Source organism: Acomys minous (genome assembly GCF_964271855.1).
Source record: "Acomys minous genome assembly, chromosome: 8".
Taxonomy (NCBI): domain Eukaryota; kingdom Metazoa; phylum Chordata; class Mammalia; order Rodentia; family Muridae; genus Acomys; species Acomys minous.
Genome location: NC_140489.1, coordinates 3,449,504 through 3,593,682, shown reverse-complemented (window position 1 = coordinate 3,593,682; position 144,179 = coordinate 3,449,504). Strand labels below are relative to the sequence as shown.

Genomic DNA, 144,179 nt, shown 5'->3' with positions numbered 1-144,179 from the left:
CTTTTCTCCCTTACCTACATTTATATACTTTAATTTTCCTTATATAAAAAGAATCCAATGTTCCTCACCTTTTAATTATAGAGAAAGGTAGGAATGTCAGCATTCTGCTTCAGTCCGCCTACCTATGACATCATCGCTCACCTACCATGGGGCGTGGCCCTGCCCAAGCACATATGAGAGGACAAACCATCCATGTGCCCCCCTCTCTGCTCCTTCTCCCCGCCCCCCCCCCTCTCTCTTCTTCTTACTCTTCCTGTCTCTGTCTCTGTCTCTCTCTGGGGTAACCCTTCCCACTCTCCTTCTCCGTCCATGTTCATTTAATAAACCCCTCTACAACATAATATCTGCTGCCAAGAACATTATTATACCTTATTACCTTATATATTACTGCCATCATTATTAAATATAAAAGTGGATATCCATGAACTTCTCTGTATGTCAATATACAGAAAAGCTATATCTTTCTGCAAACTGATTTTGTATCCTGACACATTATTAAATTCGTTTATCCATTCTAGAAGTCTTCTGGTAGAATTTTGGGCCTCTTTCATGTCTAGTGTCATATCATCCACACACAGGAACAACTTGACTTTATTCTTCTCTGTTTTATCCCTTTAATTTCCCTTTTCTTGTCGTATTGCTGCAGCTATTACTTTGAACATAGTATTAAAATGGAGTACACCAAAAAAAAGTAAAAATAAATGGAGTACACATCCTTGCTTCAATATTGGCTTCAGTGGCACTGCTTCAAGCTTTTCTCCACTTTGGATAATTTGGCTATGGGTTTCTCATATATAGATTTAATTATGCTGAGATACAGTCCCTCAAGCCATACATGCTCTTTGATTTTTATAATAAAGCCGTGTTAGACTGTGGCTAACTCTTTTCATGCATCTATTGAGATGATCATGTGACTTATTTTTCAATTTATTTATAAGGCTTGTATATGCTGAACCCACCCCAGCATTTCAGAGATAAATCCAACTTGATCATGGTGTATAATCTTTGTGAAGTGTCCCTGTATTCTATTTGAAAATATATTATTAAGTATTTCTGAGTCTATGCTCATCTGGAATATTGGCCTGTAGCTTTCTGTTCTTGTTGTATCTTTACCAGGCTTGGGTATTAGAGTTATACAAATATCATAAAAGGAGGTTGAGAGTGCTCCTTCTGTTTCTGCATTTTTAAATAATTTAAAAATGAATCTGAGCAGTGGTGGCACATGTCTTTAATCCCAGCACTCAGGAGACAGAGGCAGGTAGATCTCTGTGAGTTCAAGGCCAGACTGGTCCACAAAGTGAGTTCTAGGACAGCCAAGGCAACACAGAAATCCTACCTCAAAATAACCAAAAATGTGATTATCTTAGACCTTCTTTGAATATCTGGTAAAATTCTGTTCTGTGTCCAGTAGGTCTTCAACCTATATTTGAATGGAGGGCTTCTTATTACTACCCTAATTTTTATGGGTCAACCTAATGTTTAGATTGTTGAATTCCTTCTGGTTTAATTTTAGTGGTTTGGCTAAATCTAGAAAGTCATCCATTTCTTATAGGTTTTCCAGATTTATAGTGTACAGGTTTCTAAAATATACCCCATATAATATTTTGAATTTCATTGGTGTCTGTTGTAATGTCCTGTTCATTTATGTCTAGTTTGGATTTGTCTTTTTTTATTGGTTTCATTGGGCTAGTGGTCTGTTTTTCTTCTTAAAGAATCTGCTTTTATTTGTTGGATATTTTATTGTTGTATTTGTTTCTGTATTATTGATTTCTGCTTTATTTTTCATTATTTCTTGCCATCAACTGACTTTTGATTTGGTTTGTTCTTGTTTTCTAACTTTTTGAGTTGCATCATTGAGTGCACTTTTTTTGTAGGCACTTAAAGCTTTTTATTTCCCCTGTAGAATTGTTTTCAATGTGTTCCAAATGTTTATGTGTGCTATGCTCTGTTTTCATTTTAATTTTGTTCCAGGAAATTTTTTGTTATTTATTTATTAGGTTTTTTTCTTTGACCATTTCATCATTCAGTAAAGAGTTACTTAATCTATGTGAGCTTGCACATTTACTGACAGCTTTATTACTATCAACTTTAAGTATTATTGCACTGTGGCCAGATAAGATACAAAAACTGACTTCAATCTTTTTGAATCTGTCAAGAATTGCTTTGTGGGGCTGGAGAGATGGCTCAGCAGTTAAGAGCACTGAATGCTCTTCCAGAGGTCATGAGTTCAATTACCAGCAACCACATGGTGGCTCGCAACCATCTACAATGTGATCTGATACTCTTCTGGCCTGCAAGTGTACAGGCAGGCAGACCACTGTATACACAGTGATAAATAAATAAATCTTTTTTTAATAATTTCTTTTAAAAGAAGAAGAAGAAGAAGAAGAAGAAGAAGAAGAAGAAGAAGAAGAAGAAGAAGAAGAAGAAGAAGAATTGCTTTGTGTTCCAGAATGTGACCTATTTTAGAAAAAGATTACATGTGCTAGTGAGTAGAAATGTGTATTTTTTGATATTTGGATAGAATATTCTGTAGATAGTTGTTAAATTCTTTTGATGCATGCTATAGATTAATTATGATGCTTCTCTGTTAATTTTTTCTCCAGATGGCTTACCTATTGGAGAAAGTGGGGTATTAAAATCACCTGCTTTTAATGGATTGATGCTAATCTGTTTATTTACATCTGGAAGTAGATTTTTTTATGAAAGTGTGTGCCCCCAGAGTTTGGTTCATTTACGTTTAGGATAGTAATGTCTTCTTGGTTAAGGGACCTCTAATTATAATGAACTATGCCTATTTATTTCTTCTGACTAGCTTCAGTTTGACGTCTATTTGTCAAATATTAGGGTAATGATGCTTGCTTGCTTTCTAGTCCTATTGGATTGAAATACTTTGTTCTCCCTTTTACTTTAGGTCAATACTCATATTGAAACTTAGATATGTTTCTTGGATTTTGTTTCTTGGCCCATTTAGTCACTCCATGTTTCTTGACTGAAGAATTAAGACGGTCAGCATTTGAAGATGTTATTGAAAAGTGTGTGTTTGTAGTGGTCATCATGCTGCTGAATTTTACTGCCGTTTGTGTTCTCGGTAGTGTTTTGTGTTTTAATAACCATGGCTTCCTATTTCCTTCCAGAGCCTTCTCTGCTACGCTCATTCCCTTTCTTCGGCCTGAAATAATGCTTCCTGCATTCTCCTTAGGTTTGGTTTGTTAACTGCAATTTTTTTTTAGGTTGTTTGTGTAGTGCAATGTTTTTTCTTCTCCTTCAATCATAAGCGATAACTTTGTTCTGTGTTTTATTCCAGATCCAGTCATCATGGTCTTTTAGGACTTGGAATGCATTACTCCACTCCTTTGCCTTTCACGGTTTCTGTTCAGATATCAGCTGGTATTCTGGTCGGTTTTGCTTTATATGTGACTCTGGCTTTTTTTTTTCTACTGCAGATTTCTGGACTCTTCCTTTGTTACATAACAAAGTGTTTTAACTATGATAATATGCTGTGATGGTTTTATTTTCTGGTCTTGTCTACTTAGTCTTCTCTGAACCTTTTATATTTTTATAGAAAGATATGTCTTTCCTTAGTTTGGGTTATGTAATGAAAGGAATGCTTGGGTAAATAAACCGAGCATCATCAAAAGGCAAATCTCCTATGGACAAAATTTCCTGTGGATATCCTAATTGTCAGGTGTCTCACAGCTCATTGGCCTTTCTCTCTGCATTTTGTGTAGCCAGCAGGATTGTACTGAATCCATAGCTAGAAAAAAAAAGATTATTTAACTGGGCAGAGAGGGAGCTGGTAGAAGTTCATCTTTAAATCTTGGGATCCAAATTAACCTGGTATGCCCACTTTTAAAAAGTTAAAGTTTTGTTCTGATTCGCCATCCCAAATTGCTTGACTTTAAAAAAATATATGGGCTGGGTATTGTTTTAAAAGAAGCCCAGGTCAGATGATAATATAAAAGATAGATGCAAAGATGTTGATATAGTGGTCATAAAGGAAATACAAACTGAACTTCCACAGGACACAGAGGTTATGCTCAGAACCCAAGAAGTGGTTTAGCCCATATTGGCAAGAGCAGATAAAAAGGAAGGTTCCATATTCTCATGAAAGCTGCTGTAGACACAGATAAGGACTTAGGCAGAGGCAGCTCCCAGATCCACCAGATCCATGCAGAAAACACTGACTGAAGTACACTGGTTGATTAGAATCTGGGAAGAAGGAGTCTGTTTTCAGATATTTTTTAAAAGCTGAGCAATTTGGGGTAGGCCAATCAGAACAAAACGTTGACTCTGTTAAAAAAAAGGGTATGCCACCCACAAAAACAATCTTCCACCCAAAATTTACCCTACCTACAAGAAGTGCAACATAAAGATAGAGCAGAGATTGAGGGAATGTACAACTAACGGCCGGTCACACCATGCAAGAGAGCCAACCCCTGGCTCTATTAATGACACTCTGCTAAGCTTGCAGACAGGAGCCCAGCACAGCTGTCCTCTGAGAGGCTCCACCCTGAAACAGATGCTGAGACTCACGGGCAAACTTTGGGAGGAGCACAGGGAGTCTCATGGAAGAAAGGGAGGGAGGATAGACCGACCCGGAGGGCACAGAAGCTCCACACTAAGACCACTGAGCCAACTCACCTGGACCCAGGGGGTCTTGCGGAGACTGAAACACCAACCAAGGACCATGTAGGGACTTGTGCCTAGGCCCTCAACACAGATGTACCCGATGGGCAGCCTGGTCTTCATGTGGGTCCCCTCATAAAGGAAGCAAGCAAGAGCTGTCTCTGACAAGGATTTTCTTGCATGCTTTCGATCACTTCCCCCTGGCGAGGCTCCCTTGCCAGGCCGCTATGGTAGAAGATGCTCTCGATCCTGATGCGACTAGACAGGCCTGGATGTTGGGGGTGGGGGGCTGTTCCCTTTTCTGAGGGGTAGGGAAGAAGGGGGGATACCGGGAAGAGGGAGGGAGGGAACTACGAGCGGGATGTAAAGTGAATGAGTTAATTAATTAGTGGAACTGTATTATATTGAATAAAATTAATCCTGAAGGACCTTGATCATTGTTCCATTCGAAACTGTATTATATGAAATAAAATCTTCAAGCAAGCATAACGCAAGCATTTCCCTTTTCTGCTAGCGCTATATTAGGTGTGATCCTGTTCTCCCAAGCAATTTGTAGCACCCATGCGAGGCTTCCCTTTCTTAAAACTGGTGTTACCTGGGAAAGGTTGTGGGGGGGGGGGGGGGCGGGAGGGTCTCCTCCCAAGCTGATTATAAGGGAAGGAACCATCCTCACTGGCCCCAAGTATGTTAATGCCTGTTTAGCACTCTATGAAGCATGCTCTAGCACACGTAGCTCTTTTGGTTTCTTAAAGTGAACACAAGAATATTTTAGATTTGATCTCTCCCTCTTGTTTGTTTGTACTGGGCACTGCTGACTTGGGAATGGCTTCCCATCTCAAAACCCAGGCAAGAAAACAGAGTCCAAACAAGTTATTGGAAATAGAAAAATAGTTATTGCTCTGTTCTGTATGTGTATCGTTCTGTGATGAGTCCCATGGCATTACGCTGAAGAAAAAACTAGTTACCCACGCCCCCTCCAGAGAACTACATCCTAGGAAGCACGCCTCTAAAACAGTTTCAGCATAGAACTTGTCATTTGGGCCTCATTCGGCTGTGGTTTGGTGCTGTCTGATGTCAACCAAGGTTTGGCGGCGGGGGGGGGGGGGGGGGGCGGGGGTGCGGGGGGGATGGAGATGCGGAGCGGGGGAGAGTCGCTTTGAGCGAAGTGTGTTGGTTGAGAACCTGCCAATCAAACTCACAGAGCGAAGGGGCGGGCCTTCACAATCTCGCGAGCCTCTACCCTGTCTCTGGCCTTTGTGTTTGAAAAAATGTCTTAGGGTGGTTCCCAGCTCTTGGAAGCCCTGGTGGCCCTGATGAGATCGCTGTTGCTCAGTGAGCTGCGGGTGCTGGAGATGCTGGAAAGCCATGGAGATGGTGAGCGAGGGTCGCGAGGCTGCGCAGATGGTTAGGTAGGCGGGAGTCTGCTCCCCGAGGGGCGCCGGGCCAGGTCCCCTTGGCCTAGGGCGGAGGTGGGCAACTGCGCAGACCGAGGGTCCTCCCGTGCCCCGGAAGGGAGGAGCTGAGCTGAAACACTGATTTTTGCTTCCAGTTCCTTCCCCTGCAGCGGCCTCTGTTTCTGCAACCAGCTTCTCAGACCGCTGGAGGTGCTCTGAAGGAGCATCAGAAAATCCAGTCAGTCTCCAGGGCAGAGGAGGTTCCTATGGGAGAGCCGCTGGGCTCCCAGTTCTTTCTCACCCCCACCCCCACCCCACCCCCGTGAACTTTGTGAATGTACCGGAAGCAGGAGCTCAGACCCGGAAAACCTTTCCCCAGCCTACAGGGCCTAGGTCTGGCGATTAAGTTCTACACCGCAAATACATGTGTCATTCCCAAAAAGTATTATCAATTGATGGTTCACCACGGTGTATTTCAGTTAGACAGCTTTTGCCATTTCTCTTAAGATAATGAATTTGACACTTTATTATTGTTTTTTTAAGATTTTGTGAGTTTCGTTATGACATTTCCATACATGCATATGTATTTTGAACACACCCTTCATATCCCCTCCCCCAGCCCCGGCCCACTAACCTCCTTCTTCCCTAGTAATTCCGCTTTCATCTGTCTCCCCGTAACCCAAGGGGCTTCATCAGGGCTATTTACAGGAGCCTGGGCATCTCTTAGTGGCAGCACCGGTAGAGAAAGTATCTCTCAAGCCCTTGTCAACTGTTAACTGCCCCTAAATCCTCAGGGAGGGTGAAGGAAGTGCTGACAAATATACAGCCTTTTGCAAGTCTTGTGCGTTTAATCACTTCTGACATTTTGGGCGCAGGGGCCACGTCATGCATGTAGGGTATCATCAGGGCGGCACTTTAAGGGGATTTGCCTTCTGTTTATAGTTACCCTTTCAACGCCGTTTGTTTGTTTGTTTTTAAGAAGTCTTTGATTTGACTTGATTTTGTACTCTTCCGTTGTCAAGGCCACAGACACCTTCCCACAATGCTTTTGGATTGCATTGTCCCTTTATCCACATGGTGGTTTGCCCACACTCTGAGCTGTAGTTATTTCCTGCACCTGGGCTTGGCACCGTGTGTCCACAGCTGCTATGTACTATCTAGCCCCATACTGACCACTGTGTCCTCTCCTTAGAAAACAGCCTGAGGTGTGGGGTGCAGGGAGGGAGCAGCTGCATGCCCTGAGCCTGGTAGACTCAGATCTAAGAGGCTCTTTGCTGTGTGCTGCCTTGGCTACTAAAAACAGTATTGTAGTCAGCCTGGAGGAGTAGCCTTCTCGTCAATACTATGAGGTCAGTCTCTTTGGGACTGCGAGGCCATGTGGTCACTCTGTTTCATGTTTTTAAAAATAGCTTCACTGAATTTATACTTTAAACAATTCTGTGCCAAGGTTTTCTTTCTAATGCACGTGGCTACTCCCCCCCCCCACTCTGATACATCACATCCCATCTTAGTTTCCCCCATACACCCTTTCCGTCTCCCCTCTCCCCAGATCCACCCCTCCATTTCCCTTAAGGAAAGGGCAGGCTTCCCAGGGATGTCAAGTGAACATGGCATTACACGTTACAGTAAGACTAGGCACATACCCTCATGAGGCAACACAGTGGGATGAAGAGGGCCTCGAGAGCAGGCAAGAGAGTCAGAGACAGCCCCACTTCCCACAAGAACAGCCAACTATACAACTGTAACATGCAGAGGACCTACGGTGGACCCGTCTAGGCTCCCTGATTGCAGCTTCAGTCCCTCTGAGGCCTGATTAGTCAGTTCTGTGGTCCGTGGGACACTTGCTCACAGTGCTGGCCTGGCACCTGTCGGCTGTGTGTTGTATCACAGACTGAAGTTCTTAGACTCCGCGCTATCAGGTAGCACTGGCAGAATGCACGGTAACGCTTCCTGGAATAAACAACAGCCGCTGCTGCTCTTCAGAGTTGCAGCCCATAGAAAACTTGTCCGTCAGTTTAAGCCAGAAGATCACATGTGATCAGGTCCACTCTCTCCCAGAGCCTGCAGGTTCAGGGTCTAGTCCAGTGGAAGGTGTTAACTGGGTCCTTCACTGTGTGCACAAACTCCTTCCAGGAAGAGTTGGCAGGCCTGGAGTCAAGTGGTACGATCAGCTGGAGAGGACCTGGGGGGTACAGAGCCCACACTCGGGCTTCCAGAAGCCATTATTGACCGAGGGCACAGGAAAATTTAGAGCTTAAGGCATGCCTGGTCTGGGTGTGGTTCCTCATCTCACAGCAGTACAGACGAGCATCTCACAGAGGTAGTGGTGAGGTGAGTGGCCCAGTAGACTGCAGCAGCCCAGTAGACTGCAGAGTGGCGGTGAGTGGGCTCATGCAGAGAAACATATGTGCATAAAAAATAAGGCCTTAGTGCCATCTACCTTTATTGTTTATTGATCTGCATTTTCTGATGCAGTGACCAAAGGCATAATGTTACATGTGTGTAAGTGACATGTTTGTGCTGGCTTCTCATTGCATGTGTGTAATGTTACATGTATGTGTGTGGCATGTTTATGCTGACTTCTCACTGTACATATGTTACAGTGTGTAATGTTACATGTATGTAAGTGACATGTTCATGCTGTCTTCTCGTATGTATGTAATGTTACATGTGTGTAAGTGACATGTTCATGCTGACTTTTCGTTGTATGTATGTAATGTTACATGTGTGTAAGTGACATGTTCATGCTGTCTTCTCGTTGTATGTATGTAATGTTACATGTGTGTAAGTGACATGTTCATGCTGACTTCTCGTTGTATGTATATAATGTTACATGTGTGTAAGTGACATGTTCATGCTGACTTCTCGTTGTATGTATATAATGTTACATGTGTGTAAGTGACATGTTCATGCTGTCTTCTCGTTGTATGTATCATCTTAAAAGAAGGGGCGAGGCTTTTGTAGAATGTAGCTCTCCTCTTACAGAACAGCGGAGAGTTTCACTACCAGCCTTGAGCTCAACATGTCATTTTCCAGTTGTATTTTGTGTTTAGTTCTGAAACAAATCAACTAGAAGGTTTAAGATGTGCTCGGCTTTTTAATGAATATGTCATCCATACAGTTCATGCTACAGAACTATATAATCAATTTATGAAACAAATTACCAAAGAAAGTTCTTTGGTCCACGGTTTACAGATGGGCCACACAGATGCCACAGAGAAGGTGTGGTCACAGACAGCTTCTGAAGGGTCCTCCTTGCTTCCTGTCTACAATGTGTGCAGATTTTACCTTCTCTGTCTCTCGGCTTACCTGGTAACACAGGCTGTTCAGAGTTGTGTTTAAGACAAACTTACATTTGATGGCATTGACGATGCCAGTTTTGGTTTTGTTCCCAGTTGAATGGGAGTTGACTTTGTAAGTCCTATTCATTTCCACAAATGGTGGATTGTTTGTGGAATTTTTTACATGTTATCACGTAACAAAGAAATGTTATAGTCTCCAAAAAGGGTAGATAATATAATTTGTTCCAACACTGAATATTGTCGTTTAACTCTGTGGAAATACTCAGGAAGCAGATCTCTGAGGCTCAGGACTCGAAGCTTAAGAATCTCAGGGTGAAGAACAAAGAGATGTGTTCCTTTGAATATGTCTCTGTTTGGGGGCTGTGGAACCCCGTATTCAGAACTTGCAAACCTTTGCTTCTCCGCCTTTCTTATTTCTGGTTAGTGTGGTTTTGTTTGCTTGTTTGTTGTTATTTTAAGCTACTTCCTCTTCTTCTAAGGTCAGAACATGTCCTTTAAAATAGGAAGTAGACAGAGTGCAAAAGCTTTGTATTTTATTCATATGTACAAGTCTTTAACATTCTTATTTTTAGCCAAACAATCAAAACTAATATTCTTCCAAGTATGTTCAAATTAGAGTTTATAATCCAAAACAACTAATAAATGACTAAAAAGCTATAGCTATGATTGTAGCTTGACACCCTTAAATGTGTGTGTGTGTGTGTGTGTGTGTGTGTGTGTGTGTGTGTGTGTAGAAAAGCAAGGGCTGGAGAGATGGCTTAGCAGTTAAAAGTACTGGCTACTCTGCCAAAAGACCCAGGTTCAGTTCCCTGCACCCATATGGCAGCTCCCAACTGGCTGTACCTCCAGTTCCAGTAGATCTGGCAACCACACAAGCAGGCAAGATAGCAGTGTACATAAAGCAAATACTTTTTAAAACAGAATCTTCTTTTAATAGAATGTAATTCAGGTTTGCGCATGTTTCTTCGGACTTACCATGTAGTTATGGATGGCCTTGAATTTACATCCTGCTGCCTCCACCTCCTAAGTACTGGGGTTAAAAGTGTGTGTCCCCCTACCCCCCACGTCTGACTTAAGCAGTACTGGGAGGTCTGTGCTTGTGTGTGTGTGTGTGTGTGTGTGTGTGTGTGTGTGTGTGTGTGTGTGTGTGTGTGTGAATGTATTCAGGAGGAGCCCAGGGTTAAAAGTGTGGTCCTCCCACATCTGAGTTAAGCAGTACTGGGAGGTCTGTGTAAAAAAAATATTTACTTTATGTACATTGGTATCTTGCCTGCTTGAATGTGTGTGTGCAGTTGTCAGATCTCCTGGAACTGGAGTTACAGACAGTGGGTGTGTGTGTGTGTGTGTGTGTGTGTGTGTGTGTGTGTGTGTGTCTGTCTGTCTGTCTGTCTGTCTGTCTGTCTGTCTCTCTGTCTCTCTGTCTCTCTGTCTCTCTGTCTCTCTGTCTGTCTGTCTTCAGGAGGAGCCCAGAGTCTTGTGTGTGTGTGTGTGTGTGTGTGTGTGTGTGTCTGTCTGTCTGTCTGTCTGTCTGTCTGTCTGTCTCTCTGTCTGTCTCTCTGTCTGTCTGTCTGTCTTCAGGAGGAGCCCAGAGTCTTATGTGTACTATCTATTACTAGGAAATATCCTCAGCCATAGTATGTAGTGTTTTGGATTTATGGCTACCATGTTAAGTTTAGAAATAAAATATAAATATTTATTTGATCAGTTTTGGTTTTGCTACCATTTTAACACATTTCCATTCTCAATCTCATGTGAAAACTGCTTGAGTTCTTTTTTGTTTGCGTTTGGTTTTGGTTTTGGTTTTTCAAAGACAAGGTTTCTTTGTTTGGCCCTGACTGTCCTGGAACTCTCTTTGTACACCAGGCTGGCCTTGAACTCAACAGAGATCTCCCTGCCTCTGCCTCCTGAGTGCCAGGATTAAAGATGTGCACCACCACACCAGCTTTTTTTTTTAGTTTTTTAACTTTTATGTTTCTGACTGAATCGTAGACCAGGTACATTTGGTTAGAACCTAGGTTTGACTGTTTGCTATGTATTTGACAAAATGATGTAGAAAAAAAGAAACACCATGGAAATGTTGTTTTCGCTGTACTTCCTATTATAATGAAATGCATAATCACTTTAAAAGTCAAATATATCAATGAGTTCTTCCACTGGTGTTCTGCCTCGTGGCTGCTAATGAGCTGCCCTTGGACTCTGACGTCAGCGTTACTACTGACCTATGTCCTCAGAAACCTGACTCCTGAATCAGTGCCCATCTAATTCACTTTGACTTTCTCATCTCATCAATTATGCAGCAGACGGTGTCGCTGTGTCACATTGGTTTATACCGTGCACATGTTGATGGTAATGCTTTGACACCGTGAGTGCCATATGGCTGTAATGTTCACACTGGTTTGGCAGGTACCATGCCATACCTACTCAGGTAAGATGCTACCGAGTATGAGCATGATATAAAAATCCCCCTACTGAAGAATTTCACTAGCCTGAATCATCACCCATAGCTCTGACTTCGTCTTGGGTGACACTAAAAACTCTGATCAGCGTGGCATTTGTTTGTCTTCATTTCTGTTTCAGGACCAGTTGACATTCAGTGACGTGGCCATTGACTTCACTCCAGATGAGTGGGAATGCCTGGACCCTCCTCAGCAGACACTGTACAGGGATGTGATGTTAGAAAACTACCGAAACCTGGCCTCTGTGGGTGAGGACGGCATCCCAACTGAGCCCCCAACACACTGCCAGTATTTAATGCCTTTCCTTTCTGAAATGTCTGTCGTAACCTGTGCTTTTCATAGCTGATACAAACCTGTGCTTTAAAGAGCGGTTGTGGGGTCCTTGGCGTGCATAAGAGACATCCCCATTTATCTTTGACATTGTCTGCTTCCTCTTTCTGGAGTCAGTAAACGCCCTGCCTTTAGATTATTGCTGGTAATTGCAGCAAAAATTCTATGGCCTCTAACATTCTGATCTACATATTAAAACCTAGCTTCTCCTCTTCAACTGTGGTTGAATTGTAGTTAGAGTGGGAGCTCAGTATTCGCCAATTGAAAATGTCTCGTGTGTCCTTTGAAAAACCACATTTGGAATGGACCAGTGTTGTTCTTGACTCTCCACTGAGTCTTCTCTCTCCCATTGAGCACAGCCTGGGGCAGATGCCTCAGTTGCTGTTGGTGCAGCCCTAGTATGTGCCATGTTCTCTTTTCTGACAATCAAGTCTTACAGTCTCTGAGTCCTACTGGTTACCTCTTTGGAAACAAGCAAAGGATGCCTGGGGCGTGCAGTGACCAGAGCAGTGCGTTGGTCCTGCTAGGTAGGAAGGATGAAGCGGAGGACCCAGGTGTGAGAGATGCACAGATCGAGGTGCGCTCCACGGGGCTGCGTGATGTTGCGCTGCGTGCGTGTTCCACGTTGCCTCCACCTGTTGTTGTCAGGGGGAGCTGGGCTGCTTTCACTTCGCTGTTATGAATGGTGCTGCAGTTAACCTTGACGCGAAAGTGCATCTTCATTTGGCCATCACCAAGTGTGCGTCATGCACTCCCCTGATTTCTGTGCGTCTCCTGCACACAGAACTACAGAGAATTGTGGAGAACTGTGGCCATCACTGTTCATTTGAATATGCCTGTGTCAGGAAACCTGATGCTTCCTTTTTTTTTTTTTTTTTTTTTTTTTTTTTTTCCTTACGAGTATTGGACCCTTCCTTAACATGAGACACTCACCTGAGTTTTTGAATTGCTGTAGGTACTGCTGCTAAGAGTAATTTTCAGGTTTTGATGGGGGTTAAGTGGACTGTCTGGATTGTGTTGGATATGGCAGTCATCTTAATTTTAACTTCTCACGATGTAGTAACTCCACAGTCAAGAACATGTCCTTTAAAGGACGCGTAGTTTTCCTTCTCTTCCACCGCCGGTGTCTGCTATTACAGTTCAGTTAGAAATGAACTTCAGCATTCTCCTGTTTATTAGGACCAGTTTTGTGTCCTACCAGGTAATCCAGCCTAATACTTGTTCCTGTCCAATTGTTTTTTCAGGATTTGTTTCCTGAGTCATGCTCTACCTGGTTTCATTTTACAGTATGAGAAGTCAGGGTGTGAAATCTCTATTCTTCTAGGGCTCTTGGTGTCTTGCTTCAGTTCTCAGTGTTCGCATCCCACACTTGAGACGTGGGAAGTGTGTTGTGTGTGTATTTATTACAATTACACACTCTCCCAGAGAAATGGTTGTTTCTTGTCTCCATTACGATTTCTATGGCTTTGATAAAACACCATGACCAGAAGCAGCTTGGGGAGGAAAGGGTTACATTCCGCACTACATCAGGTCACCCAGGGAAGTCAGAGCAGGAACTCAAACAGGACAGGGACCTGCAGACAGGAAAGGCCCCTGGAGTGCTCTCGATGCCTGCTCAGCCCAGGACCGCCTTCCAGGGGTGGCACCAGCAACGATGGGCTGGGCTCTCCCACATCGATCATCCGGCATGGACTTCCTCCCTCCCAGTCTTTTTGTTTTGTTTTATTTTTTGGTTTTTTTTGTTTTTTTTGTTTTTAATTTTTCAAGACAGGGTTTCCCTGTATAGCCTTGGCTGTCCTGGATTCACTCTGTAGACCAGGCTGGCCTCGGACTCACAGCAATCCGCCTGCCTCTGCCGCCCGAGTGCTGGGACTAAAGGCATACGCCACCACGCCCGGCCTCCCTCCCAGTCTTACGAAATTGTTTTCTCAGTTGAGGTTCCCTCCTCTCGGAAGACTCTGGCTTCTGTCCAGTTAATAAAGGAAAACAGAAAACTTGTTAAGATTGGTTGGTTTCTTTCATTGCAGTTTCTGTCTTCAATTGTATCTCATTTTCACATAACTGTTTCTGGCTGAAAGTGTATATTTTTTTATGACATAATTATGGACCTACCAGTTCTCTTTGGCCCCTTACTTCATGATTCTTTAGCATTCCTGAATACTTACATGTGAAAGAGACTCCTATGATACAGCGTCATTTTCTTTTTGTTTTTTTTTTCCTGTATGCACTAATGACAGTGTAATCTCCATTCCATACAAATTATCCCTATAGTTACATTTCCCTCTCCTGTAATATTGATAATACAGATGTTTTGTTTAGAGTGTTTTAACAGAGGCTTATGATAAAGCTTTTGCTTTTGTCTTTAAAATTCTATTCAGGAATGTAAAACGTGCTGTGCGTCCTCCTAAGTCCATGGAATTCTGCTACTTTGTATTTGATTTTTCACGGAGCTTGGAAGTTTTATTATTTGTGTTGCCGAGTAACAGTAGGAACGTCTAGGGGTGGTGGTCACTTAGAGCACGTCTGTGTTGTCCCTTCACTTTGACGGACGCATTGGCTGGGTGCAGTGTGTCTTAGGTTGTGTTCCTTCAGCACGTTCAGCGCTCTCCGTCTTATCTCTGGACTGCAGTGAGTCTTCAAGAGCTCCACAGAGGTCGCATTAGCACCAGTGGGAGGACACATCACTTTCACTGAGACCCAGGCTCCAATGTGTGTGTCGCTTTTCACTCCGTCTCTCGCCCTCTCACAACTAATGAAGCTGCTTAAGTTCTGGTGTGTTTCTTCGTCGTATTTCTAGCTTTTCCACCATTTCTTCATACTAAATTCGTCACCTATATTGTTTGCTTTTAGTGTTCATTTCTTTTGTTTGTAATCTCACTTTCTTGATTTCAGTGTTTTATTAACATGCTGTCTTTCAGATGGTTGTTTCTGTTTATAAAATTCGTAAGTCAGTTTTTGAATGATGAATTTGCAGCATTTTTCATGTTCTTCCCACTGAGTCATCCCTCTCTGTTTCTCTGTATTCTGTGTAAGCATTCTTTGGAATTTTCCCATTTAAAAAATAATCAGCAACAGATTATAACAGCCATGGAGGATGACAGCGTGGAGGCACCTTAAAAACCAAATGTGTATTTGTTCCAGCAAGCCAGGGACTGAACATTTTGGCAAACAATAGCAAATTACTCTGTTGAGAAGATCACCCATAGATTGTGTAATGTGGCATGGTTTGAAGTAGCCAAAATAAAAGTTAATGTCTATACAAATGAATAAATGATTCAGGGGCTAAAGAGAGACCTAAGTATTTAAGAACACAAACTGCTCTTACTGAAGACCAGAATTTGGTTCTCAGTTCCCACATTGAACAGTTCACAACTACCTGTAACTCCAGTTCCAGAGAGATCTGATGGCTCTGGCATTCACAGGCATGTACTCTAACACACACACACACACACACACACACACACACACACACACACACACACGCATTGACACCTCTTAAAGTAATAAGACATTCGTAAAAAGAGTGTATGGTCCATATGCACAGTGGATTAATATTCATCTATATAAAAGAGAAAGATCAAAATCATCTCACTTTATACAGCATGGTTAAACGTGCAGGACTTAGAATGAAATCAGACAGACACAGAAAATGAACATCCTAATGTGCACTCTGAATTTAATCTCAGAAATAAAAGTGAGTGAAAAAGGGGTGCACAACCAGTGGGTGTCAACTTGGGGAACTGCCAAAGTAGTAGTGGCCGAAGATGAATAAACAGTAAAACTAAAATAAACATAAAGCTGCTAGTCAGGTACTGCTTAGTAAGGACCTAGATTTAGTTGAAAGAGGCAGGCATAAGAACATCCAGAACCTTGTAGATTATAAGTATATTTAACATATGTTCTTGAGAAATACTAAGGAAACAGATGGGAAGTACAGAAATAATTATATGAAATGATATGTGTGAAGTAGATAGATTTTTGTCATCCCACATAAGCATATACTTTAAAACAGCATGCTGTACATGATAAATAGATCAAATTTATTTTTAATAAATAAATCAGTAAACAACAGGAAAAATCAAAACAGTGGCGAAATCGTTAGCTTTACATCCAGAGAGTTACTTTTTTTTTCTCTACAGGATGTCTTCCTTTGTGCTTTTGGTTATTGAGGATGCTGAAACCTGTCCCTGGGGCATCTGTTGTATGGAGTTCTATGTCCTTACACGGATTTCGTTAGCCAGCATGGGCTCTATATCCTGCTAACAATTTAGAGAACCAAAATAGTGTTTGCCTTTGGTCTCAGTTTTACAAAACTGTCATGTAAAATATACCTAGTATCTCCTATAATCTGTCATCATAGATAACCAGGTTTCAGACAGCCCATACAAAAGAAAAGGAAAAAAGAAAAAGGTATGTCTGTGCTCATTTTTTCCCCTGATGAAGATGGAGATTTGAATTTTCCTAATTACCTATGTTATATAGGGAAAAGAAGAGTTGTGGTTGACAAAAGTAACAAACTTTGCTTCTGCAGCAGTGAGACTGTGTTCGGCTCTGTGGTAGCTTGTAGTGCTGTGACTTTCTTAACTGATTACACTTGCTGCACAAGTCCAACTTGGTCATTGAGTTCTCTGAAGTTAACAATCAAGAAAGTAATGAGGACCTTTGGTCCTGTGGTTTCTCCAGGTGTTCCAGATGTGGAACTCCAGGTGTTCCAATCTGATTTAACCTTACATGTATTTATAAGCTGTGATCACCACAGTCTATTAAATTAATTTGTTTGTTTGTTTTATTTCAGCCTTTTCTCATCAGTGTACACAGAACTTTTCACCAGAACAGATCTTAAAATACTCCTTAGACAAAGTGACTGGTGGAAGTCATGGCCTTCAGAGTTTACCCTTACAGGCAGACTGGGCAGATGTGGATGAGACTAAAGGTCAGACAGCCTACTGTGGTGGACACAACCAGTGTGCGAACACAAGCAACATCAAAGATGTCATTGACAACAGAGACCAAGAACAGAAAACAGCTATGAAAAAGGCTCATGCTAGTACTGGTACTTTTGATGAGCCGTGTATCTATGAACATAAATATCTACAGGAAATTTTTCAGCATAACTTAACTTTGAAAGGGAGTTTGGAAGATCTGAAAGAGGAATTAATCTTTTACTCAAAGAATTCCAGAGACAATGGAGTGAGAAACAGAGAACTGATCGCTAAAAGTGATCAAGTAGATACCTCCTATCCCGAAAGATCCTTACTCTTCCACCAGCAGACAGATCCTTCCTACGGCCAAATGCACAATACTAATGATTGTGGGTTGCCTGCTACTGATCCACTGTTGAGTAGCCAAGATCAAGATACAGATTTTTGGAGACCCCCTTACATGTGTAAAGAAACTAGCAAAGCTTTTAGTAATGGATCTACACTAAATAATTGCAAAAATATGACTATTGTAGAGAAATCTGGTCAGTGTAACAAAGTACATAATAACTTTGACCATTGCTCAAGTCCCAGCAAACGTCAGTGTACTTTTCCAAAGAAACTTTTCAATTGTGAAAATGTCTTGACTCGGTGTTCAAAGCTTACTAGCCCTCAATGTAACTATATTCAAGATAATCATTACAAGAATATAGATTGTGACACAAAGTTTGATGAAACCTCAAACCTTTTCACGCGTAGAATTCAGCATGCCCAGAAATCCTACAAATGCAATGAATGTGGCAAAGCCTTTAAGTATTGCTCAAGTTACAGTAAACACAGCATAATTCACACAGGAGAGAAACCCTACAAATGTAAAATATGTGGGAAATCCTTTACCCAGTGCGCAAGCCTTAAAAAACACCAGAGAATCCACACTGGAGAGAAGCCCTACAGATGTGCAGAGTGTGGCAGAAGCTTTAACCACTGCTCAATTCTGAGTCAGCACCAGAGAATCCACACTGGAGAGAAACCGTACAAATGTGACCACTGTGAGAAATCCTTTACCCAGTGTGCAAGCCTTAAAAAACACCAGGTGATCCACACTGGGGAGAAGCCCTACAGATGTGCAGAATGTGGCAAAGCCTTTACCCAAAGCTCAACCCTCAGTGAACACCAGAGAATTCATACTGGAGAGAAACCCTACAAATGTGAGCAATGTGGAAAAGCCTTTACCCAGTGTTCAAGCTTGAAAAAGCACCAGAGAATTCACACTGGAGAAAAACCCTACAAATGTGAAGTCTGTGGAAAAGCCTTTAACTGTCGTTCGTCTTTTACTAAACACCAGAGAATTCACACAGGAGAGAAACCTTACAAATGTAAGGAGTGTGGTAAAGCTTTTATCCACTGCACAAATCTTACTCAACACCAGAGAATTCATACAGGCGAGAAACCATACAAATGCAATGAATGTGGCAAGTCCTTTAGTCAGTGTTCAAACCTTAGAAAACACCAGAGAATTCATACATGAGTAAAACCATCAAATGTAAATAATCTAGTAAACCCTTTGTACATAGTCAAAAGCTCATGTAATGTCCTGTAATTCAAACTGGGGTAAGTCCTACAGAGGCAGTGAATGTAGCAAAGCCTATGATGACCATTCACAACTTTCTCAGAATCAGAATTAATTCTACCCTACAAATAAGAATACCAAAGTCTTATAATTCTTTACTAGACAACACAGAATTCACTTTGGAGAGAAACACACGATTTTTTTTAATGTGGAAAAAAATCTAATTGTTGGCCATCTCTTATTATAAATCCACACATGAGACAGAAACTGGCAAGTGTTCAGAACCTGAGAATGCCCTTATAGCTCTTCAGCTTAACACTAAACACAAAAAAATCACACTCAAGACAAACCCTACAAGTGCAGAAAAAGCGACAAAGACTTTTACCATTTTGCACACCCTAACAGCAGATTTTATCCTGGAGTGAAGCAGTACAAATACCCCGAATGTTTCAAAGCCTTTAAATCGAGGCACAAAGTTTTTTAACATCAGACAACAGAGCAAAATTTTCAACTTGGTCCCAAATGCACAACTCAAAAGAATAGTAAAATACTTACGTTCTGTGCAAGTGTAAAAAGTGTAACAGAGCCATACTTCCTATATAGGCTCTTAGTATAATTGATGTAGAAGTCTACTAGTATAAATGTTGTGAAGCCTTTAGTTCTTGCTTAATAATTAACTGACACTAATAATTGATCTGTAGAAATAACCCCAGCCAGCTTTCAGAGAACAGTACCAGCAGCTCACTACTCAAAAGATACGATTGGATCACATAGTGAACGTTTCTAAAGGTGCTCACTCATGAAAACTGGAGAAAGCACCATTCTCACAAGTACCAAAAGACGAAGACTCACTTCCAAGGGTTTGTAATGAGTGTTTTGCCAAAGACTGTGCATTTCCCTTATCCTAGATAAAGTTCTAGATGACAGACATTACTAACACATTCTTGGGTGAACAATGGAATGGTGTCTACCATTCATTTACCCCAGGATCTTTACATGACTTTTCCTAAACGGACATGTGACAGGCTAAAGGATTTCAGAGTATTTGTGGACTGAGATTGTCACCTGTCCAGAATAGGAAAGAGAAAAATACCCTTGAGGTTAATATGCAGTGCCAGCCTCTAATTATGACCAGCTGTGCTACAGGCATCCCCTTCGTGAACATCCAATTTCTGTTATCCACAGTGAAGGCTACATGCCAAGGTGGGAGCAACAGCATGGTGAGCAACCCTTGGTGTTTCTTGAAGAGACCAAAGGTTAGTACCAACACAGCAGCATAGTACAAAGCAGTTGCTGCTGCTCCTCCCTCAAGTTAGCTAGCTTGTTGGAACACACAGAGCCTCAGTCCACTGCCAAATGTAAGCGTATGACTGTTCTAGTTGGTCCCACTTGCAAGACTCAGTATTGGGCTGTGATGCCATTGACCTAACCAGGAAGCCAGGAGGGAGCACACACTGCCCAGGGTCCACAAAGGAAGGATGCCAGGGCTGCACAAGCACCTGAGATTGACTTCGTTAGCCCAGGTAGCTCTGGGATGGATGGGAGGAGGGAGGGTGTTCTGAAGTGTAAAGAACCACCCGCTTGAAATTTCAGCTGACCTTTTCTCACAGCAGTGCGGCAGGTATTGGAGGCAGTATAGACAGGAACTGAAGACAAGGGTACGTGGGCCACAGGGGTCAGACAGACTCTGCGAGCTAAGCCCCGATGAGTGGTGTGCGGGAACTGCCTGGGAGAGGTCGGATAGTGTCTGTAAGTTGGGTTAAGGCTACAAGGGTCCTGACCTGAGTTTCGGGGTGTCCCAGGTGGTGCCTAGTCTATGTTGGGCCACTGGGTGTGAGACCCAGTCTAGATCAGGGAGTGGAAGGAGGAGCATAGGAGGGAGGCTCAGGCAGAGTCAGCCAGGTTTGCCCCAGTGGAGAGTTTGTGGGATCTAACACAGGAAAGGACTATAGGTTGGGAGTAAGTGGCAAGACCCCTCCAGAACATTTCCTGCTCTCTGTCTCTCTCTTCTTCCTGACTGGGTCCAGCTCCGTGCTGCTGCCGCTGTGCCCTCCCTGACAAAGCAGACCGTGCCTCTGAAGTTACAAGCCAAAAGAAACTATTTCTCCCTTGCGTTGTTTCTAATGAGGGGATTGTATCACAGCAACAGGAAAGAAACTAGTAGGGTCCTTGGGTCACGCATCCAAAACAGAGTTCAAAGACCTTTGCCCCTTTAACAAAGTAGTAGTAGAAGCAACGACTATGTTTCATCACTCACAAATGTAAATAACAATCATAAGTGAAGGGCAGGGGGGCTCAACCCTTTAAAGTTGCAAAGCTTGAGAAGTTTCTTTGCATAGGGTTGCAGGGTGGGTAGTCTGCTGCTGGCGATTCCTGGTAAACAGTACTTAAGTGAGTCCATTAGCTGTCACCATTCTCATGAGATCTGAAGTACATGAGTGCTTGTGTGCTTGGCGGGTGTTTCCTGCGGCCTTTTCTGCCATTAGAAGGGATGGAGGAGCGTGGTGTAAAAAAAAAAAATGAGAAGTCTGTCCATTTTGGCTGTGGGGGTTGGCCTTTGAGTTTAGTTTGCTTTTTACTTTGTGGTTTAAGAGTGCTGCGTGCATGTGTTGGGTGCATCACTTGTGTGTCTGGAACCCACAAAAGTTGGGAAAGTGTATTGCACCCCTTGGAACTAGAGTTAGAGATGGTGGTGCACTGCCACGTGGGTGCTGGGGATCAGCCCAGGTCCTCTGAGAAAGCAACACGTTCTCTTAACCACTGAGCCATCTCCCCAGTTCCTATGTTTTGTTTTGCTTTGTTTTGTTTTGTATTTAATAAAATGTTGCCTGTGAATTTGTACCTAGCGGCGTTATTGGGGGCCACAGTTATGTTCCTAATGCCGTTATTGGGGGCCACAGTTGACTCACATAGGGGTCCTTGTTCCCATCTTGACACTCAACACTTACAGAGTTTTGTTTTGTTGTGTTTTGTTTTGTTTTGCCTTTCAAAAAGAATAAATGTGAAGTAGAGTGAGAACACAATTTTATATTCATAAAACATAGTGTATTTTAGCAGATATTTCAGTCTAGATGCCCACCTATTCAGTATCCAGGAAGAACACAAAATGAGGAGAAAAATAAAATCGTGATTTATTGTCACTTGGGCAACATATGTATGAATTTTGAACTAATGTATCATTTGACACATTAGTGAGGTTCGGCTGCTGCCTGCACACATGCATACAGTGTATAGTCATCAGCCAACCCAGACCTCACTTACACAACTTGACACAGTGTCATCTCACAACCTCTTGAGGTCTGGAGGGCTTCACAAAGCGACTCCCCTGCCACATTTTGCCTGGCCTCAGCAGCTCTCTGAAATCATGGAGGAGGGATCCATGAGCCCTTCCTTCCCTCTCGCACCTTGCATGCCTTCGGTGGCAGCGGTGTACCGAACACACTACCAAGCTCCGCAGCCAGCTTCGGATGAATCTTCACCCTCTTGGATCACATTAGCAGAAGCAGTTATTAGTCAGTTTGCCTTTTAGGGGCAGAAAACGCTTTAGGCCCATGGTTCTCAATCTTCCTAATGCTGAGACACTATAACACAGTTCCTCAGCATTAGGAAGGTTGAGAACCACTGGCCTAAAGCATTTTCTGCCCCTAAAAAGCAAACTGAATACAATAATACAGTTCCTTGAGCCAGGTGATGGTGGTGCACTCCTTTAATCCCAGCACTCAGGAGGCAGAGGCAGACAGATCGCACTGAGTTCGAAGCCAGCCTGGTCTACAAAGCGAGTCCAGGGTAGTCAAGGGTACACAGAGAGACCCTGTCTCAAAAAACAAACAAACAAACCCCAACAAGAAAAATACAGTTCCTCATGTTATAGTGACCTCCAACCACAAAGTTACCTCATGGCTACTTCATAGCTGTAACTTTGCTGCTGTTATGAATTGTAGTATGAATATCTGATATGCAGGATATCTGACATGTGTCCCCTGTGGAAGGGACGTCTGAACCTCCAAGGCGCCATGGCCCACAGGTTGAGAACCGCTGTCCTAGGCTTCCTTTCACAGATGAGAAGCTAGGTGGACTCTTGACCTGAGAGCACCTTTTCCTTTATTGACATGCAAAACAGGAAGTCTCTCCATAAACGTAATAATCTTATCTCCTTCAGCACATGCTTTGACTGCAACATTTAGTTTCTGGTGCTCTTTTTATCTTCAATATATATTTTCTTATTTTTTGGAGTCCCACTTCCTCTTCTTCACTGAAGACCTGCATAACAGTCATTCCTAATAGCCGTAGCCCAAATTGAATAGTATGCTACCTTGGAATTCCACGCACCAAAGAAATTAGTCCATTACTTTTTAATTTACCATCAGGCAAGTTCTTAGGAGGCCAATAGTGGTCAGAGTCTTTAAAAAAAAAAATCATAAAAATGGCCTCTAACCAAGTTTCAAAAATGGTTTCTTCCCTCTGAAACCTCTTGACAAGCCTCTAAGTTCCGCACTGCTCTGAGAACTACTGTGTTCCAGGTTCCACTTAAATGTCTATTTAAACTGCTTAATAGCAGTCAACTACCTTTCTAGCCCAAGGGTCCAAAGTCTTCCCCAATTCCCTTTTTTTCCGACAGCAGCCTGTCCGGTACCAACTTCTACACTGGTTACTTCTGTTGTGGTAGGACACCATGGCAAAGACAACTTGTAGGAGAGTTGACGTTTTGTTGATTTTGTTGTCTTATTTGGCTTGTTGTTCCACAAGTTTAGGGTCCATAATTGTGGGTATAATATGGTAGGAGAGACCAGAAGCTGAGAACTCACATCTTGAATTGCAAGCACAAAGCAGAAATAGCAAATTGGATGTGATGGATTGTGGACCTGAAAGCCAAATCCAGCGAAATCCTCCCCCAATCAAGGATGCACCTCTGAAACCTTCCCAAACAGCACCACCACCTAGGAAACAAGTGTTCAAAAACAGGAGCCTATGGAAGAGTGTTCTCATTTTAATTCCTACACTTCGGTTATTTATTTACCTAAATACAACAAGAATAACAGTTGACCATGTGGGCTTTTAAAATGTGAGGTTTTGAAATGCTAGATATTGAACATAGAGATAGTATTGTACCACTCAGCCATATTGGCCCATGGGGGGGGTGTTTGATTGATTGGTTGATTGATTGATTGATTGATTGATTGATTTTGTTTTGTTTGGATTTTTAAAAACTTCAGATTAAAGTTTTAAAACATTTTGAGTCTAGGAAGCTAAGACAATAATATATCATCAGCTTCATTTGCTGTTCAGGGGTAAGTTGCCCAAATTATCACAAAGCATCAAGGCTGTGAGAAAATAGCATTATTTACTTACTGCAAGTCCAGGGATCCTATAGGGCAGTAATAACAGACAAGGTAACCAGCTGTTTATTCAGTAGGTGCTCATTAATCCTGCGTGATAACTGAAGTGAAGCATTCCAGCTCAAATCTCCATAATATTATCACTGTTCAAACAACAGCATATTTCTCTTTCCTTCTGTGCTTTGGATCGAAGCAATGGATTATGAAAGCTTAGCACACACTCTTTTACTGAGCTTTGTACAGCACAGCTCATGAACACATCCTTCCTGAACCTAAGAAATAGCTGTAACAGCAAAATATTAGAAGATTCATTGGTTGTCTTAAAACATGAGGCATGACCACCCATGTGGGAGAAAAGTAAGGTACGGTGCTAGAAGGCTGAGAATATTCAGTGACCGCAGCTGTAAGATAGAAACAATTCCCATCCAGGAAAATAAGCACAAGGCTAACATGGCAAGACCAGAGTGGGACTGGAGGCCTCTCCTCACTACTTCGTGGAGTAAGATATGAAATCATTTGAGACAACCACTGTTCATGAAGTTTCTGTTTGGCTGAGCTCAGGCTGAAGTCAAGCACAGAACCTGCATGAACGAGGCACCAAACCCTTGCTGGGTCCCAAACAAGGGAGAGTTAGGCCATACGGATATCCAGGCCTGTCATAAGCCTAGATAGACATCAGCGAGCGAATGAAAATCTGTTTGTTTCAGATCATCCTCAGAAAGCGCTCTCTGGTCCGGCACTTGCTTACACCAGGTTCTCAGGGACTGTCCTGTGAGTTTTTGCTGTCAATTTGATGCAACCTGGTCATCAAAGAAGAGAGAGGCCCAATTAAACAGCCTACATTAGATTGCCCTTTGTCTACGTTTTTAAGAAGTGTACTGACTATTGCTTGATATCACGGTTGGGGGAGTGGGCACAGCCAACTACGGACAACGCCATTCCTGAGCAGGCCATCCTAGGCTGTATAAGAAAGACCGCTGGATATGCGCTAGTGAGTGAGCCAGCAGCCAGTATTCCGCCATGGTTCTTGCCTCTGGGATCCTGCCTTGAGTTCCTGCCTAACATCCCTCAGTGAAACATTGAATGAAACCATTTTCACATGACGGTGATCACCACAGGGCTTCAGGCATGGCTACAGCGAAACTCCTTTCCAAAGTGCATTTCTTTAGCAAAGCACCTGTGACCTTTTCCACAGGAATGGGTTCTGTTGACCGAGACACAGTGCTCAGGATGAGGGCCTATGGAGGAAGGGGTTTGTAATAAGCATAAGGTGAGTTCTGTTGACTGAGAAGCAGTGCTCCGGATGGTGGGGCATTTAGATAAGAGCAGGCTTTACAGAATAGCAAAGATTACTGGATTTAGGTTGGAAAATGGGTGTCCATTTCTTCTGTTAAAGCAAAGAGCCTATGTGTGTAACAACTCTGGTTGCTGTGGTGCTTATCCGAGCACTCGTGCCCTTTACAAACAACGTTAGCAACCTGGATAGATACGATTCTTGTGGCACTTGTCAAAGAATGTGGCTGCTCTCTGCTCTTATCCTCAGAAGCTGACCAAGTTAAAAAGTATTGATTTAATTTCTACTGGAAAGAAGATGTCAAGACAACCTAAAATGGATTCTGTTGTGAGGTTACTAGTAATCACCATTGTGCAGGTCTACAGTGAAAAAGATCAAGCAGGGCAAAAAGAAATATGAAATGTGCAATGTGGGATACAAAGGAGCAACGGAAAAGTCAGTGCTGAAGGTAGCGCACGTGCTGAAGGACTAAGGAGACATCTGATGTGAAACACAGCAAAGCAAGGGGTCCCACAGGGCAAGACCCTCCCCACTAGGCTTCCACCTTGTAAGCAGGAGGGCCTGGGGATTTTCCACTCATAAAAAGCAACACCAAAGGTCAGCTTATGTGGTGAAAGGGGATAGGCTTCACTCAAAAAGGACGGGCACACGTGGTAGCATAAGCCTTGCGGTCCTGACCTTAGAGACATGAAACGTACAGGTGTGAAAATGTTGTGGAGCCATTCTCTGTGAGAACTCTAAGTTGGACAGGTTGTGGCAGGGATACCATCATGAATTTCCGGGAGAGAGGACAAAGCTTGAAGGTGTGACAGTGAAGGTTACAGTTGGGGGTGAGGGTTAAGGCGTAGGGCAGAGTTACAATGTTAGGGTGAGAGTTATGGTTATTGTTAGGGTTAGGAGTTAGTCTGAAGTAATATGTGTTTGTACACATGTGCAAGTATGTATACATTTGTATATTAATGTGCATGTAAATGTCTGTTTATATATATTGCATGTGCATGTGTATTTACATGTTTACATTTATGTGTGTGCATGTATATTTTTATGTTTTCTGTATGTATGTGTATGTCTATAGTTGTGTGCACAAATGTACATTTATGTGTATGTGTGTATATTTATGTGTATATACATGTATGTGTATATGTGTCTATGTACAGGTGTATATTAATGCATGTGTACATGTGTGTTTTTATAGGTGTACATTGCATATTTATTTGTGTATGTTATATTTGCATATGTACAATTATATTTTATATGTATTTATATATGTACATGTGTATGTCTAGATATCTACACATGTACACAGGTGTCATGTTTGTGTGTGTAAATCTATACTTGTATTGCATAAGTGTATGTTTATTGTATACATATATATGGTTATGTATGTATATGTATTTACTTGTGTATGTACATTGTATATTTGTGTTTATGCATGTGTACATGTGTATATTTGTGAGTGTATATATGTATACGTTTATGTGGAAGTCCATATGTATACTTGTGTATATTTATCTGTGTGCATGTGTATATTTTGTCCTCCTATTGGCAAGACAGTGGCCTCCTATCCAGTGGGAACCTTGTATAGAGTTGTCACAGGCAGCTCTGAAAAAGACCACAACAACATCCCAATCGCTTCTGTACTGGAGAAACAATTTTAGTCCTAGTCTCAGGCCCAGGGATTTCTCCAGTAGCTGTAACAGAGCAGAGTTGGTTCGATCTGCATGAAACCCTGCTTGTCATCTGTCTTGGTTCCCTTAGCATAAATCCCCTGCATCTGTCACGTTGTGGCAAATGACAGCATTTCCTACTTTTAAGATGCTGATTGGAATTCCAGTGTGTGTTTGTGCCATTGTCTTTATCTACTCATCTGTCCATAGGCGTACGAATAATTTTCACTACTAGCCTGGGGTGTGCAGCGACTCTGTTTCAAATAAGTGGTGAACACCTGACGCTTCTCTGTGACCTCCATATGTTTGTCCACACTCACACACAAGAACACATACACAACATGTACACAATACACACAAAAAACAAAGAGTGGAGATATTTTGTCTTAAATTCCTGAATAATTATCTTAATTTCATTTTACTTTTAAACACTAATTTGAGATGGAAGCTGTCTTGCTTCCATCCAAAAGGAGCTTGTCTTAGTGACGTAAGAAAAAAAGGAGGAGGAGGAGGAGGAGGACACATACAACTTCAACTACACATACAAGACAAAGTGCAACATCACAGCATACAGATACATACACCACAACACACACCTCACAGTACATGCATACACACACACACACTGCCAGCTACACATACCACAGCATATATAATACATGTATCACACCAGACACACATCATACCAGCTACACACTTATCCACGTACCATATCACACAGACACATATGCCATGCCAGCTACAAATGCATAATAAATTCTACACTAGCCACACAAACACACCCACCACATCAACTACACACACACACAACACAACCCACAAACACATATGCAAAGATATATGTGCCACATCAACTGCATACATACTATACCACACATAAAGTCACATAGACACCAGCTGCACACACATACATATGCCCCGCTACATACACATACATCACCATACCAACTACATATTCACATATGCACACATCATCATGTACACACAAACACGTACCACACCAGCTACATAAACATATGCCCAAATAGTCACAGGTGACTGATAGCTCTTCTGTTCTGAGAGCATGACGTATAAGGACATGTGTCTATCTCAACTATTTTGACATTCGGTATTTGAGTCTATCACTGCTAGTCAGTATCTGTGAATGACCGCTGACCTCTGTGGTCCTGTCCTTGGGGCAGCACCTTCTCTGGGGGGCAGAGCACAGATGATGTAGTGTAGCATCTCCTCTAGGGTGTCATAGCTCCAAGATTTAGAGCTGGCTTTCAGTGGAGCTAGTTCTCCGTGTTGCCCTCGGTCACATCTGGTGGACATTTTCCTCAGAAAGCACTGACTGTGATTAACAAGAGGAGCCCCAAAACCTTGCCCCTCAGGCTTGGCTTCACATACATTCCGCTGCCCTGGTGCTGGGAGGAAGGTAGGTTGTACAATAGTGGGCATAGGTCTTGGCCTCTCAGGGTTCTCAGTCTCTTCTGAAGGCCACACTGTCAGGGAGGAAGCACCCGGCAGGCAGCCCCCCCTCCCAATGCTCCACTCTCAGCGGCCCCTTGTCTCACCCCTACACTTCCAGCTAGGTTGGAAGACAGTGCAAGGCAGACGTTGTCCACTGAGGGGCAGTGCTCCCCTGGCCAGAGCACTTCAGCCTCAGGAAGCAGCCTTGAAAAGGCCAGATGTGAGGATTCCCCACCATTGAGAGGCTTTGCATATGGGGGGGGGGGAGCTGGCTGGGTGAAGGGCAGGATATAACCACACAATCCTGATTGTGAACACCTGCTGTAGGACGCAGCCTCTCGCTGCAGCTCTGCTCTGCTGAAGAGGGAAATTGTGGGGCTCACGTCCTGCACAGCATCTCCAAACCTCCCTCTCACCTGATGCTCCAGGTTGTCCAGGCTGGTGATTCACAAGACTTCATATTTACATTTTCTTAAGAATGTCATTAAAATGTTACATTTCACGAAAAGAGGTGTAAGGGAATGAAAGTACTGATCCTTCTTCTGCTTTGCAGTGTGAGGGGTGGAACTGGAGGCTTTGTGAACTCCGCACAGGTTCTGACCATTAACTCCCAGCCCTGAATATTTTCTTATTCAAAGAGAATGTAACACAGCGTCACAAAACTGAAGGCCACGTTGGCCTCAGAGCTCTTTGCTTTCATTTACTAAACTATATTTATAGCTTGAAATTGAGGGTTTGCTGATTCGACCTTTCACGTTTTACACGCCTTGATAACGAAATAAATTATGACTGAAACAAGCTCTTTTTCTTCCACTATAAAGACAGGGTTGACAGTATCTGGTGGACAAGGTACAAGCTGATGATCTTGGAGGCTCCCTCAGGGTCCACCTCCACTGTACTAGCCAGCCCTGATGTTCTCATCTGCCCTGGAGGAAAGAGAGACCTTGGCCTCTTTGGACTCTTGATTCCAAATTCAAATCGTTATTCTTTGAGGAAGAGAATGTCAACCACCTGGAGACAGTCGCTACACTGTGACAAAATGCCATCTGTTCTCTTGACCTGTTGGGGAGTGGTTTAAGGACTCCACAGCATCAGTCGGGCGTTTGCACTAGAAGAACAACAGCATCCTTTGGCAAAAGCTGGAGTCAAGTTGCATCCTCAGCATCAGTCGGGCGTTTGCACTAGAAGAACAGCATCCTTTGGCCAAAGCAGGATCTGCTGTTGCTGCTGCTGTCACAGATTCCCCCACGTGCCCTGCAGAAAGTGCTGTCTTCGTGCTTAGGAACGCTGAGGTGTTGTGTGGTCTCCATGGGCTCTAAACTCAATGAGGCTATGAGGATCCAGAGGCCATTATAAAGACACTCATAAGTCCCAGTCAACAAATACATTATGAAGTCAAACTCAGATCGATCGTTATCATAAACACGTTCTCTTAGGTGGAAAAGCAAATTGTTTTTCTGACAAACTCCCTGATGACACCTTTAGATAGCATAGAAGAAAAAAAGAGTTTTGCTTTTTAGCTCCCTCTTCTGGTTTTTTTCCCGTTAAGCATGCCTGCTAACCCACCTTTTTTGCCCAGAAGGCAACATCACTGTGTGGAGACAAACACAGCTTTATGTGACAGCTGTGAGGAAGAAGATAGGTTAAAGCAATCATCCAGAGGTCCTCCAGTATAGTAAAGGGAACTTCTCAGCAGGAATCTGGGCTGCCCATAGGCTAGCCAGCACCCTGAGCATCAAAGTGGAGCACTCAGCTGTGACCTCCACAGCTGGGTTTTTCCTTGCTATCTCTATCTGTTCATCTGTTTGGCTAGTTTAGCTTATTAGAGTAAAGCCACAAGAAAGCATGTTTGCTTGCCCTGTGACTTCTGTGTGGATACCGGTCTCCTCAGCAGACAACACAGCAGCCCCTTAACAACGAGCATAGGCTCTGCTTGCAGGGCGGAGCACAGCACCCAGAGCATGTGTGGTGCTGCACAAATGTTTGCTTTCGATGGAGTGATCTGTGTAGGACATTCTAATGATCATCTAGGAACAGGCCAGGGAGCAAATACAATGCTACCGGTTAATACTCCGGCCACTATCACCATAGCCAAGCTCTGCTCAGACACCTCACAGACAGGGAAATAAAGGCAGGTCACAGGCCTGGATTTGCCAACTCACGGTAGCCTGTGAGCCTGGAACAGTGCAAGAGCTCTATGCACATCAGCACACGTCAAAAGGCGAAAGCAGAAGTGCCGCGGTGCCCCGATGGCTTCACTCATGCCGGCTTCGTGATACACTCGGGGGCAGTGACTTTCAAGTGTAAAATATAGCTATGCGGTCTGGCATAACGGCTCGTACTTGTAATCCCAGTACTGAGGAGACAGAGAAAGAAAGATGAAAAATTCACGGTTGGTCTTCGCTAATGTAGGGCGGAGATTGAAGCCAACCGTACTACATGAGACCATCTTTTAAAAAAAAAACAACACAAACAGCAGCAATAACAAAATAACCACAGCCATATGGAAGCGGTCGTGTGACGGCTCAGAGCTAGGAGGAGGAGCCCCTGGGTTCTGGAACGCACTGAATCTTCGTATAGAATATGCCTCTGCTGGTACCTGTGTAGGAAAAACTTAGCGCTGAAAACTATGCTATTTGCTCTGCATAACTTGTGTTTCTAGTTCAATTTTGAAGAGCAAAGCTATTCTTTTTAGTACAGACAATTACGCAATTGAGTTGAACCTGAACCAGAACACATGAGCTCAGATCTGGCTACAAGAGTTGACTGCAGACGGATGGATGCAGCCATGGCCCACCCCACCCCCACCCCAACTCTCACCCCCACCACACCTCTGATTCTTGGAGTTCAAGCTGTCATTCCCGCTATTGATTTGAGAAGAGAATTTACCATCTGCTATTTTTTTAAACCAAAACTTCTCACTGTGTTTTGCCTTCCAGTGTTCTCTCATATACCCATTTTAACCTTCTTCCCTGTAGGTACCAGAGTTCCTTGTCCCATGTACAGGAAGTGTTCCATGTTATTGGAGATGGAATGTCTGTGAGGTTTAAAAAAAAAAACAGTAAAAAGAGAATAAAATGTTCTCCGATTTCCATTCAGCACGGGACATATGCGGTGGTGAACATCAGTACTCAATGTATTTGAATTAAGGAAAAGGCAGACCGCTGGCAAGCGTAACATCTAGATTTGTCGTTGGATATTTTGGATAAGAGTTTGCTCCTGGGGCAATGGACACATTGTCCATACATGTGGCAGCATCAGTTAGCTGGGGCTCAAATGGACCAAAAAAATGCAAAGAAAAGCCCCCCTGCCTCATGCACCAGAACTCTAGGTTCCTGAAAATGTGGACCCTGGAACCCACCAGTTCTTGAACCCTGGCCAGATCTAAGAAGTCCACCATCTGCTTCATGGACATTCACGCCTCCACGGAGCCGCGAACCAGCTTTCCTTCCTGCTTCTGCAGTGTGTAGACAGCATGTGGGGCTTCTCAGCCTCCATGCTCAGGCCAGACAAAGCCCTAGAGGACCCTCTTTTCTTTCCCTCCATCTTCTTGGTTCTGCCCATCTGGAGAACCCTGACAGTGCAGGGAGGAGCAGACTCAGAATCTGGAAAGGAGCCCTGCAGATTCCGCTGTCCCTGTTGTCGCGTGCTGCAGCCACGGCCAACCCCATCGCGTTCTTTGCCATCATGGTTGATGGAATCCCTTGGGCTGCGTCTCCTCCGAGCTGATTGCAGACTAAGTAACAAAGACAGCAGAAAACTTCTGTCCTCTGAGCACTGGAGAGAAAGGATTTTAATATAAGCATTCCTCCTTTCACAGAATCATTCCAGGATTCGTATGCCTGGGTGGTGACTTCACATGCCATGATGGCACGGATGGCAAGTCCATCTCTGGGGAGAAATTTGAGGACGAGAATTTCATCCTGAAGCACACAGGTCCTGGCATCTTGTCCATGGCAAATGCTGAACCAAACACAAATGATTCCCAGTTTTTTTTTTTATCTACACTGCCAAGCCTGAGTAGCTGGATGGCAAGCATGTGGTTTTTCGGAAGGTGAAAGAAAGCATAAGCATCGTGGAAGCCATGGAGCACTTTGGGTTTATGGAGCAGAAGTTTCATGGAGCATAAATGGAGCAGAGTTCCGTTTATGATTATGAATAAAAAGTAAATAAGGAAAAAGTAATCTGGAAAGATAGTTGTCCTCAACATATATGTATTAATAGATTAATATTAAGCTCAATATTAACACAAATCATTAAGAAAAAGTTAAAATTAAAGAAGATATGGTTCTGTGAGTGTTCTGAGCTGCTTCCCCCAAAGAGGGGCTGACCCTGAGGTATGTGTAGGTCAGGCCTCACAGTGAGGTGAGACAGCCATCAAAACGGTTCCATTCACTGACGCTCTGTGTGAAAATGGGCTTGGCTTTCAAATGTGTGCAGTAAAATAAAGTATAAGGCTGCTTCTCCCCCCAGTTTTGACAGAATATTAGGCAAAACTCTCTTACACTTTCATTTTACATTTTAAAGACTCATAAACAATACGAAATGGGTAGAAACCTTACATTTTGCACAGGACTTTAGTTTGCTTGCAGGAGGTTAAGGGGAGTCAGGATGAGCCACCAGCCCCTCACCGGATACATTCTGCAGAAGAGCAGGTTTGCCTTTACAGATCAGCCATGCATTGTTTTCCTTCTGTGCACATGAGAGGTGCAGAACCCTGTGGCTGTGCCCCCTAATGGGTCATGTGTCTCTCATAACCATCCTTTCCAGGCACAGCAAATAGATTCAGTTTATGTACGCCCCTGAAATTGAAATTGCTCCCCTCATTACAGGGTGGTGTCACAAAGAAGCACTGGGAAAGGATTTCATTTGGTAAAAGCAAAACAAATGGAGCTGAAACAATCGCTTTCATTCTTTCTTGTTGTTGAAGATTTTGTGTTGAACACAAAGCCCTTGTAGATAAGAGTCTGCGGATGTTAGTGGGTGTCACCTGCCGTTTCCTGAGGATCATTCTTTTACGTATTCATAGAGGCTTCTAACATTTCTGGTACATTCCACTGAATCAGCTCCATGCAACGAAGTGCTTGGAGTGCTGGCTGAGCATGGTGGGCCACCTCTCAGCGTTGGCCCTCACAGCTGAGACTAACCGTCGCTGGCAAAAAAGGGAAAGGAAATCAGTGACCACATCCTAAGAGCCCAAGAGAGTTAACCAAAATGGTAAATAAAAATTATTGCCCCAGATGCTACTTTGGGTATAAGAAGCCTCTGACTGAACCCCTTACCTTAACCCTGTGTCTGGAATCCAGAGCAGCCACTGGAGTGAGAGGTGCCAGGAAACTGCCCAAGTGGGTGTGAGTGTGGAAAGAGTAGGCTGCCCAGACATCCGTAGGTGGAGATGCTGTGGGGCATGGTGCTCAGAGCAGGTCTGGGGGTGTTGGAGGCCGCAGCCCACAGCTGAGACTCAAACCCAAATAAGCTTACCCAATAGGCACAAGGAAGCGCCCCCCCCCCCACTGCTTATCTACTTGCCGCAATGAGGGTAACTTGGAGAGAAAACTTGGAAGACCTTGAAACACAGAGTAAACTCTCGCTGACAAGTCCAGTCCCATGTTTAATTAGCAATGGGACTTCAGACTAACCAGAACAGCAGGCTAGGGAGTCTTTCTGACCGCAAGCCAACTGCGCTGGACAGCACTGACACACTACTCCCTCCCTGTGTGTCCGGGCATCTGCTCTTGTTTTCTGAGCCGCCGCTGTGAGTGCTAACCACTGGATGTCATGTTCCACAGGACACCTCTTTCTAAAGTGCTATCTGGGGAACCCTGACCTCTGCTGGTGGCCAGTCTCCTCTAGTTTCCTCCTGTGAGCATCTCCTCACTGTCAGAACGGCTGCTGGAGGACTGGAGGGGAGAGTGCTGCTATCTCACCACTTTCAACCCATAATATCCAGGGGTTTTTTTGGAGTGCAGGTCCTCACAACTATCGGCTCTCTAATTCTTACTGTGACCTCTTGGGTGGAAGGGCGGGGTCATTGTTGTGACTTAGAGATGTGCAGGCCAATCAGGTTCACCGGCTGGATGAGTGGAGCCTGCAGATCTAGCGTCCAGACCTCCTTCTCTCCGTAAGAGTCCTCGAGGACAGACACTGACTGATGCACAGATGGTGGAAAGACGTCAGACAAGAGATAGAAACCTAGGCTCCCTAAGTACACGGGGCTGTGGTGTCACGGAGCACGTGACAAGCTCAATGAGGAGAAAAGCTAATGGGCAGGATGTCGCCGGAAAGGGTGAAGGGTACATTTTCTACTACTTTTAGTCTTCTGACTTTGAAATTAAGTCTGAATAAGAAGTTTAAAACTTGACTGCTTTACTTCATCCAGTGTTAACTGTCTGCTGGTAACTTTCTACTCTTCCGGCCTGTCAAGGGCCAAGCCGCAGCTGAGCAGTGGCAATGACCCTCCCCCCCCCTTGCCCCCGCAGGTTTGGTGTCCAGTACAGTAGGCCACACATATGACACCTGAGGGTTTGGGGAGACATTTTTGCCTTGGTGAAGTCCCTGCTTCTTGTTCAGCTTGGTCTTGAGCTCTCCAGGGGGAAACATACAAGAGCTTCCTTCTTTCTCTTCCCTTACACCAATGCAGCCCCTACCACACGGGCTTACAGCCAGTTTCTGCAGTTCTTCCTGGCTCGGCATGCAGGTTTCGCATTTGCCCAGTAAGTTACTGCCGATGCCGCCGCCTCAGCGCTCAAGTTCCGGTCCCTGGGGCTAGGCGATGCCTTTCTTGAGGTGAGCTTCTGCTCACCTGAGCCTCCAGCCCTCCGAAGGCGTGGGCAAGGAAGCTCAAAGTGGAGTTGCAGGGGAGAGAGGCAGTGCTGCAAGGTTAGCAAGGGGCGCCTCGGCAGGAAGAGGTGCGAAAGATCAGGGCTGAGAAGGGACGTACCCTGGCAAGGAGAGGGTCAGGGTGAGGCCCTGGGCTCAGCACTGCAGAGAGGAGCAGGGGTGGAGAGAGGAATGCTTGGACACAGATCTGGTGGACCCAGTGCCAGGGAGAGGCTCTGCAGAAAGGAGAAGAGGCGCGAGGCGGGGACTGGGCGAGGGGCGGGGCCAGGACTTGCAGCCTGGAAGGCGGAGAAGGCTTTGGGCGCGAGACTGAGGAAATCTGCTCTGGGAGGCCCCAAGCTGGGGCCGGTGCTGCTGAGAGCGCTAAGGACCGAGGAGGCGCGCTGAGCTCAAGATGAGAGCATCGGTGGTGCTGACATGCTACTGCTGGTTGCTGGTGCCGGTGAGTGAGCCTGCGCCCCCTTCCCGAAGAGGTGCGTCCTGCAGTGGACCTCTGGACTCAACCTCTGGAGTCCCAGCTAGTGAGGGCGGGAGCTGGGGACCCGCAGCAGAATGCACCAGACCCTAGGCGTTTTACTGAAGCCTTACCTAACCCTGGGCCTGCTGGACTCATTGGCACTTTTCCTATTCCCACCGCCGTCGCCAGTCCGCCAGAAGTGGGGTCCAGGTTCTCCTCAGCCCCACCAGGGACAATCTGGGTCCTAGTCTGACAGTGCGCCTGGAGTTGGGGACACCCCTAGCACCATGCAAGAAGAGTGCTTGCTGCCCTGAGCCACCTGCTCTGGCTTCCCATCTGAGAGAAACTGCAGTTGCTCTGTGGTTAAATATTTCTCTTTCCATCTCCTGGTCCTGTGTTTGTTTAGTATGTGACAGAGGGAACGGGGTGTGACAAAGAAAGTTTCCTCTTGGAAAGAGAGTTTTTTTTTTTTCTAAGAGAGCTAAAGGAACCCCGGAACTGAAGTTTGCAACATGGGTTGCATTGGTTTTATGTAGCTCTCCTGAAACTCTACCCTTTATTTGAAACCTTTTTTTAAAGAAGAAGAGAAGGATGAAGGATTTGAGCCTATTTCTTGCTCTCCGTCCCCGTCCTCCCCTGCTCCCCGCCCTGAGAACTGTGTCCCTGTGGCAAGCAAGGTTTCCACACTTACCACTAGGCCTCCGGGGCTGAGGGAGCCAACTAAGCTGAGCGCGTGCACTAAGAGGGGAGGGGTTGTTTACGGAACTCCATGCCTCGTTGTTGATGAAATTTCAGTTTTCTGGAACACATCTTCTCAGCCCCCACCAGCAGCTTCACAAGGGTGGTGGTGAAGCCTCCAGACTCCATTTACTTTAACCTTTCCATGTCCCAAATTTCTCATCGGTCCCCATGTTCCCAGCAATATCGGAGATCACAGTGCTTTTATTGCCTTAGTTTATCATTTCATCATTTCGGAAATTTAGATCAATGAGTTGCTGCTGCTTGGCATCAGGATCTCTTAGTGAGATGTTAAAACCAGGGCATCTCAGGTGGTCTTTAAATAAAATGAATGTGGCCGGAAAATGAGACATTTAGTTTTCTCCTCTGATTTCCCTAGGGAATTGTATTCCTTGTGGAACACTAGCTGCCCGATATCAACAGTAGGAGAGCTAAACACAGATAGCCATGCCTAACTATGCGTGACTCCTTTTCGTTGCTGTCTTATAAAAGGACATTTTTGTTGAGACAGGGAGAAACGTAGAGAGGCAAGCCAAAAGACAAGTCATGAGGAGAGCAAGAGGTCCACAGGCATCCCAGCCGAGGAGGGCTGTTAAGAACTGAGGTCAGAAAATGCTGTCTCCCTGAACTGACACCTCACGATGCTGTCTTTACCCTCTTGCGGGTGCACAGCTCCAGTGTCTGCTTCTACAGCAGCTAAGGACCCTGTGAGAGCTTCACCAGAAATGCCCCATGGCTCCTTGGGAGCAGATGTGTCTCTGAGCTCTGCCCTCTTCCTTCTAATCCCTCTCATTTAAAAAAAAAAAAAAGGTGCTTTTCACACCAAACTGCACAATGGTAGCAATGTTATGTGCTCTCATCAGGTTACGATTTGAATGTGTCCTGAAGCTTGTTAAAAACTGGTCCCCCTCAGACACAGACATAGGGGAGGGGAGTAGGGGGGAAGTGGGAGGAAGGGAGGAATGGGAGGATACATGGGATGGGCTAACAACTGAGATGTAATATGAATAAATTAATGTTTTAAAAACTCACTTAAGCTATTCTTACTCTCAGGTGATCACAGAGCACAGGTGCACAGAGTGTCTGCGCAGCCCGCTGCCACTAAGAGTTAACTTGCTTTACTTTAGCAAACCACAGACAGTGAACTGGGAGCTCTTACATTCTGAGAGATATGCATTTCTAAAGACCCATCGCTCTTAAGTTAGTAATAACAAATACAATATAAAATGCCGGTCTATTTTTTTGTCCAGAAAAAAAGCATTCCACTGGATTTTATGTTTGTTTCACACAATAAATGTTAAGTTTTCCTTTTTTAAATAACCACACCAGGAAAATAAAAATACCTTCTTTAAAATGAATTTCAGCTTGAAGGAAGTTTAGAGCCATGAGGCTTTGGGTCTTCCTGTAGATTTTTTCCTGCCATCTTGTGTAATTTTATTTACTTCTGTTTCGTTCACTTGAACAGGTGAGCAGCATCCATCCAGAATGTCGCTTTCACCTGGAGATACAGGAGGAAGAGACAAAATGTGCAGAGCTTCTAAGCAGCCAAACAGGGAAGCACAGAGGTAGGTCTGGGAGCTAAATCTGGCCTAGGGGTGAGTGGAAGGTCTAGCTGTCTACACGTCTCAGCTCCCTCCTTAACTGAGGGATTTGAGGTCCTCTGCACCTTAAAGACAGGTCCACTTGCCACAGTTCTGGGGGACCACAAGCAAAACTCATGTAGCCCTGTGACAGTGGGGATTTCACCAAACCTTCTTAAAAAAAAAAAACCTTCAATTACTAACCCAAACAGTTCCCGTGACTTGGTGAGGCAACTGTTACTAACATGACGTCATGGCTCCGTCGTGATCTTACAAAGGCAGCTCTGGTTCCCAGAGAACAAAAGCACATATCTGAATTCTGGACTCTAAAATATTAGCCATCCTTGATGTTGGTTCAGCTAAGAATGGCAGAAAACCTGTCAGAAGCAAACAGGAAAACAAGATTTCTGTTTTCTGAAGACATACCTCTTGCAAATAACTGTGATTTTTGTTGAGTTTTTTCTCTAAGTGGAACAAAAGTTTTCTGGGATACCAGGCCTTTGCCAGATGCTTTCTCCATGTTCACAGGCCTAAACCTTTCAAGAAAGAAATTAAAATCGAGGTGAGATTGCTACAATGCTCTGGTTTTGTTAGCAACCCTCGGGTCCTAGACTCCACTCTGAACCTGTTACCTAACAAAACAGCTACAGCTACATCACTGTCGTGAAGCTTCCAGTAGCCACATTAAACCAAGTTAAAAATAAAGCATGTTAGCTGGGTGCTGGGACGCCTGTAGTCCCAGCACCCGTGGAGGTGGATTTCTGGGTGTTCAAGGCCTGGTCTGCAAAGTGAGTCCAGATCAGCCAAGGCTACACAGAGAAATCTTGTCTCGAAAAACAAACAAACAAATAAATAAATAAATAATGTGAGATTAACCTTAATGTTAACCTAAATGTATCTAATTATCATTTTGACTTAGAAACAGCAAGAAATTATTGTTTCTACAATTTTTCTTTGTATTAAAATCTTATGCCATAGTGAATTTTTTAAACGTTACTAGCACATAGCCTTTTGGGACACTTTCAAACCCCCAAAACAACAGATTGGCCAGTGGCTCCTATGCTAGGCAGAAAGGCTGTAAATGGCCACCTTTTCCCTGTCTGCCTGACTGCCTTAGATCCCTGCTTCCTCATCCGAAGGTGAAGGCTCTGCCTCCAGGCTTCCTCTAAAGACCGGTGATTTTACAGCACATGTGTGGTTCTGAAGACCACATCCCCAAATTGTCTATCTGACCTCAGTTCATAGACACAGACTCAGTCAATCCGTCTCGCTGCCCCCATGGAGGGATGTCACTAGAGAACAGACTCCAGTTGGCAGCACATAAAACACGGATCAGCTTTGTGGTCACTGAGGCTGGCTCTGCTCTGTAAAAATTCAGAGTTCAGGAAAGCAATCCTGTAGCAAAGGACCACGACACACACACACACACACACACACACACACACACACGTACACACACAAACCTCAACAACAATGACAGCAATAACAAGAAGGAGAAGAAGAGAAAGAGGAGGAAAAGGCAAGATTAGATCTGAGGCTGGTAGCTTAGTAGTTAAGAATGCTTGCTGGGTCCCTAGCACCCATGGCATCACAGACTTTGGTAACTATGGTCCCAAGGGATCCAATGCCCTCTTCATGCATGTAGTATACATACGTACTTCTAGGCAAGCATATAAAATAAAAATAAATCTTTTTTTAAAATAAAATTAAAATAAGATTTTCTTTATGGGAGCTGGGCAGACTTCTGTGGCCAGTGATGACTGTAGCTGCTGGTGGCTGAACTCCTAGACTGCAGACTTCTGCTGCTACCCTCAAGCTTCATGGGTTGTTCGCAGACAACAACCTGTACGAAAAGCCCAGGTGGAGCCTGTGAAAATTGCTCAGCTTTCTTTAGTGCTTGGCTGGCATGGCCAGGTGGATCAAGTCTACAGGAGTTCTCCTTTGTTTGGCACACAGACAAGCATCACTGGTTTTCTTGCAAGGACCGATGCCTACTCAGACATTTTATGTTGGGGACTCCCATTTTCCATTATTAGCTTACAAAAAAGAATATGTGTGTATCTGATCCGTCCACCTTTCTATTTTGCAAGAACTTCTTGGTCACTAGCCAGCCACCCTTAAGAGAGCAGAGCTGACCATCAGAGCAGCCCCTGTGCAGCTCCCAGAAGAGACAGCCTGTGTCCCCAGTTCTGTGTCTGCTCTCTGAAATATGCAGGGTTCCAATGCCAAGAATATAAATAGCAGTAGGTTAGCAGGATGAAGATGCTGCAGGCGGTGGGAGCCAGAGGCTGTGTCGAGCCAGGGCTGAGCTAAGGGAGCACTTCTTGTGGGACCAGGCCACGGGACACATCCTTGTGAGGTCACAGGTGACATGGCTGACATCTTAGCACCTGTGAAAGCTGCTTTCCTATCCCACAGCAGACCACTGGTCACCAGTTATTCCTTCTGCCCTGTTGCTCTTGAGAGAGAGAATGAGAACATATTTTCTTTCTTGTTACATCTCCCAAATCTTACACCACGCTTTTTGGACTAGCTTTTGCTGAAGGAAGTAATGAACATTTTTAGAGCAGAAATTGGTGTAAGACATTAGTGACTGCGTACACAGAATAATACCGTTAAAGTATTAGAGTGAGAAGCACACCTGTGCCTGTCCTCCCTCTCCACGTGAGACTGACAATGCCGATGCACAGTGCCCTCGAGAGCCAACTGTGTATGTGTTTGCCCTGGTCTGTGTCTTCCTTCATCTTCTTTCCGTCTTTTATTTTGGAGACTGTGTCTGCCCCATATTTTCCTTCAGCTTTGTATAATATCCACATTCCTTTGGCTCCTTCCAGCTATTGAGCTTTTAGATGGGTGACAATATTTGGCTACTAGAAATGATGTCCTAATATTCTTAGAAATAAACTGTCTCGACAGCATTTGACTTAACTACAACTCACCCCTCATGACATTAAGCCGGCTTCTTATGACGCCGTAAGCAGCAAGGCATGTGTGGCACAGCTCTTCTTACTCAGTGGGGACTGGACTGAGAGGAAAATCATGCCGTGTAGTTCCACCAGGTGCTGAGGGGCCTGTTACAGTCCTGTCACCATGAATAGGCCCTGCAGGGGAGCAATGCTGTTGGTCAGAACAGCGGAAGATGCCCATTCCTGTGGTGTCTGAGACTTTGTCTGCTTGGTCAGAGTGGAGGGGTCCTGGGCTTGCTACCAGATCTGAAGATCTCAGGATGAGGACACTGAGTTCAGATAGGAGGGCTTTGCAGTCCCTGGACCCCTCCATCTGTGGTTCTGTGCCCATTGAGTGTTAGGAACAGAGTAGCGTTTTCTAGCGGGACTTTCTCTCCTTCTTCGGTGTCTGCTCAAAGATCTGACACCACCTAGATGCCGACACCACCTAGATGCCTACTCCACTCCTAGATCTGAAGTCCTGCTTGTTTCCTCATCTGTGTGGTCACCCAAGGCTGGGCCCAGCAGAGGATTCCCACCAGGTCACCACCTGCCTGGTAAAGTTGGTGTTTTCTTTCCTTGGACCTATGGTGGCTTCTGAGGTTCCAGGCAGCACCCTGTGTCTTTCCCTCTGAAGCCTTGATCTAGCTCGCTCTTTCATGTTGCTTTCCACATTATGCCCCTGACATAAACCTCTTGCCATCTTTTCTGAGTATAAGGTAAGGCTTCCGGGAGCAGCCATGGCTTTTCTAGATGGGACTAATGTTGGGGGTTGGGTAGCGGTGGACATCACGTGAGGTGGTACAGATAACCGCAGAATCTGTGCCACTCAGATAAAGAATGGCTTGTTGTCTAACCTTACCTGAGCTCCCTGCTTTCCTGAGAATAGATGCTACCCTGAGAAGACCTGAGCTTGATGCCAGGCCACACCTGTAGGAAAGAACGAGACACATAGCCCGGCGTGGTGACACACGCCTGTAATCCCAAGCACTCAAGGAGGCAGAGGCAGGCCGATCGCTGTGTGTTCAAGGCCAGCTTGGTCTACAAAGCAAGTCCAGGACAACCAAAGCTACAAAGAGAAAACCTGTCTTGAAAACAAACAAACAAACAAAACCCCACAAAGAAGTAAAAGAAGAAAAAGGAAAAAGGATGAGACTCATGGCCACCAATGAAGCTGTGCCCATGGGCACTCTCCCTGAGGTTAATCCACCATTTAAAGCACTCTGGGGACATAAAGGTCTGCACACGTGGTTTCCTCGAGCTAAAAGATACTGGGAGTTCTAAGGAAGGAGAGAGGAGGAGTCTCCACCTGAGACTTAGGTCCTGGCACGAGAGACGTGTGCCAGGCTGGTCTCAGACGTCGGAAATAAGAGGGGGTTGTGTCCGTGGCAGGCTAGAAATGTAAGCACAGGTGAAGAAAGAGAGCAGAGGAGATACGTGTGGCCCTGAGGGTGGAGGCACCGACGACTTTGGAGAGGCATTGTCTCAGTATGCGCTGTGCTTTAGGAAGGCCAGGGCACCCTTGGAAATGAAGAGACGTGACAAGCACACAGCATTCCAGCGGAGAAATGAAAGTGTCCCTTGTGGAAGCTGGTGGGGAAAAGTGACTCCCAGAAGCTGCTTCTACAGATCTGGAAGCAAGAGACAGAACTGCAAGGGGACAAGAACAGGAAAGCCTGGAGGCTGGGATGTGCAGGGCCGCCCTACGGATGATGATAACATCCCTCAGAAGACGGCTGCTCAAAGTTCAGGGAAATTGCCTTCTGTGGGGGTGTCTTCGTTCAGCGGGGGCCACGCCCAGCGCGAGGCGGCAGGAAGTGACGGAAAGTGCTCAGACTCCGCCTTGTACAGAAGGAAGGGTCAAAGGTAGCTGGAAAGAGAATGTTCTAGCTGAAGGACTCCAGTCATCTCAGGGGCATGCCAGTCCTTCGTGACAAGAGGCCAGAGCAGGAAAAACTACTCAAGCCTCAGAACTGGCCTTGAGGTGTTGAGCACTGGGGTCTGTTCCCACGAAGGTAGGCCGAGGTCACTGGGTCCTAGCGCAAGGCACTGACTGCTAACCTGCCAGGGCCCAGGCCCCCTGGAAAACATAGTCCTCTGCTTCTACGTGGTACAATTCTGTCTGGGCTACAGCTGAACGATGGCTTTATTAGATTTGGCAGAATTTACACACATACACACAAACACACACGCACACACAAACATGCACATGCACACCCATGCACACACAAATATACACACACACATACACACAAACACAAACACACACTCATGCAAAAAAAAATAAAGTAGGCTCTGTCCAGATCCACACATTACTGTTAAAAACAAACAACAACAACAACAACAACAACAAAAACCCTTTTGTTCTCTCAGCAGATTGTGTTTCTTCTGAGGTCTGAACCATAGTTCAAACTTAGTTCAAGTCCCAGAATCTAGTTCCCACCTTTGGTGCCCACCCGAACCCCAGAATAAAGTTGATGCTTTAGATTCAGAGGCCGGATGTGAGCTGCTTCCCTGACGCCCTTGCAGCAGTGTCTTGGAAATGGTGTTTCCGGGCCTTGGGTGGCAGCTAACGCCCCACCATGGAGACCGAGGACGGGATTCTGGCCACCTTCGTTAGGATGAGCACCGCTCCTGGTTCTCCTGCAGTGCCTACATGGCACTCAGAACACATCAAGTCCCGGCTCTGCAGAGCCTTCGATCCATACCTGACTCGCCGCCATTTCCCTTATACTACGCGTGATGTCATTCACCAGCCTCCCCAGGCTGAGCCTCTGCTGCGACCCCTTCTTGCAGGAAGAACTCTCTGTCAAGAAGCTTTTGAGGGACAGTGTTACTCCATCCACAGTGTGGCACCCAGCACAGCAAATGTCTAGAGATCCTCTCGGAAAGCCTGGTAATTCCTGATCTATAAACGGCGTGGCCACAACTCATTTAAAACTGCAGGGTCCGTAGGAAGGAGCAGTGTCTGGCTAGCTTCTGTCTCCGTGGACGGTTAGGTCCTGGACAAAACGAAGCCTGCCCGTTGATAATCTGTTGAATGCCTTATAGCTCCAGTGTGTGATCCTCTACAGCCACATTAACTGTCTCTTGAGAGGAGCGTGCTTTCCGTGGGTGTGACATGCATCCTAAGGGGTACCTCATTCATTAGCCTTGACCAGCTTTTGCTTTGGATATCCCCCTCACAGGATTCTCTGCTCTGCTTCTCCCTGCTCAGTTACTGTCATTATTCCTAATTGCAGCTTTCCTAAAATGGCATTTGGCAACATACCTAGATGAGCTAATGCATTTATGGAGTTCTGATCTCACCGGCAATATTTTAAGAACAAATGAAGCATCCTTAGAACAAAAGGAAAGGAAGAACCTGTCAACATAGCTCCAGTAACCACTTTCTGCCCTCAGAGTAACTGACTGGGGGCCCAGGGTGCTCAGAATAGCACCGTTGTTCCAGCTAGCAGCCGGAGCAGCCAGCTTTCAGAGGCATCCACAGGGAAAGCCAGCACCGCAGCAGTAGGTTCACAGTCCTGGGGGCTGTGGCATCCAGACCCAGGTGGTCCGCACCCTGCTTCCTGTGTGGACTTATGCATTGCTCTGAAGCCTTGTGTATGGTTAACACTAAGACAACAAAGTTCTGGTTGTAAACTGTCATTATAGATTTTTGTGACTTTTACTGGGGGAGATGTGAACATAGTCACCCTGGATGCACCAGCAACAGACGAAAGAAACCATTCCAACAAACTCAGCTTGATGAGCCATTAAGCCATTAACCATTGGGATAACTTATGGAACATGAGAGAACCGGCACTTGGAACTCCCCATACAGTTTTCAGGTAGGAAAGAGTGTTCAAATTTGAAGGCAGTGACTACACAACAGTTTGGCAGCTCATGGAGCAGCTAGCTGTTCAGAGAACATCAACATCTGTACCAGGCCCCGTTGGTCAGGAATAAATTCATTAGCTTGGCATAGTCAGCTCAGATGGAGGGCCTAAGCAACCCCCACTAAACACTAAGAATGCCCCCAAAGTGGCGTTATTTGAGATTTCTGAGCTTCGAGCCAAAGTAAAGTGATGATGAAAACATTCCTAAATTTCCGTGAGTCACACCTCAGTTGCCCTGCAAGGCTCCAGAAGACATAGCTGCACTGAGCATTGCATACAGCCCTGATTTGGCCTTTAGACTGTGAGCAGCCTGCGTGTTAGGCTGGCATGAGCCAAGCCTATAGCTTTGGGTCTAAGTAATAAAGTGAGGAAGCAGCCATCCTGACTGCATCCTCTTGACCAGAGCTGCTTCAGATGGCCACAGGGCACTTACTTTTTGTGAGGACAATGCCGAGAAGCCAGCACCCTCCTTTATCAAGCAGAAGCCTGAGACAATTCAGGTCAGAAGAGATGGACGTGGTTCAGAGGAGGACAAAACACTTGTAAAAATTATCTTTCCCAATTCAATTTCCAATTGAATTTCCAATTCCTTCCAGCTCTGTGTCTCTTACGTTGATGGCAGGCATAAAGGATAGGTACGTTTAATGGCAAAGTAATGATTAGCTTTTCCAAAGCTCTGTTGCTTTAAAATTGTAGCACTTAGAAGAATCACAAAAGCCTCCTTTGCCCCACAGTCACCTTAGCAGAGGAAAGACAAAAGGCTGCACATATGCACCAAGCACATCTTAGCTCTGGGAAGGTGTTCCTAGCACAAATGTGCCTTACGCAGTTGGCCGCTGGGCAGGTGTGTCTGCACAAAAGACCCTTAGTTAGCACAAGTGAACTCCCAGGGAGGCAAGGCCCTGAACAGGTGTGTCCTGGGCAGGTGTGCCTGGCACAGGGTTGCTCTGGATAGGTGCTGCCTGCACAGATGAGCCCTAAATCTGGCTACTGTGCACAGCTGATATCCAGGAAGGTGGACCCTAGAACAGCTATGCTCCACACCCTGATGTGCCCTGCACAGGTAAGCAGACCTAAAACTCGGTTGGTGTGTTAGTTACTGAGTTGTCTTTTTTAAAAAATTACTGGGTTGTCTTAACAACAGGGCCTCAGAAGTACTTAGCACCATCTGTTTGAGCATCTATTAATGATTTGGACCTGAATTTACCATTTATAGGTGAAATATGTTGGTCTCTAAGTCTGACCATTGTTTACATATTCATCTACTAGTGTTCTCAGAAATTTATTCAGCTGGAAAAGAACTGCAATTCCTCTTAGCAGGCAAGCCCAGGCACTCTTTTTATGCCTGCTCTGTATTTTAATTGCTGTGTTTCCTATTAGTTATTTCAAAAACATAATGGATGCCGAGGGTTTGAAAACAGGGATTTAATTGTTAAAGTCAGACTACGGAACATCATGCTGCTGATTAAAATAACCGTATTCAGTGCACTTCACGTGAAAACATGAGAAGCCAGTAATACTAAGTTATGTGTTTCCTTGTAAAAAAGAAGTCCTACGATGTCTTTCCACAGACATACATGCATGGGATTGTAGAGGCAGGTGTTGAATAAGGCCAGTAAAGATGCAGGGTAAAGGCCCTAAGGGACAGACCCCTGAGCAGCCTCACAGGCAGGCCTGAGGTTTCCCTGCTCTGGCAGCTTAGGGCTAGGTAGTGTGTGTGGAATGCCATGTCCTCCTCCCTCGGCTGCACAACATGCCGCAGGGAAGCTGCTCCGAGAGAAAGGAGCAGTTAGAGGTGATGGAGAGAGGGCTCTCGGGGAGCCTGTGGTCCTTCAAGGTTAGGCTGGGCCTGCAGGGCCACTGCAGCATTCAGTCCTCAGGGAGCACTGAGGCTGCTTCAGTGGGAGGTTCTGAGCAGACAATGCTGGACCACACACAAAGTGGCCACCATGCACCCGTGCCACATGTAACGTAGGGGCCCGCTGGTGCTTTCCTCAGCGGTATGGGTCTGAGGGACTTACCGTGTACTTTCAGGAGGGCCTGCTCCGCTCCTGGCTCTCCTCCTTGGATCATGACCTAAGGAAGCCTGGCATATCCATAGAATCCGAGAGGAACTCTAATGCTGTGTCCTGCCAGATGGCAGCTCTGGCCACAGCAAATTCTATGCAAGGGATAGCCAGGGTACAAGAAGTACTTTGTCTGGCTCCTCCTGAGGTAAGAAGAAGAAAAAAAAACACTTTCTATAATAAAAACTTGACCTTATCTTGTGCCTCCATCAAGAGCCAGTGGAGCTGAGCTGTCACAACTGAGGCCCTCGCCACCATTGTTAAGTTGCAATGACTGTTTAGTTTCTTCTCTTCCTCGTCCTTCTCATCTCCTCACGTTAAACCCACTCCTGCATTCATAAACCCACTGCTCAGATGGGACCCACGCTGAGATAAGGTGCACAGCCCCCGCCCCCTCTCTCTGCACAGACCCCCCCCCCCCGTTTGCTATATCAGCATGTTTCCTAACATGAATTCCAAGATGTCTGTGGCTGGCTCTAAGGCTTCTCACTGGCCTCTTACATCAGGAAAGCAATATCCAGGGCCGCATCTGTCCCACTAGGCAGGAGAGAACCCTCAGGAGGGTTTCTGGCTGCTTGCATGGACAGCTACATGGGCACTGCAGAGAATGGCTCTGTCAGGGACACAGGAGTGGCAAGTATTTAAATGTCACTTCCCAGTGGCTAGTCAGGAGAGGAGCACTCACTCCTGCCGTTTGCTTAAGATAATGAGAGACTGACAAGGCTCCAGGCCTTGAGCTTGCCGTGAACACTGTCTGGGCCAGCCTGCCTTGCCTCATTTCTGCAAGAACTTTTGCTTCCATGACTTTAAACGTAAATCAGAGATGTTCCCCAACACTGCTGTTCTATCAATGGCACCGCCCGTGTTGGCCCATGCCTTCCTTGGCTGTACATAGCAAACACAACCAAGGAGGAAAGGCTCAAGAAGCCTCGCTCAACCTTACAGCTTTCACATGACCCCTGGGGTTCCTTCATATTGGCGAAGTGAGCCATTCCAGAACAATCCACTCAAGAGGGGCTAATTCCTGGAGCCATCAGACCGTGCCCATAGCTTAGCGTGTGTGTGTGTGTGTGTGTGTGTGTGTGTGTGTGTGTGTGTGTGTGTGTGTGTGAGTGAACAAGCCTAGGTTACCATGGATGGAGCCCACAGTAACCTGTTGTGTTTGCAGAACCTGCCTTTAACCTCACTAAGCACAAAAACAGCCCAAAGGAAGTAGAGACCCAAGCCTGTGTAAAACTGATATAAGCCCTGTTGGGAGAGCTAAAGAATTGCAGAAGACTAGGAATGTGCTAGCTTCAGCTTTGCAGCCCCCCACAAATGCACGGACACTAAACCCCCCCCAAGTGGATGCCTACAAATACCACACAAGAAGGACCAAATCACCAAACCCAGAAACCAGCTCAGGCCTAAAGCAAAGTATCTAAACTGGCTGGTTCTGTGTGTCAACTCCACCCAAGCTAGAGTCATCAGAGAGGAAGCATCCCCATGAGATCCAGGCGTTGTCTCAATTAGCGATGAATGGACGAGGGCTAGCCCACCGTGTGTGGTTCCATGCCTAAGCTGATGGTCCTGGGTTCTATAAGCAAGCAGTGTGAGAAAGCCAGTAAGCAGCACCAGCCATGCCTTCTGCCTCAGCTTCTGCCCCCAAGGTCCTCAGTTGTTTGGGTTCCCTCAGTAAGAAACAGCAAAATGGAAGTGTAAAGCAAACAAACCCTTTCCGCCTAGACTTGCCTTTTGGTCATGGTGTTTCAGCAAGGCAGCAGTAACCCTGACTAAGATGGTGTCGTTCTGTATCCTAAGTGTCCAGAAATGTTTAAGATATGCTAATGATGGCCCTGCCCTAATCTGGCTCAGATCAGCAGACTGACTCTACCCTGGAGTATACCCAGACTTAGGTCTCCTCAAGGATGCAGTACCATGAGGAGCCGGTTCATCACGCTGATGGTGCAAACCAGCAAGAAAAATACAAAGGCTCTCTTCTATTTTAAAATGTGGGATAGAAGCACAATGGAATCTTGTCCATCATTACAATGGAGGAAACATGTCAGTTTCCATAACACGGTGTGCCCAGAGGACTTGGTGCACAGTACAACAAGCCGGGAGCAGAAAGACAAGCACCAGAGAGCTCACCTGTGGAATGGAAGTCTGTCTCATAGAGAAAAAGGCAGAATGATGTTAACAAAGGCCAATTTCAGGTGTTGTTCAGATGGCATGAAGTTTCAGTTGATAATAAAAACATGTTCTAGTGACCTGTTGCATTGAGGGGTGACAATGGTTAGTGTAAACCAGAATACTAAGATAATTAATTTTAAATGTTCTTACCACAAAGAAATTACATTTGAGGTGATAGACTACTTCCTTTATCCTGTATACAATATATACATTGTATCAAATATCTACCCCATAAACATATTCAATTATTAGCTGTCAGTTTGGTACATCGGTGGTAAATGTAGGATTCTCTGGCTCTATAACATAATTATTTTTGTTCAGTTAGTTAAAGAATATTTCTAATTTGCTGCTTATTTGTAGTGTAGAAGATAAATCCTAAATATTCGCTTGAATTTCGCATTCATTTCTAGGATAGAAACATTCCTCAGAAGCAGAACCACAGGAACAAATAACATGCTCACTTTAATGACTCCTGACGTACACTGCTTAAACGTGTATCAGAATGTTTGATATTTTTAATATTCTGCTCAAATTTTAATAAAACTTTGTTTTAAAAAGAAATAAGTAACACTTCTTTAAACTACCCAGTGTTCGTTGAATTATTCACGCTTTCAACCACCGGCCTGTTGCTTTCTTCAAAGATCTGAAAGTGAATGTACAAGCTCCTCCTATCTCAACAGCATCCGCTGAGGGTCTCAGAGAAACACGCAGGCAGCTGTCTAACAAGCAGCTCCCTTCCTTCGTGCAGGACATTTGTGCAGACTCACTCATCTAACAAGCAGCTCCCTTCCTTCGCGCAGGACATTTGCGCAGACTCACACATCCTCCTGCCAGCCTTCTGGGCGGCGTGTTCTCATGGCTCACGCTTGGCACCTAATTCTTTGCCTCTCCTTCTAGCCTGCAGTGGTGTCTGGGACAACATCACGTGCTGGCGCCCCGCGGACATTGGGGAAACTGTCACGGTACCCTGCCCCAAAGTGTTCAGCCACTTCTACAGCAGGCCAGGTATGGTGTTTGCGTTGGTTCCTGGGCTCACGGGTGTCCGCGTGTGTACGGGGGTCGGTTTTCCCAGGACAGTAACAAGAAGCTGGGCCTTGCTTCTGTTGCAGCTATAAACTCCCTGGTCCTAAGAGAGCCAGAGAACATCTGGCTCATCTTGGGCAAGTTCTCCTTTAAGGAAGCAGGACAACCTCAACCACTGGAGCCCAGACAGCAAGCAGGGAAAGACTGGGTGATGAGAGCTCAGGACACAGAGCAGGGAACATTTCGTGCATGATAACGGGGGAGGGGTTGGGGGGGGGGAGCAGGGAGGAAGATGACTGTAAGCCCTAGAGAGATTCACCCAGGTTGTAGGGTTAGGCTGAGATGTGGAGCCACCCTCAGCCCCTCTGCCTCACACTGTTCTTCATACATGTCTTGGGGAGGGGGTCAGGCTGCCAGGTTTTCACAATGCGGAGGAGTCTGTTCGAGGTTAGGAGACGCAGCTAGACCAAGGAAAGCTCAGCCCTTTGGAGAACTTGGAAAAGTGTGTTTCATCTGGGCAGATACAAAAGGGGAAAACTGTGAGGAGTGATAATGTTGAAGTTTAAGGCAGAGAATTAAGCACAGACCGAAATGGAGAAAAGCAGTGAGGTAAAAGACTCAGTCTCCTACTGGGAACCCGTGCCCCTAGCCTGCGTCACTGGTCATTCCTGGTCATGTTAGAGAATCTCACCCATTCTCAATATTCTGGCCTCTAAAGGCTCTCACCCAGCCCGCTCACCAACACCTCCCTGAAGGGCTGGGTGCTGAGTGTAAGGAGGCAGTCCACCCTGAGTGCCAATGGGTCAGGTGTGGCCTGAGTCAGAGGCCTCGGGAGGACACCGTAGGTCCTCAGGGAAGGTGGTAGGGCGCTGGGACCCAGGGTCCTCCAAAGACTAATGAGTTGAGTCTGCCCAACAGTGCTAGGTTCAGAACCACCAGGCTGGCAGGAACTGCTAATGTGCGTTGCCACGAGCTCTCGGTGCCCGCTGACTGCTCAGCACCAGTGAACAGGTGTCCATCGCCATATAGGAAAAATTGCAGGGCCTTGGAGTCAGAAAGCTCATCTCCTGCTCAGGCTCAAAGATTACCCAGCCTCCAGGGCCTTAGTCTCCAACCTGTAAGACGAGAGCGGCAGTGCGAGCCACAGCTGCCTCTCAAGTCCACTCTGAAAATAAAGCTGTATATAAGGGAAGACCTTTGTAAAACGTAAGTGTTCTAGGCCCTGTGGGTCCCACGAGTGGCCTGGGCTATGGGCAGAAGCTCCACGGAGGGCAAGGATGTGTGGCTACCCTAGGCGCCTGGAGTAACAATCTGGCCTAGTCAGTTTAAATCACAGATGCCTTTGTCTGTCCCTTTCCCACCAGGTCTGCCCAGAGCTTTATACTCTTTGTAAACAGAGTGACATATCTGGATAAACTTGACATTATTTAGAAACAAACTGTGGGATTTTTAAAATCACAAAACGGCTATATTTCTTGCTATTTAAACCTCAATCACATATTTTTCTCAATCACATGATAGCCGAGTGGAAAGTGCCCTACGCTAAGGCGGGCCAAATGGAGAGAGAACAAGGACTGAAGAGCTAGCCCCACAGGCCCCCACCCCCACCCCTGCCCCCCATCCCCACCCCCACCCCCGCCCCGGGCACCAGCGCTCTGACAGACACAGCCATCAGAGTGTGCTAAGGGTTCAGCTTCAGAACAGCGGCTCTGAGGCAACAGCAGCCACCATCAGTGCTGTCACCATTTTTACCAGACAGTGTGTCCACTCAGTTCTCCCTGGCAGGCAGGACTCAGGGAAGAAGCTGTGAAGGGCAAGTGAGGAAGGACTCCTGGGTGGCCTCGGTCTCTTACTGATTAGGGCTCTAGCTTGTCACACCATCCTTGATTTTGAGGCTGGTTTCCAAGGACCAAACATCTGAATTTTACTTTGCAGGAAACATAAGCAAAAACTGCACTAGTGATGGGTGGTCAGAGACATTTCCGGATTTCATAGATGCGTGTGGCTACAACGACCCGGAGGATGAGAGTAAGGTAGGTGCGCGGCCAGCCTCACATGCTCACTGCAAACAGACAGCATTCTCTGCGGGGCCCCTTCCTTCTGCAGGGCAGTTTCTTGATCCGCACTTGGCCTCGATTATGCTGTGGCATTTGGGATTTGCTGATTCTCCATAATTTTGGGAGCCCAGAAAGGAAAGCTTTCCTTACCTGTCAACGTGTCTGGATGGGAGAGACTCCTGTAATTGAGTTAGACCTGCCACAGACTAGCTCTTCTGGGCCCCCTGAGCAACACATCCTTCGTGCCATCTGGATCTCTTCATCCTAGTTACAGCTTTGCCGCCATCTGGGTTCCTGGGGACCATGTTCAATATTCTTCATCTCATCCCACAGTACACAAGTCCAATGTCAGACATATTTGTAAGCTCAGAGGCTGGGTCTGTTCATAGCTGCTGGTGTCTTACCTCAGGCCACGGAGGCCAACGGCCAAGAGTCTTTCCAGTGGTAGTGACAGCACTCAAGCAACCATTCTAAGATCACCACATCCACGAGTAGATCTTTCTATAAAAATGTAATTGTTGGTGATGCGGACATTCCTACACTCAGCTCTGTCCCTCTGCCTTGTTCCATCTCAACTCAGCAGCCTGGTGCATCTGTGCCTTACTTTCCACCATGCTTGATCATTGTGTCCTCCTCCTCCTCCTCCTCCTCCTCCTCCTCCTCCTCCTCCCACTCCTCGTCCTCCTCGTCCCTCCTCCCCTACTCCTTCTCCACTTCCTCCTCCCCTACTCCTCCCTCTATTCTTCCTCTTTCTCGTCCTCCTCCTCGTCTTCCTCCTCATCTTCCTCCTCCTCCTCCTCCTCCTCCTCCTCCTCCTCCTCCTCCTCCTCCTCAGCCTGGGGCATCTTCTTACCAAAAGGAGGACTCGAGCTCCTTACAAACCCACAGTCAGATATATACAGACATACTGACTGCTCAGTAAGTTACAGCATACAGAGGAGACCCTACAGAGACTCAGTAAACAGCCAGGCACAGATTCCTCCACACAGCCACAGTGCACAGTCACTTCATGCCCCCGCCCCCCACCATCGGTGTCAGCAGTCCTGTTTCTGGGAGTTGACCCACTTGCTCCTTTTCCCAGCCTAATTGCTTCCCTTTCTTCATTGAGGTTTATAATTCAAAGCCAAAAGATTATGAAACTAGAGGGGAGGAAACTGCCACATCTTTGTGGATGCTCCACAAGTGGAGGGCAGCATTCCTGGACAGTAGTTACTAGTGTAGACTGTGAAATATGAGCCAGACAATATACCATGGCTTTCACTGAGCCTTGATGGTGCCAGTTCCACAGACCGGTGCTCAGGCTTGGGGAAGTGCTGTGATTTGCTGGCTGTCGTCTGTCTGACTTTACAACCTTCCACTCGCTTTGACATTTCCACTAGACAGGGAAACCACTGGCCTTCTACCGTCCTCAGCTGCATTACCGGAAGTCTCAGCTCTGGACTGGGATGCTGGCTGGGATCCCAGACCTTTAGCACACCAAGAACACATTGGAAAGGGTCCTTCCCTGCAGGCTGCGTAGCGGAGCAAAGCTGAGGGAAGAGCCAGGGCTGGAGGCCAGGCTTCCTCATATTCAAATAGATGCCAGCTCACTTCTGACCCGACCCTACCCAGACACCCAAACCCCTGGTCAGATGTAGGAAGCGGGAGCCTATGTCCATTCTGTCCCCTGTGCTGCACTCTGACAATGACCTGATTCTGTTGTGTGGCATCACTTGATGCTCTTCCTAACAAAATAGGTTTCTTTTCTGGCTGGTGACACTGTGGCGCCTGCTGCTCTGTAGCATGTGTGTAATCACTGCCTTCAGCGTCTCTGTGACAGGTGTATCCCTTGTTCTCTGTGGCTATGATTAGTGGTGAAGCCGTGGGTGGTATCCATCCCCCTGGAACAAGAACGTGCTGCTGAGCACACAGGACAATTGTGTGAGCTGGGCTTGGTGATTAGAGCGACTGAGTTTCGTATCACTGAACCCCACCCCACATATCCTGGAGACCCAACCTCAAGAGGAAGCTCGCTAACCTGAGTCAGGCTCTGGAGCCTAGGGAACACAGAGACACGGCAGCTGCTTTGAATGCAGCTGAATGTACTGTACATAAAAACTCATTCCGCCTCACCAAGTAATTTTAAAGGGGACCTGGAGAGATGGCTCAGGGATTAAGAGTGCATGCTGCTCTTGTACAGCACTCAAAGACAGATGCTAGCACCTACACCAGGTTGTAGTCACAGTCCACCTGTCATCTACAGATCAAGTGGCAAGACACTTTTCTTCTGGACTCTGCAGGCTCCCCAGTACGTGCACTTAAAGTAAAGTTCTATGAGTCTATTTTTCTCTACTATTTGCTACACACACATTCTGACCTGGTGGAAGCACACCTGTGCTCACATGTTCCCACACGAGCCGTACGCATCCACGCTGGGTCACCTCACACCAGTTTTTCTCATCTCCTTGTCACTTGTTTTTATTCACTTGTCCTCTGTCTTCACAGTGGATAAAATGGGAGAGTTTATGTGTGTACCTACACTTATTAAATAAAATAGTTCTTTTAAGGTAGTTTTATAAATTGATTACTTGATGGCGAAAATATTTCAATTAAAGAAAGAAAATTTCAAACAGAAAAAAAAAAGATGCAGAGAGGCTACAGAAGCAGAAATGCCCTCACCTAGATCAGCTGATCCTGCATGTGTGACTAGAGGCTAAATTTCTCAGACTTCCCTGCTTCCTTCTCATTTACCAAATCCCTGAAATGGCTATTTCCACCCCATTTGTTAATGGCACCATCAAGGTCACCTTGACACCAAATGATGCTTAGCATTTCAACCTTTTATAGACCGGATCCGTACAAATATGGACCCAGTCCCACAAGAGCCTCCCACTAATTCCTCCACAAAGTCCAAAATGTGTACACACACAAACAAATAAAACTCTGGGCAGCCTGGCCTGCAGCTTTGAGGGCTGCTTTCTTACTAGCCCCCTTCCCAACCAGAATCTGGAGATGGACAAATGTCCATCTGAAAGCTCAAAAGCTTTATCCATGTGCAAAAAGATCCACAGTGTGTTTTTAAGGAAGACAGCCCTGGATCAGTTCAGTGGGCTGTCTCTAGGAAGCTGCCCAGTGGCCTTCTGGGAGCTGAGTCTGCAGAGATGGTTCCTACATCCTCATGTGAGTGTCCCGAGTTCTGATCCAGAGCAGGGATGGTGGTTGTGGAGCAGGGGCTTTGACACCGTCCCTCTCAAGCTGGGCAGCTGGGACACGGTCACCTGCTCAGGGGCCATGTGGGCAGATGAAGCAGACATGAGTCCGAGGTTTCTGTGAGAGTGTAGAGTTGGGAGGATTCCCACTTCTACGTGGGATTGTCTGCCCTGTGAGTGTGCAAATGAGCTTCGCTTCACGTCTGAACGCAGCAGGATGTGCAGATGCTGAGCAGCGTCATAAAGCTGTACCAGGGCTCTCTTCCTGGCCCCTGTGCGGCTTCCCGGGGTGTCCCTGGGCCAGATACCCATGCAAGCCTTCATTTCTCCTGTGTACGAAGATCTCTGGGAGCCTGCGCTCTGAGTTGTCCCCAGTTATGATGAACGACAGGGATGCGAGAGACTCCCGTGTATCCTTGCAGAACAGGCTCTCTCTTTTCCTTGATTTTCCCAGGTCACACTCAGGATGTGTTTCCAGGGACACTGGAAAACTCCTCAGGCCCATTCAGTGCTTCTGAGGGGGCTATAATTAAACCCTGCCTGTGTGAGGTTCAGCTTCTGATCCCTTGTGCTTTCTGTCTGCTTTGAAGTACTATTTCTGTTCTTAATTACACATTTTAGAGATTCTTCAAATAGCATAAATTTATAACGGATTAAAAAGTCAAAATATTTTAATGCGAAAGGCAACGGGACTGAGGGACCAAAGTCAGAATGAGTAATGCTTCCAAATTGCAGCTTCCACACTTTAAATATTTTAGATACTAGGTTGTTTCACAGACTCCTTGAAATATGAAACTTTAGCAAACACGGTGCCATCACAAATGCCCTGGACACTGGGACACACTGCAGCTGGGCTCTGGGCACACACCCTGCCTGATCTTGGGCTCATTGTCAAGGAGTCTAGAGACATCTGGGAAATGAGTGCATATAGGAGAAGACCAGCTCTTCTTCTTTTTTTTCTTTTTCTTTTTTTTCTTTTGGCCTTTTTAAATTAAAAAATGTATACAATATATTTTGAAGGTGGTTTTCTCTCTCTGCCATCTCCTCCAACTCCATAGCTTCTTCCTCTCTGTTCTTAGAAAACAAACAGGCAAATTGAAAATGCAAAAAAAAACAACAACAAAAAAAAACCAGATTTTTCTTAAAAGTACAATGAAAAAGCACAGGCAACACAGAGATAGACAGAGAATCCAGAAAAACACAAAGTTGTAGATCACAGTATATGTGGGAAAGGCCAGTAATATAGAAAATTCCCCCCAGCAAAGCAAAAAAAAAAAAAAAACCACTAAACTAAACTAAAAAACCAGAGTTAATCCCTCTCTAATTAGATTTAGGCCCCACTCCCCAAGATGGAACCAATTCCTGACACTTCTCAGGTGGCCTAGAACCTCAGACTGGACAAGCCATGGGTCGAGAAAAGCACAGATCTTCCCTGAAACTGCTTGAGCTTCCTTGCCTCAGCATCTTACTTTCCCCTCAGATACGTGTCTCAGGGAGGACTCACACGTAGCCAGCATCTCCCATGAGGACAGTACGTGTGGTCATCATTGGTTTCAATATACATCAAGGAAAATAGATTTCACACACACACACACACACTCTCTCTCTCTCTCTCTCTCTCTCTCTCTCTCTCTCTCTCTCTCTCTCTAGTCTTATCTACAAATGGAAAAATAAAAAGATAGAATGACGGTGCCAGGAATCTCTTCAAGGAGACGTTGGGGTCCTCGGGGCTTTGTCATAGCGCCCAGAGCTGCTGATGTGGCCATAACTCACTTAAAAACAAGGAACTGCCTCTGCTATGCCTTTCTCACCTGGCTCTCAAATGTAGAAGAGAGCTTCTGGCACGTGTATCAAGTAGACACGCATTTCTTCCATATTATTTGATATTCCTAAAAATATTTATCCCCTCTGCTCCCAGCGTCCTCCACACTAGCCACTCTTCTTGACAGGGTTCCGCAAACGTATGCCTGATGGCACAGACCTCACCACCAACCCTCTGGCACAGTGAGGGCACGCGACCCCCTAACGACCTAACAGTGTCCCACTGTTGTCCTGGGCCTGAGAGGAAGACTCCCACACAGACCATCATCTATGACATCTGCCCAGAGTCCCCACCTGCAGGGATATGTCAGCATGGGGAGTCCCTGGGCATCCATTTCGATGCTCATTTCATGGCAGATTCCAGCAGGAGTTCACACAGACGTAGGCATTTGCTCATTTTATTGTAGGTTATGCTCACTCCAAGGTGTAGTGTCTTTGTTTTACCACACATCAAAAGGCTCGCGCTTTCATAGTGTTTAGGGCGCGTTGTGTGCCAAGCTCAATGCCAGCTAGTAGTGAGAAGAAAGCGCTTAGGGAAAACAGAGCGAGGTCAGCAGTGGACAAGACGGGCTTGGCATCTTGAAAAGGCCAGGCGCGGAGCTACCCCACAGATGGCCCTGCAGAGAGCTGGAATCACTGATGCGCACGGGGACCCATGGCTGAACCTGGGATAACAGAAATGTCATCAAGAAGCTGCCCTGTGAAGACAGACGCAGTTGGCAGCCATGCTGATTCCTGTTTCAATAGAAGCTTCACACGTGGGCTTGATGCTTTGCAGTAAACCGTTAATTTTCTCCAAGGCCAAAGGAGAGACACAACAGGGAAAGGCTGCCCAGGAAAAGGCTATGACTCTCCAGATTCTTAAACCTCTTTTTTTAGAAATACTACCCTGAAGATGGAATTTGATGCAAACCAGAAAAGGAAAGGACACAGGAGCAGGCTATGAAGATGGCCAGCCAGGGAAAACACAAGCTAGCCAGGCTCAAAAAGGCCACACACACACACACACACACACACACACACACACCTCAGAGTTAAGGCAATGGCCATTAAAGTGTGGGATCATACCAGGGTCTGAATTAGCATGTATAGCCCAATGGATGATGAAACTCCTTATGGAGGTGTCCTAGCAGGGGACTGTGCTTGGGTTTCTGTCCTCAAGCCCCACCCCCCATTTTAGAGCCTGTACATGAGCATCCCTGTATGTGAGTAACATACCCAGAACTGGCTCTGAGGACAGCAGGTGAGGGTGGGCTCAGAATGGGGCTGTGGACTGCCAGGAAGAAAGCAGAGGTTCAGGGGAACCATTCCTTGCCGAGACATCCTGAGAACCACTGAGCGCACCTCACTCCTCAAGGATGCACAGCACAGATTTCAGGACTAAGAAGGAACAAAGCCAAGTATACAAATGGGTCTCTCTCATCCGACCATAGTTTTTACTAGAGGGCTGGAAAACAAAAGGCTACTGTTGAGTATCCCCAGCCCATCACTTTCTGTGATGAAGGACCCCAGTGACCTTAGGATAGGTTCCAGGACACATGTAGCAAGAATTATTTTATGTCCTTAGAAAGTAATACTTATATTTGTACGGTTTGTCTCTTAAACTTGTACTATGTTGGGACAGTGGGGAAATGGTTGACACCTGTGCCCTCATTGTCTTGTTTGCTGTTTGTCTGAGACAGAGCCTCACTCTGCATTCCAGAGCCCTCCCTAAACTCATCTTTCTGCCTCAGCCTCCAGAGGCCCCTCTTTCCTTTTTAAGAGGCCATCTTGACTTCTCTGGAACGTTAAGTCAAAATAAATTTTTTTTAAAAAAATAAAAATCTCTCTTAAGATAAATTACTTGCCAAGATTGGGCAAGAGCCCCACACAGAGCAGATACAATCCTCTAGATGTCCACTTTCATTGGGCTTCTTGGTCCTCTCCTACCTGTAGCATCTCTCTATGGTGAGGGCAAGCCTTCCACAGAAGGTTTTAAGCCCTGCAGGTTCATGAGAACAGATAGAAAGACTTGCACTTCCAGCGAGCTAAATCCCAAGCTCTTCCTTATCTCCCTAGAGGTCTGAAGACGCCTACTCAGGAAACCTTAGGCCATGCCAGGTCAGGCAGCCCTTCAGGCTCTGATCCTGGAAAATTATATGTTTTCCTGTCAGGACACCAGTGTCTGGAAACATCAGATAACCCCTGCACTGGTGCGCTTCAGCTGGATTTGGAAGGTTCTACTAGCAATTAGATCTCGATGGTCTGGCAGTTACGAGTTAAAAAATCAAAGGTCAGAACATTTGATAATAAAACAAAGACTGCCAGTTCTAGGTCAGCTGCCTTTTTGTTTTAAAATCATAAACTGCACATGTATAAAGTGCCCAGTGGGATAATGTGCTATGAAATATCTCTGATTATTTTCTTACCTCAAAAATTCTATATTGGGGTTTTTTTAAGTAAAATTCTCTCCCTGCTCATGCCATCATCAGAAAGAAACACTCAGTTCTATTTAAAATAAGGTACACAAGTTAGGAGAAAGAATGTCACCATGATTGTAGGACGGCCCCCAATAGCCTCTGAGCATGTCCAACATCACCCTAGAGGCACATGGGCTAAAGTGCATTCTGCAATCACCCTTGAGCTGGGCTCATAATCTCCATGGGAACAGTGATAACATAGGCCTCACCACTGGAAACCAGCTTTCCCCTAAGCAAGGTACATGGCTTTTTCCTTTCCCAGGATTTCTTTGCCATTCTCTGGAGGATGTGTATCCCCAGGAGAGTCTGTGTCTTTGGGAGAGGCCATGTTTACAAGAAAAGCTTAGTCCTCAGGAAAGACAATGACCCCATGAGAAGATGCTATTCACCGTGCCACACATACACACCATGAAAGGTCAGTCTCCCTTTGAAAGGCTGGGCTCTTGCAGCTGAGCTAGGATTGGCCTTGTAGCCTTTAACCAGAAGAAGCCAAAATGTGTGCATCTGATCATGAAGTTTTGAGTGACTACTGACGTCCAACCAGATTCCACCAAAACCCCCAAGAGAGGATTTACAGGGTGGAGATCAGGACTCTGTTGCAGGAAGCCAGTGAACATACAGATGTGCCACTCCACCCTTCCAGCTGGAGCTGCTTGACTTCTAATCTCCAGACTTCAGTCTCCTGGAATATGTTGGAAGAGCAAAACGTTATTTCAGACTCAGGGCTCTGTGTCTGGAACCACTCAGCACTGTAAAACCTGTTGGCTGAGCCTTCAGCAGAAGGAAGTGGTCGTTTAGGTGGAAAGTAAGTTTTTCCTGAGTCAGTAACAGAAGTCCTTAGTTTGCCGATGATTTACTCATCCTGGGCACATATTCTGTCCTCATCTCCATGAGTTCTTTGCCCTTGCATTCAGCTGGACTCAGAGGCAAAACAGTGTCCCAAGGCTACTGTGCAGTGCAACCATGATGCCTGTACTGAACATGAACAGAGGGTTTTTGGCATTTCCCCCTAAACAATGCAACGTAAGAGCTATTGCTTGGAGCTTACAGTGTACTGGTTAGCATACCCATGTGGAGATGACGTAATCATATGAAAGGATTGCACAGGTTGTATATAGATACTACAACACTTATATAAAGGACTCCAGCATCTGTAATTTTTATGTCTCGGGATCCTAGAAGTAGTCCTCACAGGTACCAAGTCCTCATGGGTACCAAGGGATGATATAGAGCCTGTTTCTCCAGGCCAGCACTTGCGCCTGCCTGGCTGATCAGCCATTTCTACAGTCCCAAGAGACTGTGGGGAAGAGAACCTTCTTCCTGACCACCAGCCCCTCAGAAGCTTCAAGAAACTTGAAACATTGGCCAAGAAGCCAGTGGTAGACGACCTCCTCCTCCTCCTCCTCCTCCTCCTCCTCCTCCTCCTCCTCCTTCTCCTCCTCCTCCTGGCACAACGCATCAACACCATGGCCAGTTTTGCCTGCAAGTAAATCTCCATAGAGCCTCTGCCAGGAGATAAAGGGCTCCCACCTCCATTTTACCGTGTAGGGGGGGGGGGAACAGTTAGAAACAGTTGCATAAGACACGTACTCCTCAGCTACTGAGAATCTGGGCCACCAACCCAAGATATTAAGGACCAGAATAAGCTCTGAGAATGGCTGTTCCCTCACTGATGGCTAGTGCCTCCTACAAGTGTCAGTGCAGACATCTGAAATAGGTAGGCAACTGTTTCTCCATCTATAAAATGAAGTCAGCAAAATACTTCTTCAAAGTATAACTTGGACTCTAGGTCACATTTCTGATTCGTGATTGGCAGGCTTCGGCCACAGCTGAGGCTGTATTCCTAAGAGAATGCACATGGTAGATGTTGTGACTGATAGGGGTCCTTGTTGGGAGTGAGAGATTCCTGGGGAGGCATGCAAAAAGCGGACTGGGGCCATGGGTGTGCTGTTGCTATGCAACTCTCCTCTGTAGCCTGTCGGAATGCAGCCACAGTTCAGAACAGACGAGTGACAGCCAGATCTGCTGAGCTCATGGGAAAACCCACCTCCCAGGCACCGTTTGCAGAAGTGGGTACCAGGCTGCCCCTCATGCCTCTAAGCCCAATGCACCTCTGTGGCTAATGGCAGCCTGGACTATGGCACAGCAGAAAGGAGACATTGAATAGGCTTTGGGCTTGTTTCTTTTCATTTGTTTTTTAGAATCCATGTCCTTGCAATATGACTTGTGATACCATTGTTGATTTCCCATAAAGAGGCATAAGCATGTTCTTAGGACCATCTGAGATGAAATCTGCACACAAACTTCTGCATTAAAACTAATCTCCAGGCTGACTTATTATTGAAGACGAATTGACAACTTTAGCACTAGTTATATTATAATGTAGAGCTTTATCAATATCTAATCATGTGTCTGTACTCGGCCTAACATTGTGCCAGGTCATGGATACAGGTCTGAAAAGGCTAAAAATGAGGTGCCCATTCAGAGCTCTCAGCCCGGTAAGGAGGACAAGGTTAGAGTCCGGAGCCCTCACAGGCCTCCTGTGATTAGTTAGGAACTGGGCACATCCAGACAGCCACTTGAAAGAGTGTACAGCTCTGGAAATGAGCTGTATCATGGGGCACATTGATGCTGGGATTCTCTTCGTTTCTGAGCCTCACCAGAAACTATGAGGCTGTGTGAGCAAACACTGTGGGCTGGGCCTGAGGGACCAGGATGCCTCGAATGCTGAGAACTGCAGCTACATCCTGCCGCTAACCATGGCACAGTGATTTTTTTCACAGCTTTGCCCAGTAAGGCTATCACTTAGAATTCACACACAGACACAAGCTACTCAGCTCTAACACCCTGGTATCCCCCCACAACACGCACAAGACTATCATCGATTCCTGTATTTCCCCAAGTTGGTAGGCTAGTTTTTTAAAGGAGTTTTATATTTAGAAAAAAATACACAGCACTAAACATAGGACACAAAACCATAGAGTACTGCCTCCCTCTTCCTGCTCTTCATGCTGCTTGCATTCCCAACTGGCTCACATGCTTCAGCTGACACTGGGATGGTGCTGGTACACTTGATAGCAGTGTGGGCCATCTGGTGCCTGGGGAACAGAGATGGGATGTTCCGTGTCTGGAGGATGGGATGTCCTTAGTGGAATATTTACTCCAAAGGGCAGGCATGGGGGGGGGGCAGGGGAGGGACAGGGAGACACTCAATAATGTAGCCAAGGCAGGGCAAAAGGAAGAAGTCAGCAGGTACATGTTCCTGGGTCTAGGTACCGACTGAGAAAGGATGCTCTTGGGAAAATAGACACTGGACCAGGGAAGATGTCAGACTAGCAAACGAGAAGACTGGCAGGGGAAGAGGACTCTCAGCAAGTGGGACAGGAAGGAGGCACTCCCTACCTGCTTAGAAGACCTGATATTTAGAAAGAGGAGAGGTTATTTATTCAGAACCAGAGAGGAACAGAGGCTTAGCAAGAATGGAAAGATTTGGGGCCCAGTGAGCAGGAGGCATGAGTGCTTGATGAGCGGGTGACAGGGAGAACCAGTGTTAGATGCGCATGTGACAACAGGAGAGGAGAGGAGGGACCATCAGTGGTGAGCCTTTCAACACTGAAGCTCTGCCGCTGTTGTGTCCTATGTCATCTGCGTTTGAAATAGAGACGAGCACACTGTGGCACCGTGAGGTTCTGAAGGCTGAATGGTTGGCCTTATCTCCACTGGGTTAAGAAGCACCTACTCTTCTCTCATCTCAGCGTCTATGACCCCTAAAGCCATACCGGGTCTGCCTGGCCCACATTAATGGCAGTATTCTGTCTGTAGGCCTCTATGCCTTTCCATCTGTCTGTCTATCTTCCTATCACAGCCTGAATACAGATTCGAATTTCAAAAAAGGTAGGTGAGCAGGTCAGGCCAGGAGGCATCCGTAGCTTCTTCCCTCACAGACACATGCTCACATGTGACACTTAGTATTCAAGCTGAGTGATGTGGTCACTTATTTCTAACGTTAAATCCCAGGTGGATATGGCAGTCCCCGAGATAATCAAAACAAGGTGAGCTCCCATTTCAGGAAGGGGCGTACTGCCCCTGAAGCACAATTGTCTAAACCTGGGTATAGTGACAATAGGGGTGTAAACAGGTAGCAATCCACAAGGGCAACAGAAGAAATACAAGCCATGCATCCCATAATAGGCTTAAGCCATAACAGTAGCTAGTAACCAGGGTTTGCAGGAAATAATCCAACGGCGTCAAAATGAAATCCAGAGAAATTATTCTTGAGATGATGTTTTGCTATGTGAGAAATCATTTTTTGTTGTTTGATTTCTGTTGCCATGATAAAGCACTGGCCAGCAGCAACTCACGTCTTAAAGTCAATCATCTAGGGAACCCAGAGCTCTTCAGAGCTCAAGGCAGGAACCTAGAGCCAGGAACCAAATCAAAGACCATAGAGGGACACTGCCTACTGACTTGCTCTTCATGGCTGGCCATCTTTCTTTCTTTCTCTTTTTACGTGCTTTTAGTTCAAATAGAATTGCGTCACATTTTCCCTCCTTATTCTCCTTCCACGCTTCTCAGCTAGCCACTCTATAATATCCATCCATCCATTCATTCATTCATTCACTTTTTATCCTGGTCACATCCCCATCCCTACAAACTTCCCAGTCCCACCCTCCCCCACCCCATTCCTCAGAACAAAGGAGCCCCCTTCCTACCCACCCCAGCTCATCAAGTTGGATCAGGACTGAATGTGCCCTCTTCCCTGTGGCCTGGCAAGGCAGTCATGCCAAGGGGAAGTGATTAAAAAGCTAGCACCAGAGTCCATGTCAGAGACAGCCTTCGCCCCTCTTACCAGAGGACGCACAGGAAGCCCGAGATGCCCAAATGCTACATCTGTGTAGGGGGCCTAGGTCCGGTCCGTGCAAGGTCCTCAATCTCAGCCGTCCCCTCTGGGTCCTGAGGAGTTGGTTCTGTTGGTCTCGTGAAGCCCCTGTCGCCTCCATGTCCTTTTCTCCCTCCCCCTACTTGTCCACTAGACTCTCTACTCTGCCCAATGTTTATCTGTGAGTCTCAGCATCTGTTTTGGAACACTGCTGGGTGGCACCTCTCACAGGACAACTCTGCTGGGCTCCTGCCTGCAAGCATAGCAGAGTATTGTTAATAGTGTCAGGGACTGGTTCTCTCCCATGGGGGTGGGTCTTAGGTTGGGCCAGGCATTGATTGGTTGGACCTTCCCTCAATTTCTGCTCTATCTTTATTCCTGCCCATCTTGTGGGGTGAATTTTGGGTTGAAGTTTTTGTGAGTGGGTTGGTGTTCGCCTCCCTCTACTAGGAGGCTTGCTTAGTTATAGGGTGGCCTGTTCAGTGTCTATGGGCTCCTGCTACTAGGAGTCTCAGCTAAAGTCCCCCTCATATTTTCCCAGAAGCCTACTCTGACTTAGGTCTCCAGCTTGTCACAGCGATGCCCTGCCCACAGTTTCTCTTTTCTCTACAGGCATTTTGTCCTCCTGCTCCTGCTCTCCCCAGGTCTGATCTCCACCCTCTCATCTCTCCACACTCTCACTCCTACCTTCTTCTCTCTCTTCAACCACTACCTCTGCCTATTCTGTTTCCCCTTCTGAGTGAGATGTAAGCACTGTCCCTTGGATCCTCCTTGTTACTTATCTTCTTTAGGTCTGTTCATTGTGGTAGTATGTTTATCCTGTACTATATGGCTAAATTCCACTTATAAATTAGTATATACCATGTGTGTCTTTCTGTATCTGGGTTGCCTCACTCAGGAATATCTTTTCTAGTTCTACCCATTTGCCTGCAAATCTCATGATTTCTTTGTTATTAATAGCTGAGTAGTATTCCATTGTGTAAATGCACCACATTTTCTTTATCCATTCTTCAGTTTAGGGACATCTATGTTGTTCCAGATTCTGGCTATTAAGAAGAAAGCTGCTATGAATTTAGTTGAGCAAGTGTTCTTGTTGTAAGATGGAGCATCTTTCAGGTATATGCCCAGGAGTGGTATGGCTTATTTGAGGTAGCTTTCTGAGAAAGCACCAGATTGACTTCCAAAGTGGTTGTACATGTTTGCACTCCCACCAGCGATGGAGGAGTGTTCCCCTTTCTCCACATCCTCCCCAGCATATGCTGTCACTTGATATTTTGATCTTAGCCATTGTAATAGGTTTAAGATGAAATCTCAGAGTCGTTTTGATTTGCATTTCCATGATGACTAAGGATGTTGAGCATTTCTTTAAGTGTTCCTGGGCCACTTGGTGTTCGTCTGTTAAGAACTCTTGGTTTACCTCTATGCCCCATTTTTTTTTAACTGGGTTAATTTTGTTTGTTGGCGTTTAATGTTTTGAATTCTTTATATATTTTGGATATTAGCCCTTTGTTATATGCAGGACTGGTGAAGATCTTTTTCCAATCTTTAGAGTGTCCTTTTGTTCTATTGGCAGTGTCCTTAGCCTTACAGAAGTTTTTCAGTTTCAAGAGGTCGCATTAATTAATTGTTGATCTTAGAGCCTGAGCTATTGGTGTCCTGTTCAGGAGGTTGTCTCCTGTGCCAATAAGTTCAAGGCTCTTCCCCATTTTCTCTTTTAATAGATTTAGTTCATTTAGTTTTATGTTGAGGTCTTTGATCCACTAGGACTTGAGTTTTGTGCAGGGTGATAAATATGTATCTATTTGCATTTTTCTACATGTAGACATCCAGTTATACCAGCACCATTTATTGAAGATGCTGTCTTCTTTCCATTGTATGGTTTTGGCTTCTTTGTCAAAAATTAAGTGTCCATAGGTGTGTGGGCTTTTATTTGATTCAATTGATCAACCAGACTATACCTATGCTAGTACCATGCAATTTTTATTACCACTGCTATGCAGCATAGCTTGAAGTCAAGGAGGGAGCTACCTCCAGAAGTTCTTTTATTGTATAGGATTGTTTTAGCTATTCTTAACTTTTTGAGTTTCCATATCAAGTTTAGAATTGCTCTTTCAAGGCCTGTAAAAATTGCATTGGTGTTTTGACGGGTATTGCATTGAATCTCTGTATTGCTTTTGGTAAGATGGCCATTTTCCCTATGTTAATCCTACCAGTCCATGAGCATGGGAGATCTATCCACCTTCTGACATCTTCTTCAATTTTTCTCCTCAGGGACTTGCCATTCTTGTATCACAGGTCTTTGACTAGCTTGTTTAAACATACACCAAGATACTTTATATTATTTGTGGCTGTTGTGAAGGGTGTAGTTACCCTAATTTCTTTCTCAGCATGTTTGTCTTTTTTTTTTAATTAATCTGTTATCTGGACACTTTGCTGAAGGTGTTTATCAGCTGTAGGAGTTCTCTGGTGGAATGTTTGGAGTCACGTACGTATACCATCATACCACCAGTGAATAGTAATATTTTACTTCTTACTTTCTAGTTTGTATACCCTTGATCTCCTTATTTGCCTTATTGCTCTAGCTAGAACTTCTAGTACTAATTGAAGAGATACGGAGATATTGGGCAGCCTTGTCTTGGTCTTGATTTTAGTGGGATTGCTTCAAGTTTCTCTCCATTTAATTTGATGTTAGCTATTGGCTTGCTGTATATAACCTTTATTATGTTTAGGTATGTGCCTTGTATCCCTGATCTCCCTAAGACCACAGAAAAGAGGCCTTCAGGTCATATCCAGCCCAAGTCTTATATCCTAAGTATGTGGTGTCTTCTGGAATAAGGGCCAAACTTCAACTCCTGAGAGACAAAAAAGGCTACATGACCATCAACAACACAATCCCAACACATCCTTCACAAAAACAGAAAAACATAATCCCAAAATTCATATGGAACCAGAAAATACTTGGATGGCCAAATCAATGTTAGCCAAAAAAGAAAAGAAAAGAATAAGAAAAAAAGAATAATGGAGGAATTGCTATTTTAGACTTCAAAGTATATTACAGAGCTATCGTAATAAAGACAATATGGTACTGGCACAAAACATATATGTAGATCAATGGCATAAAACAGAAGACCCAAACAGGAATGAGTGCTCATAACTATAACCACTTGATATATGACAAAGAGTCAAAAAATATACACTGGAGAAAAGATGGCATCTTCAATAGATGGTGCCAGAAAAACTGTAATTCCACATGCAGAAAATGTCCATGAAAGTCTTCATTTACCAGGAGATTGGGATAGATGTGAAGACATCACACTGGGACTCTTGGTAAGAGAAACATAGGAGATGGGGAAATAGAAGGACCCAGAGGATCTAAGAAACCTACAAGAAGAATATTGTAATGGATGGATCAGGCCCTAAGGGGGTCTGTTCACACTATTGCACTAAGCAAGGACATTATAAGTAGTAAACATCAAACCCCTATTTGGATCTAGCCAATGGACAGGACATTCTCCAAAGTTGGGTGGAGAGCAGGGACTAACTCTGACATGAGCTCTGGTGCCCCATATTTGACGACCTCCACTTGGTGAGGAGCCCTGGTGGCACTCAAAGAAAAAATAAGCAGGCTACCAAGATGAGTCTTGATATCCTATGACCGTAAAATGGCGGAGGAGGTCCTCCTCGGTCATGTGGAGGGGAATAGGGTGAAAGTGGGAGGGAGGGAGTAATGGTGGGATATAAGTGATGGGATAACAATTGAGTTGTAATCTGAATAAATTAATTTTAAAAAATGAAATTAGACCCATATTTATAACCTTGCACAAACATTAGATCCAAGTGAGTCAAAGACCTCACCTAGAAATCTGAAGCACTAAAATTGATAGAATATATAGGCAGTACCCTATAAGATGTAGGTGTAGGAAAGGACTAAGACAAGAAATTGATAGCTGGAACCTCATAAAGCTAAAAAACTTCTATACAGCTAAGGAAACAACCAATTGGGTGAAAAAGAAACCCACCGAATGGAAGACAACCTTTTCCAGGTATATATCTGACAGAGATTTAATAGTTCAGAATATACAAACAAGCAAAAAAACATAATGTCAAGAAACAAAAATAAAACCCATTTAAAAATGGGCTGGGATCCAAACAAAGTGTTCTCAATAAAAGAAATCAAAATGGCTAATAAATACCTCAAAAATTTTCATCATCCTTAGCAATTAAGACAATGCAAAATAATGTCCCATATTTGACCACGTCCCCTGGATGGGGAGGCCTGGTGGCACTCAGAGGAAGGATAGCAGGCTACCAAGATGAGACTTGATACCCTATGAGCATATGCAAGAGGAAGAGGTCCCCCTCAGTCACAGTCATAGGGGAGGGGAATAAGGGGAAAATGGGAAGGAGGGAGGAATAGGAGGGTACAAGGGATGGGATAACAACTGAGATGTAATATGAATAAATTAATAAAATGTATTTTTTAAAAGAAAATGCAAAATAAAATAATGTGGAGATTTTATCTCACCCAAGTAAAAATGACTAAAATCAACAAAATAATTGACAACAAATGCTGGTAAGGTTGTGGATAAAGGTTAACACCCATTCACTGTTGGTGGGAAAGTAAATTGGCTCAACCACTCTGAAATTAGTATGAAGAATCCTCAAAAAAAATTTAAAAATCTAAAAATCTCCATATGACCCAGCTATATCATTCCTTGATGTATGCTCAAATGACTCAACATACTATTCCACAGGTAGTGACTCAGGCATATTCATTGTTCTGAATTCACAATAGCCAGGAAATATCAAAAGTCTAAATGTCCCAAAACTCATGAATGGATAAAGAAAATGTGGTATATATACACTATAGGACAGCATTCAGCTGTAAAGAAAAGTGAAATTATGAAATTTGCAGGTAAATAGATGGAACTAGAAGGATTATATTGAGTATATATACTCAATATTATATATGAATATAATATTATATTGAGGCAGCCTATATAGCCAGCTTCTTTCTTATGCAATCCGTGTATACCTGCCCAGGGATGGTAGCAATCATAGTGGAATGGCCTCTTTCACATTGATAATTATTGAAGAAAATGCACCACAGACATGCCCAAAAGCCAATCTAATGGAGACAATGCTTCCATTGTAGTTCCACTTTTCTAAGTGACTCTAGTTTATGTCAACAAAACCTAACCAGCATAACTGACACATTATCAACATAATATACAAACACATCATTGTTAAACCATAACCTTTCCTTTTTTATTTATCCCCTAAGATCTCATCTTACTGTAGGCTCCTAAAAAAATCAAAAGCAAGTTAAATAATTTCTTACTCCAAAATAGAATGCCCAGGAAATAAAACATAACATACAAACACATCACTATCAAACCGTAACCTTTCCTTTTTTGTTTGTCCCCTAAGATCTCATGTTAGTAACACAATATAAAACATAGCATTGCTTTTAAAGTCTGATGGTCTTTAAAAATCTCAAATGCTCTGAAAGTTAAAAAGAAAATCTCTTTAAACTAATAACATTTAAACTCTAACTCCAACAGTGTAAATAATTCAGTCCAAAATCTAGAACACACTTACAGTCTTCTGGGTTCTAAAGAGTTTGGGCAGATCCTCTTCCCCAGCTCTGCCACCCACAGCACACACAGTATGTCTGCTAAACTCAGGCCAGCTCTAGTCTACACTTACTACTGTCCTTGGTGGTCATCCCATGATTCTGACATCTCAAATATGTTGGGGCCTTGAGCATCTTGAGCATCTCAACTGAGCTTGCATCTTCAACAGTGATTTTCCTAGCCTCTTCAGGGATATCTGTCCTGCCACAAAGTGCCATGCCTTGACTTCTCCCCAGAACCCATTTAATCTTGGTGTTCTCACTGTACCAATGGCGTCTCCTGACCTCTCATAGTGCCGAGCTTCACCTTCCTTCGCTGACCCCTTCAGTCCTGCAGCTTTCATACCCAGCCAGCACCACATGGTCTCCCACTTACATATTACTAACCTCAGCTGCCTGCTTAAGTTTCAGCTTTCCCGTCTTCTGGACCACAGTTTCAGTGCGCTGACCCTGAGGGAATACTTCCCAGGGTATTTTACCCAAATAAAGCTGATCTCTTGTTAATCACAGCTGATTCTCTTAAGCCCTGGCCAAGCAGCATTGATTGCCCCAGTAAAGCAAAGGTTCCATTTCTTTGGCAAGGGATTGGGGGTGCACTTCTGAGAGTGGAAGTGGAGCTGTCTCTGACTCTTTTGCCTGCTCTTGAGACCCTTTTCCTCTGAATGAGTTGCCTTGCTCAGCCTTGATGTGAGGGTTTGTGTCTGGTCCTACTGTATCTTGTGCCATGTTTGATGTCCCTGAGAGGCCTGGTCTTTTCTGGTGGAGGAGACTGGGGAAGATTGTATCTGGGAGAGAGTGGATATGGAGAAGGGGAACTAGGGGTTAGTGAAGGAAGGGCAGTCTGTGGTCAGGACATATTGTAGGAGAGGAGAATAAATAAAAATTCTTTTAAAAGATTCTTAACCCAAAAGATCGCTTGAAGGAACCAGATATAATTTTTCTTGCCCTCTGACACTTCACAAGCCAAACCTCTACCATCTTCTCTTATCTTGGCATTATCTTCCAAGTTACCACAGTAACCTGTTAAGTTCCAAAAGCTCAATGACTTTTCTAGCCCAAATTTCCAAACATCTCCTACACTCCTCCCCCAAAACATAGGCAGGTCTGTCACAGCAGCATCCCACTCTCTGGTACCAATTTTTCTTTTACTTTGTTTTTTGTTGCTGTGATAAAATATAACCAACAGCAATTTAAAGAGGAAAGGATGTATTAGTCAATCGTCAAGGGAGGCCAGGACAGGAGCTCAAAGCAGGAGCCTAGAGGCAGAACACTGAAGCAGAGACCACGGAGGAATGCTGCTTACTTGCTTGCTCATCTTCTATTCTTATACAGCCTAGGACCACCTGGCCAGAGGTGGTGCTGCCAACAGTGTGATAGACCTTCCTACATGAGTCATTCATCAAAGTGCCCCCACAGACATGCCCAAAGGGCAATCTGATAGAAGTAATTCCTCAATGGAGGTTCTCTTTTTCTAGATGACCCGCGTTTGTGTCAAACTGACAAAACTAACCAGCACACTGGGCGTGGTGGATACAGAGTTGTAAATGTCCACTCTCTGCCAGGAACAGTAGAAAAACTACACTGGCTTCAGGAGAATGTGGAGCCAACCCACAACGGTAACTAGGAACAGCACATGTGGGAAATGGCCAGCAGTGTCAAAAGAAATCCAGAGAGATATTCTTTGACAGGAAAATTTGGTTAAGTGGGAAACCATCTGTTGCTGAACAAGGAGAGAAAACCAAACAGCCTCACAAGAGTGGCCAGCTGGCTTCTGAGGTGGGCTGTGCACATTGACAGAGATGCTCTTGTCACTGGTTAGGGTAGATAGCCACACAGCTGGTACTCACAGGCTACCGTATACCAAGCTGTCACAGCTGCTAGGAAAACAGCCTGTGTAAGTAAGCCTCATCTGCTGATGCAGCTGCCAAGTCAGGCATAGGGCACCCTGGCCCCCCTGTGTAATAACAACAGTCACTCTCCTTTGGCCATTCTCTCCGTTAGTTGAGAAACGTCCCCAGCTGTTAGGTATTACTGATGGTCACATTACATTCCTTTCCTATGTACACAGCACGTCAAAAACCAGAGTCCCCGTAGACTGTTAGGGTGACCACGGCCATGTGGTTTTGTCTGACAGGTTCTGATGAAGTTCAGTGAAAATGGTGAATCCCAAAATTGCAGCTCAGATCTGTGTGCTCACTGTCTAAATTTAATTAAAGAAAGACCAATGAGTCAGCACATGATTTTCAGCCAGTCTTCATTTTTCTAGATAAAGTTTAGCTGGGTTCCAGATTTTTTTCCCCAGGCTACAGAAGCGTTGGGTAGTGGAACACACCACCTCTCCTTTATCCAGTGAGCGCCCTGTGGCCCTGTGATTGCCTTGTACAAATCTAACTAAAGAAACCACAGCTGTGTCATTTGCAAAGGCCGTAGGAGACAAGGTGTCTTCCAAGAAGGCACAAGGACACTGTTTTGTTGACATCTTCTCAGTAAGTCCTGACATCTGGGCAACATCCCCTTACCTCATGGAAACACTGAAACTGGTGAGAAACGGTCTGTGAGCACTGCCTTAAGCGAGGAAGCCATGCTCGCTTGGTTCAGGTACCTCTTCAGGAGGCAGCACTGCAAGGCTCCCATCCAAGTTAGACGTCTGTATGGCGCAGGCAGAGACTTGACAAATGTTTCTCTGGAAACAAAAGAAAAACAAAGGTCAATACTCAGAACAAATGGCATGCTTGGAAACACCAGGGGAAGGGCTTCCGGCTTCCAGCTTCCGGCTTCCAGTGGCTCTGAGTCACGGGTGCAGTATCGGCCTGTGGCTGTTGTAGCTTCCACTAGACTATCCTTGGTGGGGTTATCAAGTGTCCCAGAACAAGGGCTTTGCAGCACAGTGTGACAATTGTTGGCAAATGTGGCAGTGATGGTTTCATTAAAGCTTGCGGTAGCTATTCTAGATCCAACTACCTTGCCTTGAAGAATGGGCAGCCCCGGTTTCTAGTGACTGCAAGTGGGGTGCAGAACGAACTGCCGTGAGCTTACACAAATTGCAACATTCCACAAAAGTTAAAGGAAGCAGTAAAGGCTCCTCGGCTCATTTTGCTTACAAAAGCATCCTTTGTCAACGTCTCAGAAAGCTCCAGAGAAAGGAGAATATGGGTTCTTTGAATCTAGGAAACAGAACATCAAAGAATCAATTTCAAACAAAAAGTCATAAAAGTTATTTCCTTGATGGGTCAGCTTCGTTATCCTGAAAATCCCCATCCAAGCAGACTTAAAATTATCCAAAAGCTGCCCTTGTCTATCTCCGTGGATCCTCTTGCACTGTGTATGGTAGCCCCTTGCAGAACCTCTCGGAAGAGCATTGGATTGAGAGAACAGCTGTCAAAGGGCGGGGGTAAAGAACTGATGGGGGCTCACTCCAAACTGTGTTCCTAGAACTGGCCTGCTAGCATGGGAAACACTGGGTTTCCAGGAGTCTCGCATTTCTGGCAGGCCTAAGCCAACAGCATCCCTGCACACAGATAAAAGGTAAGGAAAGTTACCCATCATCTACTGCAAAAAACCCTAGTGAATTCAGTATCTCTTTGTTTATAAACAGAAAGAACAAATTACTTTGAGCTTGCTAGGAGCCCTCTGTAAAAACCCAAGTTACGTTTTTCTTGTTTCTATTCCCCTCTCTGTCCCTGTCTCTGTCTTTCTGTCCCTGTCCCTGTCTCTCTCTCTCTCTCTCTCTCTCTCTCTCTCTCTCTCTCTCTCTCTCTCTCTCTCTCTCTCCCCCTTCCCTCTTTTCTTCTCTCCCCATGCTCATATAATAAACCTCTCAATTTAAAAAAAAATTAGTTTGAAATCAAAAGGCTTTATTTAGAATTCAATTTGCAGAAGTTTGTCAAAAATATCAGAAGTGTAAAAACATTGTTTAGGATCAAAGGCAGTTGTCTCTCTAAAACAGTGACAAACTTCAAAGTTAAATACAGAAAGTCACACAGTTACTTAAAAGACGGAAAATGTAATTTTTAATAGTGGACCATAGAAAATTGTTTTGATGAAAAAGAAACTTTCCTAATCAGATTATTCAAAAGGCAAAGGAAATGCTTTAGAAGCTCCTCTCATGAGATGAGCATTTCCCCCCCAGGATGTGCGTCACCAGTGGAGTGCTGTCTACATCCACCTACGTACTCAAGGCCATAGCATCCATCAACATTGAACACAGGAAAAATGAGTAAGATCAAGAAATGGTGGAGCATGCTAGTAATGCAGGACTGGGCAGGCCGGAGGGTCGTGAGTTCAAGGCCACCTTGGGCTATGCAGGCAGACATAGACACCATCTCAACAAACTCAGAGAACAGGAAGACAGGGAGGGAAAGACAGCAAGCTTGAATAGTATTTTATCTTTGAAGAAACAAATTCTTATTTTTACATTAGTGCATTTTATAACAATGCTCATTTTAAGGACACCCATAGCTTCATATAGCCTTACCATAAAGGCTGTCCTTCCCCTTCTCTGCCTGCACTCTGCCGTGTCTCCCAATAGCTGTACGTATGTATTGATGGTCACAAAGCCCTCTGTCGATTGGCTGGCCTGTAAACCGTTGGGGTTTTTTGTTTGTTTTGCTTTGTTTGTTTTGTTTTGTTTTTGGTGTGGCATAGGACTGTTGACAAGCAAACCAATTCTCTTCATTTATCTGTCAAAAAAAAGTAGATAAACATAAGCTTGACAGCTAATTTCTTTTATTTGAAATTGCACTGATTTGATCCATTTGTTTTTTAACTTTTATTGTTGAGGAATTTTGTAACACAAAGACAGTTTGACTGGTTAGAACAAAAGTTATATGCCTGCAACACATGACACTAGTTTCTCTAAATATGTTATTTTAAAGCTAAAAGCCATTGTTCTTATTTACTGAAGACTATCCAAACCATAAAATCTTGAAGGTTTCTAAGCTAATGTGTAATTTTCATTTCTAATTTCCACTTTTGGGGATACATACATAATTGTGTACTTTTCTTTATGCTAACTAAATAGAGCTTTTTGCACTTTAATTTTACCTCTGTCACCCAGGGAAATATTAGGTGTGTGGCATATATATGATAAAAAAAAAAAACCCAGTGACATACCCTGAGGTGGTCCAGGCCGTGCCTCTGGGAGCTGAAGTGTACTAAACATTCAAATGCTGGACAGTCTTCACACGGACTTCTCATTTCTGCATCACAGGAATCAATCCCTTCAGAGTAACAACTTTAGCCTGACAAGCTCTCTCTGCAAGTGACCCAGACCCTCCTCCAAGCTGTCCCAGTAGCAGACGTCTTCACTAAGCTAACAGTTCCTCAGGATCATGACAGGTCCAGGTTATCCCTTCCGAATTCACCCATTTTTTTCCCAAAAAGGCACAAGACTCTGGTGTATTGTAGGCTTGGGTACGAGAAGGACCCCTCACGGCCTTAAACCCCTGAGATACTCTAGCACAGCAGCTAACCAGAAAGCACAAGGAATTAGAAGCACACACACACACACACACACACACACACACACACACACACACACACACACACACACACGGCCGCACTTCTGTTGGGCTGTTGATTCTGGGACCATGTCAGTCAACTTGACCCTGTTTTACTGCTACTTGACAGGCTAACAGAAGTTCCTAAACTCTAATAAGGAACTGCAAAGGCCATTGTGGGAATCAGAGATCAGGCTAACATGAAGTAAGTCATTTGTTAGCGTGGCCTGGGTCGGACTGTAGCCCATCTTGGCCCCAAATCCAAACTACTAGGGATTAGCTGATTAATGCAGCCTGGAGTTAGCTTTGTGCTGTGTCCTCCGCCATTACCTGCCTTCCAGCACCTCAGCCACGAGAGTGCTTTTCAAAATGGGCGGAAATTTCAGCAGCACTTTCCTTTACCTTTTGAACTCTTTTTGTTGATTTGAGTAAGACATGTTCCTGTGTGATTGTGGTCACAAGAACGGCTTAAGAGGACTCTGTTCTGGATCAGGCACTGTAGCAAAATATTGCAGCTGAAATGACTTGTCAGCAGAAGAGACTTGTTTCTCATTGTTCTAGAAGCTTCAGCTTCTAGTCCAAGGTCAGGCCACTGGCAAGTGCTGGTCTGAGGAGACTTCCCTGAAAGAGCTACCTTTGCACTGTGTCAGGTGGGGTAAGCAGGTGGACTCCTTCGGAGTTGCTCTGAGGAAGGAGCCATCCCCCACTCGTGAGCCCATCCCTCAGAACCTAGGCAGCTCAGCAAGCTCTGGCTCCTTACTGTTAAAAATTCTATCTGTGCAGCCGGGCGTGGTGGCGCACGCCTTTACTCCCAACACTTGGGAGGCAGAGGCAGGTGGATCGCTGTGAGTTCGAGGCCAGCCTGGTCTACAGAGTGAGTCTAGGATAGCCAAGGCTTCACAGAGAGACCCTGTGTCGAAAACAAAATAAAATAAAACAAAACAAAAAGATTGGATCTGTGGGGTTTGGGGGTGGGGCACAGATACCGAGGCCACAGTCCCCACCAACAGACAATTTTATTTATTTTCAATTGTCACCAATTTATAAGCAAAAATACACCAGGTTGGATTACATTTTGCTGATCACTGATGGGGCTGGAAGATGGCCCTTGTTTGTTTTTAATTTACTTATTTTTAATTACTTTGGTGTTAGCGTCTTTCCTTTGCCAGTTTTCCTGCGGGATTTTTCCCCCTTCTTCCTCACTCACCACTTCATCTACTAAGGGCCTTGTCTTATTTTTCCCCAACATATTTCCTCACACCGGTCTCCGTAATCTGTAATAACATAAGTTTAGCAGTACAAATCACCGTCTACTTGCCCTTTACTTCTGGGTTCTCCTTTCTCTCCATCCTTTGGCCACTAACACAATACAGGCAGATGCCCAGCCACCTTGTCTTTCCTCTTAGCAGCTTTTCACATCAGCTAGCTAGTGTACTTCAAGTGTGTTTGCCTGAACTCTGATAAGTAAGATATAACTTCTCACCAAGAAATTCATCATTCTCCTGGAATCACATCAGTTTTCCGGCTCTTCTCATCCCATGGATGCCCACCCTCACTCTAGGCTGGCGCAGCTGAGTCCCACCCTCAACTGGATTTTCACAGTGCCCAAGTTTCTGTTCCCTGGAACCCCGGCATTTCCTGCCCCAAAGTGGGACTTGGTTGTAACGTGAGTCTTACTGGGGATGAGGAGCAGAATCCCGTCTGCAACGGGTCCTCATACTGACATGGCGCCTGTCTTGTATTCTCTGTCAGGTTCTTACAGTGGGGAGTTTCTTAAAGGTTTATTTATAGAGATTTGGCCACCTGTGTAGCCAGTGGTTTTATTATTTCTGCTGTTGCTTCATGGCTTTCTAGGTATGTGCTTGCCCACTCCAAATGGTGGTTGTGTCTCTCTTTTTCCAGGTCATAAACTGCTTTTATTCTTCATGTCCTACTTTATGGGTTAAAAACTAAAACACCTTTCCTTAGAAGCGGCAGAGCACATCCCTAATACTGATGAAGGAACCCCAGAAGAGGTCTCAGACCACAGTGTCCTGTTTACACAGAGGGGCTTGTGGGAAAATACCATGGTTTTGTTTTTTTGTTTTTGTTTTTTGTTTGTTTGTTTTTGTTTTGGGGGAGCTGGGGTTTTTTGTTTGTTTGATTTTTGTTTTGACTTTGTTTGGGTACGGTTTTGGTTTTTCAAGACAAGGTCTCTCTATGTAGCCTTAGCTGTCCTGGACTCACTTTGCAGACCAGGCTGGCCTCGAACTCACAGCGGTCCACCTGCCTCTGCCTCCCAAGTGCTGGGATTAAAGGTCTGCGCCACTACACCCGGCTTTACCATGGTTTTCCTAAAACTGCCCAACAGCCCCCGGCTTACAAGGCTCTGAGCACTGCCCCAGTCCCTCAGTAGCACTTGCTGTCTGTGCCTGGAATCACCTCCTTGCCCATCCGGCTCTAGGGAATCAGAACTTCATCTTGCTGAAGCAGCAAGGGTCCAGAGCCGCTCCTGAGTCCTCAGGCTCTGTCTCTGGCCGTGTTGCATACCCCTCACGGGCACCGTGATCCTGTGTTCTGGGGAAACCTACCTGACTGGGGCATACAAGCCTAAGCACCAGCTAGATAGTTGGAGATCTTTGCCCTTCTGTATTTAAATTGGCCTTAAATTTTGGTTATGTTTGGTTTTTGCCTTTCTGGTCTGTTTCTGTGTGTTTAGTGGTTTTTTTTCCTCTTTTTTCTTTTTTCCTTTTTTAATTTATTTTATTAATTTATTCAGATTACATCTCAATTGTTATCCCTTCACTTTTATCTTCCTTTTCCTCCCTCCCTCCCTCTTTCACCCTTTTCCCCTCCCCTAGGTCTGTGACAGAAGGAGACCTTTTTCTCCACCATAAGGTCACAGACTATCAAGTCGCATCCTGGTAGCCTGCTTATCCTTTGTCTGAATGCCACCAGGGCCTCCCCACCAAGGGGAAGTGGTCAAATATGGGACACTAGAGTTCTTTAGTGTTTTTTTAAGTCGGATTCGGCTAGCTTCAGGATTGAAATACCATGTGTTTCTGCCACTAGTTGTTATGAGCTAGAGTGGCCTCTACATAACACAAGTAAGCAATCCTTGGGATCTGTGGAAACAGCCAGTTTCTTCACTAACTTTTAAATAAACTATGGTTGTTGAAATTTGGATCTTAATCCAAGCCTGGTAATGTCAGAGTACTGATAATGTTACCCACTTCCTTGAAGTCTTGATGACGTCACCGAGCTGTACATCTCACGTTGTTTAAGTAAAGTGTTTGAGTGGGTACAAGCCACGTCAGGAATTGATTTCTTACTGTCTTATTGTCTTGGTATTTCATGAATACTGTGTTGGCCTGTTGCAAAAGTATGTCCTTGTAGACTGACTGCAAATGCAACTGCTTTTTTGGCTTTTTCGCCTTTGGGGACATCTTTTAAGTGACGCTGCACACCAGCTCTACTCGAGGTGTTTGCACATATTAATGAGTGAAAACAAAAGCCTGCTGAGAGTAGCTTCCAGGAAAGAGCGAACCTCCTGGTCCTCCCCTTCCTGTGCTTTCATCGTTGTCTTCCTCTTCTGCCTGTCATTCGAAGTCTGCGCATCCCTAGAAGGGATCTCATAAGATGAACGCCAGCTGCTGGACACAAACTTAGGTGCCACAAAGATTCTGTCTTCCTGAAGAACTTAGGCTGATCAGAGCCCACCATAGGTGATGGCTGGAGATCCCAAGGAAAGAACTTAGGGCTCAGGCTGATGGCTCTTGCATCAGAGACCTAAATTTTTTTTTTACAAATCAGATTTAGTTCCCTATAGGAAGAACAAATCACGGAAAGACAGTGGCTGTGTTTTGCAGTCACTTCAGTCCCTGTGGCCTACTGAGCACTGACTGCAGCCCTGGCTGGGACAGTGATACCCTCCAGTCAGATGCAGCATGCTTGGTGCTTGCTAGAAATGTGGTCTGTCGCAGACGTCTTCGCCTGGAGTCCATGGATAATCGTTCTCCTGTGATGAGCATCTCCATAGGTCTTCTGGGTCAAGCTTCCCAAAGAGGAAGTCACTTCCTTAAGCCGTGTTTCGTAACATTCTACTTAGCCAAAAGCCGCTGCTTTGTGACACCATCAGAACATTTGCCTTTTTTTTTTTTTTAAAGAAAGGACACATAATATGTTTCGCTCTTGGAGCCATCTTTGTTGTATTTGCTGCAGCAGGATCTCAGCTCTACAAAAAGACCTAACTTCAAGGCTTTGAAAATGTTTTCTTGCAATGTCTGGGCCACAATTTCCTCCAAAGACCTAGCTGATGCTTATGCACTTTCTCAGACTTTTATGACCAGTTACACCGTTCCTGCTGGTGGGAGAGCCTCTCAGTCTTCCTTAGTTTATCACTTTCCGGTAACTTTTATCAATAAGGTTTGCTTCAGCCTTGCAGAGTCCACATTTTAAATTTTCATTAGTATGAGACTATGGTATCAAAGCCAACTGTATCAGGTTGCCCTTTGGTGACTGTTGAATGTCTGGCACCTTAGAACCTTGGATCAGGCACAACTAATAGAGCTGAGAGAGATCCCATTGCACTACAGACGCTTGCATCATGATCGCTGCAGGGGGTCTGAAAATGTGTGATTTCCCACACGTTACAGGAATGGTGCAACTGGTCATAAAGAGAAAGGAAATACATCAAACTTCTTTGTGTACAAAGTTTAATGGGGCCATTGCAGAAACTGAACAAAGTCTAAGGCAATCTCTATTGAGCTAAGCCAACAGAGGACCTACACCCTCTATGCATATCCCTTTAGCACAACCAGGAGGTGATAATGCTTTGCTCATGTATGCTAGTTAAGGGTGGTGGAGTGGACATCCCCTTTGTCTATGTCTGACATGTGCTTTGTTAGCTGTTGACCTTGACTGTCTGCTGTTAGCCACTGGCTGCTGTTGCTACCACCAACCTGGCAGGTGTCTAAAAATCTCATTAATTGTAGGAGTCCCTTCTGTGTTCTCACAGCCAAGAAGTAGCTCTATTTGTTCCTAGTTAACTCCCTGACTATGGGAGGGGCTCGGCTACCTTTCCTAACGTAGACCGAGGCTTCTTGTTAGAGCAGCCTTGCTTACAATTCTGGCTGTTACAGTTAGATGCACTAGACCCCAGGATACAAGCAGGAACAATAGCGCCTTTCATCCATCCCTCAAGAGCTGGTGGGGTGGGGCGCATAGCCTGCCTGCACTGGCCCAGAGCCCTGTCCCTCATCATGTCTGTCTAGCTTGGTTGTCTCACACCTAAGCATAAATCCTTTTACTTACTTTTCTCAGTGGTCCAGCGCTTGATGTGTTAACCATTAACCTTTTTTTCATTGTAATTTATTCATATTACATCTCAACTGTTAGCCCATCCCTTGTATCTTCCCATTCCTCCCTCCCTCCCTCCCTCCCTCCCACTTCCCCCCTACTCCCCTCCCCTATGACTGTGACTGAGGGGGGCCTCCTCCCCCTGTATATGCTCATAGGGTATTAACCTTCTTTTTAAAGCCCACCACTGCTCTCACTTGCATATCTGCGGGCAGCTTGTGTGGCCCTTTCCTGTACTTCCTGCAAAGGGCTAGCCCTTCCCTCTGAGAGTTATTGTCTTCTCTGGAGAGATAGAAACTCACACTGAGCTCATGCTTCTTTTTGAGAGGGCTGTGGGGGAAGAAGTTGAGGTAATGAGACCAGAGTCTGGTGGCATTGGGACCATATCTGAGCAGGGATGGCTCTGCAACTGTGTGTGACTTCTCAGAGGCCAGGAAGGAGCAGGAAGACACACAAGACAGAGGCAGCAATCTAGGCAGGAGCAAATGCCTGCCTAGCCTAGTACAAGTGGGGTAGAGCGCAGCAGTTCATGAGCAACAGACCACAACTTCAGATGGTGTCCAGCGTGCACTGTTAGGCCTTCCTGACAGAATGCAAAAGATCTTCCTCTGTCCTTCCAGGGTTTAAGCCACGGATAGCTGGACTTTGGAGCCCTGAAATGCAGCCGGTATAACCAAGTAACTGAAGTTTTAAACCTTATTTCCCTTTAATTTAGTTTAATTTAAATGACCTCACCCAGCAGGAGGCAGGTTGAAAGCATCTGCATATGCCTTCCCACAGGAACCAAGATTTACTGTTAAGATTTAACAAGGTAAATATAAAAATTCTCCTATCATCTCATCTAATGCCTTAATTTACCACACCAAAGTGTACACTCACCTCGATCGCTTGAACCAAGTAAGAATAATGCTGGCCTACTTAATTTTCTCACAAAGCACTAACCAGAATGATTTTCCCAGCTCTAACCCAAGTCCTTCCAACTGTATGAGGCATGAGGAACTTCTTTTGGAGAGCAACTTCTAAGTTCGGCTTTGCAGACAGATGTGAGGTGGACAAAACACAAGCAAGTCAGCCTAGTCCATGGCCCCACCAGGCAAGGCTGTCCATCCATTCCTGTGGCCCTCAGAGTCCCAAGTCCAGGCAGGAGCCAAGGCTGAGAGATGGAGAGAGAGAGAGAGAGAGAGAGAGAGAGAGAGAGAGAGAGAGAGAGAGAGAGAGAGACCGAGACCCTGCTCTCAGAAGCTGTCCTATTCCAGCTCCTTGGGCCAAATGATTGTGCACTAATTGTCTAAACCTTCCAGCTCCCAGATCTGTGGGTCACCTTGCATTCACTGGCTAAACACATGCCAGTGCCTACTGGTCCCCAAGGCCCTTATGAACTCTGTAGGGACAATGTGACTGTGATGACAATGACATGTGGGTGGAGACACTCAGAAATTCAGGTACCCAGAGCCAAGAGTTCCAAGCCGACCAGCAGGGCAGCTGGGACTTCTGCCAAGGGCCTTGGGGGACTTCTAGACACAGGGGTTGCTGCTTGGCTGGAGATAATCAGGGCTTCTTTCTGTGCTGTCTGTGTTGAGGTGGGACTATTTTGCTCATCTGCTTTGTTTTGTTTGGGCTAGTGTGCCTGCGTGCCTGCCTGCCTCCATGTCTGCCTCTGTGCCTGCCTGCCTCCTGCCTGCCTGTCTTTGTGCCTGCCTGCCTTCGTGCCTGCCTTCCTTCCTGCCTGCTTGCCTGCCTGGGTGCCTGCCTCCATGCATGTGTCATGTAGGTGGTGTTGAATATGGAACACAGGGACTTATTCATGCCGAGCAAGTGCTCTGCTATTGAAGTTTCTGATGTTCTTCCTGTATGAAGCTCGGTTCGTCAGAAGTTTTATTGTGTACTTGAGAAATGCCATCAATTCCTGTGCACACAGGATGTACTCAATTATGCATAGACAAAAATGTGAAGAGAGTAAAGAAATGTCTAAAAAGATTTCTGCAGCCTCCATCTCTCATTCCATCCTACTATGGAGACAAAGTGGGAACCTTGATCCTCAGCCCCAAGTAGCCTGCCTGCCTCCTCTTCACAGCTTCCCATGGACTCACTGTGTGATGTCAAAGTGAACGAGCAGCCTAGCCAGGGCCTCACATCTATACTCCTGTAGATGGTACGCACCAGTGAGATACCTCCCATCCTCCACAGGATCCCCTTGTCTGTTTTCAATCTCACCCCCAGATTGGCGAGCTCACTGACTCTCCATGGCTCATTAAATTTCTTAGTAAACAAACACCCATCTCCTGCTGAGAACTCCGCAGAGCACTCTGGTCCAGCCTTCTCTCTGACTCTTGCTACCTCTGCAGAGGCACAGTCCTCCTGACAGTACATAAGGGAGAAGCCATAGTCCTAGCTCTTCCTGTCCCTCCTCGCTATTCTTGGTCCAACTCCCTTGTATCTCATCCTTTATCCACTCTGTTGGGAAGTCCTATTGGCCTTCGCAGTACCATCCCATCCGTCAGCCTCTGGATGCGTTTCATCACTATTCAGACTGGACACAGTGTTTCCCTGGAGCATGCACTCACCACTGGAAAGGGCCACCCACGTCTGCCCTCCGTGTATGTCTGCCCCACTCCAGCAGTGGGGTCACATTGTTCCTGCAGCTTCGTGCCCTCACGGCCTGTGTGGCCAGCACCTTCCTGCCATCCCTGTCGGCTGCAGTGCCTTTGCACCGGCCATCCCTTTTACCAGACTCCTCCCCTCTTTCCCAAGGCTGACCCTAATCATGCTGTCCTGGTTGCAGCTGGCCTCAGGCAGTGCAGCTGCTGTGAACTCTGCTCCACATTCTCACTTTCCATAACAGGCTGGAACCTACCACGTGGCTCATCTAGCCATTCGGGATGTTGGGTTTGGTCTCTGTGGTTCCTGTCTCCTCGCATTGCTGACATCCCTGGCTCCTGCGGTCACTTGATGATACATGTTAGGTGAATGAAAGGAGTGGATGTATTTGCTTCAACACCATAGTTGATTGGGCAGGTGTGTGAGTTATCCCATTTTCACATCATGAGTGGCATGGTTTTAGCACATCTCTGTTCAGACAGGATTCATTTGTAATCTTGGAGTGCAGTCTTGGAAGCTCATCTACAGAAGTCAGACGTTCACAGGTTTCCGGCTGCTGCTGTGTTTGTGATGCTTGCACTGCAAGCTGCTGTGCAGACACGCCCTCGTCACCAACGTCCGTTACATTTGGTTAGGGGGAAAAAGCTTTCACATTGGTTTGCTTTGTCATTACTCTGCTGCTCTGAGTGGAGGCTTTGTGACCACAGGAGTGAGTCCCTTCAGTCAATAAGTCATGCGTGCACTCCCACTTCCCCACAGCGGAGACTGACATGTTCCCAGGTAGCTGCTGGGGGAGGCTGGCCAGTGCCAATGTTAGTGTGTTTACATGTCGGCAAGGCTCCGCGCTCAAAGTTCCCCAGCTCAGACTTAGCTAAGCACGTGACCACTCCAGATCTCCCAGACAGGACATCATGAGGAGCCAAGAGGCCACACCAATCACGGCACTCCAGACTTCTGCTCTGCTTTGTCACAGGCCAGATGAGGGTAAGAAGGTAAGGGTGAGTAAGGCCTGGTTAATCATAGCAGGGCCTGTAGAGGCAGCAAGAGCTCGGGAAGAGGCACTTGCATAAGGCCAAGTATAATCAAGAGTAAACCTATAGCATACATTAGCACCAGAAGAAGTCAGAGAAAGGGACCTGACTGTCGGGATTTGAATGAGACGGCCCCATAGTGCCCAGCTGGTGGCACTGGCAGGCTGAGTGGGTGTGAACTTACTAGAAGAAATATGTCACTGAGAGGAAGATTTGAGGCTTCAAGAGCCAAGTGCCATCCCCAGTTTCCTCTCTCTGCCTCATGCTTGCCATTGTAGACTGCGCCCTCAGCTTCTGTCCCAGCCACTATGTCTGCAGCTCAGTTCCATAGTTCTCCATCAAGGATGGACTCTGAACCCTCTGAAACCATAAGCCCAAACAAACCCTTCCCTCTGTAAATGGCCTCACCCATGATGTTTGATCACAGCAAAAGAAAGGTAGCTATTCACCGACCATACAGGGTGCTTCAGGGGCCGGTCATGAGGTCTGAGGGAAGGTGCTCTGGTTTGAACGAGAACAGCCTCCTTGGGCACATAGATTTGAATGTTTGGGTCCCAGTTGATCAAATATTTAGGAAGGGTTAGGGGGTGTGGCCCTTCTGGAGGACGCGTGTCTCTGAGGATGGGCTTTGAGGTTTCAAAGGCCCATACAGGCCCAGTCATCCCCTCTATCTCTGCCTACTGTTTGTGGATAAGATGTATGCTTTCATCTACTGCTCCAACTCTTTGCCAGCCTGCTGCCATGCTCCCTACCACAGTAGTCATGAGTCACCCTCTCACACTGTAAGCAAGCCCCCAACTAAATGCTTCCTTTTATAAATTGCCTTGGTCATGGCGTCTCTTCACAGCAATAGAAAAGTAACCAAGGCAGAAGATAAAGGGAGAAGATGAGAGGGAGGTGACAGGGGGAAGAAGGGATAATGGGGTGAGGTGAGCAGAAGGGGATGAGATGAGAGTGTTGAGGGTTAGGATGAAGATCAGATAGGGAAATGGGGGAGACAGGGAGGATAAAGTGTGGGCCCCCGTTATGTGGAAGGGAAGATAAGGGTAGAGATGACGTGGGGAAGATGAAGCATGAGGGAAAGAGACGGAAGAGCTGAGGCAAGGGTGACCATGCTGAGGATGGAGGGGGCTGTATGGAACCCTGCGTTCTCTGCTTTCCTGTGACCAATCCTCGGCACAGCTCTAGTACCAACAAGGAGAATTCCTGCACTTCAAAGTTAATAGGGTAATGCTTTCAAACATGACTAGACTGATCCATATTATGAGCAAGCCTAACAGGTCCCCGCATAGCTTTTTATACTATTTTTATTTATTTAAGAATTTTACACATAATAAAAAATATTTTTATTATATCTATCCCTAGTAACCTCTCTCAACTTTTCCAGGACACTCTGACCAATCTCCTCTCCAACTTCATGTTTTCTTTTTCCATTATCTATCATCATCATCATTATATCATCATCATCATCATCACCACCACCACCATCATCATCCCTAAAGTAAAGTGAGTCTCCCACTGTCAGCAGCCATCTACCACCAATAGCTTCTCCACTCGGGTAGGGCCTGGGGAGCTCTCCTCAGTCCGTGCTGGAATTTTGGCTGGCTTGATTTTTTTTTTCAAGGCTTGTGCAAGCAACCACAGATGCTATGTGTCGATGTGTTCAACAGCTATGAAATATCAGAAGTCATATTTCACAACTTTCATACTCTGGCTATTACACTCTTTCTGTGCTCTTTACCTCAATGTTCCTGAGCCTGGGTGGATGGAAATAAGTACAGATGCTCTGCCTACAGCTGAACACTCACATTTACTTATTCTCAGTACTTGGACCACTTAGGAGTCTTTGCATTAACCCCACTACTCATTGGGAAAATAAGCTCCTCTGACCAAGCCTGACAACAGCACAAAGAATAGATGTTTAGAAGGCAGCTTGACAACATGACCATTTGCTGAAACACCAGTAGGTTCTTCCGTATGGCTTACGGTATCCCCATTCGTGGGCTTTTGATGAAACTCTTAGTACTGGAAATGAAATTCCTCCTGTGGACGACCTCAAATCTAGTCAGAGAATAGTTGGTCCCATAATGGGTGTGCCACTATTGCATGATACGATACAACTTGCCTAGCAGATTGGTATTGTAGCAAGATGCAAACTTTTTTGTTTTATGATAAATACTTCTAATTAGGGCCTTCTGTAGTTGAAGCTCACTTCAGATTTTCTATGCATTGAAGGCTGGCCTTGAACTCCTGATCTTCCAGCCCCTAACTCCTAAGTCCTGGGATTGCTGACATGTGTCACCATACCTGACAGACAGAACTCTCCATTGTACCATAACCATGAGGTTTGGTAGCAGTATATATGTCTATTTTAGGACTTTTTGACAAAAAAAAACCCTATATCAACAGGTATATTCTCATTTTCATACAAGAATTAGTTTTACCAGAAAGTACAGAACAGGCATGTCCTCTGAGCATCTAGGATGTTGTGGCCCATTCAGGTGTCCTGTGATTGACTGGTCTTCTCTATAGTGACTACACACACACACACACACACACACACACACACACACACACACACACACACGGTTCTGGTTTCCATATGATTACATGGATGTTAGAGTCTGGCCATGAAGTCTACTAGCCTAAGAAGCATGAGAAAGAAAAATTCAAAGACGCAGCCACTCTACGAGGAGAGACCTCTGAGTAAGTGGCCATGTACCTTTGATGCCATGTTGTTTTCCATGAGCTCAAATGTGTGTGCCTACCTAGTCTTATTTAGAAATGCATTTCCAGAAGACTGTCACATTCCTACTCCAGTCAAGGGACCCCACAAGTTTACACATCTCAGCCTTCCTTTTTCTTGGTTCTACTATAGCGAACCGAGTTCCCTCTGATAAATTTCTTTATGGAAGGCATCCACTCACTTATAGTGGTTTGTAAGAGAAGATAGGTGTTCAAAAAGCAAAGGTCCTTCTAGCCTCCAGACGGAGGTAGAATTCTGACAAGATCCTGGCAGCACTCAGCGTGCAAAAGAGAGAGTCCTTTATGACTGAGATCTCAGAATGTTCTGTTGCCCCATGCATTTGGGTAGCAGCTTACAGATGTGTTTTTTTTATTTCTTTGTAGATCACGTTTTATATTCTGGTGAAGGCCATTTATACCTTGGGCTACAGTGTTTCTCTGATATCTCTTACCACAGGAAGCATAATTATCTGCCTCTTCAGGTAAGGAACAAAAATGAGCACTTCTACAAAGACTCTGAGAAGAGCAAAGCTCCCCATAGGTTTTTTTGGTACCTGAGAGGGTTAGGCTCCTGACCTGGAACCCCTCCCTATGCCAAGTTATAGAGCACCCTTGGAGTGCTAGAGAGATAGATCAGCAGTTTAAAGCACTTGCTGTTGCAGAGGGCTGGGATTTCAGTTCCAAGGAGTCTGTTGCTTTATTCTGACAGCCGCAGGCCTCCTTGTAGACATGGTACACATAATCTCAGTTACACACACGCATAAGTAAATAAGCAAAATAGAGCACTCTTGGAGAAAGGTAGCGTGTTGAAACTTAATTTTCTATCTAAACATTGTGCATTTCTTATGTGAACAGTAACACTGCCCTTTAGCTCAGCTATCACTCATTAAACAATCAGGTGCTGTGCAAAAACATGGAACTGGCTATCGACGTGTAGAAGACTGAAACTAGACCAGCATTTCTCCCAGTGTACTAACATGCAGCATCGCTAGGCTCGCACTTACAATTCTCCTTACTCCAGTTCCCTTCTTCTTTACTTTTAGCTACAGATTCTGTTTTCACTCCGTTACAATCTGACCTTTACAAGCCTTCCCGCCCCCTCTCTCCTCTCTCTGTTTTTCCAGACAGAGTTTCTCTGTGTAGCAATGGCTGACTGACTGTCCTGGAATTTACATTGTCAAATTTAGATATCTGCCTGCCTCTGTCTCAAAAGCACTGGGATTAAAGGAATGCACCACCACTGCCTCCTACACATTCTCTTACTTATAACCTCTAACCTCTAACCTTTACCAGTCACCAGTCAGTTCACGAGCATCACATTTCGACTCCATGTGCTGTTCTTGCACTCTTTCTATAGTTTAATTCTATGTTATGGTCCCACAGACATTGTTGTATTAGGTTGGTGTTTATTTAGCCTACACACTGCCCTTCTTCCTCCTCCTCCTCCTCCTCCTCCTCCTCTTCCTCCTCCTCCCCTTTCCTCTTCCTCCTCCTCCCCTCTCCTCCTCCTCCTCCTCCTCCTCCCCCTCCTCCTCCTCCTCCTCTTCCTCCTTCTTCTTCTTCCCTGCACCTCTCTTCCTGCTGGGGTCATCCTCCTGGTGCTCATGAGCCTCCCTAGCTGCTTCTGGTCACATTCTCGTGGCAATGAGTTCTCAAGTGTTTTGCTGGCCTAAAACAGACTATTTTGCCTTGCTTTTTAAAACAATATGTCTGAGTACTGAGGAGAAGGTTGGTGTCTCTTGAGAAGCTGCCTATGGTTCAGCCATATTCCAAAAGGCTCCCCCTGTACTGCCCACTCTCCGCAGCTTTCTCTCATTTTTTGTGTCTTTCTTAAGGCTGTGAGTGTCTGATCTCTTACCCTTCTTTGATCAGTTTCGGAGCCGGCTGGTGCCTCCTGAAGCATTGCTTCCCTATCATTCTCTTCTGCGTCGCCATCCTCGCTCGTGTTTGGTGTTCTGACCTGTTGTCATATGTTTTCTTACGATTCTTCCATCTTTTCTACTATTTCATGTCTCTCCACTTTAATCTAGACGCGTTCTACAGATCCAGTTCATAGCGCTTCCTTTTTCTAGTTTATTTGTTCACTTTACATCCCTATCGCAGCCCCTTCCCTGCTCCCTTCCTGGCCCCGCCCTCCAGCCCTCTTCCCCCTCTTCCCCCTCTCCCCATCTGCTTCTCCTCAGAAAAGGGGGATCCCCCCCCCCTGCCACCAACCCACATCAGGACTAACCTATGGTTGGATATCCCTGCCATTCTTAAGAGCAGAGGAATTTGTGGGAGCAGGTATTTCAGGTTGTTTTCTTTTTCGCATGATTTTAATGTGTTCTGTGAAGCTTCTTGCTTAGATAAAGTCCCTTTTGATTGTATCCAATATCCTCCCCACCTCCAAATCCTCTCAGGTTCACTACCACACACCCACTCAAATCCGTGTCCTTTGCTCTTTTTATGAGGGTATGCCAGCTAGTTTTGATTGTCAACTTGTCACAATCAAGAATCACTTGTAGCCGGGCCTGGTAGCACACGTCTTTAATCCCAGCACTCAGGAGGCAGAGGCAGGCGGATCGCTGTGAGTTGGCAGCCAGCCTGGTCTACAAAGCTAGTCTAGGACAGCCAAGGCTACACAGAGAAACCCTGTCTGGGGGGAGAGGGGGGAAGAGTCACTTGTGACAAGGAAGTACCAGCTGAGAGATGGTTTGCGTCAGATTGATCAATGTCCACATCTGTGGGGAATTTCCTTCGTTGTTGATTGGTGTGGGAGGGCCTGGCCCAATGTGGTGGCACCATCCCTAGGCAGGCGAGCCTGGGCTGCATAAGAAAACTCGGTGAGCAAGCTGGAGAAAGTGAGTCCCTGACTCGACTTGCCCTTCTTCGTGGTTTCTGCCTTTAGTTCCTGCCCTGACTGCCCTTAGTGATGGATTGTAAGAGGAAACAAGCCCTTTCCTCCCCACATTGACTTTGGTTACAGCATTCTATCACAGCAGCATAAAGCAGAGCAGACCAGGGGTAACTAACTGCCTTCTGATTGGATTTAAGTTGTTACACAGGATGGAACGCGTGCCTATTGTTTTGAATCTAGCCAAGAACGTATACTTGCATATCTTACGGACCCTAGGAGTGAACCTGCTAGTATTATTTTGCAAAGTGCACCTTTATCAAACTCCGCCCTAAATACTTATCTTTATCTACATGGATGGTTCAGTTATCAGACCTTATCAGGGAAGCGTCTTTTTGCAGTGGATGTTGGTTAATACAGAGAATCACAGTGTTCAGAATGCAGACAGTAAGTGACTGTAGAGTGAAGGTGAAGTGGTACTGGGTGGTCTTATATACCTTGTGTGTGTGGTATATGTATCTATTCATGTGTGTGCACAAGTGTGTAAGAGTTCATGCATGTGCATGCATGTGGAGGCCAGAAGTCAGTGTCTAGCATTTTCCTTAATCATTCTATTTTGAGACAGGTTCTCTCATGGAACCTGGAGCTCACTGATTTAGCTAGACTTGCTGGCCAGCAGGTCCCAAGTCCCAAGGATGCTCTGGCCTCCACCTCCCTGATGCTGCACCTGGCATTTCACAGGGATGCTGTAGCCTCCTCCTCCCTGGTGCTGCACCTGGTGTTTCACAGGGATGCTGTAGCCTCCATCTCCCTGATGTTGCACCTGACCTTTTCACAAGGGACTAGACAATCTAACTAGGGTCCTAATACTAAGTGCAGCAAACACTTCACCAACTTAACCCATCATTCTTGCTTCCTCCTGTGCTTTTTGACCATTTTCATATCTCCTCTAGTCCCATGTCTGTGCAGTTTCTAATTCAATTTTTGTTTCTTGTTATATTTTAAGAATTTTTCATATACTATAGATACTAGCTTGTATCATATGTCAAGTCTACAAGTGTTTTCTACCACTGTTTAGGTTTACCTTAAGCTCGGTGATATATACTTAATATGTTAAAGTTTTAAATTTTGATGAAGTCCACTTTGTCTATTTTTTGTTATGTTGCTTGTGCTTTTGGTATAATATTTAAGAGACCTTTGTCATATCCAAGGTCACATTTTTCCAGCCCAAAATAGTCTTATACTTCTAGCTCTTGTATTTTGATTACTCGTTCATTTTTAGTTAGTTTTTCATACGCTATGAAATGGGAGTCTAGCTTTATTCTCTCACAAGTCCTACCTAGTGGTTCAACACCAACAGTTTAAAAGACTATTGAATGCTCCTGGCTTCATGGGAAGCCAGCTGGCCATAAGTGTGCGCATCTTAAGATTCTCACTCTGATGCGCTGGATGATTTGCAGAGCCATAGCTAGGTCACCATAGTCTCCAGAAAGTTCCGAATCCAGAAGTGAGTTGTTCCACTTTGTTTTCTTTAGGACTGCTCTGGCCATTTGAAGTCCTTGCAATTGCATGTTATTTTTAGATAGAATCTAGGGCTTCTGGTATGAAAGCAATGGGAATATTCCATGTCTTTGGGGATTGTTTGTTTGTTTGTTTGTTTGTTATGTTTGTTTTTCATCTATTTATTTTTCTGCTTCTGATGTCTGACTTTTTCAGCCATGAACAAACATCTATTTACCACATAAATAGATGGAAATAAATAAGTAAAGGGGAACCTACATGTGATCAAAGTAATTCTACTTAAGTCTAGATTAGTGAGCCAATGAATTTACTGAGGCTAATTACAGCAGTGTGGACAACAGGTTACTTACAGAGACATGAGTGTCTCAAAAGCAAATGCAGCCCTGGAAAGCCCACTCAGGCACAGATGATAATTCACAAAGGCTGAGTGCTTGGAGTTCCCTTTCTCAGTTTGCAGGCTGATAAGCAGGTTGGAGAGTCTCCTCTACTCAGAAGTTGTTACTGTTTGAGGAGAGTCCTTGTGAATATTATAAGTTTCAGGAACTTCCTAAGACTTGGGAGGTGTTTATTTTCTGAGCCTGGGCCTGGCTCAGAAAAGTTTTGTTTACTTGAATATCTTTTTTTTTCTTGTTGTTTCTTTGTATAGCTTTGGATGTCATGGAGCTTATTCTATAGGCCAAGGTGGCCTGGAGCTCACAGGGATCTGCCTGCCTCTACCTCCTAAATACTGGGGTTAAAGGCTTAAGGTGTGTACCACCACCACCAGGCCTTACTAGCATAGTCTTAATGACCCTACTCCAAGATGAAATGTTTCCGTGTTGAGCCAATCAGAGTATAGCAGCTTCTAGGACTGGGTCACTTCCTTTGATCTTTAAACTCACTGACTCTCTCCTTTGCATGCCTAGAGTTTCCTTGGCCATCTCTAGGCAACTTCTAATGCCAGTTACACATTTTAAATCCAAAATTGTATTTAGCTTCTTCCTCAAATATCACTGCTTTATTGAAAAATCTGTGTTTGTTGGATTGTTCTCTTTATTTTATTCTGTTCTTTAAACATAGTCAAGGCATTTGGATTTAAGCTTCTGTCTAATAAATTTTCTTCATGTAACTTTTTTGTTTGGCTGGGTTTTTTTTTTTCTTTTTCAAGACTCATGTGGTTTTTCAAGGGAAGGTTTTGTTCCCTTTGTTTTTCCTATTAGTGATTCAGATTTCTTGCTTTTTATAGTGCTTCAAAACCTTTTTGTCGATATTGGACAATTTTAATAATATGATAACTCTGGAAATGAACTTTTATCTCTCAGTTTTGTGTCCTTTGTCATGAGTAGGAGGTGCGTCTACACTATTTATTCTATTTTATTATTTTTGTGGTACTTGAGATTGAGCTCAGGGCCTTACAAAGGCTAGACAAGCAGCCTATCACTGCGGTATAGCTCAATCCTCTCCTTTACTGTCGTTTTGAGATAGTCTCTCTCTCTCTCTCTGTCTCTCTCTCTCTCTCTCTCTCTCTCTCTCTCTCTCTCTCTCTCAAACATTCACGTTATCCCTGCAATCCCTCTGGGTCCCAGGTGTGCGTGTCTTTTGCTTATGCTAAGTCTACAACTCACCTGCAGTGAAAGCTCTTTTGGAGCACCTGACCTGCCCAGAGTGTGTATGCGGGCTTCCATGTCCCTCTGTATACATGAAAGCTTTCCAAGTCCCTGGTTCCCGAGGAAGTCTCCTTCTCTCCTCCGCCTTTCTTCTCAGACTCCAGAATGTCTGTCATTTGCCTCAACAGTTAGTGTTGGCCTTAGGCAACAGCCAGCAACTCTCTGGCTTTCATTACAGCTGCTGCTCAGTCGGGGTGGGTTCTGGGAGGTCACACAAGTTGTTCTATGAACTCAGAAGGTTTTTTTTTAAGTAGCTTATATTTGTAGGTAATTCTTGAGACCACACATGAGCTCAGTCTTCAGGATAACACAAAGGTGGACATGTAGCCTAGGACGAGGCAAGGCTGGCCCACACCACGCTCACCTAGGGGGAGGGAGCACATAGATAGTGACTCTGGCTATTTTCCAGAGTCCTGACAGGAGCAGTCTGAATAGTTTTGCCAGGTTTTCGGGGTTTCTTGGAAATGCTGGACCAGGGCCTCTGTTCCACTGTTTTCACTGGCCTCCTTTGTTGGAATTTTAATTCTAATTTCAGGTGACTTACTTTTGGAAAGTTCTTGTTGAATTAAACAGATCTTTTTTTTTTTAAAGGTCCCCACTTTACTAACTCAACATTTTTATCCAATGAAAGTTTTTGTCTCCCTCTACCATCTGCTGCTCATGAAATTGGTGACATAGCCTCAACTAACTGTTATGGTCTTCATGTCAACAATATGCCTTCACTTTAAATTCTAAGGCTTGGCTACACTTATTTTACAAAATAAAAAATACTTTCAACCAAATTAACATATTTACACAAATATGTAAATATGACTTTTCACAACTATTACCGAAACTCATTCAATCCCCAAAAAATATTAACATATTACAATGTTTCATTTGTGCACAGAAAAGAAAGTAACTCCAACTGAATTAATCTATTAACTTCTGTGACATCAGTGTCTCACTTGTGTGTAATACTAAAGAGTACATACACCTGACACTGCCACAGTGCACATTATACACACACACACACACACACACACACACACACACACACACACACACACGGATACATACATGATGCTTCTGTTAAGTGAAATGCAGCTCTACTAAAACATGAGCACAGTGTACAAAAGAAAAGCAACTCATGCTGCTCTTGCTTTTAACTTTAGATTAATTAAAATTACATAAAATTTGAAATCAGTCCACATTTGAGCATATTTTAGTCTCACTTGTTTGTGTAGCTCACAGCTGATGACTGGTTAGCACCTGTCCAGAGCCATGAAAGAGTCAAAAGCAAGTAAAAGCCTGTGTGACCAGGAAAAGGGGTCAATGGGAAGGAATCAAACTGTGCCCATAGTGAGCCAGCCTTAGTGTCTATATAAAGAGGAGAAAGTTGCCTTTTATGGAAGGCAGTTCCCCACCTAATACAGAAAGTTGTGCATCAGAGTTGAAGCCTTTGAGGCCAAGAATCGGCTGAGGGATGGATAAGGCCAAGCTGTGGCTCTGTCGCTAAGTAGAAGCATCAGAGCATCAAGACCACAAGCAACAGCAGAGAGGAGAGAGACAATGGGGCTTCCACACTCAGCTGCACAGCCTGTGTCCTGGAGCCATGTGTGGGAACAGAGAGCAGCTGGTTGCACAGCTGGTTGCACAGCTGGTTGCACAGCTGGTTGGAGGACTAAGGCAGTTCAGGGTGGCTTTTGCATTATATATTCGTACTGAACTCCGCCTTCGGGAAATAATCTGAAATAAAAGGAGAGTGCATGTGTAAAAATATTTATCATGATGCAAACTAGAAACAAACAAAAGATAGGCTGCGATAATGGAAGTTAAATAAATGGCTAACTTTGTGAGACGAGGAGATGATGGTTAAACATTGATTTCTCCCGCTTCAGGAAGCTGCACTGCACCAGGAACTACATCCACCTGAATCTGTTCCTGTCCTTCATGCTGAGAGCCGTCTCGGTACTGGTCAAGGACAGCGTGCTCTACTCCAGCTCGGGTACACTGCGCTGCCATGACCAGTCAGCCTCCTGGGTAAGACTATCCTAAGGGCGAGATCGTTGGATATAGGGAGACGCTAGTGCCTACCAACCTCCTCCCTCTCAAAGGTGCAGCAGTAGCCAAACCCAGCTCCAGCCTGAGCAATGGGAAGAGGCTGAGTGGATCAGGCTGGGTGAGCAGGCAAGGCCAGGAGGGTCCACAAGAAGGCTGGGTGGTGTCTAGCCAGAGTGGGAGCTAGAAAATTTAAAGGCACCAGGTCTTGGTGACAAATGCTGAAATGAGTGCGGTATGAAGTGGTGACAACTCCTTTTGTAAATATGCATACACTTTCATCTAAATCACCCAGATTCCAAGGAATAAATCCTTCTACCCATCTGCTGGAGAAAAATCAACTCACAAGGTATATAAGCCCCAGGCAGTGCCTGTGGGAAATGCACTTGGTCTATGTCTTTGATAACAAGAGCAAACGATACTAATGATTAGTTTCTGCGATGCAGCAGGAGTTCTCTCACGTGCGTGGCCATTCTGCCTTCCTCTGCTGGTGAGGTTCACAGTGGTGATTGCTGCCTACTCAAGGCAACTGGGCAGGCACGTGAGAACTGACTGCATGCAGACCTTCCCAGGGCTTTCTCTGCTAGTGTATAGTGCTCCACATGTGGACCTTTGCTGTGTTGTTCCTGACCTGCGGTCTCAGTAACGTAACAAGACAGGACACTGAGCTGCCTCACCATGCTGCCTGTCAGGAGACTCGTCTGCTAACAGCTGGTTTGACCTGAGTGGATTTTTACTTAGTTTAGTTTTGACACAGCAAAGTGCCTTGTAGCTGCATAGGCTTCCAGCTGTGTGTAGCCATCACCATCTTCCTGCAGGGAAGGGCATTCTCCAGGGCCATGATGCAGAAATGGGCTTTAAAGGGATCTGTTACATCAGCAAAGTCAAAAGCAGGCTCTGCCTTGTGGAAAATTCTGCGCCCGGGCATACCTTGCTGTCCTGAAGCTCTGGTCCTGAGATGAGGGTCTTACCACGTGCTCTCCAGAGGTATGCAGCTTACGTTCCTTAGCTCTTTTATTAAAGAAACTGATCCTCAGAGACCACCCGATACCCACCTCTATCTGAAGCACCCATGCTTAACTCCACCTCGACGAGACACCCAAAACCGTAACCCTCCATGTGGAGGGCCAGAGGGAAGGCATCAAGCCCCCTGAAGTAGAAAAGGACAGAGTGGTCCCACCACCCCACACATGCTCTCCACGTGGCCAGCTGCTACAGGGAATCTCCGCCTCCCACCACACTAATGAATTCCTCCCAACTCCAGTCTGCTTGCCTGCACTGTTTGTGAGTAATTTCTGAGCCAGGACTTAGCCTGCTGGTAAGACTGAGCTGAGGAAATCCTGACATTCTCCCAAGGTGTTGAGGACCCAGCCTGAGGACCTGCTACTCACGCACCCAGGGTCACACACACTAGCCAGCATACACCAGCCAGTGCCAAGGGCTGGGGATGAAAGTTGGAAATGGGGACAGGTTCCCCCAGCTTGTTTCTGGAGCTATTCTCCATCTGTGCCCCCAATACCTGATGGCCCTGGGATTCCTAAATAGAGGAGGCATACAGAAGGGACAAAGAAGGAGCCAACGAAGGAAGGCAGAACACAGCGTGGAAGGAAGAGAGGAGGCAACGGACGGGGCTGTCTGAAGAATGATAAAGTTCTGAACACATTAGCAAAACAGAGTCAGATTGCAGAATGAGCAATAGGAAACATTTTCCTTCCAACTCCATTTTTCCATTTATTCCTCCCAAGCAGCCCACCAGAAATGCTCCCGCAATGTGATAAATGGCTTTTTCCAGGCAGTAGAATGATTCCACACATGAAGAAGAGGACTCTCCCTGGCCAGGGGAGGCTGGCAGAACAGCTCTTCCATGTGCCTGGAGGCTGCACGGCTTCCTCAACTTCTGGGCAGCTTGCATGAGGCAAGGCAGCTCATTACTGGCAAGCCGAACAGATTTCTCTTGAGGTCTGCGGATTCTAAGAAGCCTGAGTCCTGTCTGCCAGGATGAGGGAAGCGGATAAGCCCTAACCACTGCAGCAAGCCTCGAACACCCACCTGGGCAGAAACAGGCTCTCTCCGAGTGTCTGGGGAAATGAAGGGATGGCAGACCAGTGATCCAGGCTGGAAGCTTGGCTAGGGTACTCATCCCCCATAGCCACACAGCTGATGTCAGGATGAAAATAGGAAGTGAGTGGAACAGTGACTTTGCCCGCGTACCTGTACAGAACATGAACAAACACACTCACAAAAATGCACATATGCAAGACACTGTCCATACACAGGTGTACATGCATCCCAAGTATGTCCGTGTGGACATATGCACATGCACCCCAGACACATGAATGTGCACATGTATATATACACACAGAGACTCTCAGATGCCTGCTGCTGATTTATCTGGCCCTGCTAATTGTTCCCTGCACTGTTATTCTTGCACTGGCCTGGCAGGGCAGCAGCAGGTGTCCCCAACACCCATGGACTCCAATGTTGTATGCTTCAGTGACCGCTGTTGTGAAAGGTGAGATCAGAAGGTGACCCCATGTTCCTCAGGCCTCTGGTCCTCACAGAGGACACTTGTTATAGATGAGCAAAGGGAAGCGGTGAGAAGCAGCGTTTCTGACACCAGTTAGCATCATAAGTGTGCTTCTGCACTTTCTCCCTATGCCCTGTTCTCAGCCATCTAGGCTCATCATGTCATGGCCACCGCATGGTCAGCATAATCCATCTGACTGGCTCCCCAGCAGGGGCACGGTCTTGGTTTTGCCTGTGTCTTTTTTGTCTCCAGGCATGCTCTTACACACACACACACACACACACACACACACACACACACACACACACACCGATGTGTCAGTGTTTCTGTGAGAAGGACCACACAGATGGAGCAGTCAGCTCAGAACATCTCAACAACCTGAGCAGTCACGACAGCACACACGCTTGTTTCTTACTGTTCTGGACCAAAGCACCACCGACTTGGCATCTCATGAGGGTCATAGATAAAGAACCAGATTCTCAACCATGTCGCTCATGACCTCATCACCCACCAAAACCCCTCCTCACAGCACCGCCTGGAGGCTGGTGCCTTGCAAAGGGCAGATCCATTTTACATTGTAAGCAAATGAGTTGATTGCTTTTTGAAAGGCACCAGGAGGACTCTGACCTGGTGCTGTACCCTTGGCATCAGGTAACCCATTCAAAGACACTGCCAAGAGCAGCCATCCTTCTGGGATTCCATCAGCCTCCCAAAACATCCTATCTTTCCTTGACACGTTTCCTATTAATGCTCTCTACTGAAAAGAGCATTTTATGTTTCTGTTGCGAATGTGTTTCTGGATCCATCACATGTCAGTTGCACTTTAGTGGTAGTTTGCTTCCTAGAAGTTTTCAGTATATTTGTATATACAATATATTTGTATATACAGTATAATTTCAGTAAAATTATCTTCTAGCCTGTCAGCATTACATTCATGTCTGGGTTTCAGGTTTCCTATCTTGATTAGGAGATATTTATTTTCAATTTTGTTCATTTCTGTCTTTAATAGACTTGTAACTTGCCTGTTTTGTGCTTTAAGGTAGGGTAGTCTTTATCAAGTGTTAAGAAGCAAGATACATTTAAACAGGTTAATGCCTACCAGACTGTCCCAATGAATGATTACAAGATACTAAGTTACAGAACTTTGTTTTCCGACTTAGATGGCTGAGTTATTGTGGCACTTTTATGCTGGATCCCACGCTAAGATCAGAAGCTTCAAGACTCTTCACTGATGGTGAAGATACATAGCAGAAAGACTCTGGTGTCTGGCTACTCCTAGAAACAGGAGCTTGTCTGTACCTTACTTTCATTTGGAGAAAAAGGAGGCAGCAAAGCATAAGACTATAGCCACATGGGGCAGGCCGGGGGAATGGGTGGGGCTCAGCGTGTTGAGGTCAAGGCCCTCACAGCCATGCAGACCATCTGGAAAGACTTCCGTGTTCCTTGGAAGTACATCCACCCTGTGTGTGATGTAAAAATATGTAACGAGAGTATTTAAACCTTTGGTCTCCTTCCATAAGAGCAGGGATTTCACAAATCATGGATTTCAACTGTGTGAGCCACTGAGAAATGGCTTCTTCTTTAGGAAAAAGAATATCGCTTTCAGCTCTGTTCTCATTTATCTATCTGTAAATATGTATGTCTACAGATATATACATGTAAATATGCATATATCAGAGATTCTTATATCATAGATACAATATGTGTGATGGATGTGTTTTATTCATAGGGTGGGTATATACTCAAATACATGTGATATATATTTATATATGTAAATATGAATGTATCATATATGTCTGATATATATTCATGTATGTGATATATTATTGTGCCCACTCATATGGGTGAGCACAAATGTGTATCTGTATGTGGGGCGGGTAAACACATACATACATATACATGAAAAGATTGTAAAAGAGTGGGTTTTCAAATTTTGAGGAATTAATTAGAGTTGGAAATAAAGTATAAAACAAGAGTAAAATATAGCAAATGAACTATTTTTTCCTAGGAGTTTTAAAATGATCTTGACTGGAGGGAAAATGACATACTAAATTAAAGGTTGTCAGTTTTTTTTAAAGTCTAGGAACCTAGCTTTGGCCCACTGTTTTCTCTTCCCAAACTTCTATCATTTATTAAGAAGATGACCACAGTCTGCCAGCCTTCTCCAGTGCTCATCCTGTGTTCAGATGCAGGGGTGAGGCCAGGGAGCTGCAGGTTCACTGGGCAGACCCTACCCTTCCCCCAGCATCAAGCAAGTCTCTGACAGCCTACAGCTATCCTGGTCCATGCCACTGCAGGTGCCTCAAGTGTCCGTAGCACTGTTTTGGCTAGCTTATGTCAACTTGACACAAACTAGAGTCACTCAGCAAGTGAAAGTCTCAGTTGAGAAGGTACCTCCACCACATTGGCCTGTGGGCTTTGTCTTGATTGAGGATTGATGTGAAAAGATCCAGCTCCCTGGCTGAGCAAGCCATGAGGAGCAAGGTAGTGGGCAGCACTCACTCCTTGTGGCCTCGGCTTCAGTTCCTGCCTTGAACTCCTGCCTTGACTTCCCTCAGTGATGAAGTGTGACTTGAGAGCTGTAAGGTGAAATAAACCCTTTCCTCCTTAAACTGCATTTGGTCATGGTGTTTCAACCCATCAGTAGAAACCATGAAACAAGTCATCCCACCCGTCACTTCGCCCAGCAACGCTCTCCAGAACAATGCTCTCCTCCACCGCATGTTCTGGAGAGGGTGAGCCTCTAGAGTAGGCAGTTGAGGAAGTACCAGTCAGAGGGGCCATGAGGAACACAGCAGGAAGGGACAATCAAGCACAAGGAAGTAGATCTGAGCCTGGAGTCCAGTAACCGGCTCCCAGGAACTCTCTGCTTGCGCTTCTCTCTTCAGCGAGTCAGAGGCTCCCTGGCATTGTATATACAAAGGGTTCTGCCTCACTGCCTCAGTACAACACATTTTTTTTTTTTTTTGGCCTCTGCCAAGCCAAGATATTACAGTGTCCCTCCAAGTCAGCACCCTGGCTTGGCTTTACAACTTATCTAAACAAAGAGTAGCAGCCTCACCTACCGTAACTATTTTTACTGACTGGCACATTCTCTCACTGTCTGTGGTTCCAGGTCGGCTGCAAGCTCAGCCTGGTATTCTTCCAGTACTGCATCATGGCGAACTTCTACTGGCTCCTGGTGGAGGGTCTCTACCTACACACCCTCCTCGTGGCCGTCCTGCCCCCCAGCAGGTGCTTCCTCACCTACCTTCTGATCGGATGGGGTAAGGGCTCCACAGTCTCCATTCGGACTCTCATCTCGTCTGTACAAACTATGTAGGTTTCTGCTCAGAACTGTCCTCCCAGGGTATACGTTGTGGTGACCTTGGATGCACTGAGGGGGTTCCATTAATGCCAACCAAGGACATGGTTTACAATGCTTTAGAATTCTACCTCCATTCACAGCCCCCCTTTACCTTACATGAAACCACTGCTAACAAGTAGCAAAATCGTCTCTCCTCTCCCTATTTTCAGTCAGCTCATCTCAGCGATGAAAAGTCAGAGGAGCAGGCTGATGACAGAGCTACCTGCTGCCAGGAGCCTAGCCCTTCCCAGAGCAGGAAGGCATGGAAGCTTGCATGGCTCGGGGAGGCAAACACACAGCCCCTCAGGCAACAGGGAGCCAGTGAACGTGTTTCCCTCTTACCTCCACCTCCCTGTCAGCAGACAGATCTCAGCACCGTTCAGATTTTCAGCTTTGTCTTTGCTGCCTACAAAGGCGTTAGGTCTAAACCTTCCCACATTAATGAGGACATTAAGCCAGAGCTTCCATAGGTTCCATTTTGGTTGAACATTCCTCTTTAGAAGTTCTGGCTATTGAGTACCAGGGGTTTGGGGGTGCTGCTCCCCATTAATGAGCATGGGCCAATTTGATGGGATCTCTCCACAGGCATCCCCAGTGTGTGTATAGGTGCATGGACAGCAACCCGCCTCTCTTTGGAAGACACAGGGTGAGTGCTGTGTGTGCATCCATGTCTGTGAACCAAGGCCTGCCAGTGCTGGTTGAGTACCTGGGAACTAAAGAAACTCGTACCATTGGAGAAACGAGGAAAACCTGCAGCCAGTCAGGACATTTCTAGGCACCGTTTAGCACCCTGCGACTAGAAGACATGAGCCGGGCTCACTACATGTTTCAGTGTACTTTGGAAGATGGTCCAAATAAAAGGTTAGAGTGCGGCCATGCCTGCGTTTAGCCAAAATCGGGACAAACCAGGCAGAATGAGTGATGCTTTGCATGACTCCTTGCTTGGTGTCCCTGAAAGAGCCAGGCAGCAACAAGCAGGTTTATTAGAAGAAAAAAAAAAATGCACTGAGATCAAGCTATGCGGCTGTCTGGATGGCCTCTGTGAGCAGCTCCTTCTCTGAAACGATTGAGCCTAGTAATGCAGACAGCCCTAGCATAAATGTACCTCACAAAAGACCCCCCCCCCCCGGTATCAACTCTCCACTGAAGAACAGGTCACTCTCTGAGTGGGTGGCCTAGCCAATCCGTTCCGTTATTCTGTGACTTTACAGTGACAATGGAAAGAAAACCCCACCCACACCCACACCCGCAGCTTTTCCTGAGCTGGGTTCGCTGGCCCTTGGGTAAGCAGGACCTATGACTGAGGCAGCGTCAGCTGGAACGCACTCTGTGCTCGGTGGGTCCCTGCGAAATGAATATGAGCTAGAGTTCTCAGAGCTAGCCCAACTGCCCACGTCCCACTGCCAAACCAGCTGGGGCCCAAGGCCATGGAACTCTGCCCCTGCTGGAACAGTCAGCATCCACTGCGGGCTGTGGACACCAGAGCAGAAAGCCTTACATAATCCCACTTATGCTGGAGATAAACCTTACTGCAAATCGGGACCACTTCAACCACTCTCAAGGCATGTTTTTTTAGTTCTTCCTTGGAAACACAGATACAAACAATTGGGGATGGGGCGGGGGGGGGCGTAGAGGTTGTTTTCAGAAAGGGGGGGAAGGCCTTCTGTGACATCACATGAAGTGATGAGAGCACGTGCCTCAAATTCACAGCCCTGAAGCCGCACTCCCGTCCCACCTCCCCATTAGCTGACTGTGGAAAGCTGTTTCGCCCGACATGCAGAGCAGTTAGATCTAGTTGGAGGTGACTTGTCAAGCCGAGTCTGACTGACAGACGGAGTCTCTGGCTCAAGAAGCTGCATGTGAGAGGCCAGTCCTCAGCCGAAGCGTCCTGCAGAGAGTCTGGTTCTCATGTTGACTCAGGGTGACACCAGTCTCTTTCTCTCTAACAGTTGCTGGGACACTAACGAACACAGCATCCCCTGGTGGGTCATCCGGATGCCCATCCTAGTCTCTATTGTAGTAAGTAGCGGCCTGTGGGGAGGCTATGACCTGATCTTTGTTTATGTACCTGTGCTATGCAGGGTGTAGGCGCCATGTTTCCCTGTGTGCAAGTGGCTACCACCTTCCTAAACGGAAGGCCGCCCCATCACCTCCAGGGTAATATCCAGGGAAGAGCGGGATGTGAGGGCTGAAGACCAGAAGATTCTAGGCTTGGAGGAGATTATAATAGTCTTTGGCCCATCTCAAGCTGCTCACGACCGTACGCAGTAGTGCCCTCCATGCCCACATGAGGTCCTCTCTCATGCAGTGGGCAAACCTAGTGCCTGGGGTAGATGGTGGCTCAATCCTGTAGGTGGGTGGTCAGGGATAAGATTAAAGGTTCCCACAGATCAGGTTGGTTGCTTTGTTTTGTTTTTTTGTTTTGTTTTGTTTTTTGTCTCTGTGAAGGTCAACTTTGCCCTCTTCATCAGCATTGTAAGGATCTTGCTTCAGAAGCTAACCTCCCCAGATGTCGGTGGCAATGACCAGTCACAGTACAAGTGAGTACCTGCTTGGCCAGCATGGGAAATGTCCGGCGAAGCTGTGGGGAGTAGACCCCAATCCGTAGGTGGCCCTTTAAGGCTCAGCCGCCACTGACTAGAGTCTGCCAGCCCACATTCGAGAAGCCACACTGATTTGACGAGGGTGTTAAAAATAAAATGGGGACCTTCTCTTGAGGTTGACAACACGCAGAGAGTCTTGTAGTGAGGATGTTGCTAAAGCCTGTGTCCTCGCTCTGGTATCACAGCTTGGCGTCTCCCTTTGACCACACGTTCTTCTTCATAGTGTCTGTCTTCCCCACCAGACCCTGGGGCTGGGCCACACAGGCACTGCTGGCACTTTGTGCCTGGGCCTGCCCTAGCAATAACCTAACAAGCTGTGTGTCAATGAGAAGGGCACGGGGCAGAGGTCTTGCATGTCAGCAGCTAATTTATGGTTATCCAAGGAATCTGTAAATTACCCATAATTCATACAGAAAGAAGGAAAAAAAGAGATCCCCAACTCAGGTGTGATGTGAGCACAAACTCAGTGCTGTTGTGATCGGTGCAGCTCGGGAGGCTGGGCTCACATGGGGCTGTGTTGAGAGCTGTGTCGCCCTGGCAGGTCACCAGCTCCCAGCCAGCTGCAAGTTACCACCTGCACCCTGGTGCCTTACCCTTCAAAAACTGCAGCATCCATGCGGGTGATGAGCTAGCACGATGGCTGAGCAGAAAGAGATCCCCCCTGTATTCTCTCTCCTCCCTGTAAGATGGAACAGATCCTTGCATGTTAAGGTTGACAAACAACTGAAAGACATTCAGTGCCTGGCACAGAAGCACAGAGAAAGGATTTGGTGGGCATTTATGTCTTAGTTGTGCCATGCTGTGTGTGCACAGAATCCAAGGAATAAGTTTCTCCTAGTGGAGGAGACCTGCTGGGCTTCACATAACAAGGTATAGGCTACCACACACTGCGTAATAGGAGACGACGGTCCTCAGGCATCCCCTGCAGCCCTGAAAGGCAGCTTCAATTGAATTTGGATTTTCGGCAAATCTTGTTTAGCGTCTGTGCTGACCTTTTCTCTGGGTTCCTGGGGAGTGTTAGTTAAGAAGGCCTTGAGATGGATGCATTTATTTTAGAAATAATCATATGGGGTAATGAAGTCTGTGCTTTTCCAGGGTGATGAGGAGGGTAGAGGGCTGTGTTTCACCCTTGGGTTGTGGCAAAGAAGGGCTAAAGACCTTCCTCTCCATAGGCTTCCCTAGGGCCAGATGGGTAGGTAGGTTAGGCAAATGTCAGGCCCTAACAGCTTCCTTACAACCTCAGCTAAATGAATGGTGCTCAGGAACCTGTCGACCCACCACGCTGACACTGGAGGACTTGGGCGCAGAGCCCTGAGGGTGCACGTCTGCAAGGCGGCATCTGGAGCGATGTCCTGTTGGCAGAGATACCTCCTACCACTTGCACCATGGCCATCACAGAAAGGACCAGACTTCTGTGCAGGTTATCAAATAGGATAAAATAATAAGACACACACACACACACACACACACACACACACACACACACACACCATAGGACACTATATGTGGAGGAAGGCACACACCTCTAGAACTTGCATACCCTGTGTCTTACTTAGGATTTCTATTGTTGTGATGAAACATCATAACCAAAATCAAAATCGACTCACACTTCCACACCACTGTTCATCACTGAAAGAAGTCAGGACAGGAACTCAAAAGGGCATGATCCTGGAAGCAGGAGCTGATGCAGAGGCTGATGCTGCTTAAGGGCTTTTCCCCCAGCCTGGTTTCTTATAGAACCCAGGACCACCAGCCCAGGGGTAGCCCCACCCACAATGGGCTGCACCCTCCCCTATCAATCACTAATTAAGAAAATGCCTTACAGCTGGATCTTATGGAGGCATTTTCTCAATTGAGGTTCCCTCCTTTCAGATAACTCTAGGTTGTGACAAGATGATTGTGTAAGATTAAGCAAAACACTATGTTCAGTGTTGACTTGAAGCAGATACCTTTAAGTGAGAGAAAACTGATTAATTATTCCCTCTGTTAGAAGGCAATGAAAGGAGCAAGAGGAACAGGAACCAGGAAGAGCCTCCTGCCTCCCGTAGCTGAGTCTAGAGGAGATGGGCTGTGTGCTTAGTGATAGCCAGCAGCCTACCCAGGGCTTCCACGTGTCTGCATGGCCTCCAGGTGGCTGCTCAGATGAGCACTCACTCCTGAGCAGTTAGAGGCACCTGGGGATGGTCCCTAGTGTGAGGCTGATAGAAGAGCGTACAGGCAGCAGATGCCATAGGAACTGGGCAGAGATGCAGACTCCCAGGCTGTTGCCCAGCTGTTCCTGGTCCAGAATTCTGATGAGGCCTGGAATCTGAGCTGCAACAAGGATTCCACATAGTCCCAATGCAGTAGAAGGCTAGGAAGCTGTGGCTAGGTATCTCAGATACCAGGGAGACCTAATCTATACTGACCGATGCCTGTACCAGTGATGCAGGACCCTGTGTGCGGTGGGGAGAGAGGGGATGCCTCATGCAGGGCCCCCCAACCAGTTCTAAGGATGGAATCCAGAGTCCTACTCGTTGGAGGCTTTGTCCCCAAACAATAGCCCAGCCCCTACAGAATGTATCTGTCCAGGACTAGTGTGGCCCACCAGTCGGCACTGGTGACAAAGGGCAGTAAATCCCCCGGGAACTGTTGGGCCACACGGTGCGCGCTGTAAGAGCCTTATCTTCGTGAGCAAAATCATGTGGCCCCATCTGCAAATTCTACCCAAATGCGCAAAGAGGGAGGGAGGGAAGGTTCACTGGGCACAAGAAGAGTGACCGCCTGCATAGTCATTGACTATGGCACACAGCTCCATGTCCTTCTCCTTCTGCTAGGAGGCTGGCCAAGTCCACACTGCTGCTAATCCCCCTGTTTGGCGTCCACTACATGGTGTTTGCCGCTTTCCCCATTGGCATCTCCTCCACGTACCAGATCCTGTTTGAGTTGTGTGTTGGTTCCTTCCAGGTAAGTGTGGGAGGTGCTGCGGGGCCCACTGCAAACTGTGGGCAGCTCTGACACCGATGTTGTTTCTTTGCAGGGCCTGGTCGTAGCAGTGCTATACTGCTTCCTGAACAGTGAGGTAAGCCCGCCCTCTGTTGATTGAGCATCAGCACTGACATTGTGTCAGGAATTGGCCCCATCACCCACCTTTGCCCAGTGGCGCCCCCACACAACTGAGGTCAAACATCCTGTCCCCAAACCTTCCACCCAGTGTCCCCATTATGGTCAGCATTATTTGTTTGTTCATTTAGTTAATCTATATGAGTGCTCTATCTGCCTGTATACCTGCCTGCCAGAAGTGGGCATCAGATCCCAGGTGTGAGCCACTGTGTGGTTTCTGGGAATTGAACTCAGGACCTCTGGAAAAGCAGGCAGCACTCAACCGCCCCCATGGTCAGCATCTGACTCTTCAACCCATAACTGAGTCCATTGATGGGAGGGGCCGGACCTCATTGATTGAGACATGTATCACTTTGTCCCAAGATAAGACAAGAGCCAAGTTAGCTCTCCTTACATGGCCACTGCTTCCATTCACCCGCCAGTCCCCAGAATCTGACTGTCTCTGTGTATGACCCTCACCTGATGACCAGCCCCTTCTTCAAGTCACTAAGGAAGGCTTTTACAGAGCCAGTATCCCTGTCTGCTTCCAAAACTTTTTTCAGAGTCCTTAAAGGAGGAAGATGTTAATGAAGGCCCTGCAGGAGCCATGGGGCTGTGTCGAGGCAGGACACATCCCATACTGCATCAGTATAGCCTGCTAGTGTCTGGGATTCATTCTCAAAAAAAGCTGGGCCCATCTCCTACAGCTCTCTTTCTGCCTGCCCCTCCACACTCAGCCAACACCTTCCTGAGGATAAAACTTCTCTCCCGGTGCATGAATGGGGGCGGTCTAGACCACCCACCCTGTGGCTCCCAAAGTTCCATACCAGCCGCTTGCTGTCTAGTGGTTGAATCCACGCTGCGTGTTCTTCTGGGAGGATGCGTGAGTCGCTGCACGCTGAGCTCACCCTTCATTAACACCCTCATCCCCAGGTACAGTGTGAACTGAAAAGAAGGTGGCGAGGCCTGTGCCTGACCCAACCTGGAAGCCGGGACTACCGGCTGCACAGCTGGTCCATGTCCCGGAATGGCTCAGAAAGCGTCCTGCAGATACACCGAGGCTCCCGCACCCAGTCCTTCCTGCAGACAGAGACGTCAGTCATTTAGCTGAGTCCCTCTCACGGAGCTGACGATGCTGCTGGGCTTTGACATACGTGTTTGCCGGCTTCCTCTGCAGCCCCAGTGTCTGGTGCCTTATTGGGTCAGCCCTGGTCCTTACTCTGCTCCTCATATGTGTAAATTGGTTGAAACACCAGTTATTGTCAGACTCTTGCCTTTAAGCTGCCCTCTTCATAGTATGGCTCAGCCATGTAAGTGGGTCTGCTTTCAAAGACAGCAAGGAAGGCAAATGACCCTGAATGTCAAAACTGGATCCTAGCACCTCTGCAGAGAACAGGAACATTCTGGCTCCCCTACTGACTCCCGTCAGAGGGAACCAGGTCCAGAACCAACTGCATGTAACCGGCCTGTGGCATCCAATGCATGTCTGTGGGTGTCTATGAAGTTCCTCCTTAGTCTGTGACAAGCCAGGGAAAGCTGTTGAGAGCAGCCTTCTCACCCTAGAAACTTGCTGGCCCCCATGGCCTTGAGTCCTGCCATGTGGACCTACCCACTCCGGGCCTCAGCGTCTGCACAGCCACACCCTTGACATCTCCCGGACCACTTAGTAGTGGCCAAAGATAAGTCAGGGAGAATATTAGTGGTTCAGTGGCCAAGCCAGGAACTCACATCCTCCTGAGCACTTAGCATCTGCTGCTTCCTATAAGTGGTGATCAGCTCTGGACCCCATGCCACTGTTGGCATGAAGGCCCTGGTGGCTTGTCCATACAACCCGGGGATGTCCTCGAGCCAAAAGAAAACTGTTCTCTTTTTAAAGAAAATCACCATCTTAAAGCTGTTTTTTAAAAAGAATTATTTTATCAACATACAAAATGGCACCAAATATTCCTATCTGGTATTTGCCAATAACAACCCTTGTTATTTGCAACTGTGGGCAGGTAGACCTGGGGAAATGCTTGCCACGATCAAAGAAGCATCTGAAGACAGAAAGTGCCTGCCCCTGCAGTGCCCAGAGACCCTGGACAACTGTGACCTGGCCCAGGCCAAGGGCTGTAGGTTCTGGACCTAGTGTTCTGGCACAGTCTACGTAACTTCCCTCCAAGACACACACACACACACACACACACACACACACACACACACACAAGGGCAAGAGCTGCAAAAGTGTTTTTCCTGTGGTTTCTGTGGCATGTAGACCCCAGCCAGCATGAATGCCAACGCTTACAACAATTGTGCCAGAGCCAGAGGTCTCAGGGTGAAAAAACCCACAAAAGTAAGGGCCCCACCTCCAGTTCTTTGGAAATAAAACCAGAACACGGGGCTTTCGGATAGCAGAGCACTGTCTAGAGACTAGCTGAGGCCCAGTGGCCAGATGTCTGGCCAGAATGTGTCCTACAGGGCTGCCCCTGGACTTCTGCCTCAATTAACTCTTGACAAGTTTGTGTGCAACTGCATTGGACGGGCAGCTCAGGTCATGTAGAAAACACCACTCGCCTGCTACCTCCCAGGGCTGCAAGGCTGGAGAGCAGGCCGTCAGGCACAAATGGCGTAGGTCAGGCACCCCCAAAAGAGCTGTTGGCAGTGTAGGTAGGCGGTTGCTACAAGCCCTGGTGTCAACCTTGCCTCTCTTCATCAAGAGCTATCGCTGCTTAATCCAGCAGTTCTGAGGAAACACAGTTCTGTCTATTCTGAAAGTGTCCTAGCAACAGCCAGATATGGTTGCCCTGCCATGACTCTGAAGAGACATGTAGAAACTGTGAACACAAGCAGCCACGATTGTCCAATAAGCGGTCACTGATTACACACGGAACATTCAGATGTACAGGGACACCATCCCCTCAGCCCAGCATGTGCAAAAACTAAACATAGCTGGGTCCTTTCCCTGGTAAAGAGATAGTCTGGTCACAAAATGGCAGCTGCTGGCGCTTACCAGTAGCAAGGAGGTATAGCCATATGGCCGGCATGTGGTCTTACATGTTATATGTGGATTGTCTACAAAGCACCACAGAGTGGAACTGAGCTGTGTATATACTGCAATAAACCTCATTTCATTCCATGTAAGAGTTTGCTATGATGGACGCTGGGGCCCTAGAATACAGCTGCTGTACCCCTTGGGTACCCTGACTCCAGACCATCCTGCCTACAGTTGCTCATGTAAGAATTTGAGTCTAAGGCAGCCAAGATGTAGAAGTGGTAGCCATGATGAAGGGCCCAGGATACCTGGCTATTCCTACCCTGCGTCTTCAGCCCTACAGAACCTGAGCCTTCTCAACAGAGTATGCTGAAGTGTGTGTGTGTGTGTGTGTGTGTGTGTGTGTGTGTGTGTGTGTGTTATGGTATGTGGTGTATGTATATGTGGTGTGTGTGGTGTATGATGTGTGTGTAGTGTGTGTGTGGTGTGATATGTGTAGTGTGTGTGTGTGTGGTGTGTGGTGTGTGTGTGGTATGTGTGTGTATGTGTGTGGTATATGTGGTGTGTGTGTGTGTGTGTGTGTTAGATGTGCACATGCCTGTCCACACATATGTGCTTAGTGTGCTTAAGTAAATGTTGTGCATGCAAGTGTTTGTGTTCATTTGTAGGTGGTTGTTCATGAATGTATGTGGGGTTCACGTATGTGCACAAGTGGATGTGCTCAGGTATAGGTCTGTGCATGTGTGTGCTTGTTTATGGGTGCTTGTGTACACTGACCCTTAGCCGTTAGGCAGAAGAAGTCTACTTCTGCTCCACACACCACACTGCTGCTGTGTAGTCAGGAGCCTTGTACACTGCTATCAAGTTCTCAAAAGCATGAACATAAGAAAGAAAGAAAGAAAGAAAGAAAGAAAGAAAGAAAGAAAGAAAGAAAGGAAGGAAGGAAGGAAGGAAGAAACAAGCACGAACATTGCCATTATCCAGGCAGCTGCTGGGGAGTTTCCTCTGAGAAAACAGCAGGAAGAGCAAAGAGGGCTGTGCAGGGCCCTCAAGGGTCACAGCTGTCCTGTCTGATTAGGGATGCCTGGGTGAGGCGCTCCAAGCGGGACAGCTCTGCAGATGGGCCCAAGGGAGTCAGCCTGCTGCTGGTACAGCTGCGGACCACACTGAGAACCACACTCTCCATCTATGAGAATACATGCTTTCCTTTCTCGCCAAATACCAGCTGCTTTTAATTGGCTGCTTCGGGTTATAGGAACTTCACAAGGGAGACGGGAAACCTCAGATCTGGGGCCAGTTGTCATGAGGACAGTGGAGTGCTCTAAGCTCAGCCTCCAACCCCAGAGGTAGCCATCGTAAACCGGATGCTGGCCCAGGGCAGATGATGCCTTCCCTCCCTCTTCTCTTTTCACTCATGGAAATTAGGTCAAGCTGCAGACAGACTCTTAGCTAGCTTTGGTCAGGCAAGCCAGAGTGGGAGACTTTGCTTGTGAACATAGGAAACTTCATTTTTTTTCTTCTTCTTTTTCAGGAAGAGGTCTCACTATGTGGTCTAGGCTGGGTTTCAAGCCTCCTGCCTCAGCCTCCAGAGTTTCTGGGCTCACAGGTGTGTCCCCCACTGCCTAACTCAGAGCTACAATGTTTTTAGCAACTGCTGAACAGTGGACCAATCCCTTATTAACTCTTTGCTGTTGCATGTACTTATGTTTTCCTGAGTATTTGCCCACTATGAGCTACAGGTGGGACATAGAACTGAGAGCCCTGGGATCTGGGCAAGCCTGGGGCCTGGGGGTGGCAGAAAGCCCCCCATCACACTCAGAGGTGCTGTATTTGGTAAGCTCAGCACTGCTGATACTTTTGTTTCTTCCTAGGGCTGCTTGGACAATGTTCTATAGTAGGATATTCAAACTGTAATTGAAAGGACGCTGAGCCTCTTCTCTTCAGTTTTCCTCTAATCCTAGTTTAAAACAGAACCCTGGGCGGCCTCCCTCTGCTCTGGCCTTTTATACTGGGAAATAGGGACAAGGACAGGAGAGGCAATGGAAGTCACAGTTCTTCACAGGTGCAGCATCACCGTCAGCAGGCGCCTCAGGGGGGCTCGGACCTTACAAAGGATTTGGGACGCGTTTTATATAGAAAAGTGGTCTTTTCAGATGAAAAGAAAAGGGGCCCACACCTTCCTTTGTGTTCTCTGAAGAATTAACGAGGGAAGTAGAGCAAGTGGCCGCGTCAGCAGGTGGTCACCTGGCCGCTGGAGACAATCTCTCTCCTGGGCCCTGCAGGAAGGACTTGCTCCCCAAGGCTGTTAAAGCTGCTTCTACTGAACAGCTGGAGCTGACCATAATACTGCAGAGAGGGTGTTGTCAATGCAGAGCGAGGCGGGGCTGCTCTCCCTTTAAAAGTCAAGGTTTTATATACTCACATGTGAGGTTTTATGTAAAATCTCCAAAAGGCACAGAAATTCAATGCCCCTTCAAAATGCCAGCTATTATGGTTCAAATGTAGTTACAAGTACAAAATGTAAGATGAATTTTTAAATGATAAATTATTTCCCTTTTTTCAGATTTAAAGACACAGTACAATAAAGCCACCACCACCATCACCACCACCCCCCACCTCCACCACCACCACCACCACCACCACCCCATCAGCCCTACCACCATCACCTCCTCCTACCCCATCACTCCCTCCCACTCCCTCCCACCCCCACTACCATCACCCCCACCCCACCACCACCACCCATCAGCCCCACCACCCCACCCACATCACCCTCACCACCATCACCTCACCACCCACCACCATCCCATCAGCCCTACCACCATCACCCCCTCCTACCCTATCAGTCCCTCCCATTCCCTCCCACCCCCACCACCATCACCCCCTCCCACCCCCCACCACCATCACCCCCTCCCACCCCCACCACCATCACCCACAACCCCATCTCACCCAGCCTGTGCTGCTACTTGTCATGCACTGACTTTCGGCTGCAAGAGCCTTTGTCTGTTTTCCTTCTGCTTAGGAGGCGCCACAGTAAGTGTTCTTGTGTCCACCAGAGCTGAAGGCGCATCTAGGTCCAGCCTGTGAGAGTTGAGAGATGTGGATTCTGAGCTGGGTGCCTGACTGCTAGTGAGGCCTGCTCCCTTAGAGCCTCCAATCCACCATCCCGTTGCCCTCACTCCCTGTGCCAGCCTCTTCCCTCTCCCCATGGCTCTGCTTTGTCGGTGGGGGGGGGGGGAGAGTTGTGAGAGTGAGGAGTGAGGGGGGAGGCAGCGGGCTGGGGCTGTGAGAATAATGCAATAATGAGAGTGACCTGAAGTGACCCAAAAGGTTAAGTGTGATTGCCAGACAAATTCAGTAACAGCAAAGCAGAGCCCAGGATACAGGTAGTCATAGGATTATGAGCCCAAAGACAAAAGAGATAGCAAAGTGGAGCCAACACAATCCCAGACAACAAACAACAAACAGGACCTCTACAGAGCAGCACCATGCACAGGGTGCAGGTGGGGAAGTCAGGACCTCTACAGAGCAGCACCAAGCACAGGGTGCAGGTGGGGAGTCAGGACCTCTACAGAGCAGCACCAAGCACAGGGTGCAGGTGGGGAGTCAGGACCTCTACAGAGCAGCACCAAGCACAGGGTGCAGGTGGGGAGTCAGGACCTCTACAGAGCAGCACCACACACAGGGTGCAGGTGGGGAGTCAGGACCTCTACAGAGCAGCACCAAGCACAGGGTGCAGGTGGGGAGTCAGGACCTCTACAGAACAGCACCAAGCACAGGGTGCAGGTGGGGAGTCAGGACCTCTACAGAGCAGCACCACGCACAGGGTGCAGGTGGGGAAGTCAGGACCTCTACAGAGCAGCACCAAGCACAGGGTGCAGGTGGGGAGTCAGGACCTCTACAGAGCAGCACCAAGCACAGGGTGCAGGTGAGGAAGTCAGGACCTCTACAGAGCAGCACCAAGCACAGGGTGCAGGTGGGGAGTCAGGACCTCTACAGAGCAGCACCACGCACAGGGTGCAGGTGGGGAGTCAGAACCTCTACAGACCAGCACCAAGCACGGGGTGCCAGTGGGGGTGTCATGACTTCAACCCCAAACCAGCCCCGGCTTCTCGGAGGCCACATCCAAGTTCAGCACTTGAGACCCTTGAGGCTGGCAATCCCCCTGGGGCAACACAGACACACCTGAGTGTGGAAGCAGCTCCGGTGCTGCCAGCCCACAATGGTTTAGTGCTGCTGGTGCAGGTCAGTATGGTAGCCAGGCCCAGTCGCTGGAGTCAAGAAAATCATGAACAATGACAGACTCCACAAGATGCTGGGTCCGGTGAACCAAGCGGTGCTCCAGTGACATAGGGTCCCTGGCCCCCCCTAAGGGTCTCTTTCAGATAACCCCTGTTCAGAGGCAAAAGTGACTTCAGCTCCAGAGCAGATGAGAGGCCCGTACACAGGCAGCTTGCAAATGTGTCCTCCACTCATCCGCCATGAGGACCTGCCTTGTAGCTCCAAAACCGCCATGCGTCCCGGAATTGAGTTGTTGATAACCATTTTGCCAAAACCTGGAAGGGGCAGGAAGAGTAAGGGACGCACACTCCAAATAAGTAAAAGTAAATTAAAACTGAGGTGCTCTGCCGGCCTATAAAAATAATGTGTACACGCACTAAGTTCGAGCTGTGCATAGCAAGATAAAAACCATTTGGTGACTTTAGTACAGTGAATTATCATATTGTAAAGTATCCATTGTATTATACAACATATTAGTTCCCAAGTTTTTACTCTAACCTTTAAAATAAACTTTGAAGTGTACATTGCACTTAACCGTGCAATTTTATTTCAGGAAATCTTTCCTAATTTAATACTCCAAGTCAAACATAGTCATTGCAATGATATTAAAAAGCTGAAAATAATCAAATGTTCCAGTATTAAGGAGTGAATAAATAGTTATTGGGAATATAGAATACAGGCTGCTATTGCAGCCCACTTGAAGAAGGTGACTCCAAGGATGACGTCCGCCGCCTCAGACAACTACTTGCCCTCAGCAGTGAGTATCGCTGCGCCCTCAGAAATGAGGTCAGGACCATGGGGAGGGCCTTCTCCACACGGAAGCACCAGCTTGCTTGTGACTACGTCATCTGGGAGCATCCAGCAGCATGGAAAATGCTTGCTCAGCCCGAAGCCTGAGACTCCCACCGCTGCCTTCCTCGCAGTAATTAACTCTGCCAAGCAAACCATAAATAATGCAGCACAAACTACACAATCTAGTCACCCACCTAGCAATGATATTATGTAATGCAATGAAGGGCAGCCACTTCTGGTCAGATGAACTGCAGAGAGAGGGGGGGGAGGGGGAGGGAGAGGAGAGAGAGAGAGAGAGAGAGAGAGAGAGAGAGAGAGAGAGAGAGAGAGAGAGAGAGAGAGAGAGAGAGAGAGAGCATGCCTTTAGCCCATGCAGAGAGTTGTAATCCTCAGGCCAGTAACCAGCAGGGCATCTCTACAACATTGATGCCTTTCTGGCAATGGCTTCCCTCCCTCAGACAGATAAAGAGCCAGTTCACCAAGAAACGCAATGCTGTGTGTGTGGGTGCACACACCAAACTTAAATGTACATGATTGGGGAGGTACGATCTGGCTTGCCTCTCATTTTCCTCATTGTAACATGGATCCCCTTAGCATCAAGGGAGCCACGCGATGAGGGAACAATGATTAGGAAGGAGCGTGCTCTCTGTTTACTTCTAAAAATAAACATCTACACACTCTAGGCCTTGATGAACCTGCATTTAAACTAAAAGCCAACAGTTGTTTTGGCAATCTTGGGTACAAAGAACTTGAGTTCTTTTGCATGTAGACACTCGGTTTTCCCTGACGTTCTTTCTCATTGGATGGTCTTAGCATCCTGTCTGAGGAGCAGCAGACTGTGGGCCATGTATGCAGCCTTTGGTTCTGGCACTGGTCCATGTATCTATCCATATGTCAAAAGTGTTGGTTACTGATTCTCCTGACAGGTTTGAAGCTTGGATTCCTTCTTGATCAAGGTGGCTCTGCCTCACTATAGCCCCTTGGTACTCCAAATGAATTTTAGGATGAATTCGAAAGTGAGGTAATTGAAACCTCCAGTTATTATCACATAGCTGTCTTCAGTTCTGTGAAGATCCCCCAACTCCACTCACTTTATGGTATTCCATTGTGTCATAAATATTTTTAATTGTTTTAGCTTTTATGTGTTGGACCTTTAATGCATTTGTAGTTTGCCTCCATATATTTTTCTGACTTAAAGTCTACCGTGTCTCATTCCCATAGTGTCCTTAACTATTGGGTATAGCAGATCTTTTCTACCCTTTTTCTTTTGGTCCAGAGTGATGCAATAATTTTCATCCCCACCAAGAGTGAATGAGGGTTCCTTAAATTTCAGCAAAGTCAAATGGGACTGTGGGCTTTGATCTTTTAAAAACCTACTTTGGGGAGGGGGTGGTCCTTGATGCCTCTACTTCCTTTCCCCACCTACCCTGGATAGGAGAGAAAGAAAGTTTACAGGGTCAGGAGTGGTCTTTCTTAGACCCAGTTTCTCAGGGTGAGTCCACTCTTCATCAGGATTCCAGAAGGCCTGTTAAACAGCAAACCAGAAACTTAGCAAAAGTGACCGCAACCACAGCAGCCAGAACCTGGAGCAGCAGCCAGAACCCGGAACCTCGAAGTGTTCTCTGGATTGTTTATCTCTAGGAGCATCTCAAAGCGACGAAGAGACAGTCGATGTGAAGCAATGCAAACGCCAAAAGCCAAGCCTCTGTTTTGGGGCTGATATTTGTCTCCTCTCAGAGTCCATACTAGGATGTTTGTCAACTGGTAAAAACTATGCTCCCCCCCGGTCTCCCCCCCTGCATGAGTCAGTTCCTCTTCTATCAGACAAACATCATGAGCCCTGTCACAAGTCTGTTTCCAGCAGACAAACATCACGTGCTCTCACACAAGTCTGTTTCACATCCCAAACCTGTTTACATCCACTACAGGGACACTGAGGAAGGCAAGTGTCCAGGGCTAATTCTTAGGGCAGCTGTTCAGATATGATGTGAAAGAGTGTGAGCTTAATCACCACCCCTCAGAAAAGTGGGATTTCAGGAAACTGGTGGGGGTGGTGATGGTGGTAGTGGTGGTGATGGTGGTGGTGGTCGTAGTGGTGATGGTGGTGATGGTGGTGGTTATGGTGGTGGTGGTCATGGTGGTCATGGTGGTGGTCATGGTGGTGGTGGTTATGGTGGTGGTGGTCATGGTGGTCATGGTGGTGGTTATGGTGCTAGTGGTCATGGTGGTGGTGGTGCTGGTGGTCATGGTGGTGGTGGTGGTGGTGGTGGTTTATTTACTTTACATCCCAATCACAGCTTCCCCTCCCTCTTCTTTCCCAAGTCCTTCCCTCTCACCTTTCCTCTCCTCCTCCCCCAACCACCTCTCTTCCTCTTCTCCTCAAAAGGGGAGGCCTCCCATGGATGTCAGCCAGCCTTGGCATATCAAGTTGCAGTAAGACTAGGCACATCTTCTTCTATTGAGGCTAGAGGAGGCCACCCAGTTAGGGGAAAGGGATCCAAAGGCCAACAACGTAGTCAGAGTCAGCCCCTGTTCCTGCTGTTAGAGGTCTCACATGAAGACCCAACTGTTACATGTGTGCAGCGGGCTGATGTCTGTCCTATACATGCTCTCTGGTTGGCAGCTCAGTCACTATAAGCCTCTATAGGCCCAGGTCAGTTGATTCTGTAGGTTTTCTTGTTGTGTACTTGACCCCTCTGGCTCATTCGGTCCTTCCTCCAAAATCATAAACGAAAAGGGAGACATAACAACAGACGCCAAGGAAATCCAAAGAATCATCAGATTGTACTTCAAAAACCTGTACTCCAGAGAACTGGAAAATCAAAACAAAATGGGCAATTTCCTTGATAGATACCACTTACCTGTAGTGGAAGTTTTGGTTTCTTTATGTTATGTTGTTTTAAGCCCAGGTGTGGGCCATGAGGCTGCTTCAGCTTGTTCGTAACTGTTAACAGTGATCGTCTCCTACTCCAGCAGTGGTGTAATCTTTGCCAGCTGCACATAGTTTAATTCTGAGGACTCCGGAGAGGGAATAATGCAAAAGCCCATGAAGGCATGAGGGGGGCTCTGAGAGACAAGAAGGCTACTGGTGCTCCCCCCTGCAAGCCCTGGCTGCTGTTGATGCAGGTTAAGAAAAAGTTGAAGATATCCTGAAATGAAGATTGGATTTGCCCCCAAGGTACCCAAAAATCCTAACCAGCAGGAAGTAGCTAAGAGACCTACACACCTTCTCCCCGCTAACCTACTTTTTCTCCTACTTGGTGTTGGGATGTTGGAAGGTATTAGGACAGATAAGGGTTGGAAGGGAGGTAGAGACATAAGGAACCCAAATAAACTAGATTTTAAAATATGTGTTACAAGCAGTGCCCAGACAAGGCTAGGCATAATGGAAAACTTGGTTTCTGATGCTGTAGAGGAGGCGGCAGGGCAGGAAGAATGAAAACGCTGTTTCAGGATGTCAACAAAAAGCTCATAGCCGCTGCTACCGCTGACTTCTCTCCCACTTTGCTCCTGGAGGGGACTTCCTGTTTCTACTTCATCTTCTTCCTGTATCCCATTTCTTAAAAAGTTGGGAGAATGGCTGAACAATTGGAAAAGTTGCAGGTGACCATGGAGGCATCTGAGAAACAAACAAAAAAAAAAAATGGATGCAATAGGAAAATCAGAAGGGTCATTCAATTCTCTCATATTTTTAAAGGATTGCAGAGTTGGCTGTGCAACTGGAGAGTTTGCAGGCAGAGATGGAAGGGATTGGGAAGCAAATAGGGCTGCTGGAAAAGAGAGAACAAAGGGTTCATATCTGACAACTGAGCCTGGAGGTTCCCCACAATTGCTGCCATGCCCTGCTCCATACACTTTTGGTGTTCAGTCCCCACAGCCCCTAGGCTGGCTGGAGATCCAGGAGGAGCAGAGGCTGTACAGGACAAAAAGGTTAAAGAGAAACAATAGCCTGCTTTGAGAGAAAGGGTTAATCTTGAGCAGACTGAGCTGCCAGAGAAGCAGCTGTGGGTAACAAGATTGCCACCATTAGCTTCCCAGTAGCCACCAAAAGCCTGAGATATCAAAATGCTCAGTAAGTCAATTGTGGTAAATTTGGTTATTTGAAAAGAGATCGTGACCAAGCTGCTAAAAATCTAAGAGCTCAAAATTTCTGGTGCATTAACCCTGAGAATTATGGTACTTTCCCCCCAGAGATGCCAATAAGCCATTTATGGCAACACTGGGCTCTCTGCAAGAATGCCTAAACTTTCTGGGGTTTGTAGCTATGTTAAAAGGCATCATTGGACTAGTGACCGCAAAGCCAAGAGGAAAATATGAGGTATCCTCTTGCCATTAGGAAGCAGCTTTGGGACCCTAGCTCAAGGCTCAGAGGCAAAACGTGTAAGCCATCCCAAAGAAGAACATCTGAGAGTTGCCAGGTTATCAAAGAAACTATTGCTCCAAAAGTGTTTGGTTTGTTGATAATCTCCTTTCAAGAAAGCAACAAATCTCATTCATAGTAGAGAAAATGGGGTAGACTAAAAGGGGAAAATATAGTGGAATTTTTTAATGTCTTTTAAAACTTGGTCAAGGTATGTAAACATGTTTTTGTCTTAATTCCAGGTGTAGGCTATGGGGTTGCTTTAGATTGTCCACAGCAGCAAACTATTTGCCTTGTGCAGGCTCTGAGGGGCATGTGATGTTTACCTGCTGTAGATGTTTCAATTCTGGGAACTCTGAGAGGAAATAAATGCCAAAGCACCAAGAGAAAAGGGAGGGGGCACTGAGAAAGAAGAAGGATGCTGGTGCTCCCTTACACACACACACACACACACACACACACACACACACACACACACACACGCTGCTCCTGGTTACTATTGATGCAGTTTGATGAGAAGAACTTGGGGATATCCTGAAACAAAGATTGGGGCAGAGGAACCGATCAACCTTAACCAGCAAGAAGCAGCCAAAGAGAACTATGCCCCTCCCCCCAAGAAGCTTATTTCTCTCCTACCTGATGTTGGGAGGTTGAAAGATATAAGGGTGGATAAGGGATGGAAGGGAGGTAAAGGTATAGGAAACACCAATAAAATAAAATGGATTTCTAAAAGGTGCCAACACTTACCAAAGTTAAATCAAAATCGGGTAAAAATATTTTTTAAATAGACTCATAACCCCTAAGGAAATAGAAGCAGTCATTAAAAGTCTCCCAACCAAAAGAAGCCCAAGGCCAGATGGTTTTAGTGCAGAATTCTACCAGACATTCAAAGAGAGCTAATATTAATACTCCCCATTTTATGAGGCCACAGTCACGCTGAGACCTAAACCACACAAAGACTCAACAAAGAAAGAGAACTTCAGACCATATCCATCATGAACACTGATGCAAAAATACTCAACAAAATACTAGCAAACCAAATCCAAGGACACATCAAAAACATCATCCACCATGATAAAATAGGAGTCATCCCAGGAATGCAGAGATGTTCAACATACGAAAACTCACCAATGTAACCCACCATATAAACAAACTGAAAGAACAAACCAACCACATAATGAGTCATCTCATTAGATGCAGAGAAGCCTTTGACAAGGTCCAGCACCCCTTCATGATAAAAGTCTTAGAGAGATCAGGGTACAAAGCACATACCTAAACACAACACAGTGCAATACACAAAGCCTATAGCCAACATGGAGCTAAACGGAGAGAAACTTAAAGCAATTTTACTAAAATCTAGTACAAGACAAGGCTGCCCACTCTCTGCATATCTACTCAATATAGTAATTGATGTTTTAGTTAGAGCAATAAGACAACTAAATGAGATCAAGGGGATATAAATTGGAAAGGAAGAAGTCAAAGTACCACTATTTTCAGATGATATAATAGTATACATAAGTGACCAAAAAAAAATTCTTCCAGGGCACTCCTATAGCTGGTAAGCACCTTTAGCAAACTGGATGGACAATTAACTTTAAAAAATCAATATCCCTCCTATATACAGAAGATAAGCAGGTTGAGAAAGAAATTAAGGAAATAGCACCCTTCACAATAGCCACAAATAATATAAAATATGTTGCTGTAACTCTAACCAAACAAGTAAAAGACCTATATGACAAGAAGTTCAAATCTATGAAGAAAGAGACTGAAGACGATATAAGATGAAAAGATCTCCTGTGCTCATGGATCTATAAAATTAACATAGTAAAATTAGCCATTCTACCAAAAGCAATCTACAGATTCCATGCAATTCCCATCAAAATTCCAACATGATTCTCTACAATTTACAGACCTTGAAAGAACAATACTCAATGCCATATGGAAAAACAAAAACCCAAGATATCTAAAACAATCCTGTATAATAAAATAATTTCTGAGGGTATCACCATGCCTGATCTCAAACTGTACTACAGAATAGTAATAAAAACTGCTTGGTAATGGCATAGAAACAGAAGGATAGATTAATGAAGTGGAATCAGAGACCCAGAAGTAAATCCATACACCTATGGACACTTGATTTTTGACAAAAAAAAAAAAAGAAAGAAAGAAAGAAAGAAGCATCTTCCAAAAAAGCTGGTCTAACAGGATGTCTGCATGTAGAATAATGCAGAAGATCTATATTTATTACCATACGCAAACTAAAGTCCAAGTGGGTCAAAGACATCCACATAAAGCCAGATTCACTATATCTGACAGAAGAGAAAGTGCGAACCAGGCTTGAGCTCATCGGCACAGGAAACAACTTCCTGACCAGAACACCAACAGCTCAGGCACTAAGATCAACAGTTAATTAGGTGGAACCTCATGAAACTGGCAAGCTTCTGTGAGGCCAAGGACCTCACCAAAAGGACAAAATCGCAGTCTACACAGTGAGAAAAGATTCTCACCTGCTCCACATCTGACAGGGGGCTGGTATCCAAAACATAGGAAGAACTCAAGAACCCAGACATCAACAAACCAGATAATCCAATTTTAAAATGGGGTACAGATCTAAACAGAGAATTCTTGATAGAGGAATCTCTAATGGCACTTAAAGAAATGTTCAATATCCTTAGTCATCAGAGAAATGCAAATCAGGAAACTCTCAGAACAAACAATAAAGTGAGCTGCCTCAAGCCACCTCTGGCCTTAGTTCTCAGAAGGTGGCCCAGCCGTGAAGACTTCCTGCTATGGAGTCTTATTCCTCGCTTTTCAGGCATCTGGTCAGTAGTTCTCCAACTATCCTTTTAATAATTAACTTAATTAATTTTTTTGCGGTGCTAAGGATCAAGTTCTTGGTGAATGCTAGGCAAACACTCTACCACTGAAGCTCAGTCCTGCCCTCTGTCTTTGTCATGTGTGCATCCCCTTAAAGTGCCAGGAATATTATGCAAGCATCTGTTCATCTCTGTTCTGAGAGGCAAGTATCTGGGGAGGCAGCCTGAGGGCTTACCTTGCTGTTTGTCAGGTGTCTTTGAGTCATTCATTTCTTTAAGCAGCTTCTTCAAGGAGAATCTGGGATAATATGAAATCACAAAAGCAATGGCTCTTTCCAGCCTTCTTGCCTCCACCTATTGAGAATCCTGTGCTCAGGTGTCCCTTGCCCTATGCAGAGTCCTCCTGGGAGAGGAAGGTCCTGAATGAAGCACTCAGGACTGCATTCGAGGGCAAAGTGACCTGAGAGCAGGCAAGGGAAGGGCCCAGCCAAGCCACAGGTGAGAGATGCACAAAGCAAGGGACATTGGGACTGTGGCTAGGAGGTCCTGTTGGAAACACAAATAAGTCAGGAAATCCCTTGTGTTCTGCTGCGCCTTGGGAACGTGGTGCCTCTGAGACAGGGCATTTGTTCCCAGACACATGCTGTCGTTGTCACATCACATATTAGTACAGTCAGGTGCCAGGTCCCCAGGGGTCAGCGAACTTGTGTGAATAGCTTTGGGAGCCATAGCAGTTGGGATATTGTGGCTGGGCTGGACCTGTCTTCCAATCTCTCACCATAAATGATGTCCAAAGTTATCCAGTGTTGTGACTGAGCCGCATCATGACACTGTGATCAGAGTTGCTTTAAAGTGACTGAACTTTCCTTCCTCACGTCTTTCTACCCTTTCTTCTCCCTTCCATTCTTCTCTTATTGCCTGGCCTTGGGAGATGCTCTTCTATTTGTCCTGTAAAGGAATCTACACACACCTCCTACCTCTATTCTCCACCAAACTGTGGTATTTGTGCCTTTTGGGAGTTTTTCCAGAGCCTCTTGTAACCTAGAGGGCACAGACTTTCTGATGTATGGGGTCTTGGTCCTGAAAGGATGATTTACTTTGATTCTCTTTTCTGGAAGCATCCCAGGGGAGCCATATTCTGAAGATAGGCTTGTTTTTGTTTGAAAGGTCTTTGGGGGGACACATGGAAGGAACATCCCAAGGAGGGGAAGCTATAGTTTCTACAGGAAGTGCAAAGCCATTGCCTAGGGCCAGACCAAGCTCCCTGTGCCCTGGCTAGAGCACACACATGCTGCTCTTCACTAGGACTCACCCACCAGACACTTGCATTAGACCTGAATGCTGTTTCTTTTGTGTCTTTGTTTGTTTATCTTCTCAATAATTTATTTATATATTCGCTTTACATCCCAATCAGAGCCCTCTCCTCCTCTCCTCCTGGTCCCACCCTCCCACCCTCTTCCTCCATTTCCCCCTCCCTTTCTCCTCAGAAAAGCCCCCTCAATACCAAACCATATCAAGTCATCAGGACTAAGAACATCCTTTTCCACTGAGGCCAGACAAGGCAGCCCTGCTAGGGGAAAGTGATCCAAAAGCAGACAACAGAGTCCATGTCAGAGAAAACCTCACTCCAATTGCTAGTGGACTCGCTTGAAGACCAAGCCGCCCATCAGCTACATGTGCATAGAGGGCCTAAGTCCAGTCTGCGCATGCTCTTTGGTCAAGGCTTCAGTCTCTGAGGCCTCATGGGCCTAGGTTAGTTGACTCTGTTGGTCTTCTTAGTTCCTCTCCCCTGTGGGTTTCTCTATCCTTCCCCAAACTCTTCCACAAGACTCCTTGAGCTCCACCTGTTATGGTAAGCTCCTGACCTCAAGCATAGCAGTGCTGGCTCAATTTTCTTAACACTTATATTTTATTGTGAACTTATCAAACGAGCGTGCATCCCTTATAACCCAACTAGCATAAACCTAAGGAAAAGAAGATTAAAGAATACAAAAATGAAACCTTTTGAATATTAGTTCCCAGGAACGACTCTCCTGGTGCCATCAGCAGGATTTCTTCTGTTGGAACCTGGAGCAACTGGAAGCCGAGCCTCAGCTGGAGTCCGTCACAGCAGCCAAAGCCTGGAACCACGAAGCCTTCACTGGAGCAGTTCTCTTGAGAAGCGTCTCGAAAGCCAGCGATGAACAGCCAAACAATCCCAAGTCTCCAAAGACCACCTCTCCAGGTTTTGGCTCACATTTATATCTCCTCTCAGAATTTGTTCACGGATGTTTTTCAGCTGGTAACAGCCAAGCTCCCCCACAAAGTGGTTCGACTTCTAAGGGGATAAACATCACCTGCTCTCTCACAAGTCTGTTCCTCATCCCCCACACTTGGGATCTAAACAAAAAAACATGTTTATCTCTCCTCCATTGCAGAATATGCTATGAGTATCATTACTAATGTCAGAGGTTGGCTCTCTTCCATGGGGTGGATCTCAAGTGGGGCCAGTCATTGGTTGGCTGCTTCCTGAATCTCTGTTCTGTCTTTATCCCTACACATCTTGTAGGCAGGGTAAATTTTGGGTCAAAGGTTTTGTGGGAGGATTGGTGTCCCCCTCCCTCCACTGGAAGTCATGCCTAGCTCTAGAAAGTGGCCACTTCAGAGCTAGAAATCTCAGCTAGAGTTACCCGCATATTCTTTCAGAAGCCCAGCCCATTGCAGACTCCAGCTTGTCTCAGAGATGGCCCCACCTCATTGCTTTCTCATTTTTCACCCATCTCTCTCACCTCCCCCCCCCTGCTCCCCCATGCCTCATCCCCAGCCTCCTTCCCCTCCCTACCCAGTTCCCTCTACAACCACTTCCAATGTCTATTTTATTTCCCCTTCTGGGTGATATTCAAACATCCTCCCTTGGGCCCTCCTTGTTCCTTAGCTTCTTTGGGTCTGTGAATTTGTACTATGGTTATTCTGTACTAAATGGCTAATATCCACTTATAAGTGAGTATATACCATGTGTGTCTTTCTGGGTCTGAGTTACTTCACTCAGGATAGTGTTTTCTGCTCCAACCATTTGTCTGCAACTTTCATTGAGGAGAACTGCTACTTAGTATCGGCCTGAAAGGGTTAACTAAGGATTTTGGGGAAGAGCTCAGGGGCTGCCCCTCCTGGAAGGGTTGGGTGGCTCTGGCTCTGCTCCCAGAAGTCTTGGCAGTAGCTCCTTGCGAACTTCTTGATAAAGTCAAACAGTTGTTGGTTCAAGGTGAGGGAAGGCTTATAGTTATCTTCTTTCTTGTTCGTGAAATTGTCTCCCTTGACTGATTCCAAGAATGTGTTTAGTCTAATAGGTATAAGAACCAAGTTTGTTATTGGTAATATTAATGAATAGCTAATGTTACGCGCCAAGCCAGAATATGCTACTTTAGAATAGTATAAAAGCTGTACTTAAGAAATAAACCATTGCTATTTGCCACCGGAGCAATAGTCCGCCCATTTCTTAAGGCTACTTGCCACCAGAGCAGTAGTCTGCCTGTTCAAGGCTACTTGCCATCAGAGCAGTAGTCCGCCTGTACTCAAGACGTTCACGGAGCTGGTCTCCGTCATTTCATGATTTCCTTGTTTTTAATAGCTGAGTAGTATTCCATTGTGTAAATGTACCCCAGTTTGTTTGTTTTATCCATTCTTCAGCTGAGGAACATCTGGGTTGTTTCCAGTTTCTGTCTATTATGAATGAAACTCCTATGAACATAGTTGAGCAAATGTCCTTGTGGTATGGTGGAGCCTCTTTTGGGTATATACCCAGGAGAGGTCTAGCTGGGTCTTGAGATAGAATTATTCCTAATTTTCTGAGAAAGCTCCGGGTTGGTTGTATAAATTTGCACTCCCACCAGCAATGGAGAAATGTTCCCCTTGCTCCACATCCTCACCAGCATGTGTTGTCACCTGAGTTTTTAATCTTACCCACTGTGACAGGTGTAAGATAGAATCTTAGAGTCGTTTTGATTTGCATTTTCTGATGACTACGGACATTGAGCATTTCTTTAAGTGCTTTCAGCCACTAAACATTCCTCTGTTAAGAATTTTAGGTTTAGCTCTGTTTCCTATTTTTAATTGGTTTATTTGGTTTGTTAGTGGGTTTTGTTTTTTGGGGTTTTTTGTTTGTTTGTTTGTTTTTGTTTGTTTGTTTGTTTGGGGTTTTTTTTTTTTAGTTCTTTATCTATTTTGCATACTAGACCTCTGTCAGATGTAGGGTTAGTGAAGATCTTTTCCCATTCTGTAGGCTGCCATTTTAATCTATTGACTGTTCTTTGTCTTACAGAAACTTTTCAGTTTCATGAGGTCCCGCTTATTAATTGTTGAAATTAGTGCCTGAGCTGTTGGTGTTCTGTTCAGAAAGTTGTCGTCTGTACCAAAGGGTTCTAGGCTATTTCCCACTTTTTTTTTCTATTAGATTTAGTGTACATGGTTTTATGTTGAGGTCTTTGATCCACTTGGACTTGAGTTTTGTGCAGGGTAATAAAGAGGGATCTATTTGCATTCTTCTAAATGTAGACCTCCAGTTAGACCAGCACAATTTGTTGAAGATGCTATTTTTTCCATTGTATGGCTTTGGGTCCTTTGTTAAAACTCAAGTGTCTGTATGTGTGTGGATTCATTTATGGATCTTCTATTCAACTCCATTGATCAACCTGTCTTTTTTATTATGCCAGTATCATGAGGTTTTGATTACTATCGGTTTGTACAACTTGAAATCATGGATGGTGATACTTCCAGAAGTTCTTTTATTGCACAAGATTCTTTTCACTATCGTGGATTTTTAATTTTCCCATATGAAGTTGAGAACTGCTCTTTCAAGGTCTGTAAAGATCTGAAAAGAATTTCAGGGTTTGTTGGAATTTTGATGGGAATTACGTTGAATCTGTGGATTGCATTTGGTAAGATGGTCATTTTTACTATGTTGATCCTACCTATCCATTAGCATAAGAGATCTTTCCATCTTCTGATATCTTCTTCAATTTCTTTCTTCAGAGATTTGAAGTTCTTGTCATACAGGTCTTTGGCTTGCTTGGTGTAGAGTTACACCAAGATATTTTATATTACTTTTGGCTATTGTGAAGGGTGTAGGTCCCCTAATTTCTTTCTCAGCCTGTTTATTGCTTGAAAAAGAGGGGTACTGATTTTTTTAGTTAATTTTGTAGCCAGCCACTTTGTTGAAGGTGTTTATCAGCTTTAAGGATTCTCTGATAGAAATTTTGCGGTCCTTACGTACACTATCATATCATCTGCATAGCAATACTTTGACTTCTTCCTTTCCAATTTCTATTCCCTTGATCTCCTTTAATTGTCTTATTGCTTTAGCTAAGAGAGTAGGCAGCCTTGTCTCTTTCCCAGATTTTAGTGGAATTGTTTTGTGTTTCTCTCAATTTAATTTGATGTTGGCTATGAGCTATATATAGCCTTTATTATGTTTAGACGTGAACTTTGTCTCCTTGACCTAAGACTTTTATCATGGAGGGGCGTTAGATTTTTTGTCAAAGGCTTTTTCTACATCTAATGAGATGATCACGTAATTTTTTTCTTTCAGTTTGTTTATATGGTGGATTATGTTGATGGATTTTTGTATGTTGAACCATCCCGGCATCCCTGGGATGAATCTTACTTGAGGTGGATGATGTATTTGATATGTTCTTGGATTCAGTTTGTTAGTATTTTATTGAGTATTTTTGCATCAATGTTCATGAGGAATATGATCTGGAATTCTCTTTCTTGGTTGAATCTTTGTGTGGTTTAGGTATCAGGGTGACTGTGGCCTCACAGAATGTTCCTTCTGTTTCTATTTTATGGAATAGTCTGAGGAGTGTTGAACCTTGTTTCTTTACCTCACACTGCTCACTCACCCCACTGGCTTTTACTGTGCTTCCTTCTGCCTCCTCAGAGATACTTGGAATTGACCCACAGGGGAAGTTGTCACCCCCTAGCTGACAAATGATGAGTAGCCCACTTTTCCAGCTGCTCTCACCTTGAGACAAAGTCCCTGGTCCTCCAGCCATCAGAGAAGTTGGAAAGTATATATTTCTGATGGAGATTAATAATTCATTAGATGCTTAAGTGAAAAAAGAAAGCACCAATTAATCAGGCCTCCACTCAGACACACTTCCCAGCCACCAGTCTGTGGGGATTGGCAGTGCTTTTACACTGTCATCCCAGGAAGTAGGTCAGGACTGCAGAAAAGCAGCTCTCCCGCGCTAGCATCTGTTCTCTCTAATCACTGGACACAGCTTTGGGTCTCACTACAGTTTTATTAGTTATCCCAGCTGGGATTTATGTTGCCAGGAATATAGGACCAAGAGTGTGAGGGGCTGTCCCCAGAGCAGCCAGGTCGCACAGCACAGGACAGGGAATCTGGCTGACTCAGCCTCCTTGCGCATAAGCCTCGGGGTACCAGATCTTAGCACTCTAGGAAGTGCTCAGGGGGTGCCTGTCTTAGAACTCTTTCTAGATGTTGGTGCCCAGCAAATAGATCCTGTTTGTGACTCCTCTAACACCAGGTATAGGCCAACACAAAGGGCCTGTCCCAGAGGAGCTCACAGCTCTGACCAAGTCCTATGCACAGTTAGTGTTTGGGTGAGACCAAGAAATGATTCTGCGGGTAGGCAGTGCACTGGAGCCAGGCAGGACCTGCCCAGAACTTGTAAGGCAAGGCTCTCCCACCCAGTCTTAACTTGCAACAGGCGCCATTGAATGTTCACCCATTTTCCTCCAAAGAGAGATTTTGTCTAATTAGACCCACTAGGGGAAGGTAGAAACTACGAGGCCTGCCTGTGCCCACCACAGTGTGAGTTCTGTGCGAGCTAGACTATGGTTGTCCCGGTTTAATGAGTGCCTGGCAGATGGTAACCATCCCTCCACCCCCGGTACTTGTTTAACTATATATTTAGGGATCTAAGCACAGAGAGAAAAGAGGCATCTGAATATTTGAGTGGAAGTAACAAGCAACTGCGGCCTGTCTTGAGAAAAAAAGTGTTAGGTATGGAGTGAGAGACTGGGAGCCTCCCCTATACATTTGTTCTGCTGGGAATCAAGTCAGCTCCCTGGCTACAGCTCAGGATTACTCTCTACTCCTGGTGAGGTGGTGCTTAGCGATGATCTCTCTAAGGTAAAAGGTAATAACATTTTCTATAATACTGAAGAGTGCAAGCCACTGGATTTGTCTTCTGTGCCCTGTCTCTAGAACAGACCCACAAATGGAATCCAAGAAACTAGGCCTCAAGGAGCTCACTGATTTCCTGAACCAATCCACAGGTCCTAGGAGACCCTTGCTCCATTGGGTCTGCACACAAGGAGAACTCAGGAAGGCCCTGCTATGCCGTCTGCCTCTGCACCTGCACACACGACACTGGGCATGACACTGGGCATCGTGCCCCTCGGCCATAACTCACAGGTCCTGGCACCCTTGACTCGCTCATCTTTCGGTCTCCTGAGAGGCTTTCGGCTGGTAATGGGAAGGCAAAAACACATAGGAAGGTTCATCTGGCCCCAGCCAGCAGTCGTGCAGGGTGAGACTCACAGACTTCCGCAGCGCGGCTTACAAACAGGACCAGCCAGGTCCAAAGTCACCGTTCACATAGAACACCGTACATCCAGAGTGTTACTGTGATGTTTCACGAGACCTGTAGACAATCCCCTTCTAATTCCGTGATCTAACGACAATCCCTTCCTCTAGCTTAGCTCTTCATTTTTAACCTCTAGGCTCACAGCCCAAGAACAGTTTGTCAATTTATTCTGATATATCTGTAATACCATTAGCAGCAATATTGAGAAACTCACCTTTTAGGAGCTAAGAATACAAAGGAATGTCCCTTAACCCTGTGAAGACAGGTCCCTGGGGTGCATTCACTCAACCCTCATTTTACCAAGGCAGAAATTCAGACAGAGTCACCAGCATCAAACAGCTCAGTTGCCGTCATGAACCGTAGCTGAGGTTCAGCCTATTGAGTGCTCACCTTTGGCACAGAGACCACCCAAGGGCATCACAGGCATGGCGAGGGAGCCTTCTGGTTTGCCATTCAATAGGGGGTGATAATAATAGGGGTTTGAGGGAGAAGGGGTCCCATCCCATTTCATCATATGGCCTTCATCTTCCCTGTGCTTGCAAATGTTTTCTACTCTGTTTAAATATTATTTGAACACTTTCCCAGAGTTTTGTGGTGTGGCTATTTGGATTAGCATGTCCTATTTTGAGGATTGTAAATCACTTTTGAACATACATAAGCTGTTTATAAAATAATTTACTAAAGTGGAACTCAGCCTGCATTAACAGCTGAAAAACCACTCAACTCAGACATCTCCATAAAGCCGACGCCAGAGACCCAGCTAATGTGAGGGGTGGCCCCTTCCACAGCTGCACATGTGTGTCTACAGTGCCTGTGTGCTAAGACTACGGGGCCGGCTCACTCCCACAGACCAAGTGTGTCTAAAGCATATCTCAGAATACCTCCAAACTGGGACCAAATTAGAGGCCGACACTCGGGGTTGACACCATGGCAGTCGGTGGCACAATGCTGGGCAGTAAGCAACCAAGGCCCAAATACAGATTTCAGATCCCCCAGACAGCTGCTCCATGGCCATGGACCTCAAAAATGTATGGTGATCTCTGTGTTCTGGCTGTATAAAGCAAGGCAAAGCGACGGCACAATGTGTCTATTTTTTTCAGCATCAGCGGCAGAATTCAAGCCTGCACACATACATAATCCTTCCCACTTACTTACCCGCCCTGCATGTTATAATCCACTCTATAATTCATGTTATAATCCACTCTAGATTAGTCAGCTACAGAGGCAGGTTCAGGACCAGCCACGGATAAGCTAACTGGCTTCTGCAGTTTGCCATCTTAAGGCTGGCCAGCAGGACGAGCCGGTAGGTGGTGTTTATGTTCCAGAGTGTAGCAAGTTCTCCTTCATGGAAATCAGAGTGTTCTCTTCCGCTCTCTCTACGGGGTGATCATGACCCTGCATTTGCCAAGATTGTGTATTTACCAAAGTCAACCCATGGGAAGCACGTGACATCCACAAAGGCCTTCACAGAAGCATCTGGATGAGGCTTCAGGGGACGTAACTGTACACTGGCCACATGGCCCCAGAGCGGATCAACCCTTACTGTGACACAAGCAGAACTAATAACTCCATTTTGCAGCTTTGCTCTCACAGGTCACGGTTTGGAGCCCAGGAGGACTCAAGGCCCCATTTCTGCAGGCTTTTTCCTACAAGGGCAAAGCCTGTGGAGAAGCAAGGTGAAGCCTGTGACTTCAGCAAGGCCTCCCTGCTCAGTTAGGAGCTGAGCCATTGGGCTCTGGCCATCCCAACAATCCCATTTGGATGGGGTTCATGTTTCTCACTGTACAAATCAGAAGACTGCTGAAAAGACCAAGACCAAGAGAAAATATAAAGAACCCATGAAAGCTGGGAAGCAAGGCACTGCTAAGACCCAATCTCCCCTCTGATGAGAGCTCATAGCTTATTTAGGTCACCGCAAGGTGCCACGGTCTTAGTAGGAAGGTTCTTGTCCCGCCCTAGCAAGTAATCATGTCTGTCTATTGGGCAGGTGTGACCCCTTCAATGTGGCTTTCTGCACTGTTATTTTATTTTTTGAGATTATAATATAATTGCATCATTTCCCCTTCCCTTTCAACCCTCCCGTGTAACTCTTCTTTAAAACTCATGGTTTCCTTTTTCCATTAATTGTTGAGTATGATTGTGAGTGTGTGTGTGTGTGTGTGTGTGTGTGTGTGTGTGTGTGTGTGTGTGTATGTGTGTGTGTGTGTGTGTGTTTAACTAAGTATAACCTGCTCAGTCTGTATAATGTTACTTGTATGTATATGTTTTCAAGGCTGACCACCTGGTATTAGATAATCAATCAATGTGCTCTTCCCTGGGGAAAACTATTTCTCCTGCTTCCAGCATTCCCTAGTTGCCAGCGGTTCTTTGGGTAAGGGTTCAGGCCTCGGGAGATTTCCCCCATTCACCTTAGCACAGCCTATTGAGGTCATCCTTGCTCACCTCATGGTTAGGCAGTCATATTGGAAAGACTTTATGGATTGTAGCTTCTGGCATTCCAAGGAGACGCAGCCTCACAGCAAACTTCCTGTTCCTCTGGCTCTTAACAATCTTTCTTCTTCCTCTTCCACAGTACTTCCATAGCTTTAGACGCCGGAGTTGTATTGTACATGTGTCTTTTTGAACTGGGATCCACAATCCTGCTGTCTGTGGTTTCGTATAAGTCTCCATCTGTTTCAGAGAGAAGTTTCTTTGATGAGGGGTAAAGACTACACTTACCTGTGGGAATAAGGACAATGATTCAGAATGTAGAAAGGGATGGTGCTGGTTCAATCAAGTGAGCTATAACTTCGCTAGCCATGCGGAGTTGGCTAAGCTTCCTATACCAGGCATGATTTCCCTCCTGTTGGGTGAGTCTTAAATCCAATTCAAGAGGTGTTGGTTACCAACAAAGCATGTGTGCCACTACTGCACCCTTAGGGTTATCATGCCATACTGGTAGCTGTTGCAGTTTATAGGCACCATAGCTGGGCAGGACTGTCGCTTGCTTCCCTGCTTTGGAACCTTGTGTGGTACCTTCTGGTCCATGAAAGCCAATACTTGGGTAGGAACTTCTTGGTCAGTTCTAGCTCAGGGGCTGTGGACCGTGTGCCTGAAGTGTGGTCTTCTGCAATAGGGACTCACCTCCCAACCCTGGAACACAACCAGGACAGTAGCAATAGCCTGTAATGTTTGGGAGTCTTCTGGACCACCCTGACCAACAACTCCTCAGAAGGATTCTCATGCCTGGGGTTGCGGGTTTTGTTAAAGGTCCATGGCTCTTGAAGGAGGGAACGCGCTTATACAGAACATAAAATATGTTCCTCATTAAAACGCCCACTAGTGGGATGAGTCAGACACAGAAGAGACCCTTCTTGGTGACCCAGCTCCACAGGGCAGGCCTCTGTCACAGGCCCACAATGACCTTCAAGCGTTGTTGTGTATGGAAATTAACCTTTCTTTTAGAATCCATCGAAGCGATGCTTCGGGTATTTTATGGGCCCTTTCCTTCCTCCTAGGAGCATGGGTGCTCAGTTTGCTTTGGCGCTCACTCAGAGCATCGCTCTGTTGCTGTGCAGAAGTATACTGGGTGACATTGTGCCCCAAACCCACCCTTCTCTCCTTTTGATCTATAGTCTTTTGGGGGGGGGGGGCTGTGCTTCCTCAAGCAACTTTCTAAAACAGCAGAGTAAACGCTACCTAAGATTATAACTATAAGCCGGGCGTGGTGGCGCACGCCTTTAATCCCAGCACTCGGGAGGCAGAGGCAGGGGGATCGCTGTGAGTTCGAGGCCAGCCTGGTCTACAAAGTGAGTCCAGGACAGCCAAGGCTACACAGAGAGACCCTGTCTCAAAAAGAAAAAGATTATAACTATATTGAATGACTTGTGTGTATGAACATGTATATATATATGTTTGCACGTGAGGGGGTAGCAGCGGGGTTGGCTGTGGTGGGGGCAGAGGTCAACCTTGAGTGTCATTCTTTAGGAGCTATTCTTTTTGTTTTGCTGAGACAGGGTCTAGAGCTCACCCATTTAGCTAGGCTGGGTGCCTGGCTGGTCAGGGAAAAATGGGATTATAAGCCGGTCCCATCATACATGAGTTCTGGGAACTCAGCTCAGGTCCTCACAGTTGCACAGAAAATACTTTACCAACTCAGCCACTTCCTGAGCCCTAAGACAACTTTAATATATACTTGCATCTTGATAACTGATCATTTGTCTTGCTTTCACTCTGCCTACCTCCCCCAGACCTTGAAGATTATTCTAAGCCCTTTCCTGGGACCTTTTCTTTCATTGCCTGAGCATTTGGGGAGTATGATGAATTTGTAGACTTGGCATCCTATAACTCTTAGAATATTTTTTACAGTTCTTCAGTAACTTCCCATTTTCTCTCCCCCTGCCCCATGGTTCCCAAAAGTCAGCTGTGGGAACTATGAATTTAAAAAAAAAAAAAAGACAAAAAACAAAAAAACTTCTGTTTTTAGGTTGCTTCCTGGTGTTATTTCCCAATTTAATACTGAATTTTTCACTTTACGAGTTATATGTTTGGTTTGTTTTGTTTTGTTTTCCCCTAGAGTGCTTTCCAGCCTCGACTAGTTCTTTGTGGGACCTTGTTCTCATTTTGTCCCTATAACATTCCCTCAAACTGTCCCACCTGTTTCTTCTTTGCTCCCTCTGTGTCACGTCTTCACTGGTACGCTGGCTCTCTCATAAATCAAGGGCTTTCTTTACATGTTTGCTACCTAAACTGAGCATGGTGGTGCACACCTCTAAACTGAGCATTTTGGAGGCGGAGGCAGGCAGATCTTTACTGGTTCAAGGTCATCATGGTCTATATATTAAATCCCAGGGCTACATAGTGAGATCCCCCCCTTTCTCAGCAAAACAAAACAGCAACAACAGCAGCCTACATAATTTGGTAACAACGTCAAGCACACAGATGTCTCCCTCTAAACTTTGCTTTCCACTCTCCTGGCAACAGCCAGATGCCAAAGAATGAGTGTCCTGTGCCAGAAGGCACAGACGCCAAAGTCTTACTACACGGAATTGCAACAACTCCTAAAGAGCAAGCCTCTTACATAAGAGAGGGAGAAAAGATACGGAGCAATTTTTCAGTGCCTCAGAGTTTTCAGCTTTATCTGAGAGAAGCTCGGGGTCCTCACAGGCTCAGAGAAGGAAGCCTTACGGAGCTGGGCAGCACCAAGGTGGTCTCCATGAGACATCCCGCTCATACTCTGTACGGTGACATTTGTGCTCAGAGGAGACAGCTTTTGTGGGTCTGAACTAGATTTCTCTCCTTCAAAATATCAGCTCCTCGTACTTGGGTATAAACCCAAGCTCTTTACAGGATCTCTCACCCTCTGCACTCTAACCCAAACCCTTGCACCTGTTGTTTGCCTTGTTTTCTTTTTTTTTTTCCTCCTTTATTAATTTATTCTTGTTACATCTCGATGGTTATCCCATCCCTTGTATCCTCCCATTCTTCCCTCCCTCCCAATTTCCCCTTATTCCCCTCCCCTATGACTGTTCCTGAGGGGGATTACCTCCCCCTCAATTTGCCTTGTTTTCTTACACTCTAGCGCTTGGCTGGCCACAGAAGACAGAGATTATCACTAAGTGCTACGTGGCAATGTGTGTGAGAGACCCTTCCTGTGAGACAGAGACTTGTGAGGGTTTGGGGATTCATGAGGGAACAGCAGAAAACAGTACGCAATAAAATCCAACCACACAATCTCAGAGGAATTTAAATGTGCCATTTTTCCTATTGAAGCAATAAGCCTTCTTGCCTTCAACACGTCACAACTTGCCCCAGAGCACAATGGTTCAGTGCTTGCTCCAGCTGGAGGGTTTGACCGTAAGAAGAGAAGATTTATCTATGGAACCCTGCTGCTCCTATGCTTTGTGGTTTGTGATTTGCCAGGCGGTCCTGATTTCCCTTGATAGCTGGATATAGGCAAACATAGGCCTCTGGTCCTGTCATTGGATCCCGTACTCTGAGACCCAGGGAGACATCTCCCATGACCTCATCAATAACACGCACCCAGAAAGCGGTGTGTCTTGTTCAGCACTATACAGGATTCCTTGTTCCTGTTTCACCAATAAAAAGCCAACTCACCCCAGTAGGCAACTGGGATAGGTGTGGCTAAGGTTCCCAGACTTTTGGGGGGCAGAGAGGTTCTTGGGAAGGGAAGCAGTTGGAGACTGGAAGAGGAGGGGACCAGAGAGGAGAAGAAAGAAGGAAGGTCGCTGCCGTGAGTGTAGTGGAGAAGCAGCACATGGCTGGTGTGGATGGAGGATTTGGACCAGACAAAGAGCATTAGCAAGTATTTGGGATTATGGATGGGAGGCAGCTCGGTAGAAATTATTAGCAGCAGATGGCATGGGATTGGGGCAGGGTATGGGATACCTGCTCCAATATGGAAGGTAGTTTAGGGGATTAATATCTTCCGTGCCTCAGGTGATTGTAAAATATCACAGGTGTCTGTGGTTTTATTGATTTCTAGTGGGTTAAAAAAAATTCTGCCATAATAATTACAGGGCTAATAATAAACATTTATTAGACCCTACCTTTAAATTAACAGCAACAGTGTTCTTTCTTGGACAGAGAAGAAAGGAGCAATTCTCATGAGAACCACGAAATAAATAGACTATTTCGCCTGAGATCTATCTCAGTGCTTGTCTTTGCTGACCCTGAAAGCCTATTGCTTAAGAAGGCCAGCAAGACAGAATCTCTCTGTAAGGAGTAAAGCAGAAGCCGGAACCGTCTGAGTATGATACTTTATACTATGATGCTACTTACACTGACCAGATCAGAACATCCAGAGATGTCAGTGGGACAGGAGCCAACCCTGCAGTCACCCATAGCATCAGAAAGCTCGGTGAGGAAGCAAAGGGCCTCTCAGGAAAGAAGAGAAGGGAACAGAAAACACAACATAGTTACTAGGCAGAGGCTGGCAGTCAGAACCTGCAGGGAAAATGGGGTGTTTCTCTCCGTTGTGAGCCACCTCGTGAAGAAAGTCTTTCTCGTGGGAGAGGCAGGTGACGCCAGACAGCATAGGCTCCAAAACTGAGTGTGGTCAACCCAGGGCAGCAGGTATCTTGTGAAGTTTCTTTGTGTGTGGCTTGAACAGGAAATGCAAATGCTTGGACGTTAGTGGAGTGGCGCTATCTGACAGGAGGGCTTATTGAAGTAGGAAGCGTGTGGCTGGAGGTGGGCTTTGAGGTTCTACGTGCTCAAGCCAGGTCCCATGTCTCCCCCCACCCCCATCTTCTGCATGCTGATCTAGATGTAGAACTCTTGGCTTCTTCTCCAGCCCATGTTAGTCTGCCTGTTGCCATGGTCCCTGCCATGATGATAATAGACTAAACCTCTGAACGTGTAAGCCAGCCCAACTAAATGTTTTCCTTTATAAGCGTTGTTACCATCGTAATCACGGTGTCTCTTCACAGCAGGAGTAACCCTGACTAAGACACTTTCCCACCTCTCTGCACCTCCCTGGTAGCTCCCCACCCAGCAACCTGTATTTAGATAGAGATTCGGGCAGCATCCTTATTATCATGGTCTGTGTAGCTTAGGAAATTTCAACTAAACGCAACGTAATTGTCGGTCCTTTGTTGATTTCTCCCCAAGTATGATGGGGTAAAGGAAAGGACAAGCTCCTGGCAGCAGGCTTCCCTGCCAGCAGGTTTTCCTGTACCTTAGAGGCCGGAACCAGGGTGAACTTCCGTCTTTCTGTTCAACCTGCGCTACAGAGAGGAAAAGAAGCTCTGAGGCCAAGGCATGGCCATGGTCACCCGGTGAAGTCAGACATAAGATCATACACCTACACATACGTAGAGGAATAGGGGTCCTGGGGACTTACATGTGTGATAGTCTAAGCCCACAAAGGCACTGTTGGAAGAACCCCGCTGGCTGAGGTCGCAGTTCTCCGGATCTGGATAGCCGCTCTGAGCTTGGCGTTAGGTGCAGGACCCTTCCTCTCCCCCCAGCATGGCCTCTGGCTCTCTGCCTGACTCCATTTGGAGAGTGTCTTTAGACACAGATGCCCCTAAGCAAATCTGATATATGGCCCTTGACACAGCTCCGCGCTAACTCTCCCCTCCCTGTGCCTATAGGATAATTAGGTTCCCACTTATATAGTAGGAGCATGCCGCCAAATGCAAAACAAGCCTCCTTAAAGTGGCCAGTTCCAACAATTTTGAACACCTATCCTGGAAGCCTCCATCCACTCCCCAAGGGCTATACAGTCTTTGTTCTCCCTGAGTAAAGTTGAACTAGCTCCTGAGGTAATTCCCGGAGTGTTCAATCCGCCTTGTGCTTATGGCCTGAGAGGCCCAGCGTCTTGTCTTCTGCTCCTCCTGCCTTGGCGGGCTGGTGGCCAACAGCCCCCAGGGAGGAGGAGAACCACAGCCACTTGGTACTAGACAGCCACATCCACAAGCCAACGCTGAGAACAGGAAACTTCATGGATAAAGCCATTGTGACAACACCCACTTGGAAGCCAGAAAGCTTGATGAGGGTAACCACAGAGACACCAGGGGAATGAGAGGGCGCAGGCACGGGCAGGACCTCTAGATAAACCTCTAGAGAAAACGGTTGTCTGAATGTAGCAGCTCTCCGGGCATGTCTCACCATCACTGGGAGAGCCAACTCCCAGAACACATCGTAAAAGTGCTCATTTTCCCCCTTGCTGAAAATATTCCGTTCCAAAACAGAAACACAGTATTTTCAGAAATGAAGCAGGTGGTGTGGAAAGAATGGAAACATATCTTATTTGGCCATGATAAGATACACAGTCTCATCAGGAGCATGCCAGAAAGTCTGTGCCAAAAAGGGAGCTGTGTTTATTGAGTGCTAAACCTGGCCAGGGTGCCCGAAAGCCGCCATCCCCACCCTGCGGACAGAACGCAGCGCGCACATTCCACTACAGACCAGAGCAGACCACAGAGGTTCAGCCAGCGGGACAATGAGGTGAAAGGAAGTGAACAGGAGCAGAGAGGTAGAGAGCTAGCCACATGGTGGGGCGGGTAGTGGCGGGGCGGGGCGTGGGGGGAATGGGGCGGGTCATGACGGGGCGTGGTGAGGCGGGTCATAGCAGGGCAGGGCGGGGCCTATCTGGAGAAGCCAGACTGAGTTAGATGCACTAGCTGAGAGCCTGCCCAGCAAAAGACCTAAGCTTTTAAATATTAATAAGTCTCCGCGCCATTATTTATACCGAGGTGGGTCTGAGAAATTCCCAATATATCAGGGGACAGTGAGGGTCATTAACTCGCCATGGTTCCATCCTTTCTATCATCTGATTTGGAAACTTTTCAAAGGAAAGATTTTTTTTTAAGCATTTTAGTGGCTTCCTGCTAAATCGATTCTGAATCCTGTCCTATTACAATATAAAAGCCAGAAAGGAGCCTCCCAGTGTCAGATCTCTCCAGACCACGATCTTGAATCTGTAAGACAAGCCCATGTCAGGCCACAACCTATATGATGAAAGGGCAGAGATAGGTAGAGAAAACCTGCACCAAACAGGCATAGTTTCTGGGCCCTGGGTCGATCTACAATGCCTTTGTCTCAGTCTCGGGGGGGGGGGGAGGGGGGGGGCCTCCAGCCTCCAGCATCTGGGGACTTAGGTACATCGCACAAGAGTTAGTTTTTCCAGGACACTTTTCTTTTTGCATTTACTTATGTATTGGGACATGCAGCAGCAGAGGAGGGGAGGCAGTGGGCATCTGCCGCAGTGCGTGTGTGGAGTTCAAAGGATATTGTACAGGAGTCTGTTCACTCCTTCCTTCCTTCCTACTGAGTCACCTTGCTATCACAATAATTTCAAATCTTTGGTTTTTAAAATTCATGTGTGTGTGTGTGTGTGTGTGTGTGTGTGTGTGTGATGTGCAAGTTTGCACACACATGCCATATGGAGGCCATACAACAATTTGGTGAAGTCAGTTCTCCCCAGTCCCCTTTTACGAGAGTCCCAGAGATCAAATCCAGGTCACCAGGCTTGTATAGCAAACTCTTTTACCCAGAGATCCCTCTCTCCAGCCTGGGACCCTTTTTAAAAAGCCCAAACCTAGACAAGTGGTGGAAAACAGAGCTGAGTCCTGTTCGCTCATCCCCGTAGACACAGTTCTGTCTCCTCCTGCTTCTGAGCTCAGTGTCGGCATAAAGCAAGTCTGCCATTCCAACAAGTACGTGAAAAATGAAGGGATGGGTTATATAGATGGGGAAGTATAGAAACTACTGCTGCCCGTGTGCTAGGAAACACACACAGCAAGAAGACAGATATGACGCTTGAGACACGCAGGAAACAATCTTTGGAGCTATGTTCCTCCAAGAGTCTGTTTGAAAGTGTGATTTCTGAAGTTGTCAAGCAGGGAAAGGCTTGTAAAATACCACCAAACAATGAGGTTACACCACGTCAGCCTGTGGTCTGAGTCTGAGCACTGGTGATTTTCATGGTACTGATGTTCCGGGAGCATTTGAAACTGCTGGCATTCTAACATCATGTAAGAAAGACCATGCAAGATGACCTAAAGGCGGAACTCATATCTTGCTGGTCACCAGCAACTCTCTAATTGGATCTAAGGATCACTCAAGAGGAGGAAAATTACACCTCGTACTGGAAACCTACCCAAATAGTGAGTTCATGGATCTTGAAGGACAGGCTGCTGTGGCATGCTTTGTGTGGGTGGTGCGGCCTGCCTTCTGGTGCTCATGTGGAAGGGGGTCCACAACTCCAAGAGCTGGGAAGGTATCCCAGTCCTGAGGTGGACAGTGTCCCAACTGTACCCTGACGCATGGGAGCCCAGGAATCTCTCAACTCTGAGAGGAGGCCTCCTCACCAGAGACAATGCAGCTCCCAGGGGAGGATTGCCCCTAAACCCTGAGGAGCTGAGGAATCTTGGAGCCTGAGTCCCGCTCCATCTCTGATGATGATGATGATGATGGTGGTGGTGGTGGTGGTGGTGATGATGATGATGATGAAAGAGTCACAGCAGGCAGTAAACCTCTCAAAAGAGATTTATTAGAGGGACAAATCCATGGGTGGCTGCTCTCTGCTTCTGAGAGGAGATAGCAGAGAACTGGGCAGACAATTGCTTTTATATAGGGTTTCTTAGGTGGGCAGAGCTTTCTGTGGCAGGGATTTCCAGAGTGTGGGTTGGTGGGATTTTAAGCCAGAGCTTGGGAAAGCTCAGGTATTGGTGGGGGTTTGTCCAGACTTCTCATCCCAAATTAGCATAACTTGGGATGCGTTCTACTGAGGGGCTGGATACATCAGTTACAGAGCTGGAGGTGGAGGCTGTACTGCTGGAGCTGTCTCAGACAGAGGTCGGGCCAATTTTCTGACTTGAGAAATAATAAAGTTTACAATGTGTGCAAAGTTTACAAAGAGTCCATTGTGAAGGCAGTAGGCTGAAGCAGGGAAGGCTGTCGTCATTGTGGATAGCTCCTACGGCAGCAGGGGGTCGCAGCAGGCTTCCTGAGGCAGGAAAGGTGTCCAGTTTTCACAGAGCAGTCGGCTGAGGCAGGCATAGTCATCACAATCAGCTCCCGGAGGCTGCAGGAAAGAGTCGGCTGAGGCAGGAACAGTCACCATGGACAGCTCCCGCTGAGGCCACAGGCGCTGCCACCATTTCTTCTCTGGTTTCCACAGCTCCAGGCGGGGAAGGAGGAGCTGACTGCGCCGAGATGGGATGGAGGACCAGCAGTGAGCCACTTTAAATTGTAGTGGCCCTATACTCAAAGGCTAAACATAACTCTTGGGGGGGTGGTGATACTGTGGGCCGAAGGACTGGGCCGGGGGTGCCCTGCAGCGTGGGGAAGGTATCCTGTCACAAGGTTGGGGGTGGTAGTGGTAGTGGTGGGCACTCTGGGCTATCTCCAGTGAGGCAGCAGCGGCCTTGGTCAGCTGTGGCTGCAGCCATGGTGGCAGTGGCAGCAGATGAGAAATCCCTAAGTGTGTGTGTGTGTGTGTGTGTGTGTGTGTGTGTGTGTGTGTGTTGCGCGCATATCTCTGAGTGTATGTGCACGTGCCTCTATCTCTGAGGTGGCAGTCATGACCTGGCCTCAGCAGCAGCGGCACTAGCCTCAATCTGGCCACAGCAGCGGTATCCTTAATGAACCTACTACCACCACTTTACCAAACCAAAGTAACTCCTAACTGTATTCCAAACACTTACCCTTCTCTACCCACGTGTAAACACTTGGTGGCAGAGACCATACAAAAAACACAGCTGGCCAAAATGCAGAGAACAACTAACTGTGGAATGCCTGGCTCTAGTGGATAAGTGCACAGCACTAAGATGACCGAAGCTACCCCCATGCTACCTCGGCAGTACAGCTGCCCAAACAAGACTGGCATAACAACACCACCAACAGACAAGCTAATATGGAAGGAGGAAATCTCACAGAGCTGTCTATAGGCACTTCTGAGAGAGGGAGAGTTAGTCACCTCCAGGTACGAACCCCCTACATGGTTATCCAATTCTACATGGTGATCCCTGAGACCATATGCATACAAGCAACGCTAAATGGACTCAGTAGGTCGTAGTTGTTATACATGTATGTAACAATAACAAAGAAAAAGAACGAAATGACAAATAGAGCCCTAGTTCTGGAAGCTAAAGAGGTGGATTAGTGGTTAAGAGAACTGGATTCCCTTCCAGCAAACCTGGGTTCGATTCCCAGCACCAACATGTTGGCTCACAGTCGCTCGTGACCCCAGTTCCAGGGGACCCGGCACCCTCTTCTAGCCAGGCAGGTACGCTCATCTGCAGACAAAACATATGGTAACGTAAATAAAATTTTTTAAAAAATGAAAGCCAGTTTTGGGTAGCTGGTTAGAAATCTGACTGTGTGGTCTCACAGACCCTTACTATAGGGATGACAGGAGCAGCAGGATGTGGTGTCAGCATGGCTCCTGAGTCACTTGGGTCTCATGTCTAGGCAGTGCTTCAACTCTCAGATTCTTGGGATTTTGTTTGTTGTTTTTGTTTGTTTGTTTGTTTTTTGTTGGCCCCTTATTTTTGGCAACAATGAGTGGGAACAGGTTATAGACTCCTCCAAAACACAGCGCTCCACTCAAGGCCTCAAGACCTTCCAGGCACACAATACTGTGAAAGAAGCATGGGAGAGAAACTCATAAATGATGCAAATCATGAGATAGAAGGGGGCAGATGCAGGCATCTCATGCTCCACCGGCCATCGAAATGCCAGGCGGCTCAACTGCACTGAGACTCTGAGGACCCAGAATCTAGGTCAACAAACACTTTCTTCTTATGCATGTGTTTTGAAAATATTTTAGGCAGGCAAGCGAGCAATCTTGTCGGTGTCTTAAGAAAGCTAGGGAATTTGTCCTTTTAGCTATTAACAGAAAGTAAAGTTTTAAGGCTTAAAATTTTAAATGAGTATTTAGGAATTATGTGGAGTAATAAATATCTTCTGGTAGTCCTGGGAACACTGAATGTTGCCAGCATCTTGAAAGTATTTCATAAGAGGGACTCAGCAGACGGTCCCTAGTAGGACAGTATTGATCCCTGAAGTAGAGACATCTGGGCCACGGGAGACAACATGGAAGCCACAAGATACAAAAGCAGGAACTGAGGAAACACGGCAAATGTTAGCGGAAGCCTCAGGACAATCAGGAGCTTGAGAAAAGGCACAGTCTCCCCCCTGCCCCAAAAATAATAATAATTAAATAAAATAAATTTTTAAAAAGGCACAGTTCCCCTGAGCAGTTCCCTTTGGAAACATGTGCTCCTGAGCCCTTAGCACATCCCTGAGGGAATTGTAGGGGCGGCAGGGGCGAGGGGCAGGGGATGGAACACAAGGGGAGCACACCATTCAGGCAACTTCCAAACCAAGAGCTTCGAACTGGCATCTGCACACCAAAGCATTTGCCAGCTGGCTCTGCCCTCCGAGTGAAGTTGGTTGGAGAGTCAAAACACCGAAGAGACTCATCACGCTGACTCCTTAGCTGAGCAAGGCAGTACACTCCCTCACACAGCTCGCTCTGATGGAAAGCAGGTGAGGAAAAGGACTCACCCAGAACCAACCAGGAGACAAAGCTCTGGCCATCTCCAAGAGGGCACTTCTGGACTGGGTTTTGGTGGAGGTGAGAGAACCCTCCTTTAATGTGAGGAACGTCATTCTGTGGACCAGCATTCATGTCTCCAGCTTCCTGACTGTGAACACAGTATGGCCAGCTGCCTCCCAATTCTGCTGCCATGGCCTCTTCGCCCTTCCTTCCCTCACTTCACCTGTATATTATGAGAGCCAAAGAAAACCAGGCATTTCACCATAGCAACAAGAAGCGTAGCTAACAGAACTGAAAACGCAGATGCAGTCAGTAGCCAAAGGGTACTCAGTGCTCCAGGGCTAGGGCCACAAAAAATTAGTGGCCTGCTAAACCCTCTTGAAGGATCTGCTGGGGCTAAGACGCCAGGGACCAGGGACAGTGGAGAGCCTTGGAAACTTCTGTGGGCTTTCATTGCCCTGACCTC

At 46.1% G+C, this 144,179-nt stretch overlaps 2 protein-coding genes across 2 annotated transcripts; both read left to right on the top strand.

The window, feature by feature from the left end:
* Nucleotides 1-5,829: 5,829 nt before the first annotated feature.
* Nucleotides 5,830-21,441, top strand: LOC311602778 (uncharacterized protein). Its single transcript, XM_084791301.1, has 3 exons — nt 5,830-6,003; nt 11,903-12,029; nt 16,907-21,441. The coding sequence occupies exons 1-3, from the start codon at nt 5,995-5,997 to the stop codon at nt 18,556-18,558; spliced, it is 1,788 nt and encodes a 595-aa protein (XP_084647427.1). The 5' UTR covers nt 5,830-5,994; the 3' UTR covers nt 18,559-21,441.
* A 14,024-nt stretch (nt 21,442-35,465) lies between these two features.
* VIPR2 (vasoactive intestinal peptide receptor 2) lies at nt 35,466-110,008 on the top strand. The gene is made up of 13 exons (XM_084792800.1): nt 35,466-35,631; nt 37,850-37,949; nt 49,923-50,030; nt 51,984-52,081; nt 87,681-87,778; nt 95,177-95,318; nt 100,979-101,129; nt 101,795-101,855; nt 103,159-103,228; nt 103,658-103,749; nt 106,629-106,758; nt 106,832-106,873; nt 107,827-110,008. Exons 1-13 carry the CDS (start codon nt 35,584-35,586, stop codon nt 107,998-108,000), a joined length of 1,314 nt encoding a protein of 437 aa, XP_084648926.1. The 5' UTR covers nt 35,466-35,583; the 3' UTR covers nt 108,001-110,008.
* Nucleotides 110,009-144,179: the final 34,171 nt, after the last annotated feature.

What these genes read in the sequence shown, in the direction of transcription:
- LOC311602778 (XM_084791301.1), top strand. An exon ending in CCGAAACCTGGCCTCTGTGG is followed by an intron (nt 12,030 to 16,906) that starts GTGAGGACGGCA and finishes GTTTTATTTCAG; the next exon opens with CCTTTTCTCATCAGTGTACA.
- VIPR2 (XM_084792800.1), top strand. Translation starts at nt 35,584, where the DNA reads ATGAGAGCATCGGTGGTGCTGACATGCTACTGCTGGTTGCTGGTGCCG. An exon ending in ACTGCTGGTTGCTGGTGCCG is followed by an intron (nt 35,632 to 37,849) that starts GTGAGTGAGCCT and finishes TCACTTGAACAG; the next exon opens with GTGAGCAGCATCCATCCAGA. An exon ending in CCATCCTAGTCTCTATTGTA is followed by an intron (nt 103,229 to 103,657) that starts GTAAGTAGCGGC and finishes GTCTCTGTGAAG; the next exon opens with GTCAACTTTGCCCTCTTCAT.